General features: G+C 39.7%; 1 protein-coding gene across 1 annotated transcript; it reads left to right on the top strand.

The window, feature by feature from the left end:
* Positions 1 to 59015: 59015 nt before the first annotated feature.
* NR5A2 (nuclear receptor subfamily 5 group A member 2) lies at positions 59016 to 143638 on the top strand. Its single transcript, XM_041420748.1, has 8 exons — positions 59016 to 59079; positions 68657 to 68794; positions 71128 to 71246; positions 72463 to 72604; positions 75320 to 75966; positions 108377 to 108496; positions 119343 to 119490; positions 143391 to 143638. The coding sequence occupies exons 1-8, from the start codon at positions 59016 to 59018 to the stop codon at positions 143636 to 143638; spliced, it is 1626 nt and encodes a 541-aa protein (XP_041276682.1).
* Positions 143639 to 144179: the final 541 nt, after the last annotated feature.

The raw sequence follows: 144179 nt of genomic DNA, 5'->3' as shown, positions 1-144179 counted from the left end.
AAAACTTCGGAAACTCCATGTCGCAATCAATCAAGCTCAGAGGACACAGCCACGGCTCTTGGCACTCCACCTGGTTGTGCTCCCACTGCATTTGCTGCATACTGGCAAAGTATGACAACTCACATGAGAAAAGTGCTGAGTAAAAAACTATCTTTGCATATACACAGAACAGTTTCTATGATGCTATGAGTAAGGGAAAAGAGAGTTTAGGTTTTTGGAGGTTTTTTCATTTGCATTTCTTACATTGGTTGGAAGCTTGGTTTGGAGGTCAGGTGCTGTCCCTTAAATTGGCCAGTTGTTTTACTTTGTGTTTATTCCATGTATTTTCCAAATAATTTATGAATAATTGTGAAGCTGATCTAAAGTGATGATTTGTCAAAACATAATCACATAACACAACACAGGCCAGGTTGTAATTGTGCTTTAACTGGAGCCCTTGCAGCCTTAAAAAAATAAAGCAGAGGTTTTTTCACTTGCAACCACGAGCTACAGACATAAGTGGCCCTGTGATGATCTATCAGTGAAGGCCCACCAGATGGGAGGAACAGAACAGAAATTTTGTTTATTTCTGCAATCAAGCCAAAGTGAGCTGAAAATCCTGAATGAAAAACTTTCCACAGAATTTTTACACAAAGATCAGAGACTTTTTCTTGGGATGTACCACTTGGGAATTTGTGATCCCTGTTCCTACCACAGTTGTATAATTTTAACATCCCACAGAGCTGACAGACTTTGACACTAACAACTGTGCAGGGAGTAAAACAGATTTACAAGTGGCACTGACCTTTTCATCAAGGGAAGTAAAGTAGACTCAAATCCACCGTACCCCCGACTCACAGTCCTGACAACATCATTCAACATACAGTAGGAAAAGCACTTCAGCAAAAGTTTATGAAAGTGACATTGACACAGCACAGAACATTAAATTGATCCCACCAACATGCTGGGAGTTTTAAGTAGCACCTCTTTCTTTTCTTTTTATTGAGATTTGAAGTATTTTCTGCTTTAATAGTTTAGTGTTACCCAGCCAATTAAAATATACTAGCACCTTTTTAATTATGAACATATACATATTTTGACCATCCTTATAGTAAAAAGACCTGTAAATAAAAATTAAAATAATCCATAATTGAACGTTCCTACCAGCATTTCTTCGCATTCATCTCAGACACCCATAACACTGTGCTGCCTGGACAGGACTTATTCACTGTCTTGGATCTTGTTACCCTAGCAACTAATAGCCAAGCTAGCTTCAAAAAATGTAATAGAGGTGGCCTCTCTGATTTTTAAAGGAAATGGGCTACTTTAAACCCAGTGAATGCATGTTTTAATTGTGCTCTTCATGGCTGAGAATCTCTCCCTCAGCGTTTCTTCACAGTTAATAGCAGTTTTATTCATCTATGCGGTTCGACGTGTAGATACAGTAAAGCAAAACTGCCCCTGACAGACATTTGAAGCATAGTTGATTCATTTTTAGGCACCTAAAAACTAAAAATTACATCTGCATTTCTTTATGCAGAATCTCTGCAATTTCATTATGATTTAAAATAAGGCTATTATTTTAAATTTATCTGAGAGTACGAATAGTTTACTAAGGAGCATTATACAAGCCCAGTTAAGGAAGGTACTCCATCTTCAGAAGAAAGAAAATTGTTGGACAAATTTATGGTAAAGCAAATTTTTCCTATCGATCAAGCCCTCAAGGGGCATTAACAACACTTAAGGGACCAAAGTGCAGAAGATGGCAGAGCTGACACAGAGAGAGGAGTCGGCAAGAGAGCTGAGCAGGGTGGAAGGAAATGGAACACTTTAACATTACATCCTGGTCATACCAAGGTCCATTGACCCTCTACGCATTCCAGATAATTAATTTACAACACATTAAACCTGTGTGTGAAGAAGGATGTTATGCATCAATTGCATAGGAGTAAGAAGTGTTATTGATTTAAGATTTCTATTGCATCATGCACTGACAGAAAGAAACAATCTAGTGGTATTTTAAAGACCAAAAAAAACCTTTTCTGAAGGACAAGTTTGCTAAATAAGTGCACTTTACACTACATTTAACTGAAGTATTGTTGACACCCGAAAAGAAATGCTGTTAGGAAAGAAACCCTCAGCATAATTAGGAGAATATGGCGTCACTGGATAATATTGGCATTCACTCTAGCAAACAAATACTTTGAGGTGATAATGCTCTCTTTTACAGTAAGAGTTTAAAATAGAAAAACACATTGACAAATATTATTTAATGAATAAAATATGAGTGAACCAGTTCCATTAATACAGGATGATGTCTAATGAGATTCAAGCTCATTTTCCTCATAGAATTATTTTGCACTTCACATGTAAAAGAAGGAGACTTGCAAAGTTAGATTCACGGATTCACAAACATCAGAACCAGTTTCATTTACTGGGGTTTTGTTTTCTGTAAGCTACAATTTTCAGATGACAGCTCAGAAAATTCAGAAGTTCTGATGAAAGTTCTGTACTGCTTAGCATTTCTTACTGAAGTTTAACTTCCCAGGAACACTGGATGGAAAGAAAATCTGCCCTGTGTCACTCACAACTTTCAGCAACTATTTAATTTTCATTTAAGTCTTTCAGTGGTTAGAAGGAGATATGAATCAGGCTACATGTAAAATACTCCCATGCAAAGAAAAAAAAGAAAACCCAAGAAACTCAATTTCAAGCAAGCAATAGAAAAGGAGAGAGAAATCACAGAGAAGCCTTTAACTGATCTGAACTGCAATAAACCTCACAATATGGAGGGTAGGGTTAGCTTCCTGGTAGAAACCTGGATGGTTCTCTGGATATGGTATAAAACACTCAGAGAGTGTATCAAAACACTTGGAAAGAGCGCATCAAAGATCTAAAATAACACCTGGGATTTTGTAGCAAGCAAAGCTACTCCAGCCAAATTGAAAACAATATGGGAGCATCCCAAACATAGCAGAGAAGTCAAAGCATCACAGGACTCAAATAGAAAAGTGTGAAGAATCTGAGTTATAAAAGCAGGAGAGTGCCCAAATAGCTGCAGATGAACTTGGGCACAGTGGCCAATAGTATGTAATATGAAAATTTGTGTTTTATGTTTAAGAATAACAGCTTACATTTCTCTGCAAGAGTTTCTGGACAGCTGCAAGTATACACAGTAGTGGCAAAGTGGATGGCAGTGGCAATATTAGATCCAGGAGCCCTTTGTAAACCAAGCCACACAGCTCCAAGACACAAAGAAATGATAGCTTGAAAGCCAGCCATGAACACACAGCATGATGGCAGCAACACAGAGATGATGCAAGAAAGGCTGCAGCTGTCAGGAGGTAACAAACTGAGCAAAGAATTCATTTAAAAGAAAGATAAACTTTTATTCAGCATTAAAATTGTCTATTTAGGTACTTCTGCAAGAAACATGCAGTAGTTTCTCTCAATAGTGCAGTCAAAACTGAAGTCAAGTGCATTATTCATCATGGGTACTAATAAAAAATTTAATGTCAGTGCTCTCAAAGAGTGAAGAAAACCTTTGGCCTTAGTCTACATGTGTAAAAAGTGATGTATCTCATTTATGGAAAGTTTATGTTAACTGAAACTAGCTATAAAATACTTACTGACATTCCCAAAAGGAATCTGATAAGCATCATTATCTCAAACTCACTTGAAACTACATAGATTATTTCTCAAATACAAATAATTTCTTTTTAAAATCTAAGTAAAATTTGCTGCTGCAGATGCATCTAATGGATCCTTTGATACAAGCCCAGTGGAGCAGTGTCACTTATCCCTTAAATGACACATGTATCCATCTGACCTCTATTCCCTCTTCAGCCATTTCTAGTCACAGACAAGGGTCTCAAATATCAGAGAAAAATCAGTGTATGAACTTAGGTTGCTGTGCTCCTCACTTTCTTGAGGTGCCCCATATGAGCACCCTTCAGCTGCAGGCACTTGTTAGTGCCTTTTCATTGGTGCCAGTGACCAACTCTGCAATACCTCACATGTGACTGCTGGCCAGACACTTTCCACAACAAACTGTGCTCTTCCCCAGGCTTAGGATTTAGAACAAGAGCAACCACAAAACAGCCTTGGCAGTTTCCTGATGAAAAGAATTATTTCCTAATACCCGTGCCAAGATCAGCTGTATACATACTAGTAAAATGCAAACTGTCAATTACAGGAATAAAGGAAATATTATAGGCTTAACTCCTCTCTCATCTACCTGAATTTTTTTACAATACAATGTGTTTCCAGGAGGGGTACACACTAAAGGGGGATAAAGCTCCATTTTTGCACCTCCAATAGGTCCAGTCTCAACTCTAAGCAATACAGTGCCCAATGACTTGCTGATCCATCATAGAAATTTCTCAAGTAGGTGCATCCCATTTTCCTTTCTGCACACATTGAGACATCACCAGGATTTATATGATATAACAACCAAACTATTATTCATCCAGAGTAACTAAACATTCACAGTGCAGAAGATAAAAATTTATTTAAAAAATTAATTATTTTGGCTAGATATTTTATTGAAATTTTACTGAAATCACTTATTATTCATTTAAAATAAATTCTTTGACATTAGAATTTGAAACATAACAATCAATGATAATTATCGCCTAGAAAAGTAATTCAAATGAAATTTAAAATATCTCATGTCTATCCTTAAAAAACAAAATGAAGGGCAGGTCTGCTGCTGTTGTAGAATCAGAAGGGAAAAAAAGTCTCTTATCATCTGAGAACTCATCAGACCATATAGATATGCTACAATATTACAGACTTCAGTATCTAAAGTGATATTTCACTATTTTCCTGGAGCAAATAATAACATTATTTTTTACTGGGGAATGGGGGGAGGAAGGAGAGGGAACATAACCAAAATAAAGCACAAAACAAAATACCAACACTCTTCCTTTTCATTTTACAGTGAAAAAATATTAAAAAGAAAAGCACATTCAGCTTGAGTGCACAAACCTTAACTGTCTGCAGCTCAAATGGACAAATGATGAAGGATTGTAAGGAAAAGCAAAATAAACTGATTTCCTAGGAGTATGTGATGCACCCTCTGATGGGTAACAGCAAGAGAAGAGTAGACATTTCCTCATACTTTACATGTTCAATGACATTGTTTCCCCAATCTGTATCAGAGCTATTATGTTGCTTAGTAGCCTATTCAATGATGAGATGGCTTTAATAAATAACCTGGGTGTATTCACCCCTCACTAAATTATAATCAACAGTTGATTCCAATTTTTAATTTGTTTTTCTCTGCCTGTATGTCAACAATGAAGATCTCACATTTCATACACTTGTATGGATAATCACATTACTGTTAACTCCTATTGCCACAATCAGGGAAATGCTCTCTTTTTCTCCTTGCCACAAGCAGGGAAATGTTCTTTTTCTCCTTGACCTACAAGGCATGACCCAGTCTCATGAAACATTATTGCACTATTTAATTTATTTTTTTTTAATAAGGCTGGTTCTGTTAGTCTGATGAGTATTTTGAGATTTCCCTTGGCAAACATGACAGAGTGTCAAGGAAGGCTGCTACACCAAGGCACAGACTGCCTGCCCACTGCTACCTGCTGCTCGTGCTCCTTTGCCCACCGTGTGCCACGGTAGCCACGGCACAGCCCACACTAAACACTTGCACCACAGGTACATGGCTGCACGTGCCTTGTAGGAAACACACATCAGCCAAGGATCCCAGCCCAGAGGAGCAAACAGAATGAGAGGCCCAAGCTCTTAATCAGGTGAGACAAGGCAACCATGGGAAAATGTGCATATGACATTTAATGATGGCCAAATACACTCTGAAAAAAAGTTGCAAGTTCTGTTAAATATATTTTTGCTTATTTCATGAGTTAATATTTTTTTCACTCAGAAGAAAAAAAAAAACTGTATTTCAATATTAGCATTTTTATGGGATTGAATTTCAGCTTTCCTGTCCTTTATTGAGTGTTTCATGCCATGCAAATTGCCATAGATCCTGAGCACCTGACTGATCAGACTTGCACCCTGCATGTCAGTGGTGTACAGCTGATGCACAGATGGTCACATTTGTTATAATGGACTCAAATGAACACCCACTTGTGAATCCATCATATACTACTCACTGACTCCTTGAAACCTAGCTGGTGGCAAAATTCCATTTAAAGTGTGGCGGCACAGTGTTTATCCTGGAATTGCTGAGATAGCTCAGAGGTTTGGGCTGGTTTTTGGTTCCAGTGATTATTATGAGCAAATGATTTACTGCACAACAGAGGGTTTCTCTACTCAGATTTTATTAAATAATTGCAAAGTGATTATTTGCAATTGCAAAGAGATGAGCCAGATCCCCATTAGGTGTACATTGTTAGAGTTCTATGATGTTTATTTATCCTATGAATATATATTTTATATGTGAACTGCGTACATTTGAAAGACAAGCTGTCTGCTATACCAATCAGGGCATCACACACATACATCTAAGTGTGGGGTTATTTTTAAATGCTGTTAATTTCATGGAAATACATATCTTGCAGTCCCTTCTAAAAATGCTTTCCTAATGGAGTATTATGTTTGTAATAACTGCAGCATCAGGCTCAAATAGTAACTCAGACTTTCAAACTAGATGAAAGAATGCAAAGTGCAGGCAGATAATAGGGTTTTTTAAAATATTCACACATACTTACTGCGTTCCTCTCCAGAGTTCATGGGTCATTATTCTTTGTAGCTCTTTTTTCTTCAGAGTAAGACTGGGGAATGAAGTCCACATTCTGAAATTACATACAAATATGCTAGAAAAATGGAGTGTTTGAAATCAATTCTAATGTTACATGCAAAGGACATTCTGGGCTCATTAAGTAAAAATATCTCATTTAATGAGCAGGAAAGCACTGGAGCACACTGAACCCTGACACAAAGCAAATTATTTAAGTGATAAATTATATTTTATGGGGAATGTAAAAGTTAATAATACTCAGGGGTAGGGTAATAAATGCAGAGGTGTAACTAACTTCATTGACTGCTTTACTTACAAACATGCCATATGTACCTGGTTACTTGAAATAGTAATAAAAGGAATTGGCAGAAACTCCAGGAACCGAAGATTCACACAGAGACCTTTGTAGCATTCTTTTCCACAAACCAGCCTGTGTTTTATTCATTTCAAACTCATTATTCTCCTCCCTCTTTCACTTTAGAATATATATGTCCGGTCTTTGCTTTTCACTTTTTGTCAAATATTTGATCTTGCAGTCATTAAAACTGAAACCTCCTTATCTACCAGAGAGACTAATAAACACAGTGCTCATTTACCTGCAATGATGCCCCAGAAGTGACCTGAAACTTTACTTGAAGAGACTCAATATATGCTGAAGGAAAACAGTGGATCAACTTTTAATCCACTGCCCTTTTAGTGTGTGCAAGTGGCACTGAATGTCCTGATTTTTTTTTTTGTTCAGAGGTTCGTGCAACAGACCAGGCCACAAGGATACAGCTCCCAAGTACACCTCTGCACATTAATATAGGGGTTGTTACCATGAATTTAACTGTCTGCATTAAAACCCTTTTTCTACATTTCAGTGGTGTAAAGGAAACAATTCACACATTTCTAATAGAAATCAGCAGAGGAGGAGTCTGCTCGACCACAACTGTTTCCAGTGACTATTTCCTTAATCCTAAAATGGAATGTGCATTACCAACATGGTCCTTTTTTTTTCCCAATTTTCTTTTCCCTTTATGTTTACAGGTCAGCAGATAGTGCTTTATTGCCAGTGGTTGTTACCCTGAATTGGTACAGTTTGCACATGAATGAGACATTCACACAGCATGAGTATCACATTTGTCAGAGTCCTCTAGCAGAGTTGTTGTACAGAAACAACCAAATGAATTATGAAAGAATATAAAGTTTATTCACTGCATAATATATTTTCCAGTAGAAGAAGCATGCTTTTCACAGGTAGCATGTCTAGAAATACAGGCTGTGGGGACCTACATTGATTATATTGCATGATTTGTAAAATGGTGTGTCTGGTATGTCTGTAAGCCTCAAAAGAAAATAGAAGTCTCATTCAGATGCATTATAAACTTTCAAATAACTGTTTATCCAAATTATTCTCTCCTTCTAAATACACAGATAACTTACTATTGTTACATTTCAGCTTTTTGAGTCAGTCATGAAAGGTCCAGATTTACCAGGTAGTTTTGAGGTTCCAGAAAGCCTGCATTTCAAAGAAGTTGAAATTTTGAACTAATCCAATGACCTCAGGAAAAGGGATTTTCAGGAAAAACTTTGATAATTGTACTCAGTGTGAGTTGGAAAGACCAAGAATTTCAGCAGACTTTTGTATGTCTGCATGTGGGTGCATATATGTACGTGTGTGTATATTCTCTATACATCAGAGACAAAAAATTACAGATTTGAGAACAGTAATAAAAGAAATATGCTAAACCACTTCAAAATAATTTTAACTTTAATTTAGTAGTTTGGTTTTTTAGGTGAGGGTTGAAGTTTTAGGTAGTTAAGACATGAAAAATCCTCACACCAATTTGTACAACTATCTTCTGATTTGTATCTACCCAGACGACAGAATCAGAATTCTAATTCAGAACTGAGTCCCTAATATCTTTCATGAGCAGCAAGTACTTTTATAGAGAGATAAAGAGTAATTCCCCTTTTCAAAGCTTGATTGTGCTGCCTACAGAAGTATTTTTGTAGGGTTCCTAGCCTAGATTCTCTTGGGAGACAGATGAATATTTCGTTTTCCTTACAAAGTAAATAATACTATTTTCTCTGAAATATCTTTTAAAAAAAGAAAAAAGCACTGCACTTCCTTTTGGAGAACCTCAGAATGGTGCAGGGTGTAAGAGGCTACAAAAGTTGGGAAGCTGAGGGACAGAAGGGCTCAGCGTGTTCTCCATTGAACTTCCCCATGAACTTGCAGCTCACTTGATAACCAAAAACACGTCATCTGCATCTCCTGAACCAGCAGATGCTGCTATCTCTACTTCTCCAAATATTGAATTTATGTTTTCAGTTACATGTAGAATAACTAATGCACTGGTGCCAGTCAGATACTTTATATCACTAAACCCCCACAAGCAAATTTGTTTTACACAGCAGTTGAATGAAAAACATTCTGTAGAGAGTGCAAACGCAAGGGAATGAGAACAGAAAACAGCACTAGCAACATGATTTCAATTAAGTGAACATTAATACCTCCAAGACATTGCATTATTGCTTCTCACACTTAGTGGGAAGAGCTGTAATTTACATGTATAATGTTTTTAATATCATCTATTAATAAGATGTGTATAGTTACTCTGTTCAATTGATACTGGAAAGAAAAGACTTATTTGAGAACATATGCTGCAATAATTAAAAAGCTATTATGCTGACTGTGCCTTTCTTTGAGGAACTCGTAATGTCTGTATTGGCTGTGATAAGCATTGATTATCTGGAGCAATATAAATATTTGGGGAGCTAATAACAATCAGGTAGGATTTCAGTGCATGCTATAGGCAGCCCAGATAAATCACAGGAAGCCTAGATCAAAGCTGGTTTGTGAATAAGTTTGTTTTTGTGTTTAACGACTCAATATAAAGCACACACACAGAAAACTCTTCAGAGATTTAAAGCACACGGAAATGCCATGAAGAAACATCCCATCCTGTGCAGCATTTCTGTACATCTGTAGAATCGCCCTGTGCAGCACACAAAGAGGGGAATGAATTCAATCCATCAAGTATTTACCATGCACATTCACTAACAGTAGCCATTTCTTTGAACTATTAAAACTTTTTTTAAAGCAGAAAAAAAAAAAAAAAAACCATGGAACTTTGATTCCTTCCCCTTGAGGAGGGTAATTTAGTGATGCAATAGGGTCAACTGCAATATAGTTCCCATTCAGGCTGGGTCAGCTGCCTCTTGGTTCCACCTCAGGTATTTAGTTATTCTGACTTACTCTCATTAAATTGCTGTAGACTGTAATAAGGGTTTACATCACCTGCTGTGGTCCTTTCTAGGTGCATTTTTCTCTTCCCCACTCTGATGTCCCACTACATAAACCTCTGCTTTCTTGGTCCTGGCCTTAACATCCCAAAGGCTCTCTGGATTTCCAGAGGTGATGCAGTCTTGAAAAAGTCCTGACGAGATTCAAGACAGCCTCAGCTTCAATGAAGTTGACTGAAAGCAGGATCTGCTCTGTATATGCATTAATCAGGACTTTATTGCCAACACTTCCTCCTTTGCACACAAGACAGCAGCTCATTCCTGTCCGTGAGTGAAGGGGAGCCCCAGAAGCAGCTCGGGAAGGCACAGAGCCCGGTGCGCTCCAGGCGGGAGCAGGGCTGAGATCCAGCCACAGGTCCTGGCTGCAGCACTCTGCTGCTCCTTCAGCAACCAGCGCTGGCAACGCAGCTGGAGCCTGCTGCAGTAGTGGCATCTTGGCCCCACTGATAAAATGGGAGCTTTTTGCTGACAGTTATGCAACCAAGTTTGTACCCTGAGTGACTGGATCCAAACATTTGTCTGATTTCAAGTGAGTGAGAAGCCCTATTGACTACCCATCCCCACAGGACTTCTCACATACCTGTGATCAGGAGAGAAGCTCAGTTTATGTAAACCTTTGCCCATGAGTCAGGGTTGAGTAAACAAAGACTTTTCCATATTTTCTGCAAGCATTCCACTGTTAATACACAGCATGCAACATTTGTTCCTTATTAAGCTGTATTTTCATTTCTTTGGTTTAGTAATTTAGCTCCAACACTCTTTGTTCCCTTTTTTAAGCATTGCATTAACTTGCCTTCCTGTAACCTCTGTACAGCTTTCTCTGTGATTGTTGTAACAATTTGTCCTATTCCAAAGCACAGGGATTAATTGTGTCTCTAGTTATTATCTTGTCCTTGTTTCTTTCAGACTAGTGGCCTCTGAATTTTATTTTTTTTTCAAAACAGATGGAAGACTAAAAAGACATAATCTTCACAGTAGCATAAAGTAATGTTCTGTAGACACAACAATGGCTGTTTATTGCACCTTGCATAAACTGCTTTCATTACCTTCAGATTACTGGTGTTATTCAAAAACATTCATTTACAGCAAAGACTGTCCATGGACAGTTACTGAAACTTTTATACACAGCATTTTGTCCTAGATTGCAGGAAAGTGTATTCTATTCTTTGTCTATTCAAAAATTGATTTATTCAAAAGAAGCTTCAATTATTTATACAGTTTTGATTATCCTAATACGATGATGGCTTTTGTTAATCTAAATTAAATAAACTTAAAGCAATGTACATGAAATGAATCTTGCAACTTAGCAGTGCAATAGCAGTGTCACCACAAACATATTGCCACATCTAAGTGTGCATTTTTGCTCAAAATATATGAAAATTCACACTCTATTGGCCACACAGTGTAGTTTGCATGAAAGCCAAGAGGATTCATGTAATTTTCCACAGGAAAAATAACTGCAGCAGGGCCATGGCAGCATGATAGTAACATTACATGGGAGGATAGCTAGCCTAGAAGAATATTTTAAATGTCTGGTTTCTGTTGGTTTGGGGGTTTCTTATCCCCTCTATGTATTTCTCAAATGCTTCTGCAACAATAATGTTGCTGGACTTGCAGAGGGCCCAAGACAAACTAAAGAGATGGATAATGGCTATTTGTTGCAGTGTTACACAGAGATACAGCCGAGCTGGGGCCTTACTGGAGGTGATGCTGGGAGGGAGAAAGGCTCCCAGTGAGTATGTCTGGCCAGTTAAAAAACACCAGCTGAGAAAGCAGAACACAGTAGTAAAATGTAGAAATTCAGTATGTCCTGATTTTTTGTATACTTCACAACAGAGCTATGAAATACATTTCTAGAATGATACTAGTGCCACTATTGACTGTTAGTTTCTAAACTAGTTTCTCTGCACATTGTATTTTTCAGGAAATTTCCATTTATTGTTCCATTAGCATAAATAGTGTAAGATTGGTTAATTCTGCATTTCAGTCCTGATAATCATATTTTAAATACATAGGTACTGCTACATCTCATGCAGCTTCCCATTACATGACAAGAAGGTTCCCTCTTCAGATTCTACATCCACGTAATGAATTTTCTCAACAATGTGGAAAGTAATTGCATTTGTGTGTTATAGGGGTATGGAAATTCACATTTGGGTAGATACCTCTAATTTCCATCTTGTACGGTTACAAGGTGCACTGAAGTCTTCCCAGGTTTTTTTTTTTTTTCCATATGCTGGATAACTCCTACGTGTTCCTGGTATGTTAATGATTGCTATAATTTGAGACTGCTTTTCTAAGTACCAAAGATGTCTGAATGCATTTGTTTCTAAACAAGAGAGAGTCTGTGACAAACACATACTGAATAGCAAAAGGAGGCAGAGAGGCTAGGGGATTGGAAACTAAAAAAGAAAAATAAACAAAACACAGAGAACAGCCTATCTGAATGACCTTGATACATAATCTGCTATTTAACTATATACAGGGCTTCATCTATTCATTCTATTTTACTTCTTTTGGATGATGCCACCTCTGCTAAAGGAAGAAAGAAATTTGGGTGGAAATAATTAGATTTTGTCTGAAAGAAAAAAGTGACTTAACAGTGGCAGTATAAAATCTCATGTGTCTCCTCTGCTAAAGAAAGAATTTGTATACAACCATAAATTTTTTATGTTTCTATCAAACATTGATAATAAAGGTTTTAATATTTATAGTTACCCTTGGCCAAACTCTGAGAGTTCCCTCTCCAGCAGGGTGCACTCACAGAGGTACACATTGCCTTTGGGTACCACTGATTGGGACACTAAGTACATGGTGGATTTCCCTTTGGAATATAGCACTGATATCCAGCTCTTCTTAATCTTCTTAATATTCAGTTTTACGCATTCGTCTGTAATCAGCTCTATCCTGAATTCTAATGAGTTCTGGTTTTTACACTGGGAGCTGTGTCTTTTAACAATCAATGTTATTAAAATGACCCTTGATAGCACATGATTCCACAGTGGGGATTTTCAAAGCTATGTACAAAAATACATTTCATTACCACTTTAATACAGAAGTTTAAAATCAGAACTTCTCTCTGCCTTGTTCAAAGCAATTTCTCTAGCTTTGAACAGCTGCTTGGCACACCACAGCGACTACAGCAAGATTTCAGCTCTCCTTCCTTGGTGGCCCAGGATCTCAGAGCAAAAGAGGAAATGCAGCGCTGGAGATTGGATAGCTGATAGATTTATGGTCGCTGGTCTGAACACAGCCCAGGAAAAGACTGATTAAAGGGCTCCATGATGCAAGGTGCTCTGTGTTGGGTAGATTTTTTATTGCATTGTTATAACTTCATGGGAGTTATTTAATGATCTTTTAACTAGTTTTATTGCTTACTGTATATAAGAAGTACCAAACTGCTGGCATAGATAAAATATGTTAGGAAATGAGTTTCATCTCACTTGCCTTTTTATTGAACAAGTGAATCTCTCTCAAGTTTCTATCACACAGCAAATATACCCAATACAGAAGCAAAGAGATTACATCCCCTTGTCACAAGCATCTGAACTGAGTACTGGTTTCTAGATGGAGCCTTGCTGGGACTCTGGGCAGGCACCAGTTTGCAGGGCCAGCAGTGCTGTGTCCCACTGAACAAAACTGGAACGTGCAGGTATCTGATTCAGCAGCTGTTACTAAGGAAGGGAAAATACACTGCTTTAACTTTTCATAAAGCTGAAATCAAGCTACTAAAAACTGTGCTTTGAGATAGGCAGAGAGGATAAACAAAAATGAAACAGGCATAAGGGAAGTTCATCTGTGTGCCAAGGCACATAGCAGAAGAAATCTGCTATTTTTGGGGGGTTTTGTTGTTTGGTTGGTTTGCTTTAAACGTAGTAGTAGAGATGATTGGCAGCTGCTGTGCAGATAAGTATGAGTTTAGAAGCCTGCTACCAATAAAAAGACTGTTTAGAATGAGCAGAAAGGGTACTTCACAGTATAAAATGGAGTAGGGTAAATATAGACCCCTGAAAATCAAATAAGGAAACCTTGAAACTCCTTACCCGCCCTGCGGTTTCAGCTCTAATTTGTTCCGTCACAAAGCAGAGTTCAAATATTTAAAAAAGTCTAATGTAAAACAGAAATCCCAAGCATCCCGTGTTCAACAGCAGTTTCCTTTTCTCCTAAACGTCATGAAAGGAAAACCAAAGAAATCAAAAGATTGTTTCAAAAACAAAGGAAAAGAATGCTCATTCCAGAAGAACATGGTGCCTGCTCAGTGTGAAAAGCATTTCCCCTTTGACTTATTTCCATTATTAAGAGCAAATAACCAAACTAATCCCAACGGTAGATTTAAAGTAAGCAAGGCAAAAACAGAAACACTTCACTTGAAAAGATTTACTAAACAGAACTAAACAAATCCTAAGTGGAATTTGTGAGTTTGCAGTATTATTTAGGTAGAAACACATTTATCTGGATGACAACAGGAGATCCTTAACATGGAATTGTATCACAAGGGCACACTGATAAAAGAATGAAGCCTACAAATAAAACTTGCACCACAAAGTAACAAGAGAACTTTGTCCACAAAATTTTATTACGGTTGTCCTTTTATGTTTATGTCATTTTACTCTACCCCACCTCTAAAGCTGGCTGCCACTCTATAGAGCCAACTCTTTTACTCAAAGACACAGGCTGGATTGGCATGGGCCGCCACCTTTGCCCATGCCTGTGTTTCTGCAAGCTCCAGGGCCTGGGCTGAAAAGAGCCACTATGTGCACTCCCAGGTGTGGGCTGAAAGTGCTCTGCACACAAACTGAGAGCTGGGGGGCCTAGAGCCAGCCTAGGACAGCTACAGCCCCAAGCTTCTCAACTTCCCCAGCCCCTATGGTGGGGACTCAAAAGTTGGAGGAATTTTTAGGACGCTCTCTTTCAGCAGACATTCAGCACACCACAGAACAGAACCTCTTGGTCTCGTCCTTTAATAGCCTAAAAGATAGCTTTGAGTTCATGTCCTGAATAAGGAAGAAGGTCTGTAAGCCATTTGAAACTTAAAAAATGGGGGCCTTAGCAATCTGTAAAACAAGTCTGGAGAACACTGACGCTTTCCCCCTAACACTCAAATCTGTGTAAATTTGTGGCCTTAAACCTTCTTTATACCAGTGTTACAGACATGAACAGAACTCTGTGTCCTTGCCTGAACTAAAGTGGCATTTCTCAATCACTCTGCCCTTCACCCAAGAATATCTGCCGTTTAAGTACCCCCTAGCAAGTTTCTCTCTCATTATAAATACACCTAAGCATGTAAGATGAGTTTTGCTTCAGATATGTGTTCTAGAAAGAAATATGACAAGATAAAATGTCATTATTAAGGAAAACCTTATATTACTGATTGTTTGAAACTCTCTGTAGAGAAAGAACATTACACATTCTAGAAGACAGTATTCTGTAGGTTCATCTATAACAAACCCTCTCTTTTGGCAATTCCTCTCTGAAAAGGAAAAAATGACTGGCAAATATCTTAAATACTATGATGCTCATCAGTCCAGCACTCTATTACTGAAATTCAAGCTCCAATATATCCTCTTGACATTAACTTCCTAGTTGAAGTAATAGATATAATTTTTATGTTCAGGAAATTATAAAGAGGTGGTATTTACTACCACTTCAGATGACTGCAGAATGGTTGATTTACAGCCAGTATAAAAACTGAAAAATATCTGTCATTGCCTCATTGATAAGTACTGAAATCCATGGAAACAAGAAAGAGTGTGGATATCAGCACCTATTATCCTATAATATCAAGTTACTTCATCTTTCTAATTGTCTGTAAAATAATAATGGTTAGTCCTTTTGTTTATTCTTAGGGAACAAATCAGGCCACGGGAGATTTTTCTATAGTAGTGGCTACTTCAGAAATATATTCAACAATCTGTAATGGCTTGTGAAGTGAAAAGTCCCTGAGTAAACTTCACATCTGTAAAGCTGCAAAAAGGAACTGGTCATGTACATTGATTGTCCTTTTAAAAAGCCTAACCTGTTTTATTCCGTTTATTCTAGGAGATAAAGGGGGAACAATTTTTTTAATGAAAAATCTATGATCTTGGAAGTCTGGATGCAAAATCACTGAATTAAGCAGCTAATAGTGTTGATGAAATTATTTATTTGGTATAAAGACTGACAAAGATCATGAAAAAAAAATGCTAAATTTAATCTCTGATTCCTTAAAGGTTTACTTGAGGCTGTATTGTATTTCTTGTTTTCCTGATTAACAAATCATCACTGGTCAAAGCAACACAGGTGGTCAGTCCCCTTGGACTCACATCAAAGGGGCCACCACGAAGCTTTAGATGTTATTCAAAAGCAATCTGAAACTTGTCTCTCACTGTTTGTCCCATCTATTGTACTCCACAGGGTCATCTTTAAAGCACTGTCAAGTTTGCAGAAAAGAAACCAACAAAAAACCCCACCTTGTAAATGATGTTTCTAAAATCTGTTTCATAACTGTTGACTGGTTCACAAATGTTCTATTTTCAGAATACTTGCATCATCAGTTATGTCATTTTAAAACTGGTTTTACATTCAGCACTGTTTGCCAGCCTTAGACACAAGAAGAAATTGGGCTTTGCTAAAGGATAATTATATGACCATGTATATAGCAATACATATATATATATATATATATATATAACCATTTCTATAACTCATGTCAGCCATTGTGTATATAGGAGATTTAGGGAAAAAAGGCAGAAGAAAAGAGAAAAATATGTTTAAAATTTTTGGATTTCAAATAGCTCATCCTTCTCTTAGCTCTTGCAACAAATTCCTGAATATATTCTTATAAAATAGTAGAAAGAAATCAAAATCAGTTTTTGTGTTCATTGGATCCAAATATGTAAGAGGGTTTTCAGATATATTCTTAGAAACACTGCACATGAAATAACATTTCAGTGTACATCCTACACTCATGGAGGGTTTGTTTTTTTTTACCCTGTATGAGGGTTTCTTAGTTTTTGGTTTTTTTATGTTAACACTTTGAAGAGTACCGACATTGTGCCTTATATGTGAGTTACTTGAAAAGATCAAAGTCTTATTAAGTCCCCAGCTCTTCCATCAATACCAACAGGATGTTTATAAACCATGATTCATGTTGGCTATACCAAGAAGAAAACACAGACTCACAGTTCTCTGTAATAAACAAAGCCAACAACACTTTTCAGCTATGGAAAACTGATTAAAGAGTTATGGGCAAGCTGTCAAAGGAAGGAAAACCCAACAGGGCTTCCCACTTTTAACAGACACGCAGGAAGCTGACTGCAGAGCACTTTCTGGGTTTCTAACTTTACCTATGCACTCTAAAATGATCTGATACTCTCTCTAGAGAGAATTCACTTAAATCCATAATTATTCACACAGAGTTGAGGGATTTTCAGCAAATAAAGCATTCATCAAATGTGGTTTTTGGCAAAGACCTATTCAGTTATTGCCAAAGTTAGTTTCACCTCAAAATAACCAAGGACTAAAATTAAAAAAATAAAAAATTTAAAAAGCACAAGCAGTCCCTCTGTGGCCAGCAGGACCCCAGAGGTGAGCACTTCCCCCCAGAAAACAGTGTTTGAACTCCTCTTCTGCTCAAGGGCCCTTGATCCATGTCCTCTCTCTGCTCAGAAAGTGTCCAAAACAGTAAGCAGTCTCACTGGCTCCTGAGACACACAAAACACTGAACTATTTGCTGAAACAAAGGGTTCAGTGGTCCTACAGTTCACATTATCTCTTGGGAAGTAAACTCCAGCTGAGCTAAGACGTTTTAGATAAGGGGAGAATTTCACTACTGGTTTTATTTCCTGATGACATGCTAACATTATAAACTGGAGACCTTAAGACCAATGGTTAAAAGCCAGTGCAAGGCAGCCCAGCAAACATCCTTTCATTTTTAGGTCACTTAAGCTTGCTGAGATTTTTCTTTTGTGGGGTTTGCTGGGTATTTTATAGGAAAATGTTCACTGATGGAAAATGGAAAATGAAATAAATAAAACAATTTCATTAGGAAATACCAAAATGAAATTTCCCAAACATTTTACTTGAGAACAAGGGGTGGGAGGTCTGCAGCTCTGGAAGCACCGCAACACCCGTCCAAAGTCTACAATGAAGCCATCAATTTCTCATGAAAGTCTGCACCATGTAAGCATAAACAGCTTAAATATACTTTTCATGTAGTTTTAAAAATGCACGTGTCTAAGTTACATGGTGAAGGCAGCACATTCCTGCAGAAATATCTTACATAAAGATGTGAAGGGCAGTTCTGACTCTGGGAAAAATATTGCATCACTCCTACACTGCAAAATACTATAAATATAAAATACTGTTGTGGAGACATATGCAAATTATATTAATGAGCTTTTGGTTTGTACTCAAAAATTATTTTCTAGTGCACATTGTAGGATTTCATCATTTCAATATTTAAATGTCTTATTTAATCACAAAACTTTTTGATAAATCTGTCTGCTTCCCTTGAAATAAAGATTTTTTTATTATACTGCTGTTAGGGAAGTGACCATCTCTAAACAGAAAATTACTAATTTAAGAATCATATTAGAATTAAGGATAGGTATTCATAAAAATGGGTAGTGAAACAATAGCCTGAAACAATTTTACTTAACCAAGAGTCTGTGTGTGGTCAATGCTTATAAACCAAACAGCAGAAAAGTGTGTTCCAACATTTACTGTAGTGCCTGGAGCAGTTAAATTGACCTCTTAGGAGGGTAAACATTGTGTCTATCCAGTTGACTGTGCTGTCAATACCAACAGGAGCAAAGGGGGCTTTTTCCAAACTAGAAAAGCAACTCCTCAGTGAGACTAATTAATTTCTCTGGAAATATCCAGGATATTGATTTGAGATTTGAAAACATTGCTGATGTACAGCAGTCAGTTACACATGAATGAGAGTGATCTTTGATGGAACTTTAAAGCAGTGGAGCAAACAGAATTTTACAGTCTGGCTTCTGCTGTTACATAGCAGACAGCTCAACTAAACAGTAGAGAAACTTAATTTTTTTACAAACAACTTCAACTTAATTATTGCTCAGAAATCCCCATGATTTTCTGCAATCTTAATCAGCCTGATTATTGAGACATTCACTGAAGAATTTATGATATATTAGAAAACATAAAAGCATCTGAATGATCTTGTTTCCTACCCTGACAAAGCCAGATTGCTCTGCACAGTGATCAGTGCAGAACCAGGGTTTGTCTGATATCCAGGAGGTTGTGATGCCCCTACACTGACTGTGCTTAAAGCATGAAGGTGTGGTAGCTTCAACAGCCAAGGTTTACTTTGCTAACAAACTATCTGAACACTCCTGAGTTGTATTCTGTCTTAGACACACATACAACAAGCATCTGTTTAAATCATTAGCAATAAAACATTTCTTGCTATATCAAAATATATTGGTCTTAAGACACAAAATTCAGCTTTTTGCAGAGGATGTGATTATTCATATTCAAAGTGCTTGAGGAGGGGATTGCAAAGATGCCCCTCCACATCAGTGCAGTTGCTGAGTTTAGCGTAGGGTTTAAGATGGGGTTCAGCCCCTGCACCTCTGCAATGGGGACACTAGGCTGGGCCAGCCCAGCGCCCCTTTGAGATTCTGTGCATCACCCTCAGCCCCCTGACCTGGGGCACAACGAGGTCCTCATCCACAGACAGTGCAGCTGCCCTAGAAGCCTTCATCAGAACCTCAGTCCAGACACACAGGATCTTTGTATATAGAATCTGTCCCATGCCCTGGACAGTGCCAAAGTTCTTTGGTAGAATTTTCAAGAAAAAAATCACACAGCCCAACAAAGGTTAATAACACAGAGAAGTCAAACATGGCACAGTAATTGGAACCAGGACAGGAGGTAGGGACTTCCTTGTGCAGCAGTGGGTAGACAGTGGGGGTCAGCCAGGAAAGGGGGGATAAAGAGCTCTAGTTTGGCAGCCGCTGACAGTGGTGGTACTTTGGAGAAGGTATGAGATTGTATGTACCCCTAAGAACATGACTCACTTCTTTTCAAGCTATAAAACATCTTAATAGAATTAATTTTGAGAATCTGGTTAGAGCAGCCCTTTTGTCAAATGCAGCCTGAATGTATTTTTATGTGTGTTGGAGTTTCCTGTTAAATTATAGGGGTTTTAATGGAAATGCTGACAGGACCTTAACCATTGCAGTGTGAACAAATGAATAACAATATACATATTCTTCTTGCTAATAAAGTTTTATAGCCTTGAAATTCAGTGTAGAATTAGTCCATCGATTCTAGAGAGAATTTCTGAAAGAAAGGCTTCATGGTGCTTTCCTCCTTCCATGATGCGAAAAACAAATCATTCCAGTGTTTTAATTTATTATCAGGCTTCCACAGATACCTTTAGGTTTTTCCCCTACTGTTTTTTGTGGTCTGTTTTTTGACAGTATTAAAGACATAAGCACCATTTCAAAAGGATGTAATGTCTTTTTCTGACTTGAGGAACAAAATATCCAATCTTTTATTCATTTAACTAGAATCATTGCTTACATCTCAAGTTCATATTTTTCTTTGATTTTAGACTACATTTCCCAAAAGGTTTCCCCATTAATATTAACATATTTATGAATCTCATTATTCTGATTTATGTATTTTCAATATATTTAAGGCTATGTCAATATTAAGCTATTTGTCCCTTGTGAGCACCTTCTACAGAGTTAGGATTAGAAATATTTTTAAACTTAACATACTGAGGAGGACCACTCTGGGCTCAGAGGTAATATTCTTATATAACCAAACTGTTTCTCAATTTGTTTAGTTTAGTTACTGAGTCTGCTTTAAAAAAGAAATAACTCCAGCGATGGGACAACTCATTTTCAATCAAAGCTAGACAATCAAAGCATTCATATTTAACTAAAACAATTATATTTAAGGACATCCAAGATGCTGTAAAGGTATGATACCATGGGATGCACCATGCACATTACCCCCACCCAGAGTGTGAAGCTCCCTTACAGCTTTCAGAGGCCACAGTGGCCCTGCCTGGACCCTGACACTGTGCTGATGAGCTTGACTCCACCTGCCCACACAGCTACTGCCAGCTGAATTCGCAGTCCTGAAGTGACAGTAACTGCATGGGATGAAGGATGCAGCCCCACCACTGCCAGGAGCAGGTTAGCAGCAAGAGCCTGCAAGGGCACTTGCTGGAACACCTTACATGTGAAATCTAAACCTGCAGCACAATGCTACCCCCCTCTCTCTGGAGAGGCATGAGAACACCATTTCTTTATTTTTTTTTACTTGGGGCTCATTCTCAGCATGAACTTCAGATGCAGATTCCAGTAGAGAAAGCTAGAACTTGGCCTATCCCTATCAATAGCTTGCTTACACATAACAAATGTTGTTTATTGATATATTATTGATTTCATATAGTCAGATTGTAAACTCAGTATGAATTCCCAGACTTTCTTAAATGGGTCCTAAGGACCAGATTACATGAAGAAATAAGCAGCAAAAAAGCAAAGAATCCATAATGTGTGAAGAGAACAGTCTCTTTTTCTTTGCAGAAAATCTGCATAACACTGGAATTGATTGCTTGGTTAATTACTGTGCTTGCCTCTCTTCTGTTACTGTGTCAATAACAGAGAGCTGGTGTTGAAACATTTTGCTGTAACTGTCATTTTTGTTAAAATCTGGTTTACAATATTTCTCTTGCAAACCCTCCTATGTGCATACTGAACATAATCAGAAAATATGCTGAAAGTAACTCCAATGTACAATGGCAACCAATGCTTGGGAAAGAACATGCCTCCATGGACACACACCAGTGAAGCTACCAGAAAGTGATTAATGCAAATTGCGTATTAGAGAAATACATGGACATAATTTCATCTCTTGTTAAATGAGTTGCAGCTTTGCGCTTCTGCTTTCCACTCTGACCGCCCACTGACTAGCCTCTAATTCTCAGGGATTAGCCCTGTTGACTTTTTAAAACAAATAAACAAAAATCATAGTGAAGACAATTTCTTCCAGGAATTCCTGTTTGTTACTAAATGATGAAACAAAGACAGTACAAAGATTTGGCCCAGTGGAGAATTTTCCTAACATTTCTCTTCAAATTTTAGTCATATGAAATATGAATTTACCCGTTTCTCTGACTCCATCATTATACTGCTACTAGGCAGAGCTAGAAAAGACCTCACCATCCTATCAGTGACAGAATGTATTTTAAAGGGACTAAACCTACCTCTTACTACAATTTAAAAAATCCATGCCAACACTCAGGAAAAGCACCTGCTAAATTTAAAGTTCAAATAGGAACAAATTGCATCAGGTTCCTAGGGAAGATTGCAAGCAAACTTTTTAACTCCATGAAACCTGGACTTCTATGCTTTAAACAAACTGAAAATGTGTTAGTCTATGCTGGTTTTTCTGTGCCTTTGTCAGTTGCATGTTTCCAAGAGAGACATCAACAGGGCACAGAGCTCTGTTTTAAAGAGTTTACCAAGTCATAATCCAATATATGTATTCCCTATAACTCCTAATTAGCAATAATATCTTGAGGATATCTTTTTTCTTATACATTACTCTAAACTCTGTATTGGAAAGCAATAAGCATTGAGCTCATTTAAAAGGAAGTATCATTTTCACAATAAAAACTTAATTGTGAAATAACTTGGCCACAGCTACCATTTCCTATCATTCTGTGGTGACATTTGCTTTATTAAAAGGAAAGATCTACAAAAAGAACCAATTGTGCTTTGATTTATACATACCCCATGCTAGCAAAAGTAAACTTTGAGTCCAGAAATCTTAATATGGACTTTAAACAGTGATACACATTTCAATGCACATGGATAAAATAAGCAACACCAATCACATCACACCTGCCACTGCTTTGTGTTTGGTATATGCTGAATGTGGGGCCTAAGCTTTCAAATGTCCCTGTGTGCACAGATCCTGGGACATCAGAGATGTGTGGCTGTGCAGGTACTAATCAGAATGAAGGAATAAAGTACAGGTTAGCCTTACCTTTCTTTTTCTTCTTACATTTCGTGAATAATCCAAATTCCAGTTTGCATGCTGTCTCATTAAGAGACACCATCTGTCTAGAGGGATCCTTCCATCATTTTTCAGAGCAAAACCCATCATACCTTTTGCTGTGAAAGTTCCTACTGGGTAGAACTCCCTCACCCCTCCTGAATTTAACTCCTCTCCTTCCTCATGATATTAGAAAATGGCTCACATTACTCAAAAAGATGATCACTGACAGCCTCTCCATAGCCATCCTCCTTCATTGCTTATCTTTTGAATGCACAGCTTCCAAAGCATTAAAGCTAGAGCAAAGCATGAACACCCAAGGCTGCCTTTCCACACACAGAGTCTCTTCAGATAACATCCAACAACTCCCACACCTTGCTGAACTACAGCACTCATTCTCCTCCTGCATTAATGTTAAAGGTTTTCTGAATATCCAACAGGGAAAAATATCTCTGTGTATTAATTTTATTATTAATGTCAGTTTGAAACTGGCACTTTCTAAATAAATATACTGTTTATTATCTACTGCTATTTCTGTAGCAAGTTGAAATCCATCTAGTTTGTCTCAGAATGAGATCAACTATAACCTGGTAGCTAGAATCAGTTGTGTTGCTCCTGAAGGCAGAGTGGGAGCCTCTAAACCAAGACCTTGGTGCAGATAAGAGGGGGAGCAGCAAAAGTGGGAATCCTCATCTTTACAGTACATTGGGGAGGTGGAGGAAAAGGAGAAGCCCTGAGACTGGGCTCTGACAGGGATAAACCCAGGCACAGGCTGCCACCACAGAGCAAGGAAGTAGCAGTGGGGGGTTGAGCTTCCTGAAGGAAAAGCTGCTTCCAAGACATCCTCTGGCAGTGCCCAGGTTTTGTTGCACTCTGCAGGGCAAGAAAGAGAGCAAGCAGAGGACCCCAGCCCCAATAACTGCTGTACTCCAAAGTACTGTATCTCCACTTGGAATGCTTTGAATTCAATTGCTCTGCTTCATGCTCCTCATGCCAGCCAAGAAGGTTCCAAGGAGAGAAGCAACACAGAGGCAGCCCTCACAAGCTGCAGAAATCTGCCTGTCCCTGCCAAAGCCTATCCTGGGCTGTGGGAGGGAAAGTGAAAGCCAAGAACCACGTCCAGAGGGCTGAGAGAGGCACTGGCAGTGAGGACAGCAGGAGCCCAGCAACCCCAGAAGCACAAGCTTTGCCCGGCACCTCCAGCTCCTGGAAGAGGATCATGCCAGGGAGTCAAAACCAGAATGACTGATGGATAGCTCTAGGAAAAATAAAATAAAAAGTCAATAACCATGCAGGAAGCATAGACTTCCAAAGTCCATTTTATCTGTAGAAAACTAATGATGTCTAATAAAAGAACTTGTCAGATCCTCCAGAAAGGTAATGGCGGTTAAAATTCTGCTTTCAGGCAAAATTCTGCTTTCTACACTGTTTAAAACAGTGCTCTGGATAAGCATCATCTAGCTCTGCCTTGAATAATCTCTCACCAAAAGCTTTATTTCAACTGCAATTTGGACAGATCCAGGCACTGAAACTCAGCTGGTCTTAACCCAGTCCTTATCTGAGTATGGGCACTGCTATCGGCAACAAGAGGGTTTTTAGGCATTTCTGCTCCAGAAATGTAAGACTGGATTTTGTATAGCACAGGCTGAGCTCAGGCTACAAAAAAAACCCAGATATTTAGTTATATATATTACCCCTGAAGAACAATTATAAAAAGCCAAACTGGCAGAGTGGTTGCTCATATTTGTAGTTTTAACACTGATCAAATTATTTGTACCAGGAAATGACGGCACGGGATATTAACAAATAGAAATTATTTTTGAGAAACAGAAACATGTTCTGTAATTATACAAAAACAGACTGCTAACATCCAGATTCGCTTCAGCAATTTGCGAATCAGACATTTCAAGCTATCAGCCAAATTCTTTTGCCTGCTGCTAAAAAGAAATCCTGTGTCTCAATGATTCATCCCATCTATCTTAGTGAATGACTGAATTACTGTAATTCATTTACTGAAGGTGCCTCTTTCTCCATTGACTAGAGAGGGAGTGTAGGTGCTAAGGACAAACCACATGTTCAACTTTACATTGCTCAAGTTACAAAAAAGAAATCTGTGTCCTTTAACTGTCCTTTTACCTCCATAAGCAAGCAAGAAAAGGTTTTCCAGAGCTTACATTCCCTGCTGTGGAGAAAGCCAACATATTATCAAAATGGGAATTACGTTCATCTATAAAGTATTGTAAGTAATTGCACTTAGCCTGATGAGCAGTAAAAGGCAGCATAGATGCTTTAGAACATGCAAAACTTAGTGTGGGCAGTGAATACTAAACAAGTACTTCATAACATTGCAATTCCAACCATAGTGGAATTGCAATGTCCAGTAACAAAAAATGAACCCCATCAAAAAGTTTGCCTCATTGTCAGCCAGAGAAAACCGTGCTACTAATTCTGTCACATCTTCTCCCTTGCTGTGCCGGAGATTAATATTTTCCTTTCCACCAGTCCAGCAGAAAAAATAAAAAGAAAAAGAAAAAGTTTGTTTTCAACTTTCTGGTATCAGTAGGGAAACAAAGCCACGATAAAAAGGACAAACAGGAACTCCACACCTGACAACAATGAAGAATCTTGCTTTCAAACATCACACAATTGGCTGACACTATTTTTTTTATGGGCTAGCAGCTGCGTGACTCATTTATGTATGTTTTGCCTGCCTTAGCACTAAGTGGACTGATGTAAATAGGAAGTGATGAGGAAAATCAATTCAGGGCAAACACATTTTTTTTCAAGGCTGTAACAGGAAGAGATAGGAAGCCCAGGAAGATACTTGATAGATATTCAACTCTGTAGAAAAGAGGAAGCAGCATGTTGAAGCACTAAGCTGGTTATTTTGAGTTGTTGAACGGAAACGGGATACAGTGCAGAAAGGATGCAGATAGGATGCATTTTGTTGCATAGCAACCCAGGGAACAGAAGCTCCTGCATATAACTGGAGACCATCTGCTAGTATGAGAGGGAGAGAAAAAACACGTGTTTGAAAAGGGGAAAAAAAGTGCAATACCAAAGAAGGAAGTTTAACTACACTACATGAAACGTGGCCAAATTACCCCTGGTAAAAGTTTAAGGGATAGAAGAACTTAAGGAGAAGTCATTGTTTGCAGCTTCCTACTACAGTATATTTGTGTTGAGATTGTTCTTATAGAACCAGATTAGGCTTTGGTGTAAAACTGACAAACTGCCAATGAAGATGCTGCCAGTTAATTCACTTCCACCAAAGGCAGACTGCAGCTTCTTTTATTTTCTCAACAATATTTACAGTAAAACTGCTTTTAACACCAGTATTTTCCACAGTGTTGTAGAATACTGCCTATCCCCGGAGCACCACTCAGTCATCAGGCTGCATGGGAATATCATTCAGGATAACAACTCCAGCTCTTGGCACACCACAAATATGGTTTTGCTCATGCTATTAAATGTGATCTATAAATAAAATATTTATATATTCAAATGAAAAATATTCTTAACTGATTTCATAAGATTCCTGGGTCAAAATTGATTCAAGATTTTGTCTGATGCATTGATGAAAAATGCAGATAAAACAATTTACTAAGAATAGGAAAGAAAAAAGATAAATGCATTCTGAAGTTGAGCTTTCCACTAATAAGTGATATTAGGAGAGGACAAGGAAAAGAACAGGAACTTGAGTCCTGCCAGATGCTGCTGAAGCTACTGGCTTTACCTAGGAGAGATGGTTCTGATCCTGGAGCATCTGGTACCCAGAACCTTTGAATGCTTAAGGAGACCCTTGAGGGTAGGGGACAGGAAATAGAACAGAAAAGTGAGACTCCATAGCAGGAGTCTCATGCCAGCTATGGAAACACCCCTGCACAGAATGCAGGAAGAAAGGCATTCTAGAATACCCAGAGAAAGGAGAGTATTAGTCTCCAAATTTTGGTGCTGTATTCTGCTCCTCTTGGCACAGACTTTAGACAGAAGTGCCAGTCTCTACCTTTGTGTGTGTGACCATGAGAAACAAAACCCTCACTTCTCCCCATCATTGTCTCCTATATGACTTTATAGAGCACCCTTGCATATAGCTCGCTGACACTTCAGGAGAAGGCAAAACACAAATATTCTCCTTATTTTTCTCATTCTGATTTTCCCCTTTTTAAAAATGTTTTATTATAAAGACATGTCAGATGAGGCCACTATCATTTTCAGAGTCATTCAGTGTGTAATTGTTGAGGAGAAAACTGTTATAACCTTCATATGAAATTTATGGCCATGTACTGCGCTGCACTGAATAGCTTCTGGTAACATTATGGTGTTCCCTGGACTGTGTTTTTTCTTATCCAGCAATCATTCACACGGGACTCGCAGTGATCTTTCATTAAACATAGGTTCTTGTCTGCTTCTCATACACACCACTCAAATTTTAATATGTTCTCTGACCTGCTGGAAGTTTCTAATTCTGCAGCTAAGACAGATTTCTCTGTGCTACAGGAAAACCTCCCCTTTTTGCTGCCAGGTGACTGCAAAGTGCAAGAGATCTAGGTCAGCACCCAGCCCAGCACAAGGAGGCAGCAGAAGACCTAAGTGGCACTAGACTGGTGTCAGGCAGCCTGTGCTGCTCTTTGCTGCATTAGAAATTCAAAGAATTTGACTCTATTTCCCATTTCACTCTTGGCCTTTCTGATTCTCCCAAGCAAGGGTGATTTCCCATCAAGTTTCAGCCATGCTTTGTGTTTCCCCATGCCTATGATGCCCCAGATCTACTTTTATCAAGGATAGGAGATAAACACGTCCTGGTTGAAGCACTTCTGCCATGCCTATGATGCCTCAGATCTACTTTTATCAAGGATAGGAGATTATGTATCAGCACACGTCCTGGTTGAAGCACTTCTGCTTATGCCACCAGCTGAGTTCATCCCTGAGGTTGCACAAACTGATTATTGTATGCAGGTGGCAGCATAAGCATCTACTTTTGAGCACATCAGCACATATAAATAAAAACCAAAATTATCAGGTAATAGCAATTATAAGAGGTTGGAATGAAAGCAAGTATTTAAATTTAACACCAAAGCGTACATTGATTTTCCTTTTAAAATTCTTTTTTCAATGCATATGCCTCAGAATACACAAAATGGTGTAAAATGGGTTTAGTGGTTTATTTCAGGAAAAAAAATTGTCAGTGTCCTATAGGTGCTTGAAAGGAAGGACATACAAACTTTCACTAGTTTACTGCATTCCCCTTCAGTCTGTACCTTGAGTTGTTTTACCTCACAAAGGGCTTTACCAATACAGATAAGACAGTCGAAGTCATAGGGTGCTTACAGAGGCAGGACAATTTTTCATCTCCTACCATCCTCTGAAATGCCACGTGCCTCCCGAATAAACTCAACCAAGGCTGCAGTCAGGCTCCCCACAACTGTACAGCCTGCATGTGTGCCAGCTGATCCCCAAACATGTAGCTGTCAGCAGAGAAAAGTACAAAAGCTGTGACATGTTTCTATACTAACCTCACATTTGAGTTCATATTTCCACGAAAAAAAGCTCTCCCAAGCTCATTTTTTCACTCATTTTTTATTATTGCTTTTGCATTATTGGTGAGTTTATAAAATTTCTGCACACTGCACAGCTTGGCTGCCAAGTACAGCCACATGGATGTGAAGCTGAGCTAGCAAAGAAAAAGTTATAGCAAAATTCTTGCACTGAATAAACCAGAGTAATAGATAAATTTATGAACCTTTCCAAAGACAAGCAGAAAAGAGCTGGCAATACTTTAGGTTTAAAATAACTGGGACTTGTCCACCACAAGTGGTTTTGTCCAGCAGTGTTACACAAGAGCACTTACAGAAACCTGCTGGCAGGTCCTCAAGAAACATCTACAGCCAGCAAGCCTGAGCTGTTTCACCATGTGCCTTCCCCTCTCCTCTCCCCCACCAAAAAGTATTGTATAACTTTAGAAAATCATTATAATCCTGATGATGCTCCCAGGATTCTCATTCAGTTGAAAAAATATTGCTACAGCTCAGTAATGACTCTGCAATGCTCAGCTGCCCTGGGGCAGTAAAATAATTCCTAGCTTCTTCTGTACATTAATTCTGTAATATCAGTATATATTTTTCATCTCTAGCACACTAGAGTGCAGAATATTCTGATGTGACTGATGGTAGCAGTCACTGTCTTAGCCAGGAGCATATGCAAATCTCCAGTAGCCCTCAGGAAAATCTTTACCTTAAGGAGTAGAAACCAGGAACTAGCCAAGGTAGAGTTTGCTGACTCCTTTGGGAGCAGCAGGTATTGACCACAGCCTGAGAGAGAGGCACTGGCCCAGGCTGAAGGCTGATCCAACAGCTCCTATATCAGCTACTCATTGTCATGGAGAGGGAAAACCACAAGCCACCAGCAACACTGAAGGAAAGCATGCTGGTGTGCTTGACATTTCAAAAATGTGGGAGGTAGGGCAGAGACATGACCAAGCCATGACGACACATCAGCCTGTGATGTGCAGTCTCCCCTGACACCTGATGAGAGGTGGTAAGGAAGCTGATCTGAAACAGCAGTAAAGAAAGCCATCAGTCCTTTGGCAACTTACTAGCCCTACAGGAAAAATAGTCTGTCTTGTAAGGAAAATGTTTTTTTTTTCTCCTTCAGAGCTCACATGGGATACACAGAATAGGCAGATAAGAGTTTTCAGCATGCACCACTGTCAGGTAGTCCCCATACTACCAACACCTGTGTATTTTTACTCACCAGTGGAGGCATTCAGCTCTTTCATGGAGGACTGGAAACCCAAATAAAGATGATAGGGCAGCAAAACATGCTGAAGCTGAAGTCATGTTAATAATAGAGCCAAAGCATTACACTGGCACAATGTTTTATTGATTTTAATTGTTTTGAATTTAAAACATGGGCTCCCTCTACTTAGGACTTCTTGTGACTTTTAAGGTTCAGCCCAAATTTAGGTATTTTGCTGTATCAGTCACTACAGAGACATGGATAAAGGTAACTTTTCCTATTAGAAACCATGTCACATGACTAAAGTAGCCACAGGAAAAAGTGTGACCTAAAGCTAGACTTCCTTGCTAGGTAAGTATTACCCCAAACTGGTGCCAGGACCGTCCAAATAGGACACATTTCTAAACAGAAGAGATGGTGTTTCAGGGATGAACTGAAAAAAAAAATTCCCCAAGAACTGCATTAAAATGAGACATAGCATACTCATGTAGACAGTACGTAAGCACATTTTGAAGGGCTGTCAGAGTTTAAGGCTGAATTCTCATCTTCAGTAATCTCAAGGCACATCAGGGAAACCATGTGTAATTGCTTTTGTAGTATAAACACACTAAATATGTATGTTTCCACAAGGGGAATGACTTGGAAATTTTGTGATCATTAACAAACTCTTCTACAGTACCAGCAAAACAGAACCTTAGCAGAATCCAAGTACTAAGTTCTGCCACCAGCTCTTGTCTCTCTTGTGTCAGGTCTGGTTAAATACTAATAATTTCTGAAACTGATAGAGACAGTTCAATTTTGTAAGAGTGTCCATAGTTCATTTTGCCCCTAATGGGCAATGATTTAACACTTAACCTGATTAGGGCAAGTGTCCTAATCCTCCAAAACATTTATCTACCTAAAGAACATGCCTTTGTATGCCACAGGTGTGCATTACACTTTTCAAAACATGGCAGAATATTCCATATGTTGAGGGAATACAGCTGCAAAATTATTGCTACTTCTGGCTTAATGAGCAAATGCATTAAACACTATTATCTGCCTAAAGTGCAGTTGCATGGAAAAATCTAAGAGAAGTAGCATTCACAGAAGAAAAAGGGTCTATTGAATGACTGATGTTCCACAGATATTACTTTTCCGTGTGTGCAGAACACATAGGAAAAAATGTAACCAGCAATATGATAGCTTGAAATATTTTCTTTCAAGTATAAATCAATCTTAACTGCACTCAAAGTGTTTGAATTTCCAGTCAGTTTTTGTTAACAGTTGTCTTGTAAGGAATTGTGTGAAGAGTTGGATCAGTTACTCCATAAAGGAGCACCGAGTCACATCACAGAGAATAAAGTACATAGTACAAGTTTAGGTTGTTTTTAACTGAAAACTGAAGCTCTGCTAATAAAAAAGAACTTATTGCATCACAGGATAGGAACTTTGGCATCCTGTTCTGTGCTTCTCTAAGGCAAAGTCTGAGCTAATTGTCATGTACATCCATTTGATATTTGAGAACCACTCTAGTGGATGCCAGTGGGAACATTCCAGGATTATTTTTTTCTTTAGTTTCATACATTTCCATAATATTACACTTCATCTGAGACGGAAAAATCTACATTGCACATTTCTCCAACATAATTAAAAATGTAACAGGGGAGAACACTTAAAATGTATGAATATTAATCAAAACGCAAAAAAAGCCCCAAAAATATTCTCTTACATTTTCTTATGTATCTTACTGGATTAAAACAAATTGGTTCTGTGTTCCATGTCAAACTGCAGTTTTCTGGGACTGCTTTCTGTTGTCAGGTATGTGTCCTCCAACTTCTTGTAAAAATCTCCACCTAACTAAATGAAGTAATTCAATTTTATTGCATGGATCCTTTAATTGTTTCCAAACCTCTTTTGTCTCAGAAATAACTACCAAGAGCAAGTAGCTATAGCATTTTTACATTTTTGTACACATATTTTCATATCCATACGCATATGTTTACACGCATCAGCACTGAACTTTATATACATTAAGTTAATTTTCATATCTATACAAACACGTACAGAGCAATTACTGTTACGCATTTGGATTTAGTGTATATATTTAGCACAAAATTTGGTTAAAAAAATTCTCTTCCCAAAGTTCCGTGGCTATAAGACAATTAGCAAAAGTGAAACAAGTAAACAGCTTAATAAGTAAAAACAAATTCCTGAGTTAAGACTTGACCTAAAGCGCATTTCCAATACTTACTGAATGAGTTATAGAGGGATTAGGAACAGGTCCTAAGCTTCTTTATAAACTGCTTTGTATAGCTACAGTTATTGTATATTTATACACCACAGAAAACCTTATTAAAATATATGGGAAGAAATATGTTTCTCTCAGTTTGGGGAAATAAATCACATACCTTCATTTTATTAGAACTTATCAAATGACTAAGAACAAGCTCAGCTGCTTCATTAAACTGCCAACACTGCCAATATCCCTTTAAGACAACAGGTGGCAGAGAGTTTGCTGCAATCATTTCTCTTATGTAAGTTTACTTGCGTGGCTGGGTTTTGGATTTGCTCTTGAAAATAAGTTTGTGTGAATGGTTCTCTTTGGGATTGTCCAGCTTCCTTCCACTTCCTTCTCAATGGCCCCTCCTGCAGCAGGACATCCTGCATTTTAGGAATTTCTGTTTCTTATCTCAACAGCTTTAAAAGCATTGTCTGAGTCATCAGTTTTCTTTATGTCTTAAGTGTCTGGTATGCAGCTGGCATCTAACCTCATCCATGTGTACTCTCAGATCTGTCTTTCTCAAGTTGGTATTCAACACGGAAGGAGGATGCATGGAAAAGCCAAACAGGACAGTGCTCCATGACAACCAGAATGTCTAGGATACTTTGACTTATTCTTTGTCCTTCTCAAAATTCCCTAATTCTCACACTGCCAAAAAACCCTCACAACACCAACACCCACAAAAGTGTTCCAAATATTCTGTGCATTAATACAGACAAATATATATTAAAAAATACATTTACACAGATTAATTAAATTTCACACTTTTCCTCTTCCTTGACAGTTTGTTACCCACAGTTACCTCTGTAAGCCAACACCACAGGCTTCATTGCCTTGAGATGGTCAGCTATCATAAGTGCTGGAGATCTGTCTGAAATGTTGTCTTAAAGGCCAGTTCCAGATCTGTGGCAGAGCTCAGGCACCACGCCAGGGTCAGTCAATCCCATACTATTTGATGCAGTTTAGTCCAGAAGTTTGTACCACAGGTTGTGTGCTAGGGGATCACATGTCTTTTGTGTCAGTCAGCATTCCCTCTAAGTTGCTCTGGATACAGAACACTGTACTTCTCTAAAAACTCTTCCACAAATATCAAAAGTGTTATCAGTATAGGCTAACAGACTTGTGCCAAAATGAACCTGGAACAGAGGCTAAAAATGCATATAAGAGAGACACCGCCTGGCAATGATACTTTTTTGTCCTTATATATGTTGTCAAAAGTCTGTACATCTTCCATGTTTAATAATGGCATTTTATTTCCTTATTGAGACTACAGCAGAAATGTTTCTGGAATAGGTCACAGGACCAGGAACCAGTACTTGAGGGGGTTTTTGGCTGTGTCATAGGGTCACTTCATCATCTTAAACAAGTCATTGGAGCATTTCACACTCTGTTGCACTAGAGTTGTGACATGACAGTAACATGTGGGCTCTCTATGATAACTGTTCCTGTTCTACTTGGCTTAGCACAACCAACAATGAAGCAAAGTTATTTTTCTAACTTATTTCAGCCATTACAAATATTTCCTCCCCATTTTGAATGAATGTTAATTCTTAACAGTGTAAGGTTTACAAGTTACAATCTTCAGCTACTCATTAATGAGTATTGAACCTACATTAAATCTTGCCTTATATATGATTTGACATGAAAATTTTAATTTCCTAAGGTTGCAAATGGCAGGGGGACAGGTTTTTATTGATAAAGTTTATTTTAGCTTTTGTAGTCCCACCTACAGTAGCCAGCAAGCATTCAAGTGAAATGTGGTCTTCACAGATGCTAGAAGAGTTGAATATATTTTCTCAAAAAAGCATTATATCAAAAGCTTTAAATTAACACCTTTTTCATATTACTTATTATCGTCCATCACTGCTTTCCTCTACAACAATCAGAGAGAGTTCTTACAGAAAGAAGAAATGCCTAGTTCACTATTAAATGCCTGCTTAGAGTTAATTAATAATTTTTTATTTATGCAAATCCAGGCTTCTTTTTGTGCATTTACTTTGATTATAACTCACCACATAAAAGCTCAGTAAACAGTTCTATGAATCAAGGATTTTGTGCTACAAACTATGGCTCCTAAAGATGCTCAACATCACATCACTCCAATAATGAGATATTTAGCACTAAAGTGAAAAAAACCAAAACCAGAACATAGAACATTCAGCAGCATTTGTACCCCACTTCAATGGTTTGAAATAAACTCAATGTCATCACATTAATGCCAGCGTCATGGCACCAGCAACAATGACATTGGGAGTAAGGTAGTAAGGTTCAATATCCTTTCCCCTTAGGAATACTTGTTCCTTATGTGGAATGGCGTTAAGATGAAAATTATTTTAGGTAGGTTATTTAGTTAATAGTTCATTATAATGAGTTAGCCATGAAAAAGTTGATTCCGATCTACTGAAAAGTGTTTTCTGCAAAGCAGAATAGCAGTACAGCAAACTACCTGTGGTGGAAACTTGTCTTCTTTTTGTTCATAAAGCTCTAGGATAGCTTAAGAACACAAATAAAGCTTCAATTTCTGTATTCAAACATACATTATATTGCAGATCTGTCAACCAAACCACCCGTGAATAGCTACTGCTGTCTAAGTTGATATCTGACTGCTCATAAACCTTTCTGTTAAAACAAAACCCTAAAAAAATGTTATAGGGATGCTATTTACACACACACCTCAATAAACAGGGAGATTATTTAAACACAAAAATCATACTTGATAGTGGACCACATAAAGTGGATTTGACTAATAATTTGCCAGGTCCTTTGTCATTATATGGCTCTAGTACTATTGTACTAACCAGTCCATAAAGGCAGGGTGAAAAAAAACCTGACTCAGAGTTCACAGTAATAACTACAGCATTTTCAAAAGCATATTGCCACAAGAAATTCCTGTTAATACTGCTTTTGAAAGCTGTCAGCCCCCCTTGGCCTTAGTGGGTGCTTATGTGTAGAGATATGTTTTCTGTTCATTTGGTTTGCCCCATGCCATCACTGTCACCTGTACACGCTCTGCAACGTGGTCCAAAATTGATGTGCAGCTAAAAAACAGCTGCAAAATCATCAAGCCACTTCTGTTCATGTCCTCTCAAACCAGAGATGCTACAAAGTGTGACAGCAAAAGTAATCCATAAACTACAGACTTCCATCGAAGGAAACTAAACCCCATTAAGTAGCAGCTTAAGAGATGCAGGAAGGAACAGTGATTTGATTGGTGAAAGCCAAGCCTTCAGCAAGAATGCCATGTGCCAGGAAACAAGGTTGGAAACATATCTGTTCTTGAAAAACTGATCCCTAAGCTAGATACTTGAGGTTTGCCATACTATTCTGGTTAAAATTTTGCTGCCACCTGAATAGGCACATCTCATCATACCAATGACCCATACAGCAAATCTATCCACACCCTTCTGGTGATCGCTGTAGCTGTGTCACATCCAAGTGCAGAGCTCCTGAACTCCAGATAACAGAGGTAGTATTGCCAGCATTGTTCCTTGCTGTCCTTTATTTTGGAGTAATTATTGCATTTATTTACATAGCCCCAAAATAAGACTCCTCTAGTTACTTTCTGCCTGACCTTCCATTCATGTAGCATAACAAACAAATGAGGGGAAGATGGAAAATTAGAACACACAATTTTACAACACAGAGCAACATTATATAAAAAGCTGTATCCCAATATAGCTCTTGTACTGTGGAGTCCTAAGCCCAGGGATACAGAGTCTGAGACAGCAGGAGGAAATACTAGCTCATGTGTTAAAATGCAAATGTTTTGAAGAGGAAGCATGTGGCATTTCTGATAGAGTCAGCTTTGGGGAATGAGGATGCTGTTCCTCTCCCCTACCCTGACGGGCCATACTCTGCTGCAAATGTATTTGATCAGAGCCAAGTACTGTAAAACTGCAGTCTGTTTTGCTGAATGTTATCAGTCTTTCTTAACAAAATATCAGAAATATGTTGTCTTCTAATAAGAATGTCTTGGTTAGAAAGGATGCTTTGGAGCTGAATCAAGCTGAGCACATGGGGATCAGAGTGACCATAACGAACAACAGAAGGGCATCAGAATAGTTTTGTCCACTGGTAGATTAAAGACAAAACACTAGTTTACAAACAGGGAGATAAGATTTGTTCATTGTGATGCCTCCTCTGCATAGCATTGAGGAACATGTAGTTCTCTTCATTTTACATTGTAATTTCCCTCAAGGATACAGTTAAACCAGCACTTAATTTTGACTGTAAGCTACAACCCAAGTCTCCACCGCTTCACTTGTAATGTCTTAGTTTTATCTTATCAGTGTAGCCAAGCCTCAGACAGTGATTTAAAGAGAACTTGATCACATCTCCCTAATGCCCAAATACATTTTTCCTTAATCACCTACCCAGCAGATTTTGACAGCTTTCACCTCAATTGCCTCACTGGTGACTTAGCATTCTACACTGTCATCACACGGCAGAGTTCTTGCTCTGCGCAGACTTCAATGAGTTCACATGGATCACTAAAACCTTTCAGACAAATGAAGGTGGAGATAAGAACAGATTCCCAAGGGTGCAGCCTCTCTACCCATTCACCTCTGGAAAGACAGCCCACTTAGGCTTCCAACCCTTTTGCATGCATCTGACAAGTCCTCTGGAGGATCCAGATCCCCATGGCCACTCCAAAAATTCCCATACCTAATCCTCTGAGAAAAAAAGAAAAACACTAAATCATTCCAGCTGTAAGGAATCTCAGAGCATCTCTGTCCAGCCTCCCACTCAGACCAGCTTCAGCACTGAATCCAGAGCAGGTGTCTCAGGGCTTTTGCAATTCCAGAAAATCTTCAGGACTGATTGCCCTTGTTCCATCGCTTCAATAAGCTCCTAGTGACTTCTTTTTCCCACACCAAACATCCAGATTCAATTTCTGACCAGTCTTTTGATTGCTTGCCATAGTTCAGTGAGAGCCTGGCTCCATATTCTGCTATTGGGTTTCTCCCTGCTTCCCTCCTGGGTATTCAGCCTTTCTTCATAGGGCCACTGCTCCAGCACCCAGGAAGCTTGGTGGCCTACAACGAACTCACCCCAGTTCAATCCCTTTCTTCCTGTGCTGGGCAGGACCCAAAACTAGATGAAATAATGAGGTGCTCATGAACATAGTCATAGCTGCTATTTCTTTGCACTGAGTTATAGTAAAGATTTTAAACCCTTCTGAACCAATGAAACAGGTCAAAGTGTTTTAGCTGAATATTTTGTGATGCTTAATGGACAATGGCTCAAGACTCCATTGTGCTTATGTTTCTGTAGAGCTTTAGATCAACAAAAGGGGAGTACAGGCTGCCTGTTAAGGGCTGGCATTTTGACTTAGTTGTATTTTCACATCCTGCTGTTGTAAATGACTCTACAAGGTGATGGTCAATAGCAATTCAGGCCGAGCATCACTATTGCTTTAGAAGCATCTTCTGTTCATCGCACTTGATGGCATCCAGCCTGAATGCTCTCAAAATATGTACAAATTTAATCAAACCCTTGATCGACAGCTTTAAAAGAAATATTGGCTTTGTGTTTGTGGCTTGGTTGTGAAAACATTACTCAGTGACAAATATTCTAAAAGTCCCATAAAAAACAATCCTCCAGTATAAATCAAAGAGGGTAAACCTTGCAAAGCAATATCACTGATGTCTATTACCCAGATATGATTGATTAGCTGCTTGCCCCAGCCTCATCTAAGTGCCAATCTATGGTACCCAATACAACCACATTTGTTCCTAAAAATAGCAAGAAAATTTGCCCAGATAAAACCTGCCACCTTTGTCCTAGTAACACTTCACATCTGAATCACGAAGTTCTTAAAAAATTATAGGATAAAAAGAACACTAACAACAGCTATGACTCCTGTCAGGAACAATAAAAAAGATGCAAGGAAAATGCATTGCAATTTAGAACTTGCTTAGTAAATAGGAGCAAAACATCAATGGGGATGTTGCAGACACCATTCGATGGTTTCTGTACTAACAGGACATTAAGAAATCAGAACAGTTAATACATCCTCATTTTATCTGCTGAAGTAAAAGCAGACTTCTGACTGGAAGTTTCACAGATAATTAATAGTATCAACATCTATATATTGGAAAGGAAGGATTATCCACACATTTGATAATAATCTAGAGTCCCAATAGTTCTGAACCTGGATTGTACACCAAAGTTATGCATACTCCCATTCACTCTTGTCCTATCACTACATGACCTTGTAAATATAGGCTTAATGGAAGCAAAAACCCCAAACCAGAATATATAATATAGAAAATAAAAATAATAGGCAAAGGTTTTTCTGGAAGTCTGACCTCAGTAAATAATATACATATATATATATATGCACATGCATACGTAAATAACAAAAAACATGTCTGAGCACAGATTCACAAGATTTTGTATGACATTTTCAAGCTAAATTTGAATAAACTATATCTGAGCTATACTGGTGACAGAATTTTCTCATTCTTTTAAAAGTAGAAGTACAGGGGAGAAAAAAATCATATTATCAGTATAAAAATCACTTTCAACATTCTCAGGAAACAGTGAGATGAAAATATTGCTATCTCATGACAAGTTTAAGGAACCTTTTTTCCAGAGTTGCTCTGTTGACTCCTCAAAAGAGTCAACAGAACTCTCGAAAAAGAGCCTAATCTTTTTAGAGCATGAAAACCTCAGATATCAAGTGGTGAGACTTCAGTTAAGTGCCTCTAGTCCAGCCTCATCCTCCACAGTGGTAAAATCTGACAGGGCACTTTGGTACAGAATTACACCAGAGTTTGGCACTGCCATGTAGTCAACAGTGCATCAATCAATAGAATTTATATTTAAAAAACAATTATGCTAAAGTAATTTCCTTAATAAAAGTGGTATTATCAAAGTGCATTAAAAAAGTTCATATTTTAAATTCCTATTTTACCTTCTACATGATTTTTTATCTTAATGCCTTCATAATGCCTGTAAAGTGTACAGTACTTTACCAGCTTTGATACACTAAAATGCCCTCATAAATTGTATTAAAATGAGTTTGTTAAGCATTCCTAGTACTGTATAATGCTGGTAATGCCAAATGATAAGTGATAGCCAGAATCATAAATGCTTTTCTAAACATGTTAGAATTGGTTTTTAGCATTGCATGTTCTGGTCTGATAAGACACTCCTACACTAAGGCAATCAGTGGAAATCAGCAATTGGCATGAAAATTACTGTACAAGAAATTGTGTTGGGTTTTTCTCCCTGCACTCTCATTATGCCTTTGTGAACTCTATAAAAACAGATTAAAGTGAGAATTCACAACTAGGACTGATGGAACAGTAGGAAAATATTTACCAGAATTAACCAGAAGTATTTTAAATTTTGAGATAGGTTTGATACCTAAGAATAATGATATAAAAAGAATTCTTGTCAATCTTGTATTTCAAAACATTTTCAGCTGTTATTCCATGCAAGTCACATGAACTCATTGAACATACCCTTTGCAATGGATTCAATCTCTACCAACCTCACTCATGGCCCTCAACTTGCCTTTTTTATTAATAAGACACATGCAAATCTATTTCCATATAGGATAAGGCAGAATAAGTGAGAGTGAGCTAAGAATGAAAGTCTGGGGATTGTTTCTTTTTTTAACCAAAACCACTTTGGTCCTGTTACTTTCAAACAATGACACCACATACCCCAAGTGAGTTCTGAGACACTTAGTGTTGTTACCCCCACCCTGAATTTATATTATTTATTGTTTCAAACTCCTTGGGAGTTAAGTTTCACACATTTTCTGTATCACTACAAGACATACACGCTGCTGAAGGCATCTGTACTAAGATACAGTTGTGAATTGAACTATTGATGCCAAATCTAAAACACATTTAATTTTTAATAGCCAAAATAAACTCTTTCTCCCTTGTTTTCTTTCTTAGAACAGATGCACAGTGAACTTACTCTGTATGCTGACAGGTTTTTGGCTGCTTGTAAATCCTGAAAATATTGATCAGTTAAAAATATTCGGACGCTTGCATCCCTCAATTCTGCTTACCACAGCCTTTCTTCCTGGTCAGCTAGGAGAGCACCAGCAATTTTGTTATAATGATAAATGACCCTCATAGACAGGTCACTCTTTTTTACCTAAAGCCACAATTTTCTCCTTCCTTTAGGTCACAACCTGATTTTTCAGGGTGACAGATTTATTACTTTCTTTGTGTGCTAAAAAACAAATCACCAACAATTGCTCAAAATACAGTCCTGTCACAATAACTTTGAGCACTTCCCAGCCAGAATGATGCAACACGAGGTTTTTTCCTGTTTTCAAAGCAGCAAAATCACTTGTGCATTGACCACAGCTATTGTGAAGAGCCATTTGGCTCATTTCATAATATGCAACATGTCCAGGCTGCTTGCCAAAAAATAAAGTATTAAAAGCATTATTAAAAGCACCAGTAAGTCTTTCATAATAAGAGATGGCACATTTTTTTTTTTTCTTAAGTGAGGATCATGAAAGAGTAGCTGACCTGACTGTGAAGACTTTTGGGTGGAAGTAGTGAAACAATATTTGCCACAAAACAAGTGAGCTTAAAGGCTATTTCTATCACACCCCAAATATCTGGACCACAGGGGCAACTCAGGATTGTTATCCAGTAAAACTTATCTTTCTAGTTCTCCTGTGTTTCCAGGAAGATTTTTTTTCCAATGGGTTTGGATAACACAAGGGTCTTGGGATGCCAGTCCTATGCAATGTCAAAGATACTAAGACCTCTTTTGGATATGAGAAAAACCCAAATCCTCAGCCCCCAAACCTTGGCCCAGCTGCAGTTACCCAAACAGCAAACTCAATTTGACTGGAATAAGGAAAGAAAAGAGTACTGCAGCAGAACTGCACGAGGTTTGGTGCCCACTTCCCACACTACATGCTGAGGAACACTACGATACCACAGCTGGCAACTCATGGACAGTCACAAGCAGCCCTGGACCGCAGAATCTGACCAGAGCCTATCAACAAATTTATATTTGCCAATATATGAGAGACATTGAGGATGCACACTCCTCTAATGCAGAATCCACCAATGTCCTCTGTGTACAGTGTAGACATCACACTGACAGCATTTAATTTCTTATCTTTACTCACAAAGTATTAATTTTTGCAATGTGAATATTATGGGGATATATTTTATAGGAACACAGGAATGGCCAGGAAGCAAGCCAGTATTTGGCCAAAACTAGGAGGTTTGGGTCATATATACCTGGTACCAGGTAGACCAGCTGTGACAAAAACCAATGTTTGCGACAAAATTTATGCTGTCTAGCAAGAATCTTATTTAAAAGGCAAAAAAATACCACAGCTACAAAGCAGAATGCCCTTTGTTATGAAGATGAAAACATAGGACCATAACCAAAAGAACTGTCAGCTTCCCATCTCATATGGTCTTGGTAAATTACTTAATCACTTTCTACTTAGACCTATCCAAAACCTACAGCAATATAGCTCTTGCTTTTACCTTTGTGTCCTAGGATCACAAAAACCTCAGAGAAAATACTAATATTCCCCTTACATACTAATAGCTATCAGAACAGAGAGAGATTAGCTTGCATGCCTGGATGCCAGTTCTGAGTGACCAAAACCAACAGAGGACACCAGAGACAGACGTACAACTCTATTTCCTGATGCAGCTTGCAAATAAATGCATTATTTTCTTATGAACATCCTCTAATGTATCTGATATCAAGAACAGTTTAGTTGTATTTCTCAGAGGTTTGTAATATTCAGACATGTAAGAGTCATCATCTGTTTCAGCACCCCTTTATTGTGATGCTGGTAGAGGAGCTTGCTCCAAAAAGCACCAAAATATTCTTCAAACATCAACGGTTATAAAAATGTTTAAATCATTCCAAAATACATAATTTGGCACAGGTAAAATTACATAGTGCTGCCCCTGAGCTCCAGCCCTACAATCCTCACATTGGTAAAGCTCCTGAAGAGTTCAAGGTGCTTCCCCTCATAGAGACAGGGGAAACAATCCGCACTGAGTACTTTTATAGTCTGTAAACTCCCAGAGCTGGTCTATCCAAACTTCTCATTTCACAAAGAGTTTCACACCCTGATTAGTTCTGGTTTTCACCTCATAACAATATTCTTTTTACTAAGCTGCTGTCCTTATATTGTGCAGTATTTGCAGTAATATGCCATTAAACATGCACAGTGTAAACATATAGTGCTGGTTAATGCATAATTTAATAGAACAACTTTTGATAACCCGTGTGTAGTACTGTAGAGTTCATAAGGTAACAGACATGAGCACAAGGAAAGAAATGAAGCAGAATTATTTCATTTAGAAACCAGTACATCCTTTGGAATATCTCCAAATAAGGTCACTGGAATAAATAGCATAGCTGAAACTTACATAAAAAGATACTCTGACAGAGCAAGTGATAAAATGAGGAAAGCAAGCTCTGAGAAGTCCAGAGTGAAAGCAATTAAGTGAGACTAAGAAAGAAAAGATTCTTGGGCTAAAGGACCTCCTTCTGTGTGTCAATTCAAATATCATTAGAAGTCCAAATAGCTAGAGAAAACCCAATTTTTGCTGGATAATTAACATTATACCTCAGTCTTTGGGGCACAAATTGAGACATTGTGGTCCTGTATGGCTTTTTTCTATCTAACTGTGCTTAACATGCACATGGGGATCCCAAGGTGTCTCATGAGATCTCAATATAATGCTCACTTTGTCCTGCTACGTACTTTTAATGAAGATCTTTGCAAACTTGATTCTTTTCCGCCATTCCACGATGTACTTCCCTGCTCCTGAGCTTTACCTTACACTATTTGCAATAAATGCAAGCACCATCTAGTTGCTTTTTAAGGAATTTTGATTGCACTCCCAGCTGCAATCTTGTACATACATATGGCTGCCTCCAGCTGGCAACCCTCCATTTCAGAAGAGCCACATAATCAAACAAGTTATTTCCATTTCCCCCTGATGGTTCTAATGAGTTAATCTCTGAGATGTTGTCAATTAAAAACCAAATATATATATATATAACAATAAATAAAATCACACAGTCCTTAGACATGCACAACTTCCACTGATTTCCAGCCCAAGTTCTGTGTAAGAGTATGGCTTGAGGTACAGATTCCGAGGAACAGAAAGCATCAAGCGAGTTACACACACACCATACCTGTACTCCTTACAGGAAAATGCAGCCTGAAAAAGGCTGCTTATCTTTACTGATATGTAATGAAGACTATTTTCTCTATGAAGCTTTCTGCATTGTCAAAAGAAATTACTACCTTTTCAAGCCTATCCCCTGAAAGAGCTGGTGATCATTAGCCAGCTTTATTCTATTTACTGAGATAAGGTTTATAGCTCTGATACAAGACAAAATTCTCTCAAGCAGCTTACACTAAACTTTTAGCTCAGAAATATCTAGACATTAAAAGATCCAGTCTTATTATGACAGCTGCTGTAGGATAGAAGGGCTTACTTACTACAAGGTAGAGAGACTGACTAAATAAGCACAAAGTAACTGAGCTGTGACACTGTTTTGTCAGTTTATTGTCAGTGGGTCACAGAATACTCTTCTTTGCAGACAATTGTTTTGCAAGCTATAACAAGGCACAAAGTTAAAACTGCTGCTTTCATTTAACTTGTCTTGCCTATATTTGCACAGGCCACATTCTGTGACTAAATTGCTCTTTTTTCCCCTCATACCTGAGAACTGGCAAAAAACAACCAGTTTATTAAATTAGATTTCTCCCTTCCTTCCCATCAGGGTAACACATGAACCTAAACAAGGTGCTTTAAACTGGTAAGTAAACAAACCTTCCCACCTGGAGTCATCAGGAGAAAAATCTTAAGACCTGCAAACTAGTTTAAACACACAAAACTGGGGGGGAGCTTCTCACCAGAGTTGTTCACAAGCATCTCAAAAGCTCATCTGCCAGGCCCTCTCATGATTACGAGCCGGAACGTGCCCATTAGAGCAAAATAAAAATCATACTGTTGTACCAATACAGTGGGAAATGCTAAATTTCCTTGCATGGGTGCCAGCCAGCACAGCTGCTAGAACAAAAGTTAATGTTCAGAACAAAATCACCGTGCTGTGACCTCATTCTGAACATGGCCCTTTCCAAATTGAAGGAATAGACAGACACAAAAAAAAAAGTCAAGAGTACCCATAGGGGCCTGGCCTGCTCCCACCTTTGCTCTGGGTGAAGCAAAACTGTGCCTGCTAATCCAGATTAAAGAAATCAATGCCACTAAACATATGGACAAATCTGAAAACATATTTTCCTCAGCTAAACTTATTCCTATAGAATTTGAAGAATAACTTTTGCAAGAATAAATAATCCTCAAACTGCATATACACTGGCTTTTAGCAGTTTAACTTACTTATACAGAAACCGTGGGAAATACTGGCGTGAGAGAAAAGTGCAACTACAGAAACTTAGGGGCAAGAAAACTTCTGTTGGCACAGTTGTATTTTTGTTTGCTCACAGTAAGTTTTCCCCAATATTTCTGGGTTTTCCCTTTGACTCTAATTGAGATCACTTCCTTGTAAGGGTGACTTGGTGCCTCTTTGTCTTTAGGAATCAAAAAAAGACAAGGAAATCCCTGGATAGAGAAGTCTGGCAGTTAAAATCATGGGCTTCCTTCCCCAGCTTGTCTTATACATCACTTAATGTTTGACAGTCTTTTTCACTGCTTCCCTTCCTATTATGAAGTTTCCAGTGATTTAATTAAGTGTTCACCAAGCTGTTTACAATGCTCAAATCAAGGCCCAAAGATGTCAGTTAACAACCCTTAACGGTCAGGGTTGACAAGGATTTGTTTCATCTTGCCTCTTTCAATAAAAAAACTACATCAGTGACAAGACAGGTACATTTCCACTCACCTTGCTTCCACTACATTGAAATAAGGATCATATACATAAATGGTATTTATGTATATGATCCTTATTTATGATCCTATATGTATATGAAACATTTCCAGAGCATGTTTCTAACTGCTCACTTCTAATTTTGGTGAAACTTAGGTAAAACAAGCAATTCTGCATTTCTGCAAGAGCCTCAAATCAGTGTGAGGGATTTTCACTCAGATTCTGTTCTGACTGCATGCACAGGGTTGTCTAATGCTTGTTCCATGCTCTAACAACAGCTCAGGTGCAATGAGCCACAGGCATTTGCACCTATGAATATCAGCTGCTACTTTTAGCTAGAGCACACATTTCTGCCACTGCCAATCACCAGGACCCAGCAGGACACACACTTGGATTGCACAAGACACCTGCACATGCCCTGTGGAGCCAGAATGGTGAAATCCCAGCAGACAGAGATAACCACCGAATGGAAACAGTAGCACATTTAAAGCCCTGCCTGCATACGATGAGGCAGTTTTATCATGGAAAACTGAGCTTTTGCCAGGACATCCCAGAACACAGCATTTCCCACCCCCTCATTCCCCAGTTTAACTTCTGCATGCCTACCCTTTAAGGACTTCAGTCAAAGATCACTGATGCCAATAAATTAGAAACAGAGAATTACTTTTCCATGAAGGATCGAATCACATCACATATTGAACCACCACAGGTTTGCTGTTGGCTTTGTGCACACATGAGTCACTTACCATAGATCAGCTGTTACAGTTTGCTTGTTCCTGGGGTTATGGAGTCATATATGTCAGAAATCAGAGTTTTGTCTTTCATTTAATGGTCTAAAACACAAATTCTGCACAATGAACTTAGGTTCCTGAGATGCAGTCCACATAAATCAAGCAAAATTGCTCAGCTCTTTCCATACCTAAAGCATTATTCTGACACTGGCTCCTTCCACTTGGACTCTTTCTAGCTTTCACTGTCTCCTCACACGTTACTCAAGAGCCAGTTTTCCTATTCCCAGACAGCACAAGCAGGCAATATTTACCCTTCATCAGTGTAACCCTCTCAGCCACTTCTTGCTCCAGTGCGTAGACTAGCAAATACAGCAAGCAAACCTCATTGGAATAACCACACAGGTAATTCACAAGTTATTTAACAAAGAAAACATCTAAGGAAAGCTTGTCCATACCTCTAATGGCACTAGTCATTCAGACCATAACATGATGTTAGCCTTTTTTCCTGGGCCTTTGAACTCCTTCCCACCCTGTATATCGGATCAGTAAGCACTAAAAAACATCATATTGGGTAGCCCTTTTTTTAATTTTTACCTCCTTAAATCTTCAGTTCTCATCTCTTGGTAAAATCCATTTAAACAGGGCCCACAAGTTAATGGTTAAACTTGTTGTTTGTAGTACCATTAATATAGGTCAAGCAGCACAATAGTTACAACTGCTGAGGGGGAAGGTACATAAAGACACAGTAAGCAGTTCAGGACCTTATTACAACATGTCTATCAAATGCACTGTTACAAACAATGTGCCTGATTCATCAAAAAGATAACTTCTGCTGACAGTACACACTGTTCCCTGGAGTCTCTTACACATGGCTCAAAAATTAAAATTGGAAATGTAAACCACACAGACACATTCTTGCAAATGTGAGTATGTTTCAGCACAGTGAGCGCTTCTATGCAAAATAACAGATACAGAATGAATTCAGCCCTCATTTGCATCACCGAGTGCTGGAGAAATCAGCAGCAGCTATGACTTTACTCTGCATTTTCTCTCAGGTAACCAAGGGAAGAATTTGTCCCACCAGATCCAAGGACACACATTTTTCACCGTAGGATGCACATGCATAATGCCTACAAGAAGGATTACCTTATGCTTTATTCAAGAATATTCAAAAGGACAGACCTCTATGTCCCAAAAAGTTAGTATTTCAGCAGTACTGACAATAAGTACTGTTTCAAAACTAAGGGCACCTTAAAGTTTCACAACATAGATTACTTAAGCTCAACATCAGCCATTCAATCTCTGGCAGTTTAAATAGACATCATTCCTGATTTGGGTCCCAAGACCCCTGGCCAAAGTTCCCAAATTAAACTCCCAGGTACTTTGCTGGGGCAAAAACAAACAGAATATCCAAGTTTCACGACTAGCAGAACTCACCATGGGTAGCACTGAGACACCTCCCTCTTCTCAATGATTAGTATCATGAGAGCATGTAAAGGGATCAATCCAATTTACAACATGATGTTATTTTACCCCAGGAAAACCAAGCATGAAAAAAACCCAGCTTTTCTGACCAGGCATTTGGAAAGTACAAATAGCATTTCAAACAGTTTTTCACTTTTCAACTGGAATACTTCTAATGATTAGACTGAGGCAAAAAGGGTTTTTAAAACCTCTATTTATGCCCCAAATCTAATAACTGTAATTCCAAGAAGACAATTTTTTCTATTGTTAATCTGGAGTGGAGGAACCAGATTAAATTTAAGCGGGATAATTTACTGTGTATAACAAATTACAGAACTGATACCAGACAAACAGAAGTCATGGCAAATTGATGATGTACATAGTATTTTCTTTCAGATTTCTATGTTTCCCACTGTAAAAAATTGAAGACAATTTTCTTCCATTTATCTCACTGATAGAATACTTTGCATTTTTGTGATACCTGCTATCCCTTATTTCAATATACTTTATGAACCTTGGACTAGATCTTCAGCAAGTGTGAATCACCATAGCTCAATACTGAATTTCATAAAAGTGTTTTAAATCATGCTACCTGTAGAGTGATTAAGTGATGTTGCACCATCCTGTAGACAGAGAAGGGACATATCACAATAGCGTGACATTAAAGCAGCAGATCTCAGGCATGAGGATATGAATATTTTATAAAAACATCCTGTTGAATTGCAATTTTAAAGCTTAAAACTTTAAAAGTTTTAACATTTTAAACTCAAAACTTTTAGAACTTTAAAACTGATTAAAGTTCACCAGATGCATTTAACAACTTTGTGGATTTTAGAGACTATAACGTATGTCTCATCTGGGGTGTTTTCCATTAAATCAAATCACGTCACAGTTAAAAATGCACTTTTGGCACTTTTCAGATTAAATCCACTGCATTTTACAGATACACTACATAATAAAGACAGACCAACAAACTACTCTGCCTTCTCATTGTGTTCATGCTGGTAGGGCAGCCCAGGTTATAAAATTGTTTGCTTCAATACAAATTCCAGCACAATAAAGGGATTTTTATGCATTCATCTGGCCATCTTTTCTATTCCATATTATAGGGTTCTCCCTAATAGCTTCATATGTTGCACTTCCCTCAGTGGGAAGAGATGTGCTCCACTTTAGCACAGATGTACAGGAAGCCTGCTACAGAATAGTTCCTATTAACAGAGCTGAATCCTTTTTGTATAGAAATTGTTTATATTAATGAAAACACCACTGCCTCACACTATTGTCTTTCCTGAACATCAATAAAGACTTGATTGAATTCATCTGCTAATAAAAAAAAAAAAAAAAAAAAGAGAAATAAAGTAATGTAAGGTAAAAAGAAAGTTCCCAGAAAGTTAAGAATAAGAAATGTAAGAGTCCAGAGAATGCAAAGTAATTGCCTGTAAAAACACACAACACTGTAGGAATATGACTGCTTCCTTAGGTACTCAAGGGATCTCTGCCCAGTCAGCCAGGAAGCACAAGGCAGTTGTGCCCTGCTGCTGTTCAGAATTCTAAGGGAAGAAGGAAGGAGCTTTATCTTCTCCCACACACCACCACAACTTCACCCTAAGCAGATATCTGCTGAATTTCAGCTAACATTTTATTCCATTTCAAATGGGGAAATAAGGCACTCATAAATCCAGCAGAAACTAAGTTAGCTAGACCCATTCTATTAGCCTCTAAAACATTGTTCTGATTATGAAGATCTGTGTTATATTTCAGTGAATTTCCCCTTCTGTTATAGTAACTGTCCTGTTTAACTGCAATTTTAGGATGGATACAACTTAAGCTGATGATGTTGCTAAATCATTTGATAAATGTTGACAAACCAGTACAATTCCACAATAATACTTCCAATTAGGTTAGCTGGGAGGACAGCAGTTCACTACAGCCCTAATTTAACCACTCTTTTGTTGAACTGTGTTAAATTCTGAAGACCATTAAACCCTAATAACACCATTTAACAAAACCTAGTTCCTTATTAATGAATATATGTACCCACTTCTGAAGCAGGCAAGACAGCCCTGGAAATGAGACGCTTGGCTGTGAGGAAATGCAGTGTGTAGTGGTGCTGCCTTTCCCAAATGCACGTGCACAGCGTGTGGGGAGGGTCCTGAGGAGGCTGCACCTCGAAGTCATAGAGTTTAGTAAGGATTGTCTTCTTGGCTAGCATGCTTGAAATGTGAGAAACCATTCCAAAACTATGAGTAGCAAGCTCTCCTTTACAACACTTCAGTAACATGGCAGGACAATAGGGCCTTTGCGGTTCAGAGTGACTCTAGGTAGTGGTGCTGCCTTTCCCAAATGCACGTGCACAGCGTGTGGGGAGGGTCCTGAGGAGGCTGCACCTCGAAGTCATAGAGTTTAGTAAGGATTGTCTTCTTGGCTAGCATGCTTGAAATGTGAGAAACCATTCCAAAACTATGAGTAGCAAGCTGTCCTTTACAACACTTCAGTAATATGGTAGGACAATAGGGCCGGTTCAGAGTGACTCTAGAGCTGAATCATATCATCACAGTGGTTCAAAATTCTCTAAATGGTTTCTCAGAACAATAAAATGGCTTCTAAGAACAATGGCATAACACCATTTGAGGCTTAAGGAGAAGCACAAAGTACCACACACTGCAGATGGCTTTCAACATTGTGAGCAATGAAATCAAATAAGATAAAGTGAGGCTCACCTCTTCCACTAGCCAGCCACCTGGGTCTGTCTGCTTTAAGGATGGCTCTTTTCACCTTCCACAAGCAGAAAGCTGCAGGCTTTCAGGTCCAACCTGTGAAACTCTGCCAGGTCTCAGAGCTGCATTTGCTGTATATTCAGAGGTCTTGCATGGAAGACTCTGTTTTCTTGAAGGCTTCACTGTAACATGTGTAACTTGTATTTTCTAATTAGCTCATCTCAAAGATGATTTGGCAGACTCAAAAAACAGCTGTGGTGTTTCTGGGGTGCTTAGATTTTGCACAGGTTGCTCAATACAGGCCATTAGATGTATTGACACGGTTGTCTGAGTTGAAGACTTTCTCAACAACCTTTTGCTAAAGGATCAGGATTAGTTTCAAATCCCATAACAATCTATTGTAAAGCCCCAGAGCTAGAGCTTTCTAGCATTGCTGTGGAATTTAAGGGTTTTACCAACCAAAAAATTTATTGGTTCTCTGCTTAAATAGCCCAGACCAGGAATGGGGTCCCAATACCCCCAGCATCCAGAGTAGTCAGAGGGACGTGAAAATCAAAACAATGTGGATTTCATCTTTCCAGCAGAACCTGCAGAACCAAATGCCATACTGAAATTAAGGCAATCACAGGAGGTAAAGGAATATACTATAAATGCAAAGGTTAAAAGCAATCCTTACTTTTCCAGACTACAGTGCAAGAGCTCAGACTGCTAGTACTGCCTATTGTAGTATTGCATATATAGACTAATTACTGTACCCTTTTTTATATAATCATTTCCAGTAACAGCAGCAGTGCTATTACTGCAAGCAGCAAAAATTCTAACACAGAAAATCCTCAACATCTATAGAGCAGAAGGTTCTCTGGTGCAGGTACCAAGATTTTAAACATATGGGAAGCAGCAGCCAGAGCAAAGCTGTCCATAAGCAGAGATAGTGACAGGCCAGGAAAAGAGAGAAAAATAACATCTACAGCCAAAAGGGAGGGGGAACAAAATCAAACAGCAACAGAATAAAAAAGCAAAGGATTAAAATGTTTGTGTTTGAAGTAACAACCTGTGCTTTTTATTCATGCTGTGGAAACATTGTTAGCTAAAACTATTTCACTTGAATTCTGCTAGTTTCTTAAGTTTGCTGATACTACAGGAGAAGTGATATAAGCATTCCACTTAACTTGCTGCCAAAATCCTAGGATCTGTTGCAAAACTACAAAAATTTCGCAAACTTTTGAAATTTCAAAACAATATTTCATCTCTTCTCAACATTTTATACAACTATAGTGCCAGTGACTTGACTAAAACAGATCTTACGAGGATAAGTTAGGAAGGGATTCTAGGTCAATATTTCTTCTTATAAAGAAAACCACAGAGCTTGTTGAACTCTCCACCAAATGAAGCCAGTGTCTCTCTGTACTTGCCTAAACACTGATCTCCAATCAGAAAGAGCTTCCACTCTATTCCATCTCTCTTCTGTTATTCATTGTCTGCCATTTCCCTCAGTGTGCTTTGCTTAAATAATTGATAAGCATTTATTATTTTAAGCTTAACAGATACTTGCTCCAAGACAAAAAACAGCAGAAACATTCATATAGTCTGATGCCTTAATGAGAGAATCCTACACAAGGTAAGGGTCCAGGGAAGGCAAGGAGACTCCTCTCACAGTCAAACAGGAATGTCTACACTAGCATCCTACCCTCACTATCAGCCTCAGAGCTTGCCATGCCGTTAATATGAAATGAAAAATCAATAGCTATTGTTCAGCTACTATCTCCCATCAACTGATGCCCAAGTGTCAGACATGGCAGTGGGTTAATGGTAAAACAAGGCACAGAGGTTGCTTTTCAGAAGCATGATTGAGCTGCACATTACAAATGTCCTGGCCCTAGCTTCTCACCTATCAAGTGCTCTGTCCCCTCTTGGGACACTAGTGAGCAGCTAGGACGGGCTATGCATCCACACAGCAACCACCTGGCTTGGAGCTACTGCAAGCTTTTCATAGGCAAGATCTTGTGAGGGTCAGTAAGAGTCCTGCCCAGGCTTCACCAGAGGGAAGGAGCATGGTCTTCTTAACTACCTCTCATTGTGAGCTATTGGAGCAAAAACTTCCCCCCTTAGAAAAAGGAAACAATTAATTAAAGAGGAAAAAAACCCACATAACTATATATCTATAGGAAGACGCCTAAGACAATCCAGCTGCCCTGAGAAGACTCCACATTCTAACTGAAAAGCACTTCAAGCCCCCAACAAATCCCTGTGCTTCCTTATAGGAGTACTTAGTGCCATTTTGTAGGAAGAGATGAGGAGAGCACCTACAAAAAGTTTCAGGGGAAAGCAGGAGGCAGTTGCACCCGAAGAGGAGGCAAACTTGGAGGTAAAGGCAGCAAGAACATAGACTGGGTAGAGAACACACCAACAGAGTGTTAGTTAAAACTATTATTTTATTTATTTTTTTTAATATTTCCACATATTATATGTGTTTATAGTTCCACAGCAGGAGAGCCAGACAAGCAGAGCAGCACCGAGTCCTGTTGGTACTCCCGTGGTCATCGTGCAGAAGTTATAAAAGCAGCCAAGGTCTGAAGTCTGCACCAGAAAATCCACAGAATAATTTTGAGACTGTGTCCCCAGCTAGCATAGCTTAGGGAAGGGGCAGTGTTCCCAGCTAGAGCTTAAATGAGCAGGTGGCCCAGTGGGCAGGAGCTGTGAGGGGGACCCAGGTGAAAGTGATCAGGGCCATTAAGGCCTATTAGTAACCTGGGGCCCTGACAAAATCTCTCTCTTTTTTTTTTTTTTTTTTTTTTTTGTTACCCTACTATTGCTTTAGTAAAGATCTCTCAATTGCATTCACATCTTGTAAAACAGTATTTTCCAGAGGTCCTGAGCTGTTCTCCCTCTTAGCCGTACATGCTATTGTCTGGGCCACTGAAAAGCATTTCAGTGTCATTGGACTGTTGGCAGGGGTGACCAGAGGAAAGAGTAACAATTTTAGGATGAGAATAGTACAAGTACTTGTAAAGTTTGTGGTTAGTAAGGGTAGCTGAACATCTCTTCACTTTTCTTTCTGAAGTAGAAATACCCAGAAGCCCCGTCCTAGACACAGAACTTGGTGTGGGCACTGTACAAACAAGACTTGCATGCCATTGCAAGTGCATTAATAGTCTAATTTAAAGCTGGTTTCTGAAAGTCAGGACTTCTCAGAAGTCCCAGGTGCTACTGCTTTCCCCAGGATTATAGCTACTCCAATTCCAGGGCCATCTGCATTTTTTTTACTGTGATCTAAGCAAATGAAATAAGTATGCTGTCTTACAAACTGTAGGCACATTGTAAAAAAGATACAAAAATATTAATTAATGTTATACTAATCTATTATTCATATAACTGCACTAGGGAGACAATATTCTTGAAGGAATTAGTATTTATCAGATCTTGAGACCACTTGGTCTGTTTTTTAAGAAGAGCAATATTTACCAAGAGTGGTGCCTTGATGACTTGGAAGACAATGAAAAAAAATGTGTTATTTCAGTGCTATATGTGCTCCTGAAATATATCCAATGGACAGAACATATACAGCCTTCTATTATGAAGTTTACATGTAAAGTAGTTTCTGTTCAGATTTCAACACATGCCTCCAGAAACCAACCACCTTAAGTTTCAAATTGCCAAGAGACAGACTGGTGTTCTGTTTAATTATTAGTGCCATAAACCAGAACAATATTTACTTGCCTATAACAGAGCTTAGGAAAATCCACTTATCTCTCCTGCCAGTTGCTACATTTCTCACAGTTATTAATAAAATGATCAGAAATCCTTATTTCTGAATGGCCTTTACCCTACTTTTCTCTCCTGCCCAGTGTCCTTCCTGATGAAAATCAGCTTGAAAATTGGAACAAATTCTGCACGTGCTCACTGCCAAGACAGAAAGAAGTGGGAGCGCTCCTGTACACCAGATCTGAGCAGCCACTCAAGCCTTGATTTCTCCTCCCTCAGGCTGGAATGTGGCCTGTCAAGTGTGTTACATGTGGTTCTGCAGTTCATCAGCCTCCTGACATCCTTCTGTTCCTGATGCAATAAATGAGTTCAGTAAGGAGAACCCCTCTGCTTAGACATGAAATGCCACTGAACTGCTCTCTTCTGCCAGTCTTTCAGCTTTCAGTAGCATTCAGCTTGCACTTACTTCATGGTCTCAAGCAAAGCCAGTCTGTGTGGTGTAGCACACATGCAGCTTCCTTCAGGAGCAGAAATTAATCAGAAACTCATCAGAGCACTCAGGGTCTTTCACAAATTAGTTTCCTGATATAACACTCAGTATTTCCAGCCTGCCTCCAAGTAAGATTTGGGAAGGTTTTTGTGGTGGTAGGACAGGGGTGGAAACAAAGTTATCCCTACATCCTATGTATGTAACTTAAAAAATAAATAAAATCTAGATACCAAGTTCAGAAGGTTTTAAGTTCCATTTCAGATTCACTTTAAGACTCCCTACCACCTCCTTCTCCTCTCCTCCTTTCAAAGTAACAAATTCCTGATATTTTAGTAATAGTGTTCACGAAGAAACTGTTGTCTGTTCCTGAGTGCTGTGTGAGATGATGGATGAGTTCACAACACCTGTTACTGCTACATACGTGCAAGTCATTTCCCCCAGAACTGAAATCTGTTCTTTTCTCACAAACACTCTGCTCCCATTACCAGTAAATATCTCCTAGATAAGCTTTGTAAAGGTCCATAACTATTTAATAACTTTCTCTTTGTACACCAATAAGATAGATTAGTGGAAAAAAAAAAAAAAAAGGTGTACAAGAAATTTAAATTGAAGCTACTTACACAGACAGACAGACAGACCAGCAGATTAAACTCCTCATGCCATGAAAAAGTTTTATCTTTCAGTGCAGAGAGTTAGCACTAAATGTGGGTCCCAACAAAGCTCATGTTATTCCTATAATTAAGGCTAAAAGAGAAATTTTGTGATCTACAACTGTATGCTTCCATCTGCACAGAATTGAGTTTTCCTTTCAAGCAATCCTGGAGCTTACCTGATTGCTCAATTAACCCAAAAAAAATGTGTTTACAAATGTCTGTACTTACCTCCTCCTCTAGACATTAATTTGTCATCAGAAATATTCACTGAAATAATTTGTGTAATTAGTAAGGAAAAATCACAGGAAGCAATTTTATAATTTCTACATTTCATTATTCATCTCCAAGTATGGTTTATATTAAATTGTATTCATCTAAACAGAGAACAGAAACATGAGAGACTAATATATTCTGATAGATGTAATCAAGGAAAGAAGTTCATATTTGGACACCCATAAAGAAGGTACCATGCAGAAGCTTCTGCTCTCCACAGTTCCTTTCCAATAAGCTGCAAATCCTGAGCAAAAAAGTAGCAGACACTGAAATGTATTTCAATGCAATTGCATTCTACTGAGCTGATACACATAATGTGTAAAATACGTACAAGTAAAAAAACTAACAAGAAATTTTAATAGTGCAGTTGTACCGTAAGACCAAACAGGAATTAAGGATCAGGTGATGGAAATTACTTAAAAAATTAAACCTTCTATTTCAGTACTGTCATCACTGAAAAATCCAAAGGGTAAAGATCATCAGATATATCAGATTCTCCCAATTTCTTTTACAGAACTAGTAAGGAAAAGGCATAAAACTGTATTTTAATGATTTGGTTTTGCATATATGAAATAAAATTCATGAAGGTGGAGAAAATACACTGAAGCATCCAAAATAACTTTAAATGTCTGTGATAGATCAGGAGGAACGCTGGAATGACTGAAATAGAGAAAAGTTTTAAGAGAGTGATTTCTAGATCAAAGAACAGAGCTTGCAAATCTCTTCCCACCTATGTAAAGCTCCAGCTAAAACCAACTGGACTACTCTCAAGACCAGAGCGCTCATGCCTGGAGGGCACCATGCCAAGATCAGTGCCACGTTTGCCCTGAACTTTCAGTAGAATGAGAATCATGTCCCTCGTTTGATGTGTGCTGTGCTGAGCAGATATCTTTTCTGAGTTGTATGGATAATAAAAACAACATTACATCGAGATGGCATAGGAAAATGACAAGGAACATGCTGAATTCAGATAAGCAATATTCAAAATGTTACAGGAAAATTACAAAACCGTGACTGAGCTCACTAAATTTACACCAAGACATACAACTCAGGGATTAAAGCTCATTGAAAAGGTATTTTTTAATGTCAGTCAGTCCATTTTTGAGGCTTATTTCTTAATATTCTTATGTGCCCAAATGAAATGCCACCTATGGAAATGCCCAAGAGAGGAGAAACTCCTTTTGACTCCATTTTTGTGGTAAATGGTTGCAAAATAATTTGATGTGCAAGAGCCAAAGAAGGGATTGTTGCCAAGCTTTTGAAATCAGGAACAGTTTCTTTGAGGGACATTTGTCAGAGGGACAAACAAGGGACAATTTCATCACACAAGAATTGGCTAAACAAAAAAAGAAACTAAAAGTTTATCAATTAATTATCTTCCTGAAAGATCTGAGACAGAAAAGCATGTTTGAAAAAACAAAATTAACTCATCTCACCTTCTCAGGAGGAAGATAGGGGAAGGAAAGAAAGGCAGAGGGCAGTACTGAAAAACAGAGAAATACAAGGTGAGTCTATGATGCTCCAACCACAGCTAGGAAAAGCTGTTCTGGGTGAGGCTGGTGGCTGCCTCAGCAGGGACTTACTCGTGAAAAGTTACAGTTCCAAATTCCTGATCAAGCAAAGTAATGAGCCGTGAACTCAGGTACATCAGTGGCACAACTCATAAGCCTCATTATGGATTCGTTTCACTTGGACTCCAAATGGATCACTGCTAAACACATCGAGTGCTGGATCACAGGCTGATATAGGCTGTCCTGGAGTTTCCCTAGGAGTTTATTTTCCCCTACTGGACTAGGTATAAAGAAAGGCAAAGAAAGTCTGTCTGGTTATGCACCTGGCATACATTCCTCTGTCCATGGAGACAAAGTATCAGAAAGGGAAAAATAGAACATTTTTCAGTGGCCCTGACATTTGATACTGATGCAAAAAAAGGAAAGGAATTACAGTGTTTGAAGCCAAAAGCATGAAGTTTCTCTATATTTCCTATGATTTAGTATCTCTCTCCCCCACATACGGCGGATTCCTTTATAGAAGCTCTTGAAGATGGGCCAACGGGGCTCCAGCAATGTCTCTGATGATACAATGGAAAGTTTCTAACCACAGTATCATGTGCAGCAATTCTCATTTATTTTATCCCCAGACCCCAAAGACATGCCTTTTCTGATGGAATAGATGTTTCTTTCCACTTTATGAATAGAACTGAAAATTTATTTGACAACCAAATTAATTAAAAGAGACAGAGTCCAATTATTTAGGTTTATATGAAATTATCCCCAGACCCCAAAGACATGCCTTTTCTGATGGAATAGATGTTTCTTTCCACTTTTTATGAATAGAACTGAAAATCTATTTGACAACCAAATTAATTAAAAAAGAGTCCAAATATTTAGGTTTATATGAAATCTGTTTTATAAGCTGGCTTCCAGCTTTCACTCAGTCTAAACAGATAAAAAAATATCAGCAACCCTTAAAAAATACAGCACCTGTTTAAGCAGATTTGTAAATTATTTTTTTTCCAGTGGCAAATATGAAGATAAGAATTTGGGAAATCAGACCTTCTCTCTACACCCTGTCCTCCTTACTAACACAGTCTCTACAGGAGGGCAGTACTGCACAGTCCAAGTGATAATTGAGGGTTTCTGGCTGTAATGTCCAGTCACTGCTTGGTTTGCCACACCAGCCCTGTTTTCAGACCAGCTCTCAAGCTCTCATCCTAGACAAGAGAAGCAGTTCAGTTTGTGCATGAGCTAACCTGTTTGCCACCGTGTCACCAAAATCTAACCACCATGACAAAGTATATAAAAAGGTACATGCTGCTTTACAGCCCTCCGCAAGTTTAAAGAGAAAAAAACTCTCACTGACTTCAAGAGGCTTCAGATCTAGCCCATAGTGGAACAGCTTCACTCTATTTTTCAAGAGAAATTAAATATAAAATATCATCTGATTATTCAGGCTTGAGTCTGATCTCACAAAGTGTATGCAGACTTAATCTATTGGGCTGGAGCTGCAGAGGCTGTCGGTGGCACTGCAGAGCAAGGCACACTGTGCTCAGGCTGGGAGTTGGCATGCCCCTGCCCTTCCTCTGGACAGGGTGAAAGCAGAAGCTGACCCGCTCCCAGCTGAGCTGAAACATCACCCAGTCATCTGCACAGCTGCCCACTTTCATAAAAATTGTTTAAAGCCAAACACTTGACAGCCATTTGACATGCTGTGGGTAGGGTTTGTGCCTCACAGACTTAGAGGTGAGTGCAATACTCTACATATCATAATCCTGGGATATCAATGTTTAACCATGTTGTAAAGCTCTTTAGTGAGAAAGTAGTATATGCTTTCAACTAAATGGCTACAACCTGGAGCTACTCTCCAGCCTGAGGACTGGGGCAATAAAATGGTTTTTTGTGACAAACTATCAGGAGAGATTTGCTGGTGCTGTTAGTCAGAGTGTAGAATCCCCAGTGCATTCAGAAGTCTCCCTTAAGGAATTAATGCTCAATTGTTTTGCCATCCAAAGAGTGTTTACAGAAGCCAAAACAACCATGCTTGCTGTCCACTGTGCAAAGAGGTGATGACATCAAGAAGACAGGTCACAAGTCTGAGTTTATAGACATTACACTCATGTTGGTATGGCTTTTTATCCACTCAGTATGATCTTATGACCCCACAACTTTACAACCTTCCCCTCTCTGGGCTTCATAGCACCTCTCCACTCTAGGTTAATCATTTCTCTGCCATTATCTGCCAACAGTTCTTATCTCTTTTGCTGTCACTTTATAACAGGGTCTCTTATCAAGCTGTACTAAATCACGTGATGGTGCCAAACCTATCACAAGTTGCAATTCTTCTGATTAGAGACTATCATGAAATGGGATACATGGTTTACAGCAGGTCACTAATGCTGGAAAAAGTACAGAGTCCACTCAAAGCCATGCTTGTTACTTTCTGAATTCTTGGATATTTTTTTTTGTTGTTGTTCATCACGCCGACTTTCACTGCAGGCTATCATAGCCTGGGTCTCAAGGCCAGAAAAGTTTACAGGCTGCACCTCTCCTGTACTCAATGCTGTACCCCTTGTACCCAAAGGTACGGTATATTTACACCTAATAATGTCTTCTGGTTCTCACGCAGCCATCATACAGGAATCTATAAAGCATGGACTTACATCAGCTGGTAAGTAACAGTTTTCTAACTGTTTTGAAGATTCTGTGTAAATATATTAGATTTCTGGGTATCCAAACTGAAAAAATCACTACAATTGAGTGAGTCTATGATTAATTTGCACATATACTTAGGCAAGAGAGAATTTTACAATACCATGTAAAAATATAAGAAAACAGGTGATGATCCATAGAGTAACAATTTTCTCTAGAGATAATACAATTATCAAATATATATCATTGGATAATTAACAGTATTTTAATCTATTATGATTGGTAATAACAGTGAAATTTTGTGTGTGCGTGTAGAAACGTTTGCAAAAATTAGATTTAAATTGCTTCTGGCCTGATAATTCATATTGAACAAAACCACAGGAATGGTTTTGTCTTTTCAGTAACACTGTGGTTTCTGTCAAATGCAGATTCTTTCTTACAACTGAAAATTAAGATATGTCATTCAGTGGGAGTGGGCTGGATAATAGAAGTCAGTTAGGACTTCAGAGCAGCAAAGTGAATACTTTCAGTAGCATATGGAAACAGCACCCGCTCCCTGTCATCAGGCACAGAAAGCCGTCAGGCACAGGTTGCTCTGGCTGGCAGGCACGAGGGGCATTGCACAGCCAGATGTCCCAGGCTGTCCCAGGCTGTGGTGGCTGTGGCCGAGCCCCGGTGTGTGCATGTCCCCACCACCTCCCTGCCCTTCTCCACACACTTCCTGTCTCAGGCCATTCTGTCTCTCATCACACACCTGGAGCGAGGCATTTTTCCTTTACCAGGACGAACATCCCCTGTCCCACCAGGCTGTGCCCACGCTGAAAGTGGGGCCAAGCAGGGCTGCAGAAGGCTTACCAGGGGAAAACTCTCCTTCATGGAGCAGAAGGCACTTCACAAGCCAGCCTAGCAGCGCTGCAGGTTCCACAGCCCAGGGTTTTGCAAGGTTGTGCCTCAGCATAGCATTTCCTGGCATGGATGAAGGAAGGGATCTTTGGCCCACAAGCGGAATCAGGGCACACTTTCCTCCTCTTGCCCCAAAGTGCGTCATCACATGGCAGGTGAGGAGTTCACCCTGATGCTGGGTGTGATGTGGGCACCTTGCCATCAAGGGAAGCTTTGGGAACGTGGGGATGGAGGGCACAGCAACAGCTGCAGGAAATAGCCGCAAACATAACTGATCTTTATCTTCTGGGTGGAGCTGCTGCTTCTCCCAGAGAAGGGCTCCCACCTTGGACCCAACTGTGTTTCAACCAGATGTCCCCTCAGAGTCCCTGTGCTTCCCTACAGGTGTGGGGTACTCCTCTGCACAGCTCTGCCCCCAGAAACACATGGAAAAGGTGGCAAGTCCATCTTCCCCTCCAGGCCTTTCTCTAACTGTTCCTCTTTCTGGATGCCATGACCCTCTGGTTCTCTTTCCTGAGGAATAGTAAAACAATTATACATCTCATTTATCTGAAGAGTGCTCATTCAGATAAGGCTTCTTAAGGCGAAAGGATAAAACCCTAGGAGAAGGGAAAATAACATTCACCTGTGATACTTAGACCAATTAAATGCCATTTTCATGGTTTCCAGAAGACTGGATGGTCTCAGTTCCCAAAATCATGTGGATATGAGAAAACAGATTGCTATAGAGAGTAGCAGAGCCTTTTGTCACCATACCACTTATGCTGTGACACGTGCTGTGTCACAAATATACCAGGACAGATTCACAAAGCATAGCCCAGAAATAAGCAGGCCTAAATCTTGTGAAATTTTCCAAAATCCTGTGTACTCTGAGTCAGGGGAAGGATTTTGTCCTTCAATGACACTGCTGAGCCAGAAACCATGGTAGCATCCCTGAAAAGCTCACCTAACTCAGCCTTGTGAACTGATCACCATGTACCTGTAAGGGTTAAATGGAACCCACACCAACCTGAGGGCCTCTGCTTGGAGCTGGGGGAACCAAATAGGAAGTAGCCAGATTCTGTTCTTATTTGCACTGGAGAGTAATTCTTTAGGAGAAAAAGCTGTCCTCCCAGGGTAGAAGTACAACCAGCAGCAGGGTCATACGCTTGTAAGACTAAATCAAATCCCTAGACTTTTACTTTTGTCCCATCCCTCCTGGCATTCTCCTTCACTTTTCCCTTTCTCACCAAGGCAGAGTGGGTGGGTTTGTGAGAGGCTGTCACAGCCTCTGCACCCCCGTCCCACCAGCCCCTCAGGGCAGGGACACTTGCTGCTTCCCATCACAGAGGCTGAGTTGCCCTTGTCAGGGAGCATTTTGTGCATTCCCCCATCTGGTGATAAGTTAGTTTTTGTTATAAACCACTGACATGTCACAGCTTCCTCCCAGCAAGGAGGGCGTCTTCCAGCTCCCATGAATGCAAATCAGACTCCACTGATATAGATAGCAGTGGACCTATCCCTTGGAGAGCAAACACAACCAGGCTGGAGCTGGAGTGTGAGTGGGCACTACCAGTTGTTGACACCTGCTTTTAGGTGTATAGTCATACGATCAAAGAGGCAACCAGAATTCACAAAATCTTAATAGTACATCCTATCTTCCAGATGACAAACACCATATGGACTTAGAAATGTTTTTATGGAAGTGCCATGATTTTTTCTTCTACCAGATTCTGAAGCAATACAAAGATACTTGACTAGTTTTATTTTTCCTCTAATCAGCCTCTTGTCTTAGTGTCATCAGGGACACTATGCAATTTTTATAAGCCTTAGCTATGATTATTTAACAGAAATAACTGTTTCATTTACTTTTAAAAATGGTTATATAAGAGGAAAACTAATCTACTTGTGGTTTCCAACTGATATTTTTCAGCTTGTAGAATACTTATTGCCATCTTCATTTTAATGTATGTCCTCAGGCAATTAATAGTATTAAAATTAGGGCTCATGAGTTTGGCAAAGTTAGTTTTTATGTTTAGCAGTAATAGCAATAGTAGCATTGTCATATGATTAACAAAGACAACATATACTATCTTTAAAAATTTGGAATAGGATTTCTGCCAGCATTTAGGCAGGCAAAATTTTCACAGAAGTGAACAGTTTGAAATGTGTGAGGACTGTAAGATATGCTGTAGGTTATTTTCTTATATCACTGGATTTTGCTGTTACTCTTTTATCAATTTTCTTCCCATTTTTCCTGTCCTCATTTGCTTATACTGCAAATGAGCTATCTACAAAAGGGGCAGTATTTACATCTGATTTTTTTTCTGTTAGTCTGATTTTAAATACCACAATACATGAGGCAAAGATGATGCCTGTGGTCTTCTGAGGGATCTCTCCAGTACTGACAAAATGCCTCAAGCTACTTGTCTGTGAGGGTAATTTAAAGGTCAGCTCTCAAACTTGTCTTATATACATGGTGAAAAGGAAGAAGGGTCTGCAGGAGGATTTGTGTACATCTGTCTTGTGGGAAAACCCGTTAAAACTTCTCATGACAGATCATTATTAATGCCTAGAGTTTACTCACATATTACATGAGTACATGTATATATTACATAGATACGTAACCTTATCTATTAATATATATTAATGCATTCTTATGTGCAATGAACAGACATGGAAATGTACACAATCCTTATCAAGATTTCTCAGTGTAAACTATGCCTAGTTTATCTTCATAGTTATTATTTTACATTATGTGTGGATAAATCTTGGGACAGATAGCTATGAATGAGCTTAAACTTTTTTCAGTATAAAGATCAGCTGTAAAAATTATTTTTAAATAAAGTTTTCCAAGCTTTGAAACATGGAGGAAGGGGGGCGGAAGAAGCAGACCTAAACCATCTCTTTTTTCCACCAGCAGATCAAGGTCAATTGCCTCAGCAAAAGAAATTTCATTTTTAAGCCTGTCTGTGCAGGATATAAATCAATTATCTCTTATGATACAGAGACCGGCGCTCAGTCCTGACGGGAGCCTTGCGGTATATACAAATATATTTGGAGAGCTATTCCCAGACTAAGCTCTAGCTTTTTAACTAGAGGTTCCACACTCGGCTCCAAAAGGGCAGACAGAAACAAAATCGCCTTATCAGAACAGTAATGATCAGTGCTGGGAAGGGGCGATGGGATGGCGGCGGAGGGGAGCGTCGGGATGGTCCGGGCAGTCCCTCGGAGCGCTCCCGGGCGCGGAAAAGAGCCCCGCTGATGGATTCGCCTCCCCGCCTCCGGCTGCGGGGGAAGCCGCGGCCCCCGCGGCAGACAGCAGCGATCAGCGAGCGCGTTTCCCCGTCGCACCATTAGCGGCAACAGGTCCAGGCAGTGCGGAACTAGAAGGCGTTTTCCATACAGAATTCATGTAATTTCGGGGCGGGAAGGGAAGGGGGGAATTTCTAATAGGATCCCTGCTTGCAAAACTGGATCTTTAAGAGTTGAGTGAAAGAGACCTGATGATGGGATCGATTCAGGGAAGCCGTGCCGCCAGCCCTGGGCACTGCTCACCCCGTCCCCAAGGGCGCCCGAGCATGCCTTAGCCCTTCCACGCCTTCCAGCTAGCGCAGCAGAATGTCGGTCGGGAAGCTGCCTTGCAGCAACAAGTGCCCGGCCGTCCCTGTCCCCAGGCGTGCGGGCCGCCCCGCGGGAGGAGCGCGCCGGGCGATGCTCAAGGGGCACGGCGGGCCCCGCGCCCCGAGCCGGGCGGGACGGAGCAGACGTCGGCGGGACGCGGTGAGGTTACGACACCTCACTGATGACTCACTTACCAATAAAAGAAAGGCAATCGGAGCGATGCTTTACCACCCACTTGGCCCTGCTCACTCCTCTCCGAAGTCTCCTGTCATTCTGCATCACGCTGCTGCCAGGTGCTCATAAGAGCAGTGCATTCCGGCGGGCAGCAGGAGCTTGGCCGAGCTTGAAAAATAGCTTTTCGGTCAATAATTGACCGTTTGGAAATGGCTGTCTATGCCGAACCAGAGAGGAACGACGTCTCCGTAAAGCAAAAATGAATGATTAGTTGTATAAAAAAACAAAGGCAAGAGGGCACAGACGTGATCCTTTGTGGCGTGCGTTTTACCACGAAAGGGTTTCAGTCTGAGGCATCCACTCTATTTTGCTGAGAGTGGATCAAGACCAAACCAAAACAAACAAACAAAAAATATTTTTAAAAAGAAGAAAAAGGAAGAATGGGGGAAGTGGGAAGTGTGTCTTTGTGTTTGGAGTGGGTTGATTTGGTAAGTTAGGGATTTTTGTTCTGGGTTATTTGTTGGGTTTTTTTCTAGAAGGGACAGTTTCTTTCCCAAAGCCTGAGTTGGAGGCACTAGCAATCTCCATTTAATGAATCCCTAGTAACTGAATGCAATACCGCCGCGGCAAAATGATGAAAGGAGACCGTTGGCTATGGGGTTTGGAAGGTTTCGAGGTAGTCTGCTCTTTGTATTGTAGGGATAATCTGCTTATGACAAGGACAGGGAGAGGACAGAGGAGAGGAGAGGAGAGGAGAGGAGACTATATTGGCCATGCCTTTCCTGGTGTAAATAGTCTCGTAAAGTTGGGCGTGACAGGTGTGTGAGGTCAAGCAGCAAAATCGCGTTCTGAACTTTCCCAGCTGCACAGGGATGCCGTGCCGGCCGCACTGCCGCACGCTGCCTTCGCCGGGGCACTTCTCGAGGCAGCAACACTGCGTGCCCGTGGCAGTGACAGCCTGTGCCCGAGGCTGCGTCCCTGTGCCGAGGACAGGATGCGTGATACTGACTCCCTCCCCGAGCCTGGCTGAAGTCACTGTTTTCGCTGAGTGATGGCTCAGAGCGGCTCTGCGCTGGCGGCAAACGGGAATGTTCAGCGGGAGAGAAAGGGAGACAGGATGAGGAATTCCCTCCTTAAATACTTCCCTTTAAGTCTTTTTGATCGGTTTTGGATTTAGACTTCCCAGCGGAAGAGTTTCAGTCCTCCGCTTATTTATTTATTTCATTTGTTTCTGGGAAGTTTTTCTTGAACATCTACATCCCCCCTCCCCCGCTCATCCCACCCACAAATACTCTCTTTCGCTACTTTGCTGGGAAGGTAAATTAAACCTTCTCTGGGACGTCTCCCGACACAAAGCTCGAAGAGAGCATGCTACTTGTTTCTCATCGAGAAGACCACTCCAAGTTGGAAATGTCTCTGCTTAGGGAAAAAGACTTTGAAATTTGCTCAGGTTTTGTGCCCCCTTGGAAGCTATAAGCAATCGGAGCTTGCCTTGAAATATCATCATACAGAAGCCTCTTCCTTGGAAACAAAGAGGTGGAAAAGCTTCAGATTATTTAACATTAGAGAGTGGGGGTTTTTCAATGTAAATGTACATACATTTAAATAGGGAAGTATAAAGTATTCCAGGTCTTGCTCCTTGTACTAATCAAGGCTGCTGGAAGCTCCCCGAGCCATCATCTTTTATAATTATAATTACACGCGTCAATCAAGACCTTCAGGCAAAGTCAGAACAAGGCAGGCAAACTCAGGAGAGAAATCGCATTAAAAAAAAAAAAAAAAAAAAAAAAAAAAAGTTTGGAGAACTTGGTGAGGAATGGAGAAGAGATTAGAAGAAAGGGTAATTAAGGTTGCTCAAGGCAATCGTGAGAGCTAGCACTCCATGTTAAATTAAATGTAGCCACAAGGGACCAGGTATCATTTATAATATGTACTGCCCTAAACAATTACTTCGGAGAAATGTGGATGTGTAATAACCACTCCAAAGTATTTTCATCCATAGTGATAGCTCGCAGAGTCACTTCGCCATGTACAGTCGGAACTCCCTCCAAACAATTCCCTGGCAGAATGACATTAAGCCCCTGAGTAGGAGGGAAGAGCCCGGGGACCGGTGCTAGGGCCGAGCCCGCGGGGGAGTGCTGTCCGGGGGGAGCCGGCCCTGCTGGGGCACTTAGCAGCGGTGTCCGCGGGGGCCGCAGCCCGCCTGACCCCGGCAGCACTCGGGCTGGTTTCGCCTGCCCTGTCCGGATGCGGCGTTTCCTTTCCCGGCTTTTCCCCAAAACGCAACTGCCTTCCCGGAGCAGCAGTAACCAGAGCGGCAGCACGGAGCGCCCCGTCGGGAAATCGTCAAGCGGCGTGACCCACCCGGTGGCGGGCGAGGGCGAGGGGACTGGTTGTTCCCGATAGAGCCCAGCGGGCTGCAGGACCCAGGTCCGCAGGCGTCCTGATGGTCTGCTGTAAATGCGCTTGGAGCTGTGCCCTGAGGAATGTTCTCCAGCGGGGAAGGGCTGCGAGGAGGTGCCGCTCCTCTGCGAGCCGCCCCCGGAGCGCTCTGGCCTCCCGTCGGGCCCAGGCGGCCCGGCCGCAGGCTCGGAAGGCCGGAGGGCCGCGGCCCCGCCGCGAAGCCGAGGCCCCCGACCCGCAGCTCTCTCGGCGGGCGCCCGAGGGAGGGAGCGGAATCGGCGCTGTGCTGCTGTCGCCGCCAGTGCTGAGCCGCCCGGGATCAGCGCAAGGCGATGCTACACGGGGGCGCCTGACAGAGGGAATGTTTGTAACTAATGCACCTGGGAGTAACTACCCAAGGGCCGAGACAGGGTCTCAATCCGAGCTACTTCTGCCTAGAAACGGGGCCATCTCTTTAGATGGTTTTCAGCCAACCCGTCTTAGCCATCGCATCTCGCCATATTACTGTCCTAAAACTTATTCGCAGACGACCTGTTTAATTGTGAAATTATAACTTGAGAAATAACGTGTTGGTATCATTTGCCCGCTTGCGCTCCCGCCCGAAGGAGAATGGCAAAAGGTGAGAGTGGAAGGAGACAGAGAGGTCCGGGCCTCTCTGAGCGTTGGATCCATCCCGCAAATATCAAACGCTGCACAGAGAATGGAAAAAAAAAAACTTCTGCTCCGGTGGTGCTGGTGCTGGGTTGCCTAGGAATCTGCGTTGAGCTAGCAAAGGTGTCCCAGCTACTGGTTGCAAAAAGTTAAGCGCCCAGCCGAGTCCGCTCTCTGCACGTGGAGCGCTTGTCCCAGCGCGGGTTCACGCAGCGATCATCAGCACTATTGAATAAGTTACAACCGCCAGTTTTCACTATCGCTCTCCCAGCCGATGGGAAATGCCATACTCCGCGATGGAGACACTTCCGCGCCTCACTTTCCATCGGAAGCAGTTTTCACCTCCAAACATTTTCAGCTCCTCCAACACTTTATACAGATTAAAGAGTCAGAGGAGAATGGGCGACCGAGCGCTCAGATGAGGGGCTCGGATGCTTTCCAAGGTGCAAATATCGCTCATCCTACACCATCAAACCTATGCGGCGCAGTAGGAACGGCGAGGAACCCCCCGGGCCCTCCCGGAGAGAGGGGCGGAAAGGCCAACGAGGGCAGGCAGACCTCCGGCCCGGCGAGCCGGGCGGTCGGCACCCAGTTGCCCCAGGAGCCCCCGCAACGCCGCGCCGCGGGACCGCTCGGCTCCCGCCGCTGAGGCACACACTTGCGAGAAACGAGTTCTTTAGGGCAACTTGGAAAATAGTGCTGCTTGCTGCACTGTGAGCCGGGGAAGGGGGACTCAAGCGATGGCTCTGCCAGGGTTTTGGCTTCTGTGCAAAGGACGAGACTGGCACTGACCGATTTCGCAAGACGCTTAGGGAAGGGAGGCACAAAAAGCCTGAATAGGTACAGCGAGCTCCAACGCGGTTCCCGCTTGCTTGTTTGACTCCAGGGCTGCGCGGCGGCAACGTGTCCGCAAGGGCAGCGGCTTCCGCTGTCCACCCCCGCCCGCCCAGAGGGAAGGTGAGCGCCGGGGTCTTCGCAGCCGGCGCTGGCCGAGCGGAGGCATTGCCCCACCGAACCCAAGAGAGATTGAGCGTGGCTGCCCACTGGCAAAGAGGCACGGCCGCTGAAAGCAGTGCAGGCGCAGCCCAGGCTGGCGAGGCTGGCGGCCCATCGGGCTCCGCTGGGACTGGGAGGGGCGGCATCAGCCCAGACCCTCACACAGCAGCCCCGTTTAAGAACCGGGTAGGGGTGACTGCACTGGGCCACTGTGTGTGCTCTGTGCGTGTGTGCGCGCTGGGGGTGTTGCTCATCCCGCCTCTGCCTTATTGGCTGCAGCGGCGGTGTCGGGGCCCCCCTCCGCCGGAGTCCTCGCTCCCCGCAGCCCCCGGGCTCCCGGAGCGCCTCCCCGCGGGCCCGGGGCTAGAGGTCCCGACTCGGCACCTCCGCACTTGTACCGGGGGGAAAAGGGGGAGGAGGAGGGGGAGGGGAAGGAGGAGGAGGAGGGAGGGAGGAAGGGAGGGGGACGGGGGTGGGAACCCTGTCCAGCAGCACCAGCGGCGGCAGAGTGCTCCTGTGCACTGTGCCGCTCCGCATGGATCGGGGCGCGGGGCTGCCGCCGTGCTGAGCCCCGGGCGGAGCTGCTGCGGGCTCCCGGGGTTCCTCCTTCCTCCCCAGCACCCCCGGTCTTCCTCCTCCTTCTCTCTCCTCCCCCTCCTGCCGCCTGCAGCTCGACTACCACTCCGCGGCTCCTCTAGCCGCGGGCACCCGGCGGCTCCTCCCGGTGGCCGGGGCCGCTCGGTAGTCCCGCTGCAACTGGGCAAGGGCTGGCGTGGAGCAGAGGGAGGGAAAAACAGGAAGAGGGGGAAGAGGCAGCAGCCGCCGAGCGCCCCTTGCTCCAGCTAAATCTGTGCTGCCGTGTCCAGGTGCTGGTGTCGCGGACGGACACGGAGCCCCCAGCCCGGCCCGCAGCCGCCTTGTCATGCTACCCAAAGTGGAAACGGAGGCCCTGGGACTCGCCCGGTCGAATGGGGAACAGGGGCAGATGCCGGAAAACATGCAAGGTAAGGAGGGAGACGCAGGGCGCTCCCCCTCCGCGCACGCTCGGGTTTCCCTCGGCAAAGCGCCCCTTCGTTCTGCCAAAAAAGTTAGCGGCAGTTGCTTGCGAGCTTCCCCGTCACCGCCCGCTCCTCGCCCCGCCGAGCCCCTGCCTTCGCGGGCCAGCTTTCAGGGTGGCTCGAGCGGGTACCGGGGGCCGGGGTGCCAGGCCCGACGCGACGACAAATGCTTGCTCAGAAGGTGCAAACGGGGCCGGGAAATTGCCGAGCATCTAGTCTGCGCGAGCCTACCCTAGGGTGCAGACGTCCCATCGGACGCTGCCCGGCCCCTCTGCAGATCCAGGGGATCTCGGTCTAATCCCCGTTCCGCGCAAAACTGTCTCGAAGTTTATGGCAGGTGGAGGTACGCGTGGAAGTTCTGGCGAGCACCCCACGTGTCACACACTGTCCCGAAACGGGACCCGGGGGCTCTGTCTCGCGGGTGCGGCGCCCACAGGTACCGTGCAGGTGGCAGCGGCGGTGTCGCGAAACTTTGCAGGCGAGGGCTCCGTGGAGGATTTGCGGGGTACTCAGGAAGACAGAGGGTACCCCGAGCTGGGATGGCGCTGTAAATGTCTAAGTCGGGTGGCGGGACCAGGCTGTTCCCGGTGCTGTACTCGGAGCTGGAGCGGTGCGCGGAGGGAGGCGGCGCAGACCCCGCCGGGGGTCGGCTCCCTGCCTTGGAGCCGGCAGCCCGGTGTGGCCGCCCTGCCCCGTGCGACTCTCCCGGGACAGAAACTCCCGTCCCAGCTGCTCTTTAGAAACTGTCCCCTCTCTTCTTGGGAGCCTGCTGGGAAGTAAAAGCCGAGGGTTTCGGAGGTGCTGGGAGCGACCCGACCGCCCATTTTCTCTCCTGTGGAGGATGCTCCGTGCAAGGGCGCGGCGCTCGGAAAACCCCTGCTTTTCCACTTTTTCCTACGGGGAGGGCAACTTCGTCCCAGCGCCGGACCCTGGAGCCGCGACCGGGGGAGCAGAGGGGAGGGCCGGGCCCTCCTCCTCCTCCGCCTGCGGCCGCCCCGTGTCCGCCCCACGCCGCTGACAGGCGCCGATCCCCGGCCGTGCTGAGGTGGCTCAGGAAACGTTTTGCCGGCAGTGTGACGGCGGGATAATGCTCCCGCTCTCCCCGGGAGCTCCCTCGAGCCCCTTGCCTTGGCAAGCCGGGCGGCCGGGCCGGGGGCTTCGGGCGGAGTCTGACCGCCCCGCTGCCCCCGAACTGTGGCAGCCGTAGAGTTGAAGACAAAGAGGCGATATCCTAAGCAGTCCAGCGGCGATGCCCAGCGCCTCTCGCCGTGTTGAGGAGTCCTCCGCTGCCACAGTGCTTGCCGAACAGGTCGGAGGTTTAGAAGCAGGGAAGGGGAAGGAAACCGGCCCTGCACTGAGCAGCAGGGTTTCTTCTTAGAAGTAACCGGAGCGGCTGACTGGGCTCCTTGTGAGGGTAGCCCGGCTCGGGTGGGCAGGCTCCGGGCTTTCATTCCGCATATTTTAGCCCTCCTGACCGCCGGCTTCTCCCCTCCTTCTCCCGGAGCGGCAGAAACTTCAGGCGGCGCCGGCGTGCAGGTTTCACGCAGGCCCCCGGTAGCGGGAGACGCCCGGTCCGCCGGCCGGGCAGACCCTGAGCGCATCCCCCGAGCACGGCGGTCCCGGCTCGTGTCTCTCTGCCGACACGAGAACAGCTAAAAAGCGTCTCCCCCGTGGCCGCGGACCTGCTGGCTGCGACAGCCGGGGGTGCCGGCACGCCGCGCTTGCCCTGGCCCGCAGGGGTGGCGGTCACCCCGAGACCACGGGCTTGGGAGGCGCGGAGGACGTCCTTTTCACCTGGTTTTGCGAGTAACTAACTTGGATTTCACACAGTGCAAAAGTGCTGGCTCTGTGAGATACAGCTTTAGTCTAGCTAAAAATTTGCGGGCTGATGTTGAAAGAAAACTTCAACGGAAAATAATTACTTTCAATATACAAGTGACAATCTTTTCGTTCTGCTTTTTTTAAAGCTTGCCCCTGATCATTTTCGGATTTGAATGAATTCTTTCAGTTTGTTATTCCATAAAATAAGGACTAGGCTAAAGGCACTCTAAGTATAAGTATTTAGAACATAAAACTTAGAAGGTGATGCATTTTATTACACTTGCTAAGTACCATGCAGATTTGCATGTCTCCATGCAATTTGTTTTCCAAAATAAAACTTTTTTCTCCCTATTTTCAGTGGTGTGCTTGTTTAAGTAAGCTTTAGATAAGAAAGTTGCAGAATATTTGAGTTAGTAATGTAAATTCTAATTGATTATGCTATTTCTCCTTTCCCCCAGTGTCTCAGTTTAAAATGGTGAATTACTCTTATGATGAAGACCTTGAAGAGCTGTGTCCAGTCTGTGGAGACAAAGTGTCTGGGTACCATTATGGACTTCTCACCTGTGAAAGCTGCAAGGTTCTGTACTAATCAGTCCATAAAAACACAAGTACAGTAAAAATGTTTCAAATACAAGCAGAAAAAAAAGGATAATAAATAAAACAGATGTATAATATTTTGGGTTATTTTTATATGTTTCTTAATATATTCACATAAAATAATTAACCACCAAAAAGCTTTAGGATGTAAAAGTCTCTTTGAGAGAGACATCTGCACAAATGCAAACAACTTGGACTGTTTCACATTGTAGTTTTGTCACTGTTTTTTAGTGTTTTGCTGTCCTGATGTAGTTCTAGAACAATTTTCATTGCTAACTGTGTTAAATACTGGTTTTAGTTGATTTATACTTCTTTTTCTGGAGGATAAAGTAGGAAGATTATCTTTCATGCAGATTAGCTTTGCAAAATTTAATGCAGCTTTCTTAAGATTTTTATTTTCATTCCTCAATATTGCAATGTAGATCTCTGTGATTATAATGATCATGTACTTTTTCATGCAAACTTTAACTGTCACTTGGACACACAAAGTCAAGTAACTAATTAACATATAGAAAGATGAATATACCTGTGTTGGTCTATTGTGCTATAAGGTTTAAATAATTGTGAATTTATGTCAGATTTTTCATGTAAAATTTTTTCAAGGGTTTTTACAGTTATTTAAGCAGTGCACTGTAAGTGAAGCTCCTTTGCCAGAACAATGCAATTTAAAACACTTAGTTGCATGGAAAAATTAACTAAGCCCACTATATTTTCACCCAAAAAAATCAATGAAAAATGAGTGACAAGCACTTACTATGCCTCCTCCAGCATGTCCCACTAGGATGTAAAATAGCCAGAGGTACTCTGTACTACTCTTATCTTTGCAACTACTTATTTCATGTAAAACTACTTGAAAAGGAAGACTTTAATAATTCTGCAATGATTTAAGAATACAAAAGGAAGCAGTCAGTGTCACTATTTCTGCCACCTGTGTTAGAAGCACAGAAGGCTACAGCCTCCTTAAAGTCTCGCCAAGCTTTGACATGAAGTCTATAAAACATAGCACTAACACAACAAAACCTCCTCTGGAATCCAGTGGCTATCTTCTGGGTTCAGCTGGCTAATTTAAAATAAACTATGTAACTTTGCAAGTGCTTGAATGGCATCTGAAAATTATCTTACAATGATTTCCATAAAATGCTGAATGAAAACACACGTTCAAGCAAAACAGGCTAATTTTTGTGTCTATCATACAGGGATTCTTTAAGCGAACAGTCCAGAATAACAAAAGGTACACATGTATAGAAAATCAGAATTGCCAGATTGACAAAACACAGCGAAAACGATGTCCTTACTGTCGATTTCAAAAATGTCTAAGTGTTGGAATGAAATTGGAAGGTAAGAGCTATAGTCTTGATATCTTCAACTATACTATAAAATTATAGGATAAGATGTTAATGCATTGTATTGTATATTAAAAAGTTATATAGTTATGGCTTTGAAATGTTAATAAAAGGTTACTTTGTATGGTCAGTGAAATTGTTGCTTTATTTTTAAAAAATCTAATAAGTAAATGGTAGATCACTACCATTTAGGAAGCAGTGAAAACCATAATCCATTTTGTCATATAAGTATATAGTTTGATATTTCAGGCTTTTGAAGTTTGTGAATTCATGGATGTAAATTGAATAGTTTTGCAGCTTTTAAAAAAGACTTAATTTAGATTAAATATAAAACAACTGTCCAGATTAGAAAAAAAAATTATTCATTTGCTACGGAGAATGATCTGATTTTATTTGTATTTTATCTACGGTTGGTTGTTTTGGTTTTTTTTACATATGTTCTTCTGACAACAAGGCAGAACACAAAGAAACAGATAAGGGTTTTTCTCACACTGACATGCCTTTGAGATTAAGGAACAAAATAATCTCTAAAGTTGTGTCCTATATTTTTGTGATGTTACACCTGCAAGGCTATTGTGATTAAAAGAGGATAAGGCATTTTGAAGTACACTTTTTGACTTCATTTTGCTTTCTCATCTACAGAGAACAATGAAAAGTGTACAATACCCTTTGAGATAACCAAACACAAAAATATCATCAACTTCAATTTGTGAATCATGCATGGTTCATTCTAACTTTGATATATAAAATGTTAAAATTCAGATTTCACAACAGATGACATTTTTCCTTGACCAAGGGCAATCTCTTAAATTCCTTACTGCTACAACTGTATGCAATGACATTCACCCTAGACGCTTAACCAGAAAAAAAATCAGGCCAAGGAGGAAAACTGTAAGACATGAAGGGAACCAGAAAGGACAAGAGGCAGTCACCAGGCTCTGGCAAAGGGAAGCTGTTGATATAACTGAAGATAAACAGAAAAATCAGCCTCCTGCAGTTTGACTGATTCAATAGTGTTGTATTTGCCCACAAGACTGAGCTAGCACTGACACACTACACTAAACATCCTGAATCATTGCATGTGCTTCCAAATTCAAATAGTACAATCACAGCACATGTAGAATCCTTTTGTCATTGTTGACATTAAGAAGAAGGATAAAATACATTTGTCTACTCCTGCTTTTAACTCCTCTCACTTGCTGATGATGATACCAGACTAAACTTTGTCTTCTGTCATTGCACAAAGTTCACCTTAAATTTAAGTGGGATGTATACAAAAGCACTTGCTAATCCAATTTGGCTCACAGTTTTTAATTGCAGAGTACGAGTGAGGATACTCTGTATACAGATTTTAAATTAATTACATTTACTAGTGATAAAATTAATTTAAGGTATTTTGTTAAAAGTCAACATTCAGCAGTAATATTGGCAGCTCATTTTTCCTACAAAAGCAAGCAAAACATCTGTAGTTTTAAAGGTACTACAGAAAATGTACTTTAGCTTTCTTATCTACACATCCATACGACTTCTTTTCCCCTGTTTAGAAAATTGGAATAACATGTGTTCTCTTAATTGTAAATACTTGTGACATTTATATGTGTATTTCCTTGATAGTGATATATATAGCCTTAAAAGTCAAGTTTATAAATTACCATGGAACAAAAAATCATTAAACGTTAAAGTCCTTACGTGATAAGGTACAGTATTATGCGTATCTAGCATTCATAATAAATTTTTAATGTCCTACTAATCCCTAAGATAAAAAGCTCAAGAACTTAACCTCCAGCAATCTCAGCAGTCTCAACATGTCACCAGGCTGTCAAAGGTTCCTCTTTCAATCTAATTGCCGTTGGGCAAGGTGGGCTTGGTGAAAGCTCCTCACTAGTCCATCACATATATCCCATGGTGACAGACACTGCCGTGACAGAGACCACCAGTATGACTCTCAAGGCAGCTGTTGAGTAGGATTTGTTTTAATTATTTCTAATTCCAGAGATATTATAAGCCAGAACAGTGTCAATAGTTTCTGTTTCACTTCTGTCTTCCATGTAGAAGGCAGCAAGCTGACAGCTTTCTCTCTGCACATTCCAACTGCAGCTAAACATTTCCATAGAGCTCAGCTAACTAGAAATCTCAAAGTTTTACACCAACCTGGACAGAACCATCAAAAGGAAATGTTTCCTTTTTGCCAAGAGAAATGTATTCCTCTTTGTGACTACTGAACATTTCACAATTTACATTTCAGATGTTTTGCTGCGGTGGAAGGCAGTAATGGAATGATTATAATGAGACAGTGTGGTCTGCTGGATACGTCTCAGACAAATTCTGGACTTCAGCCCTTGTTTCTTAATGACATAGTAGCTTGATATAAACCCAAATGTACATTGAGATTTCCACATGATCCCATAGCAGGTGTGAAATTCCTGTAGCCATCCATTGTGTTTGTCCCTGTGTCCTAATCAATGTACAGAGGAGTCCTTCTTTGTTAGTAATAAATGCATGTGACATTTAAATTACTAGAAAAAAGTGACATTTGTTAAGTCAAAATAAATCCTTTTCCTTAGGAATAAAAGTGCAACTCTGAATTTGGAAAAATAATTTTAAAAAAAGAGTCAAATTTTTACATTTCTGCTCCTTCCTAATATATGTTTGATTACAAATGTCGATTCCAAGCGTTAGTAATGATTTACTTTCTCCTTTCCCCTGACAGCTGTGCGAGCTGACCGAATGCGTGGTGGTCGAAACAAGTTTGGACCAATGTACAAGAGAGACAGGGCACTGAAGCAGCAGAAGAAAGCTCTTATCCGAGCAAATGGACTGAAACTGGAAGCCATGACTCAGGTGATCCAAGCAATGCCAACTGACCTGACAATATCCTCTGCAATCCAGAACATCCATTCAGCTTCTAAAGGCCTACCTCTGAACCATACTGCCTTGCCTCCTACAGACTATGACAGGAGTCCCTTTGTGACCTCTCCGATCAGCATGACAATGCCACCCCATGGCAGTTTGCAAGGCTACCAAACCTATGGCCATTTTCCAAGCCGTGCTATCAAGTCCGAGTACCCTGACCCTTACACTAGCTCACCAGAGTCAATAATGGGCTACTCATACATGGATAGTTATCAAACAAGCTCACCAGCAAGTATCCCACATCTGATATTGGAACTCCTGAAATGTGAGCCTGATGAGCCACAAGTCCAAGCTAAAATCATGGCATATCTGCAGCAAGAGCAAGCCAACAGAAGCAAACACGAGAAGCTCAACACTTTCGGGCTCATGTGTAAAATGGCTGACCAAACCCTCTTCTCCATTGTTGAATGGGCGAGGAGTAGCATCTTCTTTAGAGAACTTAAGGTAGGTAATAATTTTACATTATATTATCATTCAGTCAACGAAAAAATACTATTTCTTACAATCTTGTACTTCAAGCAGGAAAACATGGGTTTTGTTTTCTCCCCCCCAAGCATCTCATTCTTTATTTATTTGGCTTGAAGTAGGCAAACTGTTAGAATGGAAACTTGCCGCTGATTTCCACCTGAGCCTGTAATTAGCTGTAGCAAAGAGATTCAATATTCAGTTCAGCTTTTCTGTACTTCAGTATTTATCACAACTATTGTTAAAATCCATAGGGCCTCACATAACCCTACTCCTTCCCTGTCAGCATCACTCACTGTCTGGCTTGTACTCAGGGTTGTAAGCACACCTGTTGCATCATTCCACATTCATTTATGTAATTATTTCATTACCTTATTTAACATGTGGGGGAATGCCATTTCTGCCCACCTCTATTCACACTTTATATAAGTTATTATTTGGAATATTCAGTTTCTCAATGGGATGATATTTTATGCATTCCCATGTGTCTAATAAACCATGCAGGCTGAAACCTAAGCAGAATATACATGGAAGAGAAAGCAATGAGGAAGTAGATACCTCAAGGACTCCTTTTGGTTCTCATCACCACTGATACATGGGGGATTCCTTTAGTCTAGGCTGCTAAAATGCTCTTATTTTTGCTGGAGCACCCAGGAAATCCTCATGCACAGCTTTTTGGTGGACAGAAATTCACCCATTTACATTTTTCAGACTTATTGTTTAAAGCAGCTTTGTGATCTGTTACGAGCAGGTCGGAAATTTCAAGTCTGAAATTTTAAGCCAGAAATTTGAGATCAGACAATAGGTATGAACTACAGTTTTTAACCACTGTCTTGATACAAAAATCAGCTCTGGAAAGAATAATCTTCAGTCTCAAAAAAACCCTCAAGATGGTGAACTCAACTCACATCTGAGTTCCCTGTTACATTGCTAATTACTCTGTGTGTCTGCTACAGAGAGATGTTTTTGCCGTGAGTATTTGCTACTGAAATCTGTGAAGTTTTGTCACTGCCTGTAATTTCTGACTACTTTCAAACCGAGAGAAAATAACTCAGCTTCCAAATATAACAATTACTGCCGGATTTCACTGAGAATTGAGGCTACATGAGTCAAGAGCACAAAAGGGAGATCCAATGAAAAGCTGCACTCAGAGCGCTTGCCCCAGCACTACATCTGTCATGACCATAAGGACATGGGCACATGACATAAAGCCAGATTACAAGAAAAGCAAGCTGTATATGCTGCATAGGCAACTCCAGCTTCTTTCCTTTTTTTTTTTTTTTTTTTGGTGAGCATGATTGCAGGAATCATTGAAAGCTCAGTCTATTCAAGGAGAAAGAAAAGAGGAAGTTTACTTAGAAAAGAAAACCAAACTGCATTAAAGAGAGTAAAAAACTGTCACGTTTGCTATCTCAGGTGAATACAATTTTGTAGTCAGCTATAAACCATGCTACTAATTTTAAATAATTTAAAAATTGAAACTGAGAACATGTTATATTTCCAATAGACTGTGTGGCAAATATTTGAGACAAGATCTTTCTATCCATACACTGGGGAGTATTTCAGTCTAGAGTAAGGTACTCTAGAGTTAAAAGTGATTGTCTTGCATATACCTTTCAGCATACAAACTGTTAAGTTTGAACTTAATCTGCTCAAAAATTCCATTTATGATTAAAGTGAAAAATTTTATAAGCATTCAACATGCTGGGGATAGTTTTAAATATGGCTTTCACCTCCAACTTCAGCCTGGATTATGCTCTTCAACCAACCCATGTTTACTAGTATGAAGACAAAAGATGCAGAAATTTGTTTATGAAAATGCTGACCAGCTTCTCCTGGTTCTGGATGTATTATACATTATCATGTACACACAGGTTTCTGTAAATACACAAAATCTAAAAATTTGCTACATAGAGCCTTTGGTTTATGAACTGATTTTCACACATTTGTAGAAGGCATTGCTTTCACCTTAGTGTTTGTACCCTTTGTATCTTGGAAGCTTCGAGATTAGATAATTCCATACCTTCTGCCATATCCTGATTTTTTTTTTTAGCTGGACAAGATCAACAAAATTGCACAGCATTCCAGAACAATAACAACTCTTTAAGAAATCCACCCACGTCCAAAATTTAGGGACCAGACTATAAACAATGCTAAGAACTTTTAAGCTTTTCAGTTTCAAAAGCATGTTTAGATCAGACCCTACTTTTTTAACAGCACTGGGTAACAATATCTCTCTTTTCAGTCGAGAAGAAAAGAACAATATTAAACAAAATATTTCCAAACCTTTCTTGAATGCAGTTCTCTTCTATCCATCCACGATTTCAGGTTCTTCTGATCAAGGTAGCAAAAGCAGCTATTTCAGATTACTCCACAGGATATGAATACCTGTGGGAGAGGATTAAAAAAAAAGCCATCTAAGACTATGACATATTTTAAATGCAGAAGGAAGGGGAGGCAATTTTGATAAAGATGCAATTAGATTTTCAGAACAGCTAACTTTGTTCCCTATCTATTCACAGCTGTGAAGTATGTATTTGCTCAAAAAGATATTTTACTCTTATTCCTACCTGTCTAAACAACTGAATATTGAGATGTCTTTCAGAAAACATCAGGTGCATTAGCAGATTTCTGTGACTAAAAATTGAAATTACTCAAATAATTAAACTGTACAGAACTGTAAATGTGGTTTGTATGCAACTCATCTTGGCTTTGTCATGATGAGCAACGCCTCACACAACTGGCTGTTAGTTACTAGGAGCATGTCTACAATTATTTACAATTATTTACTGCATCTTTTCATTATAAATTTTGTCTTACACCCTCATCAATTAATATAAAGGAGCAATCATTTTCCTTTCTGCTAAATGTAGTAATTTGTAGTTAGAAGAATTCAGAGGGAGGATATGATAAAAAATGCTGTCCCAAGTCCATCAGTGGCTTAGGCCACATTTACCCTGGAGATAATGAAGACCCACTACTGAGCTACAGCTTTTAAGTTTCCCTTATTTCTTTCCTTTTGACTGCAGATTTGTTTTTTTTTCAAAGAAATCTCAAATGAAAAAAAATCTGTTTTAAAACTTTATTTTCTGAAGCTTTCACGAGTTTAAGCTTATCACAATCCTCTCACTTGTTGATTTACAAATTTTCGTTGCCTTTTTTGGAATTTGTTGCAATTTCAGGATGTAAAAGGGAAAAATACGGACTGCATAGAACTACCCACAGCATGCACTGCATTTGAATATCACCTGTGTATGGATTTGAGTATGTAATGTAAGGGTAATTTTCACACTTGCCGAGGAGCAGATCTTCTCATCTTCACGTAGGATATCAGAAACTAAGGGAAAAATTAAAGAAGCCTACTAGTCAGCATTAATAATAATGTCAGAGTAAGATCCAAAGCAGCCAACTGCAATCCAGTAAATTTGAATTTAACACCTGCTAAAATCTCAAACATCCCTACATGTCTTGTGAAGTCAGAATACTTTGTAAGGAATAATTAAGCCATAAATTCTGGGGGTTGATGTTACATATTACTTTTTCATTCATAATGAGATATATTTCTCTTTGATTCTTTATACACAGATGAAATAATACAGAGGCTACATCCCAAGAAACTTGGGATAATAGTAATAGTAATAGTAATAGTAAAGAAGGCTTTTGTTTGCTATTCTGGAGCTGTTGAAAGCTCAGTAAATATAAAAGTAAGATATATCCATCTTATCCTCAGCTAAGAAAACTCAGGAATGCCCTGGGGATGCTAGATTTGTCACCAGCTGTCTTAGTCAGGTGAAAGGTCTTTGTACAAAGCTAAAAAGAAAATATTGCAAGAGTTTCTAGAGTCCAAAGGCTGTCTGGCCCCAAGGAATGATGCAGACAGCTTCTCTGGACTGGTCTTTCCTCATCAACCCACATCAGGGAAAATTCAAAGACTGCTTCCAGAGCTAACTATTACTGAACCCATAAAAGAAAGCAGTCTCTGGCTGGAGCAGGAGAAACACAGGACCTGCATTGAAAAACAGTCCTCAGGATACTTTCTTCTGGCTGAAGATCAGAAAAAATCAACTGAATGTTAATAGTTACAAAAGGCACTAAAAGAATGGTGACTCACAAAAAAACCTACCTTTCCTTATTTGGCTATTTTAGTGAGGATGTCATAGGTCAAAGTACCATGTGAGCACAAACCTTGTAGTGAATGATTGCAGGAAGAACCAGTGCACTTCATTGTAAAGAAGCTCATCCTACAATTATTCACTGAGTTTGCAAATTTAGACCATTCACTGATGTCAGACTGTATCAGTCCCAAGCCAGATTTCTTGCTGTAAGTGTAAATTTGCTCATGCTTACATTAGCTGTAGCCTTCAAACAAACAGTGGTTTATCCACATATCTCCAAAGAACCCTGTGTATAGAACTTGCACTGTACATGGCATCACAGATATTTTGGCAGCTCATAAACTAACAAAAGCCTAGCTTTGTGTTACATATTCCCCAGAAGTGAAACTATATTATCAGAGTTTCAACTTATTTCTGTAAGTGCAAACTTAATGTGAATAGGATTAACAGAACTCCTGGAGGCTCTTAATTTCTTCTGTGCAATCAATTTAGATAGATGTAATAATGTAATAGTTATATACCAGCTTTAATTTCAAATTTCAGTCCATATATAGTTGAGTATCAAGGAATGCATAGAAAGTAAGGAATTATACAACAGAAATCCAATAATTAAATGGAATTAGCACAGAATAGCAAAAAAAGGTTTTGGGTTCTGCCGGGGTTTTGTTTTTTGAGAAAAAGATCAGCACTGAAATACCGTAAACAGGTTCAGGATGATGAAAGGTTGATATATTATTAAGACTTGAGTAATCAAGTGCAATTTGATAACTTGAAGTGCTTTTGGACTTTGTAGTGTGTGTTTATCAGGACAGGAAATGCAACTCACATAGCTGATGAAATAAAATTTCTGCAGTGTTCTTTCAGTCACGGAAGCTGCCAGAAACTGAGGCGCAGGAATACACTTGATACCAGTAATGAGATCAGTTAATATGTTGTCATGTGTAACTGCTGATTTTTAGTCTGGCTTCAGTGTATCTGTATCTAAGAAAAACATTCCTCAAACACTTAAAAATGCAGAGGAACACACTGTTAGAATAAACTCCATGATGATGTGTCTCTTCTCTGGAAAAAGGCAAATTAAACACTGCATTTCAGCACGAGGCCACGTGATTTTGCAGCCTTTCTAAACAGTTTGTTCAGTGCTGGCACGTTTTTTAGGCATAAAGAGAAAGATTACATTCTCTTATGTCAGAGCTGGTACTTTAGTTTCACTCTGGTGTAGGATGTTATCACCCCTGGTAGCAGGAGACTGAGTTTAGTCTCTCTGGACTCAGTCATTTTCTGTCTAATACCCAGTTAAGCATCGTGCTGTGACTAAGAACCATGCTCCCATGTAGGTGTTTTTGGAAGCACTGCCACTTCTGCACCTGAGTGCACCTGCCCCCAGCAAAGTTACGGTGAACAGTTGTGATGCAGTAACAAAGTTTTGTTACTTACAGAGAAAATTTGAGCAAGTAACCATTCAAAAAGCTGCCATCCCCTAAGCAGAGATGTCATAGCCTGACATATGGACACAACGAAATTACATAGCCACAGCCACTCCTGCTACAAATCCTGAAGCAGACACTGAGTTAGTCTGAGTTTGAGGTATTGGTTACACAAAACAGAAGTTTAATATTACAGTTTAATTGTTTTCCTTCAAAATGTAAGCTTCCAATTTAAATTTGACAATTACCAGCAGTGACATAGAAAGATTACTTGGGTGTGTTAGCAAATGTATATCACGTTGCTGTAGGGCAAGATGAAAAACCAGTGCTCTTTAGATCCTGCATGCTGAGTAGTCCAAAGGGATGCTAAAGCTAACTCCAACAATAACTCCTGTGCTAAGAAACTGAACAGGGAATGCTCAGCCATGTTGACAGTCAGATGTATTTTCAGACAATTTTTAGCTGTTACTTTCTGCTGTGAAGGCCTGATCATTTTGCCAAATGATGGAGAGCTTTACACATTGAAAATTAAACAATTCCAATCACTTGGAAAAATCAGATATATTGCCTGATTTCACTTAGTAAGGTCACATTTTTATTGTCAGAATGACAGAGCTTCACTTGCAAATATTTTGCAAGTTTTTGCCCAGAAAACAAATCCCAAAAGAGCTGGTTTTTCATCTGCAAATTATGATATTTTACATAACCAGGCTGTAGATCTTAGAGCAGGAAGAGAACTTGTTCCATTCCAATCCAGTTTTTGTATGGTATCTGTATCATTCAGAACCAGCACTTGTATACAATACCTGTATCATATTTCTGATCTATGAGATGGCTCCCAGTTACAGTGGAAGTTTGCCTCTATACATTTATCAAAGCTGGTCAGATTTAAGGATGTTCTTCTGTCAACCCGTAGCCTTTAGGATCACCTGCAGTAAGGATGAAATCCCAGCCACACTGAAGTCGCTTACTGACTTCCTATCAAGCCCTGCTGAAGCTGCATCATATAAATGGATGCTCTTCTACATAGCCATATGAAAGCCTTGTGGAAGTACATCTGAACAAAACATACCTAGGAGAGCGAGAAACTGTGCAGGTGCTCACCATGAATGTTATTGGTGCTGCCTCTAGTAGCACCACAAATATGTTTTCCACAGCACTCAGTCATCAGACTCATTATTGGAGAGAAGGTGTAAAGCTGAGAGCTTTCAAACAGTGCTGCAAATCACAGGATCACTCAGAACAGGCGGGACACCTTATTCAGCTGTATAAGCACAGGAACATACTACAGGACTTAAGTATTTTCCATTCCAGCACAGTTTTATCCAGAACTAGTGTCGGCTAAGTCACCACACACCATCTTAGCCCATTACAAAATGGGTTTGAAACGTTTGCTCTCCACACGCCACAGAAACCGCCGGGCACGGCAGCGCCATCGCCTCAGCCTCACTGAGGGGCAGAGGCCGCCATCCCCCCACAGGACTATCCCACCCCACCTCCCTCACAGAGAGCCTTGGGAGCGCCAAGGACATGGCAGGATTGGAAGGGACGAGACAAGGACACGTACCGGCAGTGAGGGTGCCCAGGGCCTTGGATGGAGCTTGAACGGCGCCGTGGGTGGGGCCCAGGTGGGGCCGTGAGGGGCGCTGGGGCTGGCAGGTGAAGGAAGGGCTGTGCCCAGCGCAGGCATCAGCAAATAACATGGGAGAAAAGCGGAAAAAAGCGGCCAGCTCGAGCCACGGCTCCGCTCCTCTGAGCCTGCCTCTGGACCGAGTGAAGGGGTCGGGGCTGGCAGCCCGAGGTGCCGCCCGCAGCTCTGCGCTCCAGCGCCGCTGCAGCGCGGGCAGGGCAGGGCAGGGCCGGGGTCCGTGCCCAGCCCCGGGCTCCAGCCTCGAGGGGCTGAGGGGCTCCAGCGGCCCTCCCAGGGAAGGGACCGCTCACTTCCCTGCGTCTCCCCTCGAGCGGCTGCGGCGGGCACCGTGCCCTCGGGCAGCCCAGCCAGGGGCTCCTGTGTGCCGCGGGGACAGGACCCGGGCGGGAGGCGCGGGTGCCAGGCGCTCTCCCTCAGCCCAGCCGTCCGCGCCTGACCGCGCGGCCGCATGCAGGGCCGGGAAAGCCTTTCTGCTGAAAGGTGAACCGCCACATAGTCTTGCTGTAACGTTTCCCCAAAGCCAACTGCCGTCAAGAAAGTTGAAAGGCACGCATCAAATTTTCCCCGCAAATGTTCCTTATTTGCTATTTTGAAATAGGGATTGAAAGTTGTTGCTACTGGCATCACTGTAGGCACATTTTCAGTGCAACCGCAGAAGAAACAAAAGGGCAGATTTAAGGAGAAATAAAGAAAAACTAAGAAAGTGATGAAATACGGTGCAGGTGCAGGGAAAGTGAAGATGTAATTTTCTGTAGATGTTCTCAGTGTCCTTTTCCCACTTCTGTAACCTGTGGAATTTCAGTTATAGGTAGTTAGGAAAACATCAGGGTAGTCTGGAAAAAAAAAATTTAACACTGCGTCTTAGAAACATCCCACTCATTAAAGCAACCATTACTGACAAAAAAGGATAAATTAGTAAAATAAAATACCAAGTAACCATACTGCAATGAAAAAAGAAATTCCATTTTGTCTGATTCTGGAGTTTTCTGTCATATTCATCACTTGGAGAGAGAAAGAAACTAAAATCTGTGTTCGGAAATTCAGAAATAGAAAAATGCTTTTTACATCTAAATACAGCTCTTGCATTTGTTGAAAGAAAAGTTACTTTGATTTTTGTTGCTAAATAAAATCTTGGATCAAGTAAAATTAATTTTAAAAAATTAGTTAAGGCAACAATAAACACAGGAAATATACATGAATAAAGTGTTCTAAAAGTCAGGCAACTCTTTTAAGACTATAAATATCACCTAAGCAAGGCCACTATAATTAGCAAAGGGTGAACAAAAGAAGACATCCAGAAATAGATGGGGAGGAGGGAGGCTGGGAGGGTGAAATGTCTTGGTAAACCTTATTTGAGTGTTCTTTCCATAGCATAGGAAATGGTTCCAGCTAGCTCATGAGTTCTATTGGTATTAACTGATTTTAAAAGGACATTTCCATGTTGTCTCTATGCCAAGGAAATTCTTTTACTGGCGTGTTTGCTGAGTACAGGAAACATCACCCTGACTAAGTGACACTGAATGTGAGGAAGAATTGTATCTTTATTCTGGTGTTACAGTCAACACCGTCTCTTTGTTTCATCTGGATACCTTTTGGTATTTATTGGGGAATGCTTACTGCAATCTCCCAGTCTGTCCTGAGTAATGAGCACACTGGTGGTGCTGAGTCATAATCCCTCACCACTCAAGAAGCAGCTTTCTGCATCTCTTAGGCAACTGATTAGTCTGAGGGATGATCCAGCACTTCAGGGGAGGCAGATAGGGCTGTCTGGTCACAAGCTCAGCTGCTTCATCCCTCTTCAAGGTATGGGCAGAAAAGACTAACAGTGATGGGAACCTTCCTCATCCTATGGCCAGAATTCGCTGTGCAAGGAAATAAATATGTACCTATAACTGCTTGCTCGCCTAAATAGAGCTGAACAAATCAGCCTTGTAGATAGAATTTTTCAGTGTAAGTCAGGCTGTGCTTATGGACCCAGCCTTGTACTGCATATCAGAAAAAGCTTTACTGTAACCAATGAGAATTTTGTCCAAGTAAGAAGGGCAAGATCTTGAATACAGTATTTCCATTTTCACTCATAGCATTTGCCAGTTTTCTGTTTTCTCCTGTAAAGCTGCCTGTGTCAAGCATCTAAGTTTCATTTGCCACATTACTTCTAAATTCCTTATCTGCTATCTACTTCATCTTCTTTTCCTTTCTTGGGAATTGTGCTAGTGCCATGGCCACTACATAGGCGGCAGTAACTGCAATTATTTGTGGCTCTGGGCTCCACTGATCTTTTGCTTCAATCACTCAGTGGTTTCAGTGACAAACCCTCAAAATCTTTGTGCACCATTTCTGGAAAAGATAAATATTTGAGAAAAAGTTTCATGGTATGTGGATCATAAAGGCCAGCAGTCATCATACTGATATTTCTAGAGGTCAGTAAAAATCACAATAAACCTACAAAGTTATTTAATTCTAAGTATTAACTTTCCTTCATGTAACAGAAAAAACGTGAAAGAATAACAAGTGCCAATTGCCCAGAGTTTCTGTTTCTGCTCCTGTTTGTCTGTGCAGTGGTTTTAAGGCAAAAACAACCCTGTCCTTAGAATTGTGGGAGATGGCAGGGTTGTATTAGACTGGCTGCTAGGAGATATGAGACTAAATTAAATGGTGCAAATAATCTGATGTGCAAGTGCAAGCTCATACCCAGGTCACTATAGCATAAAATAGTTTCCGTTTCTTTTTTGACAACCTCACAGTCATTGATGTACCTTTTATCTACACATGGAGAGAAGAGCAGGACATAGAAAGCCAGCTTCTCACAAACAAATTCTACTGAGTATTGTTTGGGTTAGTACATATCATACTCATGAAAAACAAGAACAGGCAATTTTCTGCATCTGAGGCCAAGATGTGGGTCATCCTAACACTATTTGGAATATTTGCCATATTGCTAAGATTTTACCTAGAATTTCAAGTCTTTGAGAAATCCAAAATTGCTGTAAGAAGTAGCACTGCCTTTCTGATGGCAGGCCTTGGAAAATAATGGTTCTTGCTTACAGAACAGTGAATAAACAACAAGAATATTAACAACAGCAACAACTTTAAGTAGAAAGAAACACATGAAAATGTCTTTACGTTGTCTATGGCGTGGACCCATAATTTACAAGATAGGTTCTCATTTGGCAAGTGTGGTCAAGGACAATGCTGTCTCCTGACTAGGAATGAACTTGCAGGGAGAGTGTTCCCAGTAGGAAGGGTCAGATCTCAAAGTGTGTATTTACATGAGCAGCTCATTTGGTAAAGTTGAACCACATTTATTTTTAATTTGCATGCCTCTCCTTTAAGTCATACCCTTCTCCTCTTGACTTCAGTGGGAGCTCCACATGTTTTGCCTTTGATTCTGCTACATGCTGGCAACTCTAATTAGTGTTAACAGGAGTTCAGTGGAATTTCTGGCTCTCCTTTCTCTGTAAAAGAGTTTACAGATCAGGAGCTGGAGCTTTATCAAACTGGTATATGGTGCTTATCAAGAATGTATCTTCTTTTCTTCTTTTTCCCAGCCAAAGTGGAACTTAACCTTTTTCTAACAATGGTGGTGTAACTATGAGAAAAATGGCATTGATCATTCTAACAAGCTCCCTTTAGTTTTGAAAAAATTGCTTAGTATTGGCTTTGATTTTTTTAACAGGTGTAATTTCAGCTAGTTAACAAAGCCTTACTGTTTCAATTGCTATTGTAGTAAATTGGTGCAGTAGATACGAGTTAGAACAGCTCAATTCTCTGGGGCTAGAGCCTGCAATTCAAAATAAACCTCAGTCTGCTCTGCCCTATAGAAACTGCTTTGAACTCCAGAGGTATTTTGTATAGGGACACTATTGAGCAAGAGTGGGAGAATCCAGTCTTTTTGCAATGCTGCTGTTTTTATTAAGAATAAACAACCCCCACCAAACCCTCGCCATCAAACATGGCATCTTGGAAACAGAAATACCGTTCCATTTTAATCTCAGACAATCATACCCATGTGTACAGACAGACACAATGAACAGGAGCCACGTTTCACCTTCTTCCTAAGAACTGTCGCATGTGGCTTTCTGTGCTCACATAATCCTCCTTCCAATATTTCAAAAGACACAGACCTTCCCAGCATGATGATAAAGTTTTCCTGTGTTCCAATAATAAAAGTTGAATGTAGCAGTAATTTCCAGTTCCTCTGTGGTTGGGCAGCCTGTGAAGACTAAATCAGAAGTAGCCAACCTGCAATATCAGTGTGGGAGTCGGAAACAGATGTTCAGCGGACAATACAATTTGTTGTCACTGTCGATACTATATGGCACTTTTCCCAACAGAAATTGTCTGTAGCTGGAAAGGAATGTAAGGAATGATTCATGCCCCAAATTATTATTATTTGTTATATTACTGTTAATGTTAAATACTTCTTGCTTCATTTTGTTTCAAATGCCTGAATCAGAGAGGCATATCCACTCAAAAATACAATTACCTGGGCTTGCAGCATGCGTGTACTATGCAAACTAATTATTTTAAGGCTTTTTTCCTCAAGATATTCTGTTATACTATAACCAAGAGTCAAATTCTCTTCTTTAGAATCAGCATAATTTAACCTTCAGTTTTATAAAATAGCTCAGCAGCTATTTACATGAAAAGCACATGAAGGTAAATGAGACAAATTGTTTCATGTGAATCTGTGTATCTATAAAAATTAAAATTTATTATATCCATATAATAGTATTTTTATACATATAATAACATTTACAGTAGTTTATGTCTTGGAAATTCTAATAGACCATTTGGGCATTCAAAACAGATCAAACACTCAAATGAGCAAAACCCTCTATTAGCATATGATGGTAGCATATGATGCCTAGCCTTGATTTCCAGATTTCATGAATATTACAAAAGCAGATGCACTAGATCATACTTACTGTAAAAGGAAATGGACTGGGTTAGGTGCTTTTGAAATTAAATATTAATTTTTTCAGGGATACATCAAATATATTAAAAAATGCAGAAAGCCTAAGTGAAACCAAAACTAAATAAAAATTAATATATTCAGTAGAAGTGTAAAAAAGCTAAAGATCCGACTGTCAGAAAATTTGGTTGCAACACCTATATTTTACACAAAAAGTAACACTAGGTATTTTCAAAAATGAAGACATCTGGAATTTGACTTGGAGTTCAGTGAAACTGGTGACAAAAGTGACCTGTAATTGCTGACTGTTGTGTTTCTGACAGACTTTCTTTAGAGATATTAAAAAGAAGAAAATGTGTGTTTAATCATATGGCCTGAACAAGAGCAAAAGATTGTAGCACTATAAAATCAAACAGCTGTCTTATTTTTACAAATGCATGTGGCAACACTTCACAGTAATCTTTTTGTAATACTAATTTTGCATTTGTGTTTACTGTTGCAGCATTCTGCAACAGAGTGGTTTACTGCTGCACATCAGGTTTTAGTCAAGGGGAAACATGAAATGACTTTCAGCTGTGTGTTTCTTTGTAACTGCTGCATGATTTAGCCTCAGAACCTATCCATTGTCCAACTTTTCTTATACTTTTAGATGTAGTGAATTTAGATATATTTCCTGTAGAACACCAGGTGATTCTGAGAAAGAGCTTGATCATTGCAAAATTTTCCAAGTCGGCATGAGATGAAGAAGGATGAAATAGCTGATAAGGTAACATCTAGCACACTTGTAATCAATGTGCTGAAATTCTGTGTATGTCTGTATATGTTTATATACATTCATGGGTTAAACGGAGTTTTTCATCAAGTACATGTTGGCAAGTGCCAAAGTGATTTAGGATTAGAATGGGATTTAGGCTGATTTAGCTACAGTTGTATTTCTCATTTCATCATCATGCCAGGGATACTGTGACAGTTGTGGGTTTTCTTTAATTTATGAAATAGACAAAATTAAATGTCCATACCAGACATACCATTAGGTTATGGGAGTGAAAGAGAAGCACTGCATTGGGCCTTACTCTTTTGTCTACATCCAGCAGAGAGTCCTGAATGTACAAAACAGCTGGGAAACTTCCTATGTAGCACACCACTTGAAAAATGAATTCAATTTTTTTTTAAATTAATCTGATTTGGTTTATTTCAAATGACTGTTATTCTGATTCTGTAGTATATCTCTTTGTAAAATATTAATAGGTACAGAAGTGTGCTATCTGGGTCTATCACATCATTTTTAATATTAACTCTACTTTCATTTTTACCGCCATGAGAGTCGAATCCCAATAAATGTTTGAACTTTGAACACTTTTTATTGCAATACTTGACACATCATGGCTCATACAAAGTTTTAGTACTACTTAAAATTTCAAAAATTACTTGAGTAAAATAGACCTGTTTACAGAAGTGACTAATCCACCCTTTTAAATCATGATGCGTTTTTTTTGTTAATTTTTATCTGCTGAATGACACTTTGCTGTCTCTCCTCGTCAATTTATCTTTTTTGAAAAAGAGGGGCTTCAAAAGGAGACAAATGCTGATGTTCAGGTTACAGGAAAGATTTCCAAAGAGATGAGAGAAAAAGAGATTACTGAAATTAGCAGCAGTGTGTCTCGCCCGCTAGTGAGTGGAACGAGCAGCACTGGGAGGAGAGAAAACCCTTGGCCACCGCATAGCGTGGCTGTGTACACCAGAGTTACTTAGAGTGCTCTGAATCTCATCTTTTGATCTCGGGCGATATTTTTCTCTGTTATGTCACAGAGGTCACCTGGCTCATGTGTGACAAACTGCCTGCATAAGTCACAGTGCCACTGGCAGAGATTTGTAACCATGTCCCTGGTCCATTGCCTTTGAATTATTTCGCAGGCCCTCTGCTTTACATTTACACTCTGTCGGAAGATGAACAGGGGAAGGGAGTAAAATCAAGGGCAGGGTCTCATCCTGAAGGACAAGGGGAAACAGGTGGAAGGTTAATGGCCCTGGAGCGTATCCACAAGCCTCTCAGGCTTGATATATGGGCCTCAGGCCTAAAACGGGCATTGGCTTTCAAAGATATATTATTTCATTTGAGGAGAGACATTCTGGAGTTCCTGCATTTGTCTGCTGATAGATGATCCTCTGTCCACAATTGGTTATGGCGTGTGAGTTTTCCTTGGGCCTGCTCCCGTACATAAAAATTCTGCTGAGCTCTCCAACCTTTTGCATGCCTGTGAGAATGGGACGTGTGCGGGCCTTTTGGCAGGCAGCTGGATTTTTGTGGCTGCTATTTTTGCAATTCCTTTTGAAGCGCCAGGCAAGTGGGGGATGAAAGGCACTGCTGTTCATTCATACGCGGCCGGGAAGGGGCAGCCTCGCGGGGACAGACATGGGGCAGAAGAAGACGTCAGGGACCCATTATGCACTCGTGTGTCTGCAGCCCATGCAGAAGTCACTGCTACTGAGCCCGTATTTTATACTGGCCCATGCCTGCACAAAAATGAAAATGGGGAAATAATTTGCATTATTTTTGTGACCTCCCTTGGTTTATTGTATTAAAGTTTTGCTAGGGTTTTTGCACGTGCTTCAGCTTATGGGAAAAAAACTAAGATAGAAACTTTGTATCTTGAAATTTTTATGTCCTTCTCTGGAATGTTTACCTCAGGCACCTCACGAAAATGAGATGCTACTGTGCACGTCTCAGCAAAGCACCAGAAGCCCCAGAGGTGATTCTGCTTAGTGTGACAGGACTGTGCTGTGGGCAGGGCATGGTGCTGGTGGGACCTGGTGCCCCATCTCTTGTGGCCAGCTCAGAGGGGCACCTTGGCATGCACAGAGGAGCCTGGTGGCAAAGGCCGGGTCCAGAGAGGGAGCAAGTCCCAGATTCACTGCCACGATGGCATTCCCATGGCATCTTCTGTTATTGCATGACTGTCATAAATTGTGGAAAATCTGTTTAAAAAATGAAGTGCTTAATAAAAACCCCCAAAATCTTAACATGTATTTTTGTTTAACATAGCCTACATAACAGCTTCTTAAAGTCTCCTAATTATTACCTGATTGTAGTTACTGTTACAGGATTGTGTATCTAAGGCCTATCACTCCATGACAGCATGATTTTAATGAAACTGGGATATATATTTTTACTATATAAAAGATATTAATTTATATTTGTTTGAATAACAAATAACTGTTCTGTTTCAGTAGACAGAATTTGCTTGCAAGAATTTGCATTAATTATACTTAAATATCTCCTAGTTCTACCTTTTTTTTATTTTTCCTATACTACTAAAAAAGCAAAGTAAATGCAGGATATATGATGTAAGTGTCAATGCAGTTTGTTTGATTTGTTTTTGCAACAGTAAAGCTTGTACTTACATAAATTGTAAAAGCATTATATTGGTACCATGTTGTTTGAGTAATCAGGTTCTTCTTTTGCTGTCACTGAACTCAGTTGCTAATTTCTCAGCGCTCCAGTGTGAGCAAGATAAGGCTCATTCTGCATTTCAGCCAGTTCCTGTAGAAAACGTGCTGGTGCAGTGCAATTATTCTTTCTTCCTTCAGTGTTCTGCAGAGTTTAAGTTAGACAAGTGAGCTAGAAACTTGAGAGATATTTAGTGTCTCCTGCAGCCGTAGGAAGGAAATCTGAGGACTTGTTAAAAGGAGAGATTTAGAAGCAGAAATTCTATAGAGAGAACAGAACAGAGTGTTAGCAGGCAGGAGGATCTGCTTTTCCACTTGTTGCTTTGATAACGGATAAAAGGCTGTCATGAACTGCAGGCTACCAGCTGGGAGCAGATAGAGTAATCCCAGCAGAGGGTTGGCCCCAAACTACACAGGCATTCTTTTAAATCTTCAAGACCATAGGAAAGTTGTTTTTCCCCTACCATTGTCATCATTATTCATGATGATGTTTTTTCACCCTAGTTTAAAATGTTGGTCTAGTAAATCTACCTTACAATACTTTTATGTTGGAAATATAAGCAAATATAAGCAAAACCCATGTAGTCAGAGATATTTCAGCTATTTCATTCAACTGCCTGAAGATTCCCAGAATAAATTCCAGAGAACTGGATCTGGATGTGCTGTAAGAAATCTCTGTCATTTGATTGTAAAGGTATATTGTGCCCACCATGCAGATAATCATAGGAACAGTATGTCTTCTTCGTAATCAACACTTGTGATAAATTAAATCCAGAGGCTGTGTTACTGTGTTACTTGTAAAAGAATAGCAGCAGAATGTCATTTGTTAGAAAAGGAGCCCAAGTGACCCCTGCCCGGTACAAACACAGGTGAACACAGTGACAGAGCCTGGCAGACCCATGCACGCGTAGCCGTGGTGATGTGCATTGTGCCACCAAGGTCATGTTACCAACATGCTTAGACACATGCTTGGCTGGGCCAGGGGCATTTGTTAGCATGTTACATATGCTTGACAAGATGGAGTGTTTCAACCTGCATTATTGTGGAGAAAAAACAAAAATATTTAAGCCCCGGTTGTCCTTCTATATTGTTCATTTTAATGATATACGTAGGGGTCTAGCTTACTTTGTATTCTTATGCGTAATTACCCATATAAAAAAACACCACTCATTAGTGTTCTGTTCCACTGACTTAATTATACTCCTTAATTAAATCTTGACTAACTGGGGGTCACTGCAGTGTCAGTGGGATTTGTCACTGTTTGTCAGCAGGTGTCTGGTCACATCTATTTCTGGTTTCCCTGTTGCTGTATGCTGTTTAAGAGCATGGTCTTTTTTAAATGCAAAGGACAATTATGTATTACTTTGTTGTGGTTTGTGCCTTAAAGAAACATAAGTGAGTCCGTTCTGTAATACGAGCGCTCTCCCAGTCTTTATGTACAGGAGGTGGGGAATGTAGCAAGTATAAACCTTTTCAAAACACAATTCATTACCTCACTGGTGCTCATTTTCAAAGGCTTGTTCTTCCTGCAATCAAAAGACACGGTGTTACTAATTTATCAGATAATCTTGTGTTCAACAGGCATAAAAATATATTGCAAATATCAATCCACAGATACTACTCCTTTTCCCTATCTCCCAAACATGAAATGAATTTGAAACATGACCAGCAAGAACGAGCTAAATCAATATTACATGCATAACAAATACTACATGGCATGTGCTGCTATTGCTGTGCTGCTCAGAGTCAGAAGATCGAGGCTCCCGATTCACTGTTCCCTGAATAATTCAGTGGGCGTTCTGCATGTGCAATAAGGGCATAATACTGCCATTTCTGTCTGTTTCAAATTTACATGTTTTGGGTTTGTTATTTTAGAAAGTTACTTAGGGGAAATATAATTCCCATGTTTACGCATATAATAGGCACCTAATGTTCATCTGAATAATTGATTAGTCAAGTCAGGCTTTCATAATTAGCTATTGGCTTTCCAGTATAAGCCCACAAAGCACTTGTCAATCTACAGACATTTTTAATTTATTAATATATATGTTATCAAAAGAGCTGCAGTACTTACCTAGAAAGCATTATTTATTCTATTGAGGCTGAGGAAGCATTTAGATTCTAGACATGTATTTTGAATCTATTGTAACTTTCCCAGAAGATTATTTTTCTAGTCTATTGAAAGTTCAGAAATGTTCTCTGCCTATAAGCTCTTGCTAACAGTAGAAATTGGAGAACTTAGTGACATGTCTTACTGACTATAAAATAATGTGTATTACTTATTTGCACTCAGATATGTAACAAGCATCTGAATAGATGCCACTAGCAGATATCCCTAATGCAGCCACAGATTCTGTGACCAGACAGATGCATCTGTTGATAGCACGTGTGTGACAGTGATATTGCAATTACGAGTTGTGAGGCTGTATGGTAAATTGCAGAATCGTAAGATAAACTATATTTCTCATAAACTTCATGACCTTGTTTGAACTCTACCACTATTCCAGTTTTGCTTCCTTGTATTTCTGACCAGTTTTCAAGTGGTTGTTTTTAAGGTGAAAAGGCATGTGCCTTACTCAAGAAGTATATTGTAAGCCCACTGGTATGAAGGTCAAAAACTAAAACATTTGACTGTGAAATCCAGAATGAAAATTGTTCTTTTCTTACTAGAGGCAGGTTAAAACAATTGGACTAGAAATTCTATGGTTTTTTATTAGGAAACAAACTTTATGTTTCCATTGGGAGGCAGCATTTACTTCTAGCACTCGTTGAGTGTGAGGCACTGAATCTTAAAAAGATAGTGTTATTATTATTTCTGGAAAAGGTGTTTTGGTTCTGTATATGCTATAAGCTTACTTAGCCTTGGCCCTGGTTCAGGAGAATCACCCTCATTTTAGTGAAAATATTTAATCACCAGCTTCCCATCAGTGAGGTAAGGACAAGGGCTGTCCCAAATCAAAGTCCTTCTGAGACCTGTACTGTTGGATGTGTATTAGGTTCCTTGCTTTATAAGTGGAAAGATACAAATATAACATCAGGATTTTAAACCCCTTCTAGATCTAAAACACTTCTATTACAGAACAGCTTTTTAGTTTGTTTGGAAAGGACATGATGTAAAAACCACAATTTAGTGGTAGGAAAAAGTATACCCATTTTGGTGGTGAGATTTATGTAACTGTGGCTCACCACTATGAATTATGTGGTTTCACAGAATTCAGACAAGTTCTTGAGCAATACTGCAGTATCTTGTGCACCACACATGTTCTGCATACTCTCAGTTTCTATTGGAAGGTAGGAAAAGTACCAGAATCATTCTCTAGAAGTTTGACAACATACCTCCGATTGAAAAAATGCAAATATATTTCTAAGGGTGTCATTATAAACTCCCTCCTCTCCAGTATATCCTTTACTAATATAACCTTCTGTTATCTATTTTTTATATCCATTCCAAAATAATCAAAAATTAAATGCTAGGTTGCAAAGATCACATATTTAGTTTCTCTGTAGGATTAAGAACCAAGTTTGCAACTGCTGTACAGTTTTCTACATGACATTTGTACAGCGTTCACATTTCAATCAGTGTTATACCAATATAAGGATTTTCTACTGGGATATCTTTAAGCATAGTAGTTTCTACCTGAAAAGTGCTTATAATTTAGGCTGGTGTGCTAATTAAGGTTTTAAGCTATGTGAGCACTGAAATGTTCACATTCTCACTATTAATATGTTGAGTTCTTACTGGTTTCCCTATCTGTAACCCTGAGTTCAGAAACATTTCCCAGTGGTATTGCATTGCTTGGTTCTTCCATTTAGACTTTGAAAGAGCATTGTTTTCAGTAAGTGTTTTACAAGTGGAAATAGATGTGTCTGCTAAAGAGATTCATATTTGCATCATTAGACAGGTGTTCTGATCACAAGGCGGAAGAGAGATCATATACATAAACAATGAATTAAAATCCTGAATAGCATTGCTAGGGCTGTTTCTCTAGGCCACACTAAATGAGGGCCATTATGTGGGCTTTCAGATAAACTCACAAAGCTCTTATCTGTATAAACCTGATAGATCTGCCATTATTCTCAGTGACTAACAGAAGTTATATCATTTAGTTTCATTAAAAATGCATTAATCCTTTTTTAGTAACCTTTTCCTAATTCATTGATTCAATTATACAATGAACAATAAAAATGTTTGGTATAATAAAAATACAGTATTAAAAGTGTGTTATATACATAAATGTTTCATTGCAATGAAATTATTCAGAGTTTAAAAATATTAACAATACTAATATCATGCTCTGAGACAAAAAAGTGTACTTTTTTTTCAGCATCTCTGAAATTATACATGAAAAGAATGAGTCTTTAAAATGAGATGCCCGAAATGGTTGCTTATATGTGGTCACTTCATGTACAGACTTCCTGCAGAGTTGGTGATGTTTACCAGTACAGGTTGATTGAGGGACAGCAGAGCATTACAGAATGTATGCACATATTGCTCATAAATTCCGTGAACCAGGCTCCTCTGATCAGATCAATTCTCCCCAAAGTCACTGGCCTCTGGCCTAACTGAAAGCGGACTGACTCCCAGGGCTGGACCTTGAGTTAATGCAAGTATGGGGAACATTTTGCTTGGTGGAGGAACTCATGCACTCAGTGCATGGCAGCACTCTGAGCAACTTCCACAGCAGTGGCAGCTCCTGCCATCCCACTTACACCAGCTAAATAATTCAGACCACCAGGACTCCAGTCCAGCTCTCAGTCCGGCAGTTCAGCCAAGACTTTAAGTGATTTTGACAGAGCTAGTACTTGTTATCATTTTGTATTTGGTTTCTGGAGAACACGCTCTCTCTCAGTGGCTGTACTAAACTGCTCTCCCAAACGCCGACAGCCCGGCGCGGCTGAGCAGGTGCCTGTGGGACGCAGGCGATGCTGACGGCTGCTGTGAAAAGCTGGCGTGATTTCTGCAAGCATACCAAGACTAGAGGAGCAGAAAGCACTTCATATTTTCATTAGTCATCCCTTTACAGATTTACTTTTAATTCTTTCAGCAAAGCAGATTATTAAAAGCAATGACCTGAGGTCTTCATTCAGATCTCAGACTTGCAATCCTGTATAATGTGCGCCGCAGGGCAGAGGTCACACTGACGAGTCTGTTAATGTAGTCACTCTGGGATAAGATCAATCTCCATACTTCACCATATTGATCTAATAGCTCATTGGCACTTCCCTCTTTGAATTGATTAGCTCATGTGTGAAAAGAGATTGATGGGTTTGTGACCCTGAGGAGTCTGTCAGGGGCACACCCATGGCAAGGGAAGTGCATGTTTTCACTGCTTCATTTGGGTGGCTCATTATCTGGGTGCCTCATGGGGAATAAGGGTCATAACGTTGTTTTATGAATTATTTACAACAAAATATCACGTTTTTCCTTTGGTGCTCTGCCTGTACTGAATCCATTCTAAGTAGAACTGGAAAAAATACACATAAATGGCCACAGGTACCAAATATTTGTGTAAGGGGAACCATGACATAAAAGTGACCTTAACAGGTAATTTTACTAATATAAAATAATCATAATAGATATGAGAGTAGGAATAGACTTCATGGGTCACCTAGTCCATTCCCCTTATGCAATGACAGGATATTGATGATATCTAGAAATTAATTATATTTTAATTGCATATTCTGGATAAGTACTTACAGTGACTCTAGTTCAGACATCTCAGAGAACTTCATATGCACATTGCACTGTAGAAAGAGGCAATTTGAATGCAACATGTGAGTTACAAACTACACTATGCACATTCTTCATTTGCTAAAAGTATCCAAAAACCCCTCACATTCAACTCCATTTATCAAATAGTCATATATTTGCAAAATGCATAAATTTGATACAGTATATTGGATTTTGGTGCAGTGTGTGCTCATGCAAGAGGAAATACAAAAGGAGCTGTCTTATGAAGCTGAATGTAGAAGTTGGCTTATGTTAGGGTGTACTTTAAAAAAGTGTTTATTATCAAAGGCTTTACAGATACAAAGCAATAGAAGTAAGGACTGGCTCCTTGAAGCCTTTTGTTGAAACCCAGGCGTTTTTGTATTTCTGTCTGCATATGAATTGTAGAATCAGTCTTGAAGACATTCAGAATGTAAGAATGTCTTGTGCACCATTCAAGTTCAGGATTCTGTATAATGCCACAACTATTGGTATTTCATGGTTACACAGGACATCAGGTTATATGATTATGCTGCAGTGCAAAAATTACTGATCAAAATATTCTCGTGGTGTTGTTAAGATGATGGTCATATTTATATAAGGAGACAGGGAGTTTAAATAATAATACCTTGTATTATTTAACTGGACATTCTGTGTTTGTTTTGCAGGCTGGCAGTTTAGATTGAAAGGCTGATAATTTTATTTACAGAGAAGTGTCCATGTATGTTCCATGCAGTCAGGCAACCCTTTTCTGCTATTTGATTTATGGTAACAGAGATAGATACTGCCCAAAGACAGTAATAGTCAGTCCGTCCCTAAAGACCTTATACTCTGAAGGAAACAGACCCTCAGGCAGATTAGCCAAAGATAGAATTCAGTCCATTACCTGTCAGTGACACAATGCTGAATATTTGTATAATCTTGCATTCATTTACACTTGTAAATCATTCAAGCTATTCTATGTACTAGGAAAATTGCCTTGATACAGATTTAAGTAGCCATATTTTAAAAAGTTCTAATACAGCTCAGAAAAACTTATTAGAGACAGAGTCATCATGCACACTACTTTGGTAAAACCAGGATAAACCTGGGATTAAACAACAAAACTTCTTACATTTGGGTGTTATGGTAATCTTTTAGTCATGTCAAACCTTCAGTAATAAAAGTCATATTAAACCTAATTATAAATCAAAGTATTTCTTTGTTTTTTGAAAATCTAGGTTCTAAGACCTAGGTTAATAGTAGATTACCAGATACTTGCATATAAGCAATACAAAAAATGATTTTTTGAAGAAATTGCTTCCATTTTTTTGCAAGTTGTTCCATTGGCCAAGCCTCTCCCAGTCTGAAACTTAGCTGCCGCAATTGAGGTGTGTGGTGCACTCATGGGTGAATAGGAAGTAATTAGAGCAGCCTGATTTTGTTGTTCATCATCCCTGCTATCATTCAGAAACAAGCTAAGAAAAACACAGTAAGTTAGATGTACATATTCTCTCCATTTTTCCTAAACCCACAGCCAATCTATTGCATGCAGACATGTAGGAACCCAATTTAGAGACTCACAGTTTGGATACCTGTGCCCAGCTGTGACAGCAGAGAAAGTCAGAGGCTGACTGATTTGTGTCACAATCTATTGTCATTTTTGCCTATAAGGTTCCTACTCATTCTGTGTTCTGTACTGAAAAAGTTTCTCTCATCAACATACCAAACAACCCAAATAAACCAGTATCTTCAAAGATATTTTTTAAAATTAATATTAATCCTAATTGCAGAGCTAACAACAATATGGGACCCAAGCAGAGCTGTGACAATCGTATTTTAATGATACATCAGAGATTTCCAAATTAGACTACAGGAAACAGGAAGTAGGAATAAATGAAACAAAGCCAAATGAAAGGATGAATGGAAAAAAAACCATTTTAATACACACTTGCCTGTTCCTTAAGCATTCATTCGGTCAGGACTTCCTGTGATTTTTAATAACATGGCTCTGTCTGCTCTTTCACACTTGGCTCTGTTGGGAAAGGAGGTAATATTTTGAAGACAATGTTCCTAGTTGAAAGGATTTAGCTAGATGGTAGTAGCTGCATGCTGAGAGCCTCCTGCAATGCTTTTCAGATAAAAAGAGAAGTAGCAAGTGTTTCAGTGTATTCCTGAAATACTGTGTACCTTGTTGGATCATGCATCACTACACCTCCACAACCTTCTCGTATGACTTCAACTTCTTTTGGTGATGTTTTTTAGCATTTTTTCTATCAAGTCAGATGGATACTGGTTTAATACATGACAACACCCATTCATAAGGCTGATTTTTCTTTCATTTTCTCTGTTAGCATTGGGTCTTCTTTCTCATTTAATCTCTGCCCCAGTGACTTACTGTTACTGCTGCAGCCCTCAGGTTGCAAGACAACAATTCTGTATTTTTTCTTCATCAGTATACCATCTCCTTTCACATCTTGACTGAAGATACCGTTTCTCATGATTTCTTACTGCTTTTGCTGTGGCTTTTTCTGGCTGTTCTACTACAAATCAGAGGAAAACACAGTGGAATACATTTGTATGGCAAGTGCAGTGTTCCACAGTAACACCAGCCTCCACTGCCAAAGTGTATTACAGGTGCCTCTGTGTCCAGCCCTCAGTCTGGAGACTCTACATCCTTGTTTCCCTGATTCAGTACGGGCAGAAGGAAATACTCGCCTTTCCATAGTTGGATGTCTGTCAAAAGTTTTAAGAGGACTCTGGAACGTGAAATATAAACTAACATATTTTAATTCCTGAAAAATATTGCAGTGTCATGCAATCAAAAGATAAAGAACATTTAAAATAAAAAACTACTGATTTGCTGGAAACTACAAATGGTATGAAACATTAAATGTATTGGATTCTTTGTGTGGTTTGTCAGTGTCCAACTCTGACTGTCACTAATACTCACCTAGCAAATTGTTCTTCTCTCACTTACAGTGCTCTAACGTTAAAATAACTCCTTTTTAGTCATGACTTCAGAAGATTATTTGCATAGTCCCATTGGTGCAATCGTGAATACAGTCCCACACTGTGTACACAAAACGACATTTGTAGGTGTCACCTGTTAAAAGGGAGTAAGATTATTCTTCACTTATGACTTGCCTTTTTCCCATACTCCACATCCACTTAACAGCTGTACTGGAAATAAACACTAACCCTGTTAAACAGAAGAGTAACCACATAGTGTAATTTAAATGAGAGCTGATTTAAGTAACTCTTGTTAAAAACTCATGCAAAAAACAGTGTTCTGGGGCATGCAGCACTTGAAAGAATGGGACCCTAAGTGTGTTAAGAAATTACTCGGGTTGCCTGTTACCATATTAAAGATTGCTTTCTGAAATTAGTACGTGCCTTTTGTCACAAGATAAAAACATTTTCCATATTATGTTTACTTGATTGAGTTTTCAGGGTATTTATTTTGTCAAAAATAAGATTAGTTCTTACTATAACTTTGTCTTTTGGTATTAATAATGTACCCCATATGCTGTATTGATATCTGTTGAGATTTGATGTTGCTGATATCTAAGAAATTTTACAAATGAGAGCTAATGTTTACCTGTAGACCCTTGGAATAAGTTTCAGCTGGAGCAATACACTAACTGAAAGAAAAATGAAAACATAATTTAGCAAATTAATCACGAAACAGGAAAGGAACATTATACGGAAATTAGAAATGGAAGATTATATAGACATGAGAAATCCTCTCAGATAATAGTAAAATGTATGTGACTTGGAGAAGATCACAAAGACTTTAATCACAGGCTGCTCTACAACAGAGTGAAATTGCTGATTGAATATATTAAGAATAAATTCACCAGCAGTGCCATAAAGTTTACTGGACTCAATTTTGTCTTCTGATTCCCCGAGGGACATCATTGTGCAGCCTAAAAAGCAGATCAGACCCACAAGGCTAACAATTCATCAGGTGGGACTAATTCAGATTTTATTGCAAGTCAAGGAACTGATATTCACACAAGAGTTAAGAATATGGTTCAACACAATTTTGTAGTTCGTTTGTTGACAGCAGAAAAAACCAGGTGTAGTTCCAGAGAAATTCAAGGGATCAACAAAGCTCTAGTAGCAAAATTGCCACATAAACTACATGGCTTTATCTAATTCTTTTAAAATTCTAGACCCAACTATGCATAAGCTTAGGCTGTACTAACATCTGTAGAAATACTCACAGGAGTAGGATTTTGAAGGTAAATTCTATCAGTCCAGTGCTACAGAAGGTACCTCTACTCTGTGAAACAGATGGCAAAAATAATTGATTTTCCCTTTTCCTTATCTTTCTATTCACTTTGAGAGGCAAGAAACACTGCATTGCAAGCAAAATTTTCAGTTGGGACTAAAAAGACATACTTCTCTTATTTTCAGTTAAATAAAATAAAAAACACAAACCCACAACCACCCAAAAAAGAACCTAAGAAAAACACATTCATAATTCATCAGAAATAATGCTGACTGTGAAATACCAAGTCATTTTTATGCAGTTTGCACAGAGATAAATGTGAGGAAAAGGAGAAGAAATAGGAGTGCTGTTTGTCGCATTTGATGCCCTATATAATACATTTATATACACAGAAAACTTATTGCAACTGTCCTTTCACCTGATGCTTGTAGACATGAGATTGGTCATTTACCTTCTCCCTAATAGATGGGCATACTTTCTAAACGGAGTGCAAAGATCCATAAGAGATCTTATTCCTTAGTAGGATGACCATCTGCTGCCCACCCCTACTTCTTTAGCAATCTGAGGCCCCCAGACTCAGGCACCTTGTGTTCTATTCCTGCAAGAAAACACGATGAGTGTGAGCTGATGCTCAAGGCTGCTTTGTTAAAGTATTTTGACTCTCTGGAAGATAAGCAATGAAACTGGGAAATGTCTGGGCAGTGCTGCTTTGGTCCCCTCTTTCCCAGTTATCTCACAGGGAGCTGTCCAGGGCCATGTGAGTGGAGAAGCCGTGGCAAAGCCATTGCTCTCCCTGTTCCCATCTCCTCCCCAAGCAGGAAGCACCGCACACCTTTCAGAGCATGGGCACCACACACGTACCCCTCCACAGCTTGGAAGGGTAAAAAAGCGTGGGACTTTTCAAATGTTGCTTTGTGTCATAAATTCCTTGTCTATGTCCTTTAAAAAATTCCCAAGTAGTTTGATATTCCAAATACTAACAGTTCCATAAGCAAGGAGTTAATGAAGCATTTTAGTCCTTCTCTCTTCCTCCTTCTCACTTCCCTGCTGTTGAATAAAGCATGAGTACATTAACCTTTCTTTCAGCATGGTATTCAGCAGTTACTTTCCTCCATGTGGACACTGATTCAAACAAAGCATATAGAAACTTAGTGTCTTGGATAGAAAACCTTCCTGTTGAAATATTCTGGCTCTGACTGGTGGATTCAGAAGTTACTAGAGAAAGAGTACACACAGAGGCACATTCCAAGTACAACTGCACTTGTCTAACAGGCTCTGTACAGGCTGCAAAGAGGCAGGAAAAGGCACACACTGAAGTATTTCTGTATTTCTTGTCATTTTTGAATCAAGACAAATGTAAAGCATTACCAAACTTGAATAGATTTATACTCCCTTCATGCTAGAGCTAGATAGAAACAGGACAGTCATTTAACCAAACAGACTTGTAAAGATCACTCCCTGCTTTCACCTAGAAATTTTTATAACCCACAGGTTTCTAGTAAAGAGCTGGAACAATCATAGTTAATATTAAATCATTTCTTCTTGAACTTTGTAGCATTTTATTACTGAGGTTATAGGTAGTAATCACATTTTATTAGGGCATTCACTGATTCTGAAAGTTATGTGCATTCACTTCTAAAATCACATTGGCTGTTACGTGCTGCTTTTTGACAGCAACCTTGCACAGGAGGTTTCCCACTGTTAGCAGCAAGCCATCTGGAGAGTCCAAATCCTTCCCTCCTATATAATGATTTGGAAACCATGCATGCATTCAGGAGTAAAAAATAGTCTCTGGAGTGCACTTGTCTTATAAAACTTTGATTTGGGGTGATTTGCACCACTATAGCATAAGAAAATGGAGTAACAACTCAAACTATATGTCTGCAATGACTTGTGAGTGATCTCCTAACTGCATTTGAAAGAAAGTTCAACCATTCCTTGAACCAATGTGCTTCAGGCTGAACAGTTCAGACAGATGTTTAATCACTTCATATTCACTAGGAAATGGCTATTCAATGGCCGTAGAATTTAAAAGTGGCACTATGAGATGAATGCTTCATGTTATTCCATATTTGCATTCCCTCTTAAAATCATAAGTAAAAATAATTCAGCTGAATCCTGCACAGTTTTATCCCATAAATTTCAATTATTGTAGTTTTTTAAAATCATTAGACACCCTTTTAAATTTTTAGTAGCAGAAAAGCCCAAAGCTACTGTGGCAAGTTGATGTAAATGAACAGAGATGAAAAGGATTCTGCAGCTTCTGAGAAAAGCAGGTGTAAACTGGGTAAAAGGTGAGCACACTGTTTAACTGAACCTGCAGCAGTAATTATAAGGAAAATATTTAACTTAGAACAACACAAAAAACCCATGACCCTGAAATTTTTAACAGGTAATTCATCAAGTTTCAGGCTGAAAATACCTCTTCAGAAGAAAAATTGCAATAAATCTGCAGTTGTTGGTTACAGTGCGAAATATTGTGAAACACTTTCCTAAAAGAAAGACACAGTGTGGTTTTGATAAGATTAAGGTGAATTTCAGCAAAGCATACACATTATTCTTCATTTTACTGTTTGGCAATTTCAGTGTTGTTCTTCAGAAAAAACAAAAGTTTATAATGATTAACGTTCTGTGCTGTGGGAAGCATACACTCTACAACAATACTACTCTTGTGTCACACTAGCCTTCCTCATCTATAACATCAGCACAAATAGTTTTTCAGATGAGTAACCAGCATTTCTGAGATAAGTCCTCCCTTTAACTATAATTGATAAGGTGTGATTGTGTATTTCAGTGTCAATAGAGGCCTCAGCGAGACTTACAAACTTCCACTGAATTCCATATCAAAAGCTCAGGGCCCAGCTGAGGGGAGGCCAGGGTTTAGCAGGCAGATGTGACACTCCCATTCCTATCTTCTTCTCCTGCCAAGAGATAGTGTTGTCACCATAGTGCTCAGGGTTAGACATTTCCTCTTCAAATTGAGAATCCATTTCCTCCACTCCTGGAAATACTCTGTGTGGTTCACATTGTATTGGCAAGATAAATTATGCAAACTAATAGATACATCTAAATGTATTCTCATGCATACCTGTTTTCCAATCCTTGTTAGTGGAAAACTCATTAAAAAATTCTTTAAAGTCACCTTATAATCGCAGCTGGCAGTGTAGAATTCTAACATGCCACTAGAGAATTCTGTGTTCAAACCTGTATTCAGACACTTGACAGAATCAAGTTCACTGTGGAGATGAACACTACCACACCTGTACTGCTGTCAACCACCATTCTCTGCTTCTCTAACAAGTAGTACTTGCTCCTTCTCTGCCCCAGCAGCATCACTTGCAGTCACACAAATCTTTTAAGTCTGCATCTCATCCTCCTCACTGTCAAGGTTTTACCCAATATCCAGCTCCCCTTTGTCTTCTCCCACCACCTTCTCTCTTCCTTTAAAGCAGCCTCCTAAGCACTCTCTTTGCTTCCCTTGTCATTTTAGAGCAGTTTTACATGTCTGATATTTTACTAATTTCATACTTGTAGTATTATTCTTCTTTAATGCCACTCTGCCTGTGTGCTGGAAACTATCTCCTATTTCTTTTGAGTCACACACCTTTCATTACCTTCTTCCACATCTTTTTTTAAAAGCCATTTCTTCAGCAACAGTTTCCAGTTATGCTGTCCCCACTGGTGTGCCACTGGCCAGAGAGGGCTTAAATGCAACCATCTGGGCACAGTATTCACTCACACTTTTGCTTGAGGCTTGATAGCTGCCAAATGGGCACCTCATCTGACAACTTGCTTAGGTAAGACCCAGGTTACATTATCCTCATGTCAGTGTTCTGTTATGACAGGAGCAGCTGCAGGTTTGGGGAATGTTCTTGCATCAGGGAGGTGTTGGCCACAGGATGCTTAACTTTTATTTATAAGCATTCCTAGTAGTTAGGACAACAGGAGCTGTTTCTTCTTGTTGTTAAAACATTGATAATATTCTTAAGAATCTCCACAAACTGAAAAAACTCTCAAAATTTAGCCAGTAATGAAAGTTTGCAAGCTTGTTTTAATTCATTTTATACCACAATTGAAAATGTTGTTGATTATGTCTAGTCCCAGAGTGGACTAAAGTATTTTGGTCTTACCTTTTCTCCTGCTTACACTGCTAATGGCAGAGCAGCCTTCTCTGGCTTTGGAGTTAGAAGACTGAAGTCCACAAGAGGATTTTCCTGCAGAGGACCTTCCTCTTCAGAAGCAAACTTGAGTCTCTTTACCTTCAGGATCAGTTTCAGGCACATTCAGTTTAAGGCACGTAATTGTTTTGGTCAAAGGCTGATTTTCTCACTTTGACAGATAACATGCTTCTGCAACACATGTATCGACATGCCACGGAAACACAGTGGTGTTTGTGTTCTGCTGCGCTTACACACACTGTAAACTTTACCAGCTCGTTCTAACATAAGTGGTGCATTACTGGTTTTGTTCAATGTGACCAAATGCTTTTCCTCATCTACATGTCTTTCAGAAGTAGGCTGGTCTGGTGCTACCTTTTAGCACAATCCTCATTAAAGTCATGTTTCTTTCTTCCTAGTGCAAACTGGAGGCATCTGCTGCCCCACCTTCTTTCTTAAAATGGCAAAAGCAGCTGGCTCTAATCATCTTCTGCAGGCAACATGGTGTTTGGGATGTGTATAGAGCTGGTTATGCTATCCATTTTATGGGCTTTCCCTGGTTAAATTACAGCAAATACAAAGGAGTAGATTTTGTGAACCACTAGCAGATGTTCGCTGTGCTAGTTTTCTGAGGCTTGTAAAACAGCAGGAACAGACTATGTGCAGAACATTTTTTTTTGTGATTTTGCCATCTCGCACTGTTCTCACAGCACTGGCTCGGTAATGATAAGATAAAGCTTGGGAGGTAAGCTTTGATTGTGGAGTAGCTGCTGTTGGAATCTTCAGAAAGCCAGACCTGTAAGTGTGGTTTGTTTTCAAAAGCCTGTGGCTGAGACAGCTGGCTTACCCTGGAAATATATAATCATTTATAGTATAGTCAAGTGCTTGACCTCTTATTCAGGTATTAGGTGTTATGACATGGATGCTGAAGGTTTAAACTCTCTCAAAATTTGTTTTCTTTGGATGTAAGCTGTGATAGCTTTGTGTGAAGTGGTAATTTGGGTTACATTATCCTGTTAGGATGATGTCTCTGATTTTTGTGATTTTTTTCAATCCCTTTCTGTTCAGAGGAGAAAATGATCAAAGAATAATTTCACGTAAAAAGCAAGAGTAACAGAATCTGTACCTTTCAAGCATCTTTTTCAAATAATTAATTTAAACCTGGCCCAAGTGTATCAGTGTGGTGATTTACTGTCCTCTCTTGAGACAACAAATAATTTAGTTGAAATAGTTTCATAGTCATATACATATTGTGGGCAGAGGAAGAGATTTTTAATACCAAATCAGCCTTGCTCTGTATCTGTGTAGGAAAACATGAATGGCAGCACACAGCCTCTTGTGCCTTTGAAAGGTGAAGGGAAGTAAAGACAAATGGAAGAAGCAAAGATTTCAATGTTTCAGATGTTACAGTCTGAGCTATGTAGCAAGTGACTGGAAAGAGGGAAACAATAGTAGGTAACTTTCACAGGTGACATTACAAAAATCTATTAGCAAAAAATGTTACTTCCTTCTCTACTACACAACTAGAAAACAAGCCTGAAAGAATAAAGTTCTAAAATTCATTAGGTTATATTTGATAAAACTTGAAAATATCTACTGCATTATCTAATTCAGCTCATACAGGACTACTCCTGTGTATGACAAAATCTAGTTCTAAAGCAATTGAAACTAGATTTACAGCATTTATAGAATTTTTAATTTGTTCAGCAATTGCTGTCTATGCAGGCTCTTAGAGTCTGTTCAGCTACATAGGTGCTATTACCACTCTGAATCGTAGCAAGGCTAATGCATGCACCTCTCAACTCTTTCAGGGCACCCATTTAAAGTCAAAGACTTTGATTTAAAAAAAAAATCAGGAAGCTTAGTAAGAATAGGTTCAGGGGATATTGATGCTTACCATGACTTAATTTCACAGTCTACCTTCCACTAATTTGTGATTTTTTTTTCTCCCATTTCAATGGAAATCCTAAATTTTTTTCAGTCTTCAAGTGAAGAAGACTGAATGCAATCTAGTTGCATTTAGAGTCAGTTTAGGGATAAATTTATTCATCCTCTAAGACACAGATCACAAATAACTTGAGAAAATCTTAATGTAGGTTCCTTGTGCTGTGTGCCCACTATGTTCCTTCTGTTCCCAACTCCACTCACTGATGTATCTTGCTCCTCACCACTGACTTGTGCATTGCCCTTTCTCGCCCTACCAGTGACACCCAAAGCTGCTCAGCTTCTGCTCATTAAGAAGTGTTCTCTTTTCATAGCACCACAGCCATTTTTAGAGAGTTTTTTAACCTCTCTTCACTTTTTAATTTGCAAGGGACCTGTCTCTGACTTGGGCCTGTTGAAGCAATAATGCTTGTGAATCTGCAGATTCCTTATTATTTCTAGAAGCTAAGGTTTAAGATGGGGAATAGGAGAAAGTTAACATCAGCATTATTTCCTGCTCTTCTTATTTTGGGTAAAAATAAAATCCCATTGCCATAAATATACAGTTATTACTACTTTTCATAACAATGCAAAGTTCTGTTTTCCTAGAATCTAATCAGGAGTAAACATTCTATATATTTAACAGATAAAAGCTACAGCAGTATTCTGTTCATTCAACTGCAAACAGCAATTTTGGGCATGAATAGTTCTAGACAGTATCTCTGTTCTCCTGATGTCAGCCAGCTGTATGAAGGAGGGCTGCCTCCCTAGTGGGATGCCAGCCTTACTCCCAGAGTGATGTCACCAATGTTTGTGTTTCCTTCACAGGTTGATGACCAAATGAAGTTGCTTCAGAACTGCTGGAGCGAACTCTTAATTCTGGATCACATTTACCGGCAAGTGGTACATGGGAAAGAAGGCTCCATCCTTCTGGTTACTGGGCAACAAGTGAGTATGTGGTCTGAGAGAAACAGTCATGTCTTGTTTTCATAATAATTTTCAAAATACCAGGAGTATCACTAGGTCAGAACCACCACTGTGTTCTCAGAGATCTTTTATAAGTAGTGTAGGCAAAACCACTTGTGCACTTTGTTTCTAGTCTGCTGATTACAGATAAACCTAAAAAAGCAGATATAATCATAAGCACTTTGCTTTTCAAATACTTCAGTAATTGAAAAGCAGCAGATGAGAAGTGTTTCTCAGGAAGTAGTATTTCCTTGGGTCTAAATGGTTTCTAACAACAACACTCCCAAACCTAATGCTTTGGGTTTAAGCATGTATAGTTTTCTTCCCTTCAGAACTGTGATTTACTGAAAAGAAGCAGTGGCTGTGTCAGAAATCTAGAGAATCAGCTGCTTACTACCTCAGAAATACTTGCTTTTAGAGACACATGCACATGTGTGAGAAACTGGGCAGCTGAGACATCTAACCACAGGAAAATTATTCTGTCCATAGGCTATAAAAGCAGATAGTGTCTCAGAAACTGTCTCAGGGTATACACCGTGCAGTTTCTGCACACCTATCCAGGGGTAATTTTCTTCACGTATCAGATACAAGGATCTCCCAAAATGCAAGAGCTACAATGTAGTGAATATCAGGAAAACTGTGAGAAAACACAAAGGAAATTAAAAGTTTTGTCTCCACTATGCTTTCCAAAGCACAATGATCTTGACAGTAAAACTAGAACCTTATTCCTAAGATTGTTACTCTGCTTTTCACAGAAAGAAAAAAAAAAAAAAAAAAGAGAGAGAATATCAAAAGAAAAGCAAAGTGTGCCTGTACATTATGCTTCTGTCTTGAAGTCTTGAAAAAAAAATGATGGCTCTTTGGTATTTAAGTAGCTGCAAACTGAACTGCCTCAATTTATACACACATGGGAAAGAGCTCCTTTTCCTGTGCTAGGCCATTTGCGTCTGCATGTTGTGGAATCTGCTTACAGATTTAGCTATAATTTTAAAGATGCTGCCATTTCTTAACACTAAGAAGAAATGTTTGTAAGAATCAGAAGGATTCTGATTCTCCTGTTTGCATTTATGGTTAAGAAGTCTACAGTAGAAGGGAGAAATTATTGACTTATTCAAGAAAGGAATTGGAAAAACTCAAATTCTATCTATGGAATGGACTCCTGCACTTCATGGAAAGTCACTAACCTATCTCAGATATCATTGTACTCCCTAATTGCATTAGCAAAAGTTAGTTTAGTTGCATTACTCTTGGTAATTTATACCAAGATTTACATTGGTGCAATTGAGAAAATGACTGATTCCCTTTCCATTTTATGCTCTGCAAGATAGACAATTTTACTGGAAATTACTTCATTTACCACACATGATGCTTGTTTATAAAGCTATAAGTACATTGACAGGTTTCTGTTCCTGAGAGAACTGCTAAATTAGTGTCTCCTTTGTTATGTGATTAGCACTGTTTTAAAGGTACTGAGTGCCTAAGTCCCACTGAAATCATTAGAGGTCTCTAACTACCCTTAAATTCCAGCCATTGTCACCATTTTCCCACAGTAGTAGTTTTTACCTCATTAGCCACTTTTATCTTTCCTTGAAAATACAAACCCCAGCTGTACATGATCTCAAGGCAAAGCAGAGCGTTTCTTCACTGCTGGACAACAGGTAGCAGGATGCTTATTAAATGTACTGCTTGCAAATCAGCAGCTGGACTGGGAAGCTGTGCATTTCCAGGCAGTCTTCAACTAGGTTAAAACCTGGCTATGTTGGAATGATTGCATTCATGTTTGCCCATGTTTGTAAACTAGTTTTAATACAACCTTCTTTAAATCAAATTTCCCTTTCCTATGTCAAAATTTGTCATTTTGAAGTTGGTGCAAGCACCCCCAGAGTCTCCCACCTCCTTCTTTACTTTCCTCTTTGCACTTAGGCTAAGAGCAGGAGCGGTATCTCTACAACAGCAACAAGAATTCTACAGTCAGTCCTTTTTCCCATTTCACAATTCCTAACAGCTGCAGAACCTACTCCCATGGATGTATCACAGATTCTCTTTGACAAACAGGGAGACACTAGACCTGAATTACAGCGTCTCTGGCTGCTGATTCTGAAATCTCCCCGTAATGCCCCTGTTTTGTCCCAGTTTCACTCAGCTCTGGCCCCACTGGATCCTCAATGAAAAGCCAGATTGCTTCCAGGAGCAGGCGCCTGCCCCACTGGGCTGCGCACGGCACATGTTCCACACAAAGCTGTTGCTAGTCCAGGAGCTGCAGCAGCAGTGCCAGTGCTGTGCCACTACATGACTTGTAGGCAATTTCTGCATTGAAAGCATTTACTTTGAAGCAGCATCTTTTCAAATTATTTTCATGCGTAAAAATAATTCCTTGAAGAAACTCTTCTATTTAGATGGACAAGGCTGGGTGAGCTAAGCAGAAGTTTTAAAATATCTAGAATTGCCAGAGCTACAAATCTTAAAATCACAAGATAATCCAGACTGGAAAGAATCTTAAGGAGTCACCAGTTCAAACCCCTGCTCAAACCAGGTTTCTCAGGGCTTTGTCCAGCATCCAAAAATGGATACTGCAAAACTTCGTGTGCAGCCAGTACCACTGCCTGACAATCTTCATGGGGAGAAAGTTTTTCCTTAGTTCTCCTACGAAGTCTTTTTTTTTTTTTCAACTTACACCCAGTGCTCATAACTCTCCTCTTCCTTGAACCCTGATGCAATGCACAGAGCCCAGGAGATCTTGTTAGGACAGAGTGAGGCAAAGGTGGCACTGAGAACCTCAGCCTGGTCTATGCTTGCTGCCACAAAATCACCATCTGAATCCAGCTGCAGTCAGTCCCACAATTTCCTGGTTTATCCCAGACTAGCAATTCAACATCCCTTGCAAGTTTCAACTACAGCTGAACCCTTTTTTAACATTATCACTCCATGGCAGTGGACATGGACACAGATGGTATTTCTACATCACCCATCCTGAGTCATTCCTGGCTTCAGTTGCTGTGCACTGCTTTTGCACGTCCCTTCAGCAGTGAGTTACTTTTTTAGACAAGTGGATCCAATACAACTGTCTCTTTTCCTAACTGTCAAGGTGATCCATCTTGGAAGCACTGACTCAGACTGCTGCACTCTTAGACACAACATCTGTTCAAATGTATTTATGAAAGGACAATTAAACTGTGTCTGTATCCTCTGTAAAAACTGTAAAATAATTCTGGGAAGCCACACTTCTAGACCTGGGCATTATGAGACTTTGCTACTGCACCATTCCTGTATACTTTCTGATTACTGTCCTGATCCTTTCAGCTCCCACAGAAGAGACAGGGAAAAACCATGCCATCATTTCATAAAAATTAGTTGATTAAGGTGTGGAAAGCACTCTGACACTTCTGATGAAAAGTGCTGTAGATGTTTTTATTTCTGCTATCAACAAAGCACTATGAGCAAAATTACAGTCAATCACTTGGCTTTCAAAGATAATAACTTTAAACTGAGGACCTGAGCTAGATTGCCAACTTTATTACCTGAGAGATCAAGCTTATTGTCACAAGTTAGCAAATTTAAGACCAAGGAAGCCTCACTCCTTGCTTTCCTTAATATAACCCTCCATAAAAGCTACTCATAAACACTGTCCTTTTTACAAATCACCATCGAGGTGGAAGCTGTAAGGGGGGAACTTACCATCATTTAATTAGAACATACCTGCTCTCTCCACTTAGACTGCACAGCCTCTGTTCCTCAGACACAAAAGCCAAACTTTATCAAGGTCCCCAGGGCAGTACCACTGCCAGTGCTGTACCAGGTATCTAAAAGGGGCTAGTAGTTAGAAGAACACCTGATAATTTTCAAACACACTGGCTCAAAACTCATTACTTTAGGGCACTCCCATCACATTTTCATATATCTGCATTTCCCTCAAGCCACTGACTTATGGGTTTTACTCAGTGTCAATCCACTGTTCCCTCTTTGATGGGGAAAAAGTGCAGTCAGCAATAAACTAGTAAGCTCTGGCCCTTGTATAAAAAGAGACTGTGTTTTATTTTATTTTGTTATTTATTTGGGGTTTCATAAATGAAGCTCTTTTGTGTGTATGTGTTTCAAGAAAGCACTTTTTTCAGATCATTACAATTCCTCAGCAGTTCCTCAGAAACAAGTTCCTCCCTGTGCTGCACACTTCATTTTCTGCACTAAGTACTGCCCCTCAGCAGTAGCAATTACCATTTCAAAAGGAAATAAAGTAGCACAAATGCATTTTACAACTCTCAAAATTTCATAATAGAAAACAGCTAAGGAGTGATTTGCAATGTGGTGGTTAATTGTAAATCATTGCCAATATGCTCTCCACATGCTGAGTTTTGTAGGCTTGCCATGTGGCATGTAATTTTAACAGACCATTTCTAATTATAGAATTTTAATTCCTCCAACTTCAGCACTTTCCTCTTGTATCTTCTACCAGAGCAATACCCTGCCAGCTTCCAAGACCCAGCACATATAAGGTAGATGCTAAAGCTCTGCACAGAATATTGTTGCCCATGCATTTTCTTGGAACAGTCAATGCACAACATATGAATTGTAGCCTCATCTGCTCCTTTTGCTCATACCTACACTCTACTGCCAAATATTCCCTCTGCTGAGCTTGGCCAAAGCCTTTCCAATTAAAAAGGCCATCCAAAACCAAGTCTACATCTCAGATTTTTTTGAGATCGTTGAAACTACTGATTTATTTGAAGTCATCACACAAATGCATCTTTACACCTGGATTTCTATTCTAAAGCACCAGAGAAAGAGCATGAGATCTTGATGGTGTTGTCAAGCAAGATCACCCACGCAGAAGTATCACTGAAGTACAAAAGCACAAGAGTGTTAGAGGGAGTGGCTGCAAAGGATATCCACAAGTCATAGGTATAGAAAGCTCATGGATATCTAGTGGAAACCTATGACTTCTTATGTTTTTGGAAATGAGTAAGTATCCTTTTCCCATTTGATTTGTGTTGTAGTCAGTGAGGCTTCATAGTTGTGGGCACAAAAGAGGTATTGGCATTTGAGGGCCAAATCTAGAAGTCCTTACATCAGCAAATAAACACAGGATTTGATTCAAGGAGGATACAAATGAGGTCAAGCAATCATTATTTCACTATTCAGTATAGTATTAGCTTTTCTGCACAGTTTCTTACTCTAGTGGTTTCTGCCTAAAGGAAAGTAAGGTTATGGTAGTTGTTAAAAGATGAAGATATGAAGATATGCTGGCTGCTTCATGGGGATGAACTAGATGTGCTCAGTTAAACTGGGTAAAACACATCAAAATTCAGTTATAACCATGAAGTGCCCTGAATTCAGGTTTTTCCAAATATTTGTTACATATTTTGAGCCTTTCATGTAGCTGTGGACATACCTATGAACAACCCGATCCTAATTCACGTTTGCTTTGCTGTATTGCCATGACACCATCATAGCACTACATTTTTAAGTCTAAAATCCCTGTTCCAGTAAAAGTTCATAGAGAGAGCACCTGACATGGATCCATGAACACAGAACTCTTCCATTTTCCACACGCTAACTCTGTTGTCTTCATGGAAAACACACTTCTTTTGTATTTCATACACATGGCTCCTATGTGTAAGAAAGAAAACACAAGTTATTTGCCTGGAGTCTGGCAGCATTTCTTCAAGCCTGTTAGTCCTCCAAACCAGTCTCATGCTAGTGAACAAACTCATGTAAAATCCCATAGGTGATTTTAAGCTTGCCCAGCATGAAAGACAAAGTTGTTCAGAAACTCAGTTTGAAGAAAGCACCACATGAGTCTGTCTCAACTGCTGTTGGAGTAGTGATAGTGATGGGATCCAAGGTGAGTACATCCAGTCTTGACTACCCATTGTGGGAAAGGATTTAAAACAGTAGAGCAGAAATTTGATTAAAATAAGAGGATCTTAAGGGGGAATGAACTTACATGGTTCAAAGCCCTGAAGAAGCAGTTTGAGTTAACACAGCCTTGTGAGATGTTACCCAGACATTTACAAATTTTTTTCCAGTGGTTCTGTCTTCTGATCAGCTTTACTGAATATCAAACACAGCAGTGAATTTGTATCATCTCATCTCAATATTAAAAAAAAAAACCCACAAAAGTACATTATAACACTTTGGTAAAGAAATAGATTCTATTGTACTCTGCAGTACTTTGGAGTGTTACTATTTGCATATCATAGTTAATTATCAAGCACCATATCATCCTAGGGGAAAGGGCCACTGGCAACTTAATTCATTATCTTCTATTATTGTGTCTCACATTAAAATGACAAGCATCTTATGCTGCATAAGTCAACAAAATTTTAATTAATATATCCAAACCTGCTAACCAGCAGATACAAGCATATCTGTGGGTTTTTTCCATTCTGAAACCTCCTCAATTTTTTTATGTAGGCACCTCTTCAAAGTTTTTTCCAGGTTTATTTGCTTAGAAATGTAACAGAAGCACTGTTTTTAACTAAAGAATTATATTAAAAGCTCAAAATTAGTTTAATAACCACTGCAGTTTCCAGTGAAACCCGTATCTCAGGAAACAGTGGAAAGGCTGCAATAGTAAATGAGCTTGTTTGCTATATAGTGAATGCATGCTTCTGAGATGAGACTCATCCACCCACTGAGCATCCACTCGAGCAGGGCCAGGGCTCAGAGACCCAGGGCAGGTCAGTGTGGGCCAGCCCAGGCTTTCAGTGCCAAGGAGGGGATGCTGGGGGAGCAGCCCCCCAGCAGCCAGAGGTGCTGGCCAGGGTTGCACCCCATAGAGCAGGAGGACCAGTTTGCTGCACCTGGGCACCCACTGCCCCTGCCTTCGGACCCCAGGCTCACAGTAGTCTAATTTACTAAATCCAATACAAAATCAATCTTTTATTAACTTGGGACTGCCTTAGTCTGCTAGGTTGTACTGAATAAAGCTACAGCAGGACTTTATTCCTTACTTGTCTGATTCCTCTCTGGTTGAAAGGAATGGCATTCAGGGATAGTCAGCACCTGGCAACGCCATCAACAAGTAAAATCACTCTAATCATATTCCGGAGGCAATTTCAAGCTTGCTGAAGGACTGAAATGGATGGTGCGGTTCCACACAATATTTACCCCGATAACACAGTCATATTCTAGACATCAAACACTCCTTAATTTTAGAAGAAAAAGGGAACTTAATTCCACCATTAAGTGTTAGACTGTTTTGTGAGCATAGAGAAGAGGTGATACCAGAAGCCACCACCTGATTCCACCAGAAAAATTATTATCTGAGCCCAGCAATTTGTCTTCAAAAATATTTAATTACCATGAAACACCATTTGTAAAACAAAAAATCACAGGTGCTCCCTCTATTTTTGGCCTTAAGCCACAGCATGTATTTAGCCCAGGGTACAGGAGGAATTCACACTTCTGTTTGTGCAGCCATAACTTCAGCCCATTGTTGTACTTCCAAATTAGGTTACGTGGAAGCTCTGACAAAGCTGCTGTTTTCAAAAATACCAGACAACATTCTCAACATCAAAGTCAATGTGAAACGTAGTAGTATTAATTGGAATGCAAGAATATTTTAGTCATGGATTTGATTTTACTAAATGAAATCAATATACAATACGAAGTAAAATGTACAATATAAAGTAAATGCTAAGACTTCATTATGTAATTAAGCATTTTGCACAAAATCCAAGCTGGTTTAATCTTTGTCTTTTAAAAGTGCTTGTAATCATGTTGGAAGGTAAAAGAATTAATACACACTTTAGTATCAATTTCTGCAAAAAGGACCAAGCAAGCAGAACACTGTAGTCTTTAATGTGACCACTTTTTCAGAATAGACATTAACTGAGGCTTTTTCATGCACAGTTGCTTTTGTATAAACTGATTGACACCTTTGGGGGTCGTCTTTCCACTGACTCATAATTTTGCTCACTCTTGAAAAAAGCCTTCTGCACACCTACTATTCTCTAGTTAAAGCTGAAAATTCAACTCATCATATTTACACAATTAAAAAAAAATCCATTCTGCTTTGTTTTTAATTGCAAATCCTACTCAAGGGACCAATTCTCCTGCTTAGGAGGCAGCCCTGTGCCTTCTACTAGAGAACCAACTGCAGTCAATTATGGTAATGAAATGTCAATAAATATAAAAATTTAATACAGCCTGTTCCTGGTGAGTGGCAGATGAGGACTTGCCTCCCAGACAAATTTGCTGGTGCTGCAAATATTAAATGCACCTGAAAGAGGAGCAGGTTGCCTGAGAGCTCTCCAGTAGAGGGATGCTGGGAGATCCAGGCATCTACTGGGTTTTTCCATTATGGCATAATCGCTGCACTAAGGCCACTGATATTCTTGACATTCAGACATCTTAACTTCTTATGAAGTGAGTAGCATATTTTCCCCACAAATTGGAAGCTCAGTAAGGGATTTGGAGCTTCCCCCCCCATCACCTTAACAATTACAAAAGAGATATTAAGTTATGAAATTTAATATTTATATGTGACCAGTTTCTCAATACAAAGTAGTTGAACCATGTCAATACATTAAACTGATCTTTGAGTAAAAATTATTTGAGGCATGTTACTTTATTTTTTCTTATTATTTACATATATACATTAAAAATATGTAGAAATACATCTATAGGAAGAGTGATAAATAAAGAGATGAACTAGCAAGTAGTTTTTGAAAGATGGATACGCTGGGGTTTCCAAAGATCAGATGATAGTTTTGCCACAGATTTCTTTGGCCCTGAGTAAGCAATTTAATGTCACTACCTCAAGTTTCCCCAGGTGTAAAAGACAGCAATAACCTACCTTACAGGATTCTTCAGCATAATCCATTGATTTAACTGAAGCATGAACTCAACTCTAACTGCTCCAATACTGCAAAGTGTTGTTATTCTTAATCTCCATTCAAAAAGTGTAACCTCATTTTCTTGTGCAGTTACCTCCAATCAGTTTATAGGGCGTAATCAGAGTACACATAAATGAAATCTCTTATTAAAAGTCAGTAACTTATTGATTATATTAAGGTCATTACCAGGAAAAGTTAATTTTATTTTCTTTTAGTCATCTTTCTATCTTTCCTTGCTGCAATTTTGTCAGGTAGAAGTATTCCAAGTTTTACTGCTGTTAATACTTGAGTAAAATCAATTCAGTAGTTTTAAAATAAAATAATTTTTTAAAAATAAAAAAATCAAAATACATGTTACTTTAAAAAAAAAAAAAAAAAGCAAAAAAAAAACCCACCAGATTTTAAGGGATCAGAACCTGGAAAAACAAAATTTTGCAGTATTGGTTTGTTTGTTGTGGTGATACTGCTCCATTCTTTATTAACTACTTTATTATGGGAAATCTTAGAGGTGGGCTGAGAGCACTGATTCCATTAAGAAAATGACTGACCCAAAGCAAACACTCACCATTGTGCTTAGTCGTAATTTACAGCCAGACTTCACTTAGATGAAGTATGATTAGCAACTTCCCTGTTGTTCTGGAGGCTCCTACAAGAGAAAGGTGATGGTAACACTAGAGCCTTTTGAAAACGTGCCACTGACCCATTGAGGTCTCAACCAGCTGGCCAGGAGTGGTTCCGTGGGGAGCAAGCAGCACAGCAGGCCATGTCACGGGACAGGGGCACTGGCGGGGATGTGGAGCACTCTGATGAGAAGTGGGCTGAGCACTGAAGCTGAAGCTGCTGCTCAGGTCACCCCAGTTGTGATACAGCAGTTACACCCTGCTCCACACCAAGCCATTGCCCTGTCCTGGAGCCATCCCAGCCCCTCTCTTCATTTTCCCACCACAGCATTCCCGCAGGCTGTACCCTTCCCCACCGGTCGCCATCTCGTGACAAAGCCGGCACACCTTCACAGTGGCAGGGGCTGGGGCAGCCTCCTGCACAGAAACATCCCTGCAACGGGACTGGCATCAGCCAGAACCGTGTCAGCATGCTGGGCTTGGGGAGGCTGCCCAAGGTTCAAGGATCACCCAAGGATGAGCCAGCAATGGCAGGCCTTGAGTATCCTGTGCTTGTGAATTTTCCCTTTTGGAAGAAGTGTATTAACTCCAGCTTTCTGTTGGATCTCTGCATACAAGGAAAGCTCCCAGGCAGGTGGCTGCCCCGAGAACAAGGGACAGCACAGCAGAGGCCAGAGCAGCACCGCTTGTGTCCCCAGCCCAGGGGAAGGAGCTCTGTGCACTCGGTCACTGCTGGGCTGTCACACACCTGCCACCCCTCCTTCCCCTGCAGGGCAGCACTTGCCAGAACAAGTGAGTTCCAATCAACTCCAACAAATACAGGGATTTTGTGTAGCTGAGGAGAACAGCAACCACCCACACAATACCTCTGTTTCCTGTGGGAATACACCGACATTTCTGGGCCTGAATAGATGTTTCTGGCCAAGTTCTGGACACAGGACTGTTTCCCATGAATATCACTGTGTCCCTCTGGAGCAATACAGCCAGGGTAGGCACAAAGCTCACTCCAGCAGTTGCTCTCTGCAGGATCATACTATTACAATAAGAACAGGAGACACCAAATGAACAAAACTGAGATGTGAACAGCTACCAGTGTCATAGGCAGCTATTTAAAGCTTCTAGAAAAAGCTAATGCAGACAAAGTAGCACTCACAGTGATGTCACGTACCATTAAGATATATGGCTTAATGTTATTTTCAATATATACCATTGGGTTAAAATTGGTTTATACATAAAATAATCTTGACTTGGTAACATAATTAAATTAAGAGTGATTTCTATATCCAGGAGTATCCTGGTTGCATATTATTGCTTGAAACATCCTAAAGTGTGGGCACGACAACCCGACAGGAACACAATTCTCTTTTACAGGTGGATTATTCTGTAATAGCATCCCAAGCTGGAGCCACCCTCAACAATCTTATGAGCCATGCACAAGAACTGGTAGCAAAGCTTCGTTCGCTGCAGTTTGACCTACGAGAATTTGTCTGTCTCAAATTCCTGGTGCTGTTTAGTTTAGGTAGGTACACTCTAATCTTCATACTTATGGTCTTTTTCTAAAAAACATTGAAAATATTTTGCTTTTCTTCAATTTTTTGTGAAACACGTGATTTTGAAATATGTTTAATATGATTCACAATAATCTGAGGATAATTTTTTAATTATGTATAACAGGGAAATTATGTATAAGGATTAAAAGTGTGTTTCCATGGAAATTACTCCTAAAACCCACAGAATTTTGTGGAGTATTATAAAGCTTCTGTATTTTGGTATGCGAAGGATAAAATTCTATTAGATAATTTTGTGGAGTATTATAAAGCTTCTGTATTTTGGTATGCGAATACTGAATTTTCCAAAACAAGGATAAAATTCTATTAGACATCCTAGAGAACAGTGGAAAATACAGATTGCCATGTTCTTCTATGATATTGAATACAGTTATGTAAAGCACATGGAGTGGGGATATGGTTGAATTTTCCCTCTTATTCAAGGGCGCATGTGGTAAGTATAAACAATCTTCTTTGCATATGATGGCTGTCACACTGTGATCCATAAATCAGGAATGTATCTCATAGTTTTTTAGAAGTGAAAGGAACTCCTAAACTGCAAATTAATGATAATAGCTTTAGGACAGATCTGGCTAGGAAATAACCTTTAAAGGGAAGATTGTTTTGTACTAGTGGAGAGGACAGAATGGGAAAGATACCTATGCAAGACAAATTAGTTAAACCAGTGCCCTCCAATAAATCAGTTGAGAAAAATCACTGGTGCCAAGAATAAAAAAGATCTTAGGGAGATGGATTCCTATTGACTTCATGGGAAGACATTTTTCTGCCTGTCCTCTGCCTCAGGTTTGCACTTTGTTGTAAAGCTGATCAAAATGAACTTTGCCCAAGCGAGTGACTTTTTTCTGGCAGAGAGTTGAAAGGAGAAACTTAAAAACATAAATAAGGTCAGGCCCAGCCATGCCTCCATAGCAAAACCTCCTGTTTTACTGAAAAGGTGTTTTTGTCTACAAAGAGAGTAGCTGAGCCAAGGACACAATGAAAGATAAGAGCAGTGGTGACATTTAGTAATGCTTTTCTTTTGTTTTCAGTTTTTAAAAAAATCTTTAAGTTAATCAAATTCTTAAAATAAATTTTTGTGATACAATTGCAAGTAGACTAAAAGAGACACTTTTGATCACACTGTAGATCTCAATTACAATCTTAAATATGTCCCTCCTAGGTGTTACAGAATTTGAACCTGCTTGAGAAAATTTTAGATAAAGTTCCCTTTAAATGTAGGGAAGATAAAAGACCAATACTGCAGAGGTACAGGGGACAGAACATGCAGAAGATAGAAAAGATTTTACAAATTATAATGAAATTAGAATGTTGCTAACAGAGTGGATCATTCTGAGGTATGTCCATTTTGAATCCTAGGAAGAGATGATGGATTTCCTTGGTAACTATTAACATTTTGTATTCAGGGCTTCATTGCTTGAATATCTTAGATTCAGAGAAGTGAAAACAAACCATCTGTTGCAGAAATTATGTTTTATGAATTAATCTGATGAATTCATATTCACCAGAATTCATATTTCCTAATTCCTCATAAGTAGGTTTTTCAGTCATTATACAGTGGCACAAATAAAGCCTGTAGCTTTCTTCTTATAAAATATTTAGAGAATTCATGTCAGTTCAGAAACATTTTAAATTAGCTGAATAAATGAAGTGCATTTGGAAAATTCTCACATTTAGGAGTGTTTTTATTTAATGACTTTCATCAGCTCTTCTGGTACTTTCACTGATTTAGGAACCATTCTCACACCTCTAGCTCTTCTATTTCTGCCAGGTTGGGTGCTCATCTTCTGAAGCACTCGGGCAGGAATAACCTGCAAACTCATACCAAGCCAGATTAGCCAGTTTTTCTCTCACTTATGCTACTATAAAACAAGCTAATTTTTCTGCAAGTAGGAATCTTGTATTCACACCACTTGCATGTAAAAGTGATGTAGCTAAGACAGGTCTGACACCTTTGAAATCAATTACTTCATTACTCAGCATACTGCAGAATTCCATTTGCTAATAGCAACAGCTAGATGTTATTCTGCAAAGAGTAAAATGTAAAGATGTTACCACTTGACCCACAGGACAGAGGCAAATACTTAACTAGAATGATGACAAGATTGAAATGAAAAACACAGATACCCTTTCCAGCTTAGCATTTAAGTTTCTGCCCGAAAGAACAAATTAATCATGTAGCTGAAATTAAAAAGACACCTCACAGCCTAAGAGCAAGTCAGGTTTAGAAGACATTGAAGTGTCTAACAATGCTGGTAGTCATTCAGCAGGGCTGTCAGAAGTAGTTAAGCATCAAATTCTACATAAATAACTGGGAGGAATCATTGTACCTAAATATCTAGGTGCATTTAGCACATAACTACATCTTTTAGGCATCTCTACAGAAAACTAGTACTAATGCCAATAATGTATCACTTAATAAAAAAAATATTTCAAAAACGTCAGCTGTTGACAATCTGGTCCTGTAATGTTTAATGCTTCAAGACATAGCCTTTTTACATTTCTGAGAATGTTCATATGAGTGTTAACCAAGCCAATGAAACCTTTTACTATTGTTCTTCAGTCCAGTGCTTGACTGAAAAAAAAAATGTTTACTATAAAGCTTCTCAAAGGCAATATGAAGTCAACAATCCACAGAATGAATTTATTGAGAAGAAGTAGTTTGGTTTTTTATAACTGTATAGATATGAGACTGCCTTATAAAGCTGTTTGTTATTCATGGCTGTACCATCCTGTCTGTCTACCCAAAAGACAGCTATCTCCTTTAGGGCAAAGAATTTGGTCTCTGCCCTTTTTCTTAACTTTTCAGAAGTGATTATGTTAGTAAACTATTATGTTAGTAAACTAGTAAACTCAAAGTACTTAGAATAATTTTTCAAAATAGAATTAAACTATATCAGTTTTGCTTGCAAGATTTTAAATTAAGGAGGTTTGTTATCTACTCGTAAGGATTTGCAAAGGGTTTATACAGGAAAATCCTTTTGATTTTTGACAGCATTAAAGAAGATGCTGCTGAGGCTTAGCCAGACGCATACTAAGTGTAGCTGTTGTGGCTGGCAGCACATAGCTCCTCCTGCAGTCACACTGCACGGCCCCACCCCGATGATTGCAGCCCCAGGCACAGGAGCTCCAGTCCTTCCTCCAGGGCCACCTGCTCTGCCTGGGATCCTCTGACCAATACAGCCAACTACAGAATGGTACAGCTGAATCAGCAATTATTCAATAAGCCAGAACAGTTTGGTAAATTATCTCTTAAGTGTGATGTCTCCAGTTCAGTGCTATAGAATAGTTAAATATGTACAACTACATAATTTTTAAATTCCCTCTCTCAGTTGTAAAAAGCAAATGTCTTTACAGGTAGCTAGTTCTTACCTCTCTGTACATAAAAGTCTTTCACTGCTGTTCCCTTGCCAGCCCTTCTTCAACTGATGTTTACATTGTATTTGCAAACCCCAAAGAAAGTCTGTTTTCTGGGGCATTGTTTCTGTGATTTCACATATAGAGATATTCTCCCCTTAATTCCACCTTAGGGAGGGAAGTAATCAATATGTCAAACCACAATTTAACTCAGGTATGTCCGCCAATTTTTTCTGCAATCTAAAGATAGGTGGATAACAAAAAAAAACCCAGCAGCTCAAGAGATATGCAAGTATGGATTTCTCAACTTCTTAGTTGCATTTGACAGGTTTCCTCCAGTGCAGCAACTGTAGTCACACTATAGATGGGAAGTTAGTGGCCAGACAAAAAGCTGGAAAAAATTAAGAAATCTTTGACGACTTAAGTGTTAAACCTACTTTTAAGAGTACTTGATGAGCTTGTGTCCAACACATGGAATGTGAATATCTGAGAAATATGCGGATCACATAGTTCTGTAACTGTTTACCACCAAATGCAATAAACATTTCTAGCTTTCTGAAAGTTGGCTAAATTGAGGGTAACATGAATTCTTTGCCCTAATCCCAGAGTAAAAATATACCTAATTTTTCTATAGCATATAACCAGTACAGCCCACTGTACACATTATCAAAAAGTAGACCAAAAACTAAATACAAATTATTTGTCTTTAATAACTGCTGGCTTGAATCAAGAAACATTACGGATAGAAAAAGCAAATGTGTCAGTTAATCAAGCTCTTTGAATTTTCATTACCAATTTGACATTAGCTGGGAAACGCCTTTCTTTCCTTGTCATAAATCACAATTTAAAAGAAGAAAACAAATAAACAAAAGCAAACAAATCACCCCACATGTGCTGTTGAATTGTCTAATTCTGGGGCTGAAATAGATTCATATGCTCCACTGGGAGATGCAATTTTGACCGCGCTGAAGCCAAGAGAATTTCACTCCTTTTTATTGGAGTCAAAATTTGCTTCCCGATCACAAAACAAAATTCAAAATAAATTTTCATCAATTAAATTTGAAAAATTACTAAATTTAAATGATGATTGAAGAACCAAATGAGTGCCTTAAATGGTATATTTTCTGTCACTTTCACTTTATCATCCAGTAGCTTTACAGGCTGGTCATTTAACCTGAAATCAGTCATTGTTTTCTCTTTACAAAAGCTTCCTATTTGTCCTGCTAGTTTTTATTATGTGAACTCAGCAAGAATGATTTTTCGAACTCCCATCAGAGCAGTCTGTAAAGTGAAATACCAGTAAGAAAAAGTTAGACATAGTTTGACCCATGTCCAGGCACTTGTTGGCTGTGGAGCTAAATGCTGGGCTAGGCAGCAGCTGCCTGGTACTGCTCCCTTATCACTGTCAGGACAAAGACAAATGTACTTCATTTGAGAAATGAATGCTTTATCAATGGACAAATAATTGCAGAGCCACTATTGATCTCACATCCCACTTAACATGAAGCAAAAGGGTCCAGTAAAAATAATAAACATTTAATTGTGGTGGACATCAAACAATGGGTTCTTGCTCAAGCAACAGGGAAAAAACCTAGTAAAAAAGAATTCAAGTTTTTAAACAAACCATAGTCTTACCTAGGCAGAAAATTCAGAAAGTTCATCTAGATCTGCAACATTCCATTCTCATTTCTGTTAAAATGAGAGGAATATTAGCAAGTTAAGAGGAAAATCAGAAAAGGAATCCTTCCTTGCTTTTAGTCTCTGTAAAGTGTCAGAGCTGAGATGGGAGAAGGTATTTGAAGTCCTAGGCCCTACCATTTGCACATAAGGAAAATAAATGTGCCTGTTAAGATCCTAATGCAGATGAAAAAGGCTGAAATGAAACATATTCAAGGCAGACTCTACCCCCAGCACTCACAAGACTAGAAGGTGTTCCCTTCAAACACGCACTCGGGGAGCAGCAGCACAAAGCCTGCCTGTGCTCCATTCCACCTGGTGCAGTAACGCACATTAATGCAGTTACACAACAATCTGCAACTGAAAAAAAATAGCTATTGCACTTTTTAATGTCCTTTATGTAACATCATTTTTCTAGTCATTGTTCTATTAGATTTACAGACAGACCAGCAGAATCTCTGCCTCAGGGAGCCTGCAGTCTAAATACACAGAAAAGATTAAAAAAAAATACAGCAGCAAACTATGATGAAACATGAGGTTGTCAATACTTTCACTTCTGTAACTTTTGCTGAGGGTTTAATATGACACTTATGCAGACAGGAAAATAAGAGTATAAGCATCAGCTAGAGATAATATAACAGGCATGCTGACTAAATTTTTGTGCTAATTATGATAGTTAAGAGCACACAAACAAATATAATAGGAGAACGAAATGAAGGAATTAGTGAGGCAGGAGTTTTTTCAAACCAAAAGGAAAACAGGAAAGAAGACCAGAAAATTAGACAAGAATCAATTCATGCAGAATTATAGATAACTAAGTGTACTGCAGATATAAAGATATAACCTGGCAAATTTTGCATGTAGATCTTGATTGCAGATAAAGATGAAGTAGGTGCTGTGAATTTGAAGTGAGAAGCATTACATGACAGTCTTCCTTGGCAAGCCAATGCAAGTCACTAATGGAGAGCTTATCCAGGCATGGACTTGTCATTACAGATGACTTCTCACCCACAGGGAAAAACAGTACTTAGGGTTCAATGACTTCTTCAAGTGGTCACTCTCGCTGTTTTTACTTTTGGGAGTTTGTAAATATACAACTATTTTTAGTTAAATAGTTGGGTCTTGTTAGACCTCAATAGGTCTTGTTATATATGTGTTGTTTATAAAACACACATTTAGTTGCGCTGTCATGATGAGGTGGTTTTATTTTAACCATTGGAAGTTTTCTTAGATTCACCCATTCTGCTACCCAAGGATGCCTGGACAATTGCACCTGGCAAACAGCAGTAAATCAGCAGTCGAGGGGTTCTGGAGAGCACTCTGGCACAGCTTTCAGGCTTCCCCACATTACATCTGAATTTAGAAAAATACTTACTGCATACCTGTCTGATTCAGGCTGTCTCAACCCTCATGTCCACCCAGAGTATATACTGGACACTAATACTGCCAAAGAAACACTTCCTAAACTTTATGTAATCATTTGGAATTCAGGAAGGACCGATTAGTATTCAAGAGTTGCAACTGCTCAATATTTATACCAGAGAGACTTGGCAGAAGCAAATAAAGGTACATAAAGCTGATGCTTGTCTTAATTAAGTGCAGTATAATAGGTGTTGGGGATATTTTTCTTAGTGAAGAGAGCAGTTTAGCAATGACCAGATATAACTCATTCTGAAGTTCAGAGTTTAAAACTAATCAATATGTATTTATAACAAGGGAAGAACTAAACATAATTTATTATTAGCTGACAACTAACTAATAGATAAAATCAAGATTTATTTAAGTACCTTTTTCCACATACCAATTTCTGACAAAAGAAATTACTCCCTTGGATTCTGATTGGGGTTTTTTTTGCATCATTTCAAATAGACTTTTTAAAATGGAATAGGAATTAAAAATGAATAGGAAGGGTACCTTGGCAGCACCGTTTGCCACCGCCAAAGGAGGATATGCTGGGGCTCTGAGATGTGATCTGCTGAAGCAACGTGTGTCTGTTAAAAATTTCATCAACTAAACAATTGTGTCCCCTGTGCACATCCCATGGAAGTCAGTGAGGATACATTTGCAGGATTAGCTCTGTAATATCAGTTTGGGATAAATTGCATTAGAATACACAAATTTCAAGGAGAGGATCACTGTCTTTTGGAAGATATCCTCTCTGGATATAATGAAAGCACACAAATTTCAAGGAGAGGATCACTGTCTTTTGGAAGATGTCTCTGGATATAATGAAAGTTCTGCTTCTTTAAATCTGAAGTCAAGACGGTGCTTCTCTAAATTATTATGACAGGGTCAGTCAAAAGTTACAGACTTGATGCCCAACCATTGGATGGAAACTTATGGCTTGCAGTGAGCAGAAGACTGAAAGACTTAACAATTATGATTATAGGAGTCCTTTCTTGTCCCTAAATAGTCAAGCAGTTGAAATGTATCATGCCTTCTAATTTCTAATAAACCTTCTAAGGTTTTACAAATATTTCTGTATTTGAAAAATTCAAATTTGGTAGCTTTTAATATGAACAGTTAGCAGCAATCTTACATAGTCCCCCATTGCTGCATGTTCCACACTGCCTTGGAAATCAGGGATCCATTTCTTACTAGAGATGATGAGGGCCAGCAGAACAGTTAAACAGCCAGTCTGCTCCTGGAACATTTAACTCCTCTCTGGATCTTAGGCAAAGCAGTCAGGCTACTCCACTCTGCCACTAGAAGAGCTATTCTACTTTTCTACTTTAACCCTCTGGGAAAGTAAAGCAAATGAATATGGACAAAACCTCATTTCAGAATAATCTCATGAGGGACGTTCTCCTTTCATGGAAACAGCATTGCTCAACAGAGAAATCAACCCTTTTGTCTCTAATTCTGCTTCTCACTCCATTACTTTGAAGTCCCTGAAATAATATCTCAACTATGCAATCTGGTAAACAAAAGCAATAGTTATCTATCTTTGTAAACAGTAGTGAAATCCAGAGTATTAAAGATACTTTTTAGAGTAGAGGCAGATTGGAACAACACGGTTTGAAATCTCTACAGATTTTACAACAATCAACATTTTAAAATTAATCTGATTTAAAATATCTTGATTAAATTTTGAGAAAATTGGATCCCTTCCTTTATAAATCACTTAGCATGAAAGTAGCTCCTTGCTGCATTTACAGGGTCTAAAACTTTGACAATTCATCTTTTGAGGGACTATTTTAGAAGTGTATTTAGCATGTGCAGGAAAAAGTGTTTGGGTTTTTTTTGCCCTGGCTTTTCTTTCTTTATGGAAAAACAAAAACAAAGAAATATTCATTTTTCTTATCTGTCAGAACCCATAGCAAAGCCAAACAATTAAAAATTGGTCCTTAAATTTCTTTAAGATGTTAAATGATATATAGAGTGATGCCTTTGACAAACAATGTTTTGCTCCTGAGAATATTATTTCAGTGAGCTGACAGGTTTTAGTCTGTCCTCCTATGCAGGTTGCACACAAGTGCAGGCAGTATGAAAGAAAGTAGGACAGTGTCTATCTTCCAGGTATCTGTCTTAATGAAATCTACAATCAATGGTTTTGGTAAAAAAAAAGCATGTAATGTAAAAGGAATAAAATACAAATTCTGGGGTTATGAGGAACAATTCAGAATTAAACCAATATTTTTTAATAAATAAAATTTTAATCATTCATCTCAGCCATGCATGTAGGAGTAGTGAATGATAAAATTCTTCCAGGAATCCCAGAGAAAGCCTTCTGTTTCATGGCTGATTGAGTTTTTCAAATAAACTACACTAAATTATAGAGGGAAGTTAATAATTGCTGTTGATTTGTTCCTGATTTTATTCCATTAAATGCAATAAATGCTGCAAATTCATACCTCATGTAACTGTTGAGTACAATGGCATTATTTGAGCCATGAATTTGATTCAATCTGTTCATTACTTGGTTATGTTGTCTGCTTGTCTGACAGCTGCAAGCCATGGAAAAAAGATTAACTATCTTCCGCAAGTACTTTTCCTTTTCATGTCCTTTTTTTCTAAAATGCATATTTAACAAGGTTTTGAAATAACAATAGGATTAGATGCTTGAGAGAAAATTAGGTCATATATTTGTTAGATACAAATCTTGCAAGTAATTAGAAACATGGGTATCAAGCAATATTTGTATTCTGTACTGTTGCCTTTGTGTGGAGACAGTGGGGATTTCTGAATAGGCCAATCAGTGTGCTCTGCACTTTTCCCCTATTATGTTTATAGAATACTAGTAAGGATGGCTTTTAAACACCTCCTGCAAGGGGGAAAAATTACCTGTATGTAATCCACATTTATAGATGTCTCTACTTTTGGAGTACTTTTACAATTTCTTATTTTTTTTAGATGTGTAAGTTGCAAGTTTAAATGTATTACATAGGTAACAAAGGAAATACAGTATTACATAGAATCTTTTCAGATGCTGTTGGCAGAAATCTTTAACATCAGTGACTACTTTTGTTACTCAAGTACTTACCATTACATGGGAATAAATGGTTATATATTTAAATGAATATTAAGTGAATGAATATCCTAAATCTTGGAGCCAGTAATACTACCCTATAGTCTTAATTTGAACATATTCTTAAATGCTTCACAGAATGAGATTAACTTTGCATTAGTAACAGACAACTTACTAAATACTTTTAAAACGAGAATACATAGACTGAAAACTGCGTCTTGTATTTCTAGTTAAAAAAATACCTTGCAGAGGCTCTCACCTGAGTTTATACATGGGTAATGTTGGCCATTTAGTGGAGATGCACTGTAGACCACGGCATATTTCTCTCTTTCTCCTACCCCTTTGCTGCTTGTGCAAGATTGAGCACTGAACGAGAAACAAAAGCAAAGTCCGTCTCTGAGGGAATTAAAATAGAGAGGTGAAATACTCTAAAAGGAACAAGGCAATTGAAATAGAGGGGAAATGCTGTAAAGGAACAATGGAAATAAATTACAGGTGAAAAAATGGTTCTGCAAGAGGGATGGGAGAAGAGTGGAAGAGAGGAGGATATCTGGGCAGATCAGGAACCACGAGTGATTGATGAAAACAAGGGACAGCAGTGGTGTGGAGCAGAGGAACAGAGAGAGACTGGAGGGCTTGAGATAGGAGTCATGAAAATAGGGGGAAAAGGCCAGGAAGGAAAGAGAAACCATGGGACTGTGATCAAAGCCAAGCCAGAGGTGGAAAGGGAGGAAACAGAAGCAAACAGGAATAAAACAATGAAGAAAAATTCAGAAACAAACTTTATGGCCCAGCCTTGAACACAGCTGGAATCTTGAATTGGGAGACAGAAGGGGACTGTGCAGAAACACTCTTTCCCAAGCTCATGGCTTGGAGTGTGTCCCAAATGATTTCTGCTGGCAGGAAAGGGGTGGAGAATGAAAATTGCAATTCCTTAGGTTCTGGCAATGCTACTACCAAGACTGGATGAACCTTTCACAGCAGGAGTTCCTAGTATTGCCCTGATCCTGTGCAGAGCCATTTAGCATGGGACAAACTGAAAGAGTAAACCCCAAAACAGTCCATGTGGCTTGAAAAAATTTAATTTACACATCATCCTAAGAGCAGTTTAAGAGTCTTCTTTATAAGGTTATTCAAAAATTATTAAGGAAAAATCCTACATGTAATATAATCTTCAGTACTGGGAGGGTTTGATGAGTATTATAAACATATTACATAAAACCTCTGCCTGCCAAGTGAAGGAAAGTCTCATCTCAGCAAAGAGAAAGATTTCAACAACAGAGTGGGGAAGGAGACTACAACAGCATCTTTCCTCCTCAACGCCAAAAATTGTAACAGAGATCAGCAAACTACTTGGGACAAGAAAGACAACACTATCCAGTCTTTCACCAGGGCAAAACTTACAGCCTAAGCAGGACAAGTGTCCTTCAAGCCCAGCTGAGGCATGTTGGATGTGTGGTAGCTTGAGAAAGTCCTTTCCTCTTGTCTAGGACCATCCTATTTTGGGACATATTTGTCTTTAGAGAATGGAGTCACCAGCAAAGGTGAAAAGGGCAGGTATCAAACTCACATGCCCTAAAAAAGTGCTGGAAGACAATGCTGCACAATGAAAATATCTTCCAGAGAGGAACATTGTGAGAGGTGACTGTGGCAGCAGTGTCATCCAGACTGCACACTGTGCTCCAGCTGGCCACCTCTTACCAGCAGTACTTCCTCACTCTCTGTTTTGAGACAGGAAAAAAAGACCCTCACGATTAATTAAAACCATAAATGAAGCTACAGAGATGAGCCAGGGAGTAAAGAGGGAACAAAGCAATTAAGAACTTTCCTGTTAAAAATTCACTAGGCATACTGTAAAATTCAGAGATTGTTATGCCCCTCAAAAGTGCAGCAGAGAGAAGCAGACACTTAAAAGAGCTTTCATTACTTACGTGCCTTTGGCTCCCTTTCAGGATACTGTGGAACTGGAAACAGCTACAGTAAATGTATTTTCTCCGCATTTGCCTTTTTTGACAAAACACCTCCAATATTTTGATCTCAAGAATAATCAGCTCTTTTGCATTTCCTTTTCAACTAACTGCAGACTTTTGCAAGTTAAAAATTAATGACAACTTCTCTTCCTCTTTTATTTTTTAAACAAAACCCTTCTGTGCTCTTTTCTGAAAAAAAGAATCTTTTTCCTACAACCTGTAACTGTTAGTCTAAATGGCATTCCCACCACTCTTTCTCCCTCCTTTGTGGTAACACACAAAACGAATTCCACCACAACAACCTGGTTTGGGGAAACCATTATTCTGGAAATGAAACATTGTGTTGTGTCCTTTCCCACTATTATGGGCAGTCAGTCTGTTAGAACATATTGGACGATTATAGGTTAGTCTTTTCAGAGAAAGCCATGGGTTTCAAGTTAGCAGTAACCATCTATCAATTCTTGAGATTATGCCATGATTTACTGTCACAGCATCATGTATTCTCTGATTTTCTGCCTCCTGTGAAACATTGTGCTTTCCTTTTCTATTGATGTATCAACTATAATAGTTACAAGCAGCTACAGAAAAATCAATAGTGAACTTTCATTACTGTGCACATAAAGAGTACCATGCTGTGAGAGCACCTACTTCTTAAATAGTCACCACCAGTAAGGTACAACAACGGATGTCTGTTATTTTGGTCTAAATGAAGAATGTCTGAATTGAAAACAACAAATATCTAAGATTTTTCTCACTACTGGATTCTATGTCAAGTTTTCCAGTATATTATTTTTTTCCCCCAAAGTGTCAGGCTTGATTTGTACTTTCTGTACTCTTATCTGTGTATTTTTTTTAATATAACGCTGACAGAGGAAATTAATACCAAAATAAATTGTTGGGCTGTGCATGACTTGGTTGGACAGAAGCAGTAAGAATTGTGTTAATCCTTGTCAAACTAGTGTATCTTAGTCAAATCAAGCTGACTGGTGAACAGACCAATAATCTCTGTATTAAACACAAATAGGACAGAGCTGAAAGAGGCAGCATGGTGTTACCACACACACAGGCGTGCTCCTAGGACTGTGCACTAGGAAAAGCACTGAGTTGCTTTTCAACACAAGGTTTGGAAACAAATAGTGTCATTTTTGGTTTAAAAATACTTGCTGCCTCTGGGAACAAATTAACTTCCAATTAGCAAATGAAATAAAGAAAGGCAAGAACAGTAAGCATGTGAGTGCATTGCTTGAAGGAGCCCAGGCCATTCAGCATTTCAGGTCATTTCCCCAGCAATTGGGCAGGAGTCCCTGCAGGGCAGGTGGGCAGCTCTGCTGCAGGAGTTAGTGGTAACTTTAGCATTTTGAGACTACGGTGATTTACAGCTGTAAATACAGTGGTTGATGCTCAGTACCGTAGATTTGAAAGCCTGTGGATTTCCATGAAACTAAAGCATGAGGATGCACAGGTGTATGCACATTAATTGTATCCTGCCAAATGCTTATCCCACTGTCTGCCATGGCTCCAAGGCTACAGGAAAGCGCAATTTCTTGGCTAGGGAGGATCTGGAGCCCCATAATTCATGCTCCTCCTGTTAAGCCTGTGACTGTGTTGTCTATGGAAACATCTCATCCATATCTGGCCAAAATATTTCAGTCTGAGCTGAGCAGTAAGCACAAATCTGCAGTTTTCCTGCTGCTGTTTCTTACTGAGCAATTGAAATGTTAAAAATGTGCTGAGGCAGTACCTTACTGAGAGTGTCCAGTCCTTTCTGACCAGGACTTCCTGTCAAGAAATCAGAGGCAGCTGAAAAGTAAAACTCTCTCCTAAGAGCTGCGTGTTTGAAATGCAGGTGTAAGAGTACTTGCTCTATTCCTCACTTCCCTACCCTGTTTGATTGATGAGTAACCATACTGCCAGAGGGACTTTCAGGTGGGCTTTTCTTTAGCTTTCATATCTGTATGTTTAAGAGTTTAAGGAATAAGGATGAAGAACACATCCAAATCTTTGTAAAAATAGTGCAAAGGCTCTTTTGACGCACACTGGGTGCCTCTCCAGTGTTTCCTACAGGCAGCACTGACACTTGCAGCATAGTTGTCGGTGTCCCTGTCTGGGCTTCTGTCGTCCCATTTGCCAAACCATTTCCACAACTAAGCTCAGACATCTGGGACAGTAAAAAGTGAAATTTGCAACTCCCACGCAGATAAAATGTCAGAAACAATATATTCTCAAATACTGCAGCAGAAAATTATCTCTGTTAGCTGTGTTCATTGTCCACGAAGACAATACTGGCAGTACTCCTTTGCACATTTAAGTGAATTCATGGGCTGATGCAGTCAGGTGTGACAGTGATCTGGTGAGTGATACACTCCTGTACATGACATTACCAAACTTGTTGGTTCTTTTCACCCAAGCCAGTGTGGTTTTTTGTCAGTGCTAATTTGATAGGGGATTGAAAAAGCACCAGCTTCAGTGTACTATCAATGTCTTGTGAGCCATCTGCAGCTACTTTTACATAGAAAATAACTATAACTGCCTAAAGTAGAGTCCACCTCTTAATAATAGTAGAATTCAAGCATCACAGTTTCTACTGCAGTGCTTTTAGTATTGAGCAAATAAATGAAAGCATTTAATTTTATGTTAGCACAATTATAAAAGATAATAGTTCTGTGACTGATTTCCACTTCTTGTATCTTACACAGGCAGAGGTGATTGTCTTTTTCATGTTCTTTCTAAACTAGAATCAGCTTCCACTGATGCAACTCGGTTCAGTGAAAAAAACCTCAAACTGTTAGTGCAAATACTGGCACACAGAATTAGTAAAACCATGTCTGAGAAGTCTCAGAAGAGGGTAAAAAGAGGTTTTCTAAATCAATGATTAAAAGACAATTAGTTCTCACACTAATCCTTGTCTGAAAATAGTGCAATAGGCTTAAAACTCTGAATTATTTGTCGATCATGCTGACAGAAAATCATAGCAGAGTGCTGTACCTCTTAGATCGGCACATCACTAAAACACCTTTGCTTAATTCTGCTTCTCTCAATGAGAATATATTATAATAATTTTTGCTCCTGTGGGAATTTGGATTTAACAAAATAATAAAGCCAAACAATATTCACCCAGTAATAAAAATCTGGTATGAAGTTCAACCATTATGTGGAAAGCACTATAATGATATAATCCAAACTGGCTGGTCTAATATTTTTAACCAAGTTGAAAAAGTTTGAAATATAATAATTAAATGCAAATACAGTTCTGATCCCAAAGACCAGAAGAATGCCTTTAAGCTAGTATTTATAACAAGAGCTATTCGACTGAGCTCTCTTGTAAATTTTATCATACCTGAGGCAGTTTTCCTCAGTCGATTAGCTGGAAAGCTGAATATATCCTGAGGCAAACCAGACATCTAGTACAGGCTAAATTCAACTACTGGAGCTTAAATTTGGCTTAATATATCCCCACTTGGATCTGCCTGTTTAATTCTCTTTCATATGATAACGTTGGTTTATTCATAGTCTGGACTTGCCACCTGAACAAACTGTACCTCATATCTTATTCTAATGGAATAGGAAAACTTTGCAAAAACCACAAAAGTTCCTGACTGAAAATCAAATGCAAATTTGGGATTAAAAACTGTTTTGTGAAGTGACTACAAGATTAGTACAGAGAGATTTTTCCCCTAAGGAGTACTGCTTTTTATGATCATGCATTTTTTATAATCTGCAGAGACAGATGGGCTTTATAAAAGGATAGAGCCTGATACTCAAAAGGGTTTCAGTGGCAGCTGCATTTCTGTGTTTTAACCTCAGTAGAAATTTATATCCTATATTTTTCCAGAAAACATTTATATTTCTTTTTTTTGGACTATATCACCCCTTGGTCAACTTCCAGTGGCAGCAGAAGAAATACCTCTGAGATTAATCTGTTCCATTATTCCTACTTTAAATGGTACTTGAGTAGCAAGAGAGGGACAGAAAGGGAAAGGATAGATAATGTGCAAGCTTCTCATGAGACCAATAAAGGCAAACATTCAGAAAAGTTACAAATGTCTAGGCAAAAGCAGGGCAAAATTTTTCTAGGTAAAAGCAAATCTGTCAAAAATTTTCATTCCTTATTTTTTAAATATTCAGTTTCTTCTCACCTAAATAATACATTGTCTTTTTCTCCTCTTAAAACTATACCACACTATTATTGCAATTTGCATATAACACCCTTTCTGCCTCAGTTCATAACTTCAAGGACTTTGTGTGATGTCCTATCACCATTCCCAGGAACTTCATAAATATTTATGACATCTTAAACTATTCACACCCTACAAATTGCAGGCATTGACAGATAATTCCCTTAAAACACCAACAACTCTGTGTGCTATTGAAGATTAAAATGATGTTGCAGAAATTAACTGGGGAAACTCTTTGGTTCAATAAATTTCCTACTCAGTCTAATTTTTTAATTTATCAGAAGCCTAATTTCTGCCTTTATGAAATTTGATACTGTGATGCTACTGCTCTGGCAGATTTGTCTGCATGTAAGCATAGATAGATATATAGATATATATAGATATAGATATAGATATACATCTTGATGATAGGAAGATAATTAGCACAGTAGTTTTGTTCACAATGCTCATTTTAACTGAATATTCAAAGACAAACATCTACTGCACAAACATATAGTATGGCCCAAACATATCGGTGAGGAGTTCAGGAAAAAAAAGAGTTTTGACTCACTTTCTTTCTCGGTTTATCTGTGAGACTTTCACTAAATCATTTCTGCCCTGGTTTACCAATGTGTGGTCACATACAAATATGACCATGCCTCCACAAGACAGTGGTTACAGATTTTTTTCCTAGAAAAGAGAGATTTAGATTGAGACATTTTTTTCTAGAATTGATCTGTCATTTACCTTAAGTGGTCACTAGATCAAACACACAAACAAGCCTAGAAGCAGGAACCAGAAAGCCACACCAGCCCAGGCAGGTTCCCTTTCCACCAGCCTATAAAGACAGGCAGTAAATTTGGGCTTAATCACATTGGGTTAATATTTCCAATGCACCAGCAGAGCTTCAACCTGAAGACTTTCACTGAGAACAGCCTGTAGCAAGCAATAGCAGAGACCACCCATTGGCATGGTGAGAGACTCCAGTTGTTTGGGGAATTTCCTTGAAGACACAACACAGCAAATTCCTGTTCTCCAAGTTCCTGTTCCTCTGTCATGTCTTCAAAGAAAGCAGCAGCTACTCTTTTATATGGAACATAATCCTATCACTGAATGCTTAAGCATGGACTAAAATACCCACAGAATAAACCTTTGGGCTGCCCTTGGTCCCAGAGGAGAAGAGACAAGAAATGTTTCACTGCTGACCCACTGGGCAGGAGCCAGGCTGGGACTTCAGCAGGGGCAGAACTGCAGGCAGGGAGGGAGCTTTAGAAAATGAAAGAAAGTGAGGTGGTAGTGGAGCTTAAGCATGGCAAAGCCGAAATGCCAGCAGTGGAACCACTGCATGGGGCTGTGGTCTGTCCCCACATCTTCTGGGCTGGGGCATAGTTTCATCCCCACCGGCTCCCCATACCCCTGGCTGTGTGGATCTACCACCCCTGGCTTTGTGGCTGTACCTGGATACAGTACAGGTACAGCCCTCCCAAGCTGCAGTGAGAAATCCTGGACTTTGTCTTTAAGGGTGTAGCTGGCTGTGGAATTTGGGACAGGATCTGTGAGCAACTCTTCCATCAGAGGCCTGGCAGAATCTTGTTTTATTGTGTTTCAATGACCACGTATCACGTATGCCTCATGTGCAAGTCATAAGGATGTTGGTTCCTGGGGTGTCAGGACTAGAAGTGAGTGGAGATTTTGTTTCTTTAACTTCCAAGACAGTAAATGCAGCCTGAACTGCTGAAAGTCAAGCTATTTTATTTTCCTGAGTGATGACTCAGTAATTACACCAGTCATAAAGATTCAAGAAATCACATTAAGCTTTGCCCTTTGTCTTTACTGGTACTGTAAGAAAAGAAAAAACTGAAATGTAGTAACCTACTTCCACAGTTGCATAAGGAGAGGAATCCACCTTCTTTCCCCATGTCTCTCTTCCCACTGCAGAGCTAACAGTGGCAAAAGCAATTATAAAATTACTCACAAAATCAATAAGCATGGTTTTTAACAGACATCAGGGGCTTCTCAGGAAGAATCCATCATTTTACAATCTTTTTATAACAGAAGAATGGCCTTCAATATTTTAAATAGCATTAGAAAGAAGCCCACTATAAAGCAATATGAAAATGTTTTAGTTGAGTCTGAGTTCTTCTGAAAGAAACCAGAAGGCCAGCAAGATTGAAAACTGAGGGAATGAAATGGGATCCAGACTAGGAATTGCAGCTTGTTCTCCTAAGTATCTTGTTCTCACTTCAAAAATATATCCAGTCTTACCCAACACTTGGGCATGAATGAAACATTCTGCTATAGAAGAATTTAATAAAGATTTTCAGAACAATGTGCCCTTTATCAGATGTTACGTTCAACTGAAAATGAAAATTACTTTATGACCCTAATAAATAGTCAGAGATCGACTGTTGCACTGTTAAGACAGCTTAGCCACTGCCAAAAAAAAAAAAATCCTAAAGACAGGAAAAGTTTTCTACACATTCAGTTTGGACTTGGGAGTCTTAAGAAAAGTGCTTTTTGTTCTTACAGTTTAGAGGTTTTTCAAGGTTTGAAAAGTGCTAAATATATGCAGCTTATCACTGATTAAAAAAACATCTATGAAGAATTGTTTCCCATGACTTCTAAGTGAATAATATTCAGCACAGTCCTGCTGTAATAAAATTGAGGGGAATTTTGCAGTAAGGAGCTTATCTTTACCATAAATCTTCCTTCATTATAGCATTTTGTCTGTCAAGAAGGCTTAGCTATAGAATGGCATGCATCTGCCTTCATGACAGATGTGCTATATGGAACTACTGCTGTTGCCCTTAGTTTCAGTGAAGGAGAATTGTGGGTAATTTTCAGAGATTGGCACTTTATCAACCATTAGCACACATGCCTTCAAAAAATTTTTTAGCACATGTCAAAAATCTACCTGTGTTTCAAGTCCTATAATGCACAGATTTTGCAGGGCTAGCAGAAAGTAGGAAAAAGTAGTACAAAACTGTTCAAATAGAGGGAGGTTTGGTAACATCACCTCAGTCCTCAGTTAATTCCCCTTCTTTGAACTATTTTGGGGTAAAAGTCTTCATGAGAACTAACATATTCCATCCTCAAGCTCAAATGGGAATTGGCCTCACACTAAAGCCCCTGATGAGAGCCCCAGCCATGTGAGGAGGCACCTTGTCCCTTTGCCCGATAAATCAGAATGTTTCTAGGCAGAGGCAAAGCTACTTCTTCAGCCACTCAGCATGGCTGGAAAGCACCAGGCAAACCTCTCAGAGGGCAAGCCTGAAGGCCATCCTGGCCAAACTAGCCTCAGCAGAGTCTGGAAGATGTAACAGTTTGAGCCAATCAGTCCAAAGAGCTGCTACGTGTTAGAGGCATTGGGTTTCACTAAAGTCCTTAAATGATGGGGCTCGTCAGCCCCCTCGGGTGATGAAGCTCAGGCCAGGGATGGTAACAAGCCCCAATGCCTGGAGAATCCATGGGACTGGAAGCAGCTTTGTGAAAGGGAGAAATCCTCTTTCCAATGGAGAGGCCCAGAATCTTATTTTGTCCTTGAGGACAAAACACAAAGAGGTAACTGAGCTGTGTTCACACCTCTTCATTGCTTCATGTAGAAACAGCATCGAATAAAAGACACGAGCAGTAAAATTTAACCAGCTTTCTCTGGGAAATATTTAGTGCTCCCAAGGAGTTACTATTTTTCAAAGTTAAATCTCTCATTCTGTTTCATTTTTCTTTTCAAAATTCCCAGACCAAAGGAAACTCTCTATAGATTAGTACACCCCCAAATTTTCAGTATTTCATGTTTGGAATATGAGAGGGAGAAAATCTCTCTGAAACCTAAATATTTTTCCCCTCTAAAGACCAGACCCATTTTGGGGGAAAATATGCAAAAGTGTTCTCCTTGGGCTGAATGTTGTATGCAGTTTCAGCTTAAAGCACAGTTTTATGGCAGATGTGGAAAATAATCAAAATGGGGGGATATCTGGGAATACTGGCAGATCTTTACTGTGATTGCAGAGCAGATCCTGACACACTATAATACTGGTTTTGTCTTAATCGTCAAAAGTAAGCTATAGAGAACAAAAATTCTTTGTTTGACAGAAAAGCAATTGCTATTTCTTGTAAAACATATAATATATTCCAGAAGACCTAAGGGTTTACTTTTCAATAAGGATAGAAAAAGATGCGCGCCCCACTGTGAGCTCACAGTAAGGCTGTTTCATGTAAAAAGTTGGTAATTAGTCCCTGAGTGAATAAAGTAGAAGAGCTAAGAGACTGATACTTACTGTAGCAACACAAAACACTTTTTTCTAGCTGCTAGGATTTAAAGGGTGTGTGGGTGGGAGGGGGGGACCTACTCCTACTCATTTAATTTACAAGCATCTAAACTTCAGAAAATGATTCCTTGCATTAACTTAAACACGTGTACTTTAAATTGTTACTAACCGATGTAAAGATCGATAAGAGACATTCCAGTTTTTTTAAAAATAACAGGAATGAGGAATTATGTGAAAGCATAAGGGATGTCGTGCTGTACACATCAGTAGCAGATTTCACGCTCATTGTACACGACTGCCTTCAGCAGCTACACCAGCATTGCTTGGTGTCTCACCAAGTTAACTCCTTAGTAGTCAAAGGAAATACTTGTAAAAATAAATCTTTTTAGCCAGAGTTACATAATAAATACCAAGCACAAAAGCAAACTCAAACCACAGGAAAACCATCTACTTAAACTACAAAGTTATTAATTAATCTCATTTGTATCACTACCGACCAACACTAAGTACCACCAGTGAAAACTGTACCATTTCTTGTTCTACCTGCATATCTTGAAGTAACTGGAAATAACCTAATATTCACATGTTTTTCTTTGTTATTACTCATCTTAACCAGAGCTACAGTTTATTATTCTCTCTCAAAAAAAGCCACATAATTTTTATTGCAATTGTGGGTTCAGCAAACCTATTTTTGACAATATAGAAGTATCCCAGGTGAGCTTGAGAGTTTTACACAGTGCTCTCAGCACATATCCTTCAACATCTCTCTGTTCAGACTGTCTCATATGCTTTACTGCAACATTCACTGTTAATGTATGATCAGGCTGCCTCTACATCCCTGCTATTGTAATTGCAGTCCTGAAGAGATCTACACAAAAATGAATGATGTCCTAAACTGTGATTACTTGGACTGTCCCTGATTCAGTATAGAAAGTCAGGAAAATCTACATATTTTCACTGGTTAGCTAATAACATCTTGTTCACAAGCACAGATCCTCACCACAAATAGCAAAAATTTGTTTAGAGAAAAGACATTAAAAGTATTCCCCAGGCTGAATGTGGCATAGGAACCCAGAACTACTTTCTGTTTACTGTTTGTATCAATTGGACTTGTTTCTACATCTTGGCTGCAGTGCTTACGTTGTCACATGTGAGCATTGAAGAAACTGTCCCCCGAGATGAGGAAAGAAAACAGCACAGACCTTCCCCTGCAGTTCTGCAATGCCCATGGCACTCCCTGAGGCCACAGAGCTGACAGGGTCCAGGAGCACACTGCACCCGTGCACTCACTGCCAAAAGCCACTGAGCCTGGGTTTGGGGGTAATACATAATACATAAAATATTATCCTCCTCTTGACTTGGAGTATGGCATCAACACAGCTAAAAACAGAAGAATATATGTCTCTAATTCACATATTAAATTTGCTGTTTTTGTAGAAAAACATTAAAAAGATTGCAATTCTCAGATTTTGTTTCTTCCTTATCTCTGTAAAAATTTATCTTGTGAATTCTTCAATAAATACATAACCCACGCAATAACATTTAAACAGGGGGTAAAAATAATAATGAACCTGGTTTTCCAAGAAGCCAGCACAATCTCATACACAGTATGGCTCAAAATAGAGAGCAACAGAAAGACGCCCTTTGAATTTAAAGGAGTTAAATCAGATAACAGTTTGTAAAACATCCTGACTTTTAAAATTATTTTTAAAGAGGGAAAGAAGTTCCAAATACTGATTCTGAAATCATCATACATGTTACCTTGCTGTTTAATGGTTTAATCTCCAGCATAGTCCCTGTTTTCTGTGGGAATTTTTATGTTCTAGCAATTCATTTGTGATTATATTTTGCATCTGAAACAACCTATTTAAGCTAATTGTAATAGGTGATACTGTTTCTTTTTTAGCTTTATAAAAATATGCTTAGAACACACAATTTTTTAAACCAGGTTACATTAGCTACAAAATACCTTGGGAGTTTTCTGTAGGTACATAAAATAATAAACAGCTATATTTTGTATGAGAAAATGTCCAGTGTAGTACAGGAAAACATGATTATCCAAAGATCTCCAGAGACACTGGCAAAAAGACTTTGGATAAATGAGTTTGAATAGCTAAGGGACCAGGCATAGCAGCTTTGAAGTTTCCAGTCCTCTTCACTTGGGATAATGTAAAGTTCAGATGATTCTGTTGGACAGCCATCACAATTTCAGTATTACTGGCAAGTTCCTTAAGTCAACTAACAAAATTCTGGTGGATGTTATGTCCCCAGCTCCCAAACAAGCAGCACAAATCCAGGAGTCACTCGCTTCATTTCCACAGTGAAACTGGGACAGGAAAAAGGCAGGCAATAACAACCCCAGCAGGAAACCCTGGCCCCGGTTCATGCAAGAGGGAATCCAACGTGCAGCTGGCAGCCAGCACATTCCAGAGGGGCTCTTGCTCAAAGCCTGGAACTCGGGCTCTGGAGGCTGTGTGTGCTGCCACCAGGACCCTTGGCATCTTTCCTATTCTCTTGTTCTAAAGACAATGTTTGCCTCCTCCAACCATTTCCCTCATGTTCCAGCACAAGTTATGTGCAGAAACCAGTATTTGCTCTGTTTAAAGCACTTCTAGGAAAAGCTGCAGTGAGACACAATTTACACAGCCTCCCAGGCTCCTGATGGAGTGGGTGACCAACATGTGTTCCTGTTTTGCAAAGGAAAACACTCATTTCCCCACAATCAGAGGCTGGCATTTAAAATGAACCAAATTCTGCAAAATTCTCCATCTCCTGGGCTCCAAAAATATCCACATGTGAACAGATTTGTCTTTATACAAAGTGAATAAGCAGCATAGTTTTGCCCAGTAGCACCATGCTTTAGCCTTACGAGAAAGTGCTACAGTACTCTACTGATGGTAAAAATGATCAAACACAACCAAAACAAGCTCTCCCAGCAAGTGCTCTCTAATCAGCTCCCTCTTCCTGCATTAGAGCAGCACTCTAATTTGCAAGCTTTAGAATAACTTCTGCATTCACCAGACATGTTAAAAGACAATTTCATCCGAGTGTTTTTTACACAGGGGAGCAAACAATGAGGAGATAATATACTGGCATTTATCTCTGACCAGCATTTCCAGAGCTTGAACTTGCTGTATAGGAACAGAAGATAATCAAACAGAGGCAGAGTGAACAAACTGTACCTGCCGTGCTGATGTAAATGCCCCGTTGTCCAATACCAGAAAAAAAAAAAATCAGTGTTGGATTTCAGAAACCATATGCAGGTTAAAGGGCACCATTCTTATCTAGTATTCCACCCAAAGGACAATGATTTCATTTTATAAAGATCATTAGTCAGTGAAATATATATTTTAGAGAGTTTCTACTAGGGAATATTATTTTGGCAGTCACTGGAGTGTACCAGATGGTTCATTAACATAGGCTAGACAAGTCAAAGGCTTTCAGAATCATTTTGAAAATGTCAAACAGAAACAAGAGCACTGTCACTTTTTATTAGAATTAACTACATCATACCCTGGACACAGATTTCACCTTGGGTCAGAAAAATTAATACAGAATTATATGAATTGTGTAACATAGTAGGTTAAAGATAGGGCTTCCTCTTGGGACTCATTTGCTAGCAATATATTATGGTCTTCTACTTTAGGAATCCTCAACCTTTCTTTCTGTTAGCTATGAAAAGAGCTGACCTTGCTCAGACTCCATTGGTGTCTAATTGATTTGAGGTATATGCAGAATTTCAACAAGACACTCCACTAAAGCTCTTTTGTGATCATTTTCCCAGGAAAGTTGGCAAAAGGGTTCACTGAATATTCAGCAGCTTGTAAAGTATGCTTTTGTCAGGAGGCAAAAAAATACATCCATTTAGTGAAACACTGACTTCATAAACAGGAATTAAAATGCAACTGAATTGTTACCTGTTTGGTTTTTTGTTTTGTTTTTTTTTGTATTATCATGCAGATGTCAAAAATCTCGAGAACTTCCAGCTTGTGGAAGGTGTTCAGGAACAAGTGAATGCTGCTCTGCTGGACTACACCATGTGTAATTACCCACAGCAAACAGACAAATTTGGGCAGCTTCTCCTGCGACTACCAGAAATCCGGGCCATCAGTATGCAGGCCGAAGAATACCTCTACTACAAACACCTGAACGGGGATGTGCCGTGTAATAACCTTCTCATTGAGATGCTGCATGCAAAGAGAGCATAAATTATACCCATTAGAGCTTCTGCTTTCAAGGAAAAGAAATTATTCTGAACTGCTCCAAGCAACACTAATTAAAACGTGGTTTTAAGACTTTGCAAAATGGTATAATAATCAAATACTAATAGTAAATAAGTGATGTATCAGGGTATTTGTATTGCAAACTGTGAATCATATACTACACATCCCCAAAGGAATCTATATAGGACTTTATACTGGACTGAACTTACCAAGTGGATACCATCACCAATGTCAAGAAAAAAAAGGACAGAATGATCGTTGTGTATTTAACTCTGCTGATTGCCAACATGAAGAAACCTAGGTGAAAAAAAACCTGATCTGTATTATTGAGCTAAGATGGTGGGGAATTTGAGTGCACTAAATTCCTTCACTGCATAGAAGGACTCGTAAAACAGTTACAACAGATGCAAAACTGCATCTACAGCATCTTCTGTCATCCTTACAGGGACCCAACACTTACTTCTTCTGTGCTAAATGATGTGGCATCCATTGAACAAGCTGTAAGAGAGAGCTGGCCTAGGCCACG

Source organism: Onychostruthus taczanowskii, unplaced genomic scaffold (genome assembly GCF_017590055.1).
Source record: "Onychostruthus taczanowskii isolate IOZ18803 unplaced genomic scaffold, ASM1759005v1 scaffold65, whole genome shotgun sequence".
Classification (NCBI taxonomy): Eukaryota; Metazoa; Chordata; class Aves; order Passeriformes; family Passeridae; genus Onychostruthus; species Onychostruthus taczanowskii.
This window is presented reverse-complemented; position numbering and strand designations above follow the sequence as displayed.

Coding starts and splice junctions, on each gene's coding strand:
- NR5A2 (XM_041420748.1), top strand. CDS start 59,016: ATGTCTTCTGGTTCTCACGCAGCCATCATACAGGAATCTATAAAGCAT. Junction 75,967..108,376: donor TCTTCTTTAGAGAACTTAAG/GTAGGTAATAAT, acceptor TTTCCTTCACAG/GTTGATGACCAAATGAAGTT. Junction 119,491..143,390: donor CCTGGTGCTGTTTAGTTTAG/GTAGGTACACTC, acceptor ATTATCATGCAG/ATGTCAAAAATCTCGAGAAC.